Here is a 144,179-nt window from a genome sequence, read left to right as displayed (position 1 = left end):
CCCAGGCAGATAATCCCTTCTTTAAACTTGGCCCGGTTAGCCTGTTGAGGGTGCCATCTTTCCCTGATGGGACTTAGATGGATGTAGATATTCTAACCTGTGACCGAGAAGAAAAATTCTTCAAGAAAAAATAGGCACAGAGCAAAAAGTGAGGGGAAACACCGGAACCCTTCCAAGCTGGTAATATTATCAGTCACAAGAACAGTAACATCTCTTCACAATGTAATTTTACACATATTTGATTTTCATGAGCAGTCCTGTAAAGTAGACATTATATCCTCATTCACGCATGAGGCAACAAATTTTTAAAAAGATGAGTGATTTTCACAAGGTCACCCAGCTAGAAAGGAGCAACAAAATTAAACCTAACCCTTCCGATTTTGAACTTGAAGCTCTTTCTGCTTTAGCAGGATCAGAAGAGATCAGGGTTGGAAAAATCATATAGGAAGGGTCCCTTGCTGTTTCAGGGGGTGTTCATCAGGATGGCTACATCTTTAGGGGCACCCTAGTCCAGTTTCCAAAACTTTCTTGGTTTGTGAAAACTTTAGTGTCTTAGTAACTTTTTCACAGCATCTCTTGGCTAAAAGAAATACCTAAAAGTTTCATTTATTGTTAGGTACAAAAACCTTAACAAATACCTAAGTCTTAATATTTTAGTAGTCTGGGAAAATAATACACACACGGAAAGAAAAAATAATATATTTGTTTTATTCTTAAATAACCCCGCAAGCTTATCACTGGATATGTATGCCTATTGGACACTGCACAACTTCTGAAATCTTGGAATCAGGGCAGAGACCACAACTGTCATTCCCTGTTTCACACTAGTTTTCACACAAGACTTGCCTTGCAAAAATTTGCTGTCTTCAATAGAAATAAAGCATAATCTAACGCTGAACGTGTGAACCTCATTGACCTAGTCATCCTCTCGGTGTCTGACAGATATCACTGGTTTCCTGCAAAATTTTAAAACACCTTGTGGTGCCCTGAGTTTTGAGGCACTCCTGGGTGTTTCGGTCACAGTTTAGGAAACGCAGCCCTATATCTAAATTTTGCACTTTTGGAAACAGGATTCCATGTACTCTAACAGCTAAGGCTTTAATATTATTAAAATGTCCATACTAACCAAAATGATCTAAAGATTCAATACATACCTTTCAAAATCCCAGTGGCATTTTCCACAAAATAGAAAAAAATAACCCTGAAATTCATAAGGAACCTCAAAAGACTCCAAATAGTCAAGGCAATTGAAAAAGAAGAACAGAGCAGGAGGCATCAAACTTCCTGATTTCAAACTATAGTACAAAGCTATAGTAATTAAAACAAGTGTGGCATTGGCATAAAAACAAACACAAAAATCAATGCAACAGAGTCCAGAAAGAAACCCATGCGTACACGGTCAATTAATTTTTAACAAAGGAACCAAGAATAAATAGTAGGGAAAAGATAGTCTCCTCAATAAATAGTGTTGCGAAAACTAGATATCCACATGCAAAAGAATGAAAATGGACTCACACCATATAAAGAGTCCACTCAAAGTGGACTAAACGTTGAATTTAAAGTTTGAAACAATAAAATTACTAGAAGAAAACTAGAACAAAACGAGGGGTAAGCTAGCTGACATTGGTCTTGGCAATGGTTTCTTGAATCTGACACCAAAAACAAAGACCAAAAAAAAAGCAAAAATAAGCAAGTGGGACTCTATCAAATTAAAAAGCCTGCACAGCAATGAAAACCATCAACAAAATTAAATGTCAATCTATGAAATGAGAAAAAATATTTGCAAACCACATATCTGATAAGGGGTTAATATCCAAAACATACAACAAACTCATACAACTTAATAGCAAAAAACCAAATAGCCCAATTGGAAAATTGGCAAAGGATCTTAACAGACATTTTTCCAAGGAATATAAACAAAAGGCCAACAGGCACATGAAAAGATGCACAAAAATCACTAGCCATCGAGGAAATGCAAATCAAAAATCACAATCAGATATCACCTTATACCTGTTAGCGTGTTTATTGTCAAAAGATAAGTAACAAATGGTGGGGATGTGGAGAAAAGGGGATGCTTTTATACTATCGGTGGGAACGCAAACTGGTACAGCCACTGCAAGAAACAGTATGGAAGTCCCTCAAGAAATTAAAAATAGATCTACCATATGATTGAGCAATCCCACTTTGGGGTAAATATCCGAAGGAAATGAAATCATTGTCTCAAAGAGGTATCGGTATCACCGTGTGCATCACAGGGTTTTTCCCAAGCCAAGGTATCAAAATAATTTAATTGACAGATGAGTGGATAAAGAAAATGTGATCTATATATATCTATACACACACACACACACACACACACACACGCAATGTGATGTTATTCAGTCTTTAAAAAGAAGGAAATCCTGCAAGTTGCTACAACACGAATCAACCTAGAACACATTATGCTAAGTAAAATTAGCCAAAGACAAATACTGCACGGCATCGCTTACATGTGGACTCAGGTTTTAAAAAAAGATGAAAAAAGTGGAACTCCTAGAAAAGTGGTTGCAAGGGACCAGAGGATGGGGGAAGTAAGGAAAACTTGGTAAAAGGTACAAACTTGCGTTAATAAGATGAGTAAAATCGGAAGGTCAAAGGTTTAACATGGTGACTATAATTAATCATGCTGCATTGTATAATTGAAGTCTCCTAAGAAAGTAGAACGTAAGCGTTCTTATCAAAAAAATTAAATTAAAAAAAAAACAGGTAAATGAATATGTCGGGTGATGGATGTGTTCATGAATTCAATGGGGGGGATCGTTTCACAACGCAGACATGTATCAAATCATCATGTTATACGCTTTAAATACAGTCCAATTTTATTTGTCAATTATTCTTTGGTAAACCTGGAAAAAATAAAATACATTACAGGAATAATAATATTATGGTTTTAGTCTTTATTTGAGATTCAGCCGTCTTCCCAGAGTCTCACCTCTAAATGGGTATCGTCTCACTTCCCTGCTTGATCGTGCACCTGCTACCCCCCCGACACATTTAGAAATGATATGACCATTCTCATAGTTGATTACGAGAACGAAACAGTGGCCTTCCTCATAGTTACTTTCTTTTTCTCTGGGAAAGCACCAGAATGTTCTGTGGTAATTTTAAAGGATCAATTTTTAGTTTTTTTATAAAGAGATGAGTTAATTCTTTGTAAGCTTTAGCTTTCATAAATTTAGACTTGGTGCTGTCAGTCTTTTGGAGAAAATACCAGAGAAGTGCGCTTTACATAAGTCACCGTTACATAAGTCTTCTCATAGCTCAAGACATAGAATGACCAGAAAAAAATCTTAGAAAAGCCATTTCCAAACATGCAAAATTTGACAACCACCACCACCATCTTAAAAGAAAAACAGGAACACCACCAAACCAGAGAAATCCTCTGTTCTCATCAGAATGATAAAAGATGCAGATCTGGCTCAACTGGCCCCGGGCTAACCTCTGACCAGGCCTGGGCATGCTGGCATGTGTGGGTCCTAGAATGAGTCTGGTCCACTCTGAACGGAGGTAAATGGCATCTTTGCTTCTACTCTAGGCTCATTTAGGGCAGACCTCATAAGACTCAGAAACCAGAGGTACAGGTAGAGGATAAATGGTTGGGACCTCGCGAGAGAAAAAAATTATAATTTACAACAAGAAAAAAAGAGACATTTTTAAAAGTTGCTGGGTCACACTACTGGGAATACAAACTAGAAGGCTGAATGCAAATGCCTCCCACCAACGGTGTAGGGTTTCTCCCATCCAAGCCTACGGACTTGCTCACTCAGTTCCAAGGCAGATGCTTCCTCCAGGTCCTCCTGCCCTTTATTGGCTTCCATCTAGGCTGCAAATGCCCAGCAGTCAACAGCATTGCTTCTCCCCCAGGAAAGTTCTGCCGTTCTCCCCAGTCCCAAATATGAAAGCTTCAAGGAAATGAAGAACACCTCTTCCCCACAAAATAATCTTAGGAAAGCACAATGAACTCTCTTTTCCATAACCCTTGAGGCAACTGGGGGCATTGGATCTCATTTGACCCTTCAGTGGTCCAGTATTCCACCTGGTAGGAATGGGTGCATAGAATGGGTGAGTGCATACCCAGACCCCTTGATCTACACAAATGCACATGCTGTGGTCTCAACTCTTCCATCTCATGGAAATCGTTGTATAACGTAATCCAAATAATATATCCCAAGCCAATTATTATATTCCAAAGCTTTCTTCTGAGGGGTCAACCTTGCCTTTAGTATCCCAGCAAATTGGCACTGTATAATTGGAAAGGCAGATACCAAGCAGTGCTACAGAAATATAGGTGCTTCTTTTTTTTAGTTTTAATTTTATTTTATTTTAGAGACAGAGTATGTGAGCACAAGTAGGAGAGAAGGCAGAGAGAGAAGGTACAGAGAGACAGAGAGAGAGAGAGAATCTCAAGCAGTGCCCATGTTCAGTTGGGAGCCCAGTGTAGGGCTGGAGCCCAATGCAGGGCCCGATCCCATGACCCTGGGATCATGACCTGAGCTGAAATCAAGAGTCGGATGCTCACCCAACTGAGCCACCCAGGTGCTCCTATAAGTTCTTTTTTTCTACTCAACAAAATGGATATCTTTTGAGGACCTAATATGTGAAAAATAATGTGGGTGCCTATAAAGGTAGAGATCTTTTTTTAGGTGATAGTCTGGTCCTCAAGAGCTTCTTTTTTTTTAAACGTTTATTTATTTCTCTTGAGAGAGACACACACAGAGAGAAAAGGAGAGAGAGAATCCCAAGCAGGCTCCGTGTTATCAGTCCAGAGTCCAACTCAGGGCTGGATCTCACAGTTTGGGAGCCCGGAGCCAAAGTCAGGAGTTGGACACTTAACTGACTGAGCCACCCAGATGCCCCTTCAAGAGCTTTTCTAACACAGTGAATTTTCTTTCACTCTTGCACCAAATCTCAAAACAGCAGCACACCAGGGGCAGGTGGGAATTCACCTCCTCTAGAGGATGAGAGTACAAGTATACAGGGGCAAAGTGACTGTGAATAGTCAGGGGTGAAATCTAGGACTGGATGCCAATGCCTGATTCTCTAAAACATCAGGATGGCCTGCGTTCAGTAAGAATAATCATATAAATTAGTAGATCAATTATCTGCTGTTTCTCCAGGCTTTCAGGACCATGCTACCTCCCTTCTCCTATCTGTGAGCTTTTGTCATCACATTTTGCCCACGGTAGGAATTGGCAAACCTGTAAGTGTAACTGAAAGCTTCAGTGACGTGTGATTTAGCTCCTCAGGGCTCAGTTACCCCATGAGGAATGATCCCACCAGCATTCCTATGAAGTCTCAAACAAATCACACTGGATTCCCAACAATTTCTGATGAAATCAGATGAAATAAAGTGAACAATGAAAGTCCAGGGAAGAAAGAAAAAAAGGAGACATCTTATCATGCTCTCGACAGGGGTGACTGGAAAGACAAGAAGACTCTGCTGTTGCCAGGCAACCCCCTCCCTCTCTGAGCTTCGGGTTGGGGCCCTGACTGTGGGAATAACTTCCTTTGTCCTCATGTGTGCCTCCCTGGCTCTCAAAATGTCCTCTGGCAGCTGAGATCACTCCATGTGTGAGACCAGAATCTCTATCCTTATTTGTGCTACCCTAGAAATGTCTATTTCTGAGCTTCTTTCTTTCCCAGGAACTCAAAGCCATTCTCTGCATGTCATGGATATTATACGATCTATATGCAGACAGCATATATGAACACATTACACATGCAAATTGAGCCAATTCCTTGGAAGTTCTCTGTTCCTTCCTCGCCAGCTGCCAGATTTGGCAGGCCAGCTGACACCCAGCCAGGCCATTTTATTCATCACTGCACAAAACCAGGGTTTGGCCCCTCTCTTCCTAAGAGTCACAGAATACAAAAGCTGGGGAAAGCTGGAGGTAGGGAGGTCCCTCAGTTCTCCCTTGACAACTCTAGCCCTTTCCTGGGGGTTAAATTAAGCATTTGGCCCCAGCTATTGTAAACCTGTCTTCCCTGTGATGGAGTACTTGTGGCTTTATTCTTTGGGGAGCCCTGAAACAGTGTCTAAAGAACAGCTGGATATATATGAGATGGGGGGCAGCCTCAGACTCCGGGAGGAATGTCCATCAGGCCCAAGGTTTCTATATGGCAGGAATATGTGTGGTGGGATATAAACTCTTGCATTTGATAGAAAACTTATGATGCAATCTAAGTGTCTGCTTGAGCTATCAGTTCCCAAGTCTTCTGTGTGCAAGGGTCACCCTTTCCTTTAACATCCAAGAAAAATAGCTCAAGCCCATCCTACAATCATTATGAATCCCAGTGCTCCATGTCTCCTGGTAGTCTCAGAGGGGTTGCATTCCTCTTGGTGTTCTCTCTCTCTCTCTCTCTCTCTCTCTCTTTCTTCTCTACTTTTTCCACTGAATCCCTCATCTTCAGGCAACATCACTTCACCCTATGCTCTCCTTCTTCATTCCCCAAAGCACCATCAACATAAGACTAGTATGTGTACAACAAAATTTAGTGAAGTTTGGGACAATGGAGGGAGAACTAGAGCACACTTCACATGACATAAAATTGGGCATTAGACACTACAGTCCTGGATTTCCCGAACCACCTCTGCCAGAGAGAGTTTCTCATGGGTATTCCTTCCATTTAGGGCTCCTCCTTGCTGACATTCACAGGGATCCTGTGGACTTCTCCTTTAAGTTCCTACCAATTACTTCCTCTCTCTCAGGCTTTAAGAGCCAGAAATCTTGCTACTTGTAATGCAGAAAAAGTTTGTGTTTTTTCCTAAGCCTCTTACACACAGTCACGTATCATATTGCCTTCTGGATTAAAAATATTCTAACCTATTTTTTACCCAATCTAAAAATTAAGTATGTTCATTCCTACTTATATTCGTCACTAGAAAAGCCTCCTCAAGAAAACCATCATGGAATCACTTGCAAGATGAGAAGCCTTCAGACAGCTTTGCTGTCCAAAAGATAAATGGCACCCCTCCCCCAGAAAGGAGATACGTAACAATCTGTGTTGCTGTATTTATTTTTACTAACTTTTAAAATTCCAACTGTGTTGTCTTAATACTAATAGAATCGCTAAAACTCCCAAGAAAGCAAATCACTGCATTTCTCGCACGGAGTACAGGCCTGAGGAAAATGAGGAAATCGGCAAAATGGGAGAGTGTGGGCCAGATGATCTCCAAGATTTCTTCTAGCAAATACTCTTCTGCACCTTCTCTTGCCTACCGATTTGGATGCTGAAGTAGAAGACGGAGGTGCATGGGCAGGAAGTGAATCCAGCGGGTTTGAATGTACTGTATGTTGGAATTAATCTCAAAGAATCAACCGGAGAGTTTGCTAACTGAAAAAAATAAGTTGCCACGTCTCACTTGTGGAGATCCCAATTTAGGAAATCAGGCATGAGGTCCAGTGTATTTAAAAAAAACCATTTTTTTTTGTATTTTAAAATAAACTCCACAGGTAATTCTGATGAGCAACAAAGTTTAGGAACTTCTGGATTTGTATGATAATTGACAGTAATAATGTAGGTGAAAACCAAAATGCAGGTTAAAACAATCAATTTAAATACCAAAGAGGAAAATAATATTAGTCTGTTTCAATGGATTTAGTAAATGTATAGAATACAAGACAGCACAAGCTGGCTTTTTCCAAAGGCTGTATCCAAAAACAAGAGTCTTTCAAAGGGTGTATTCCTTAAATATTCATCAAAATGCAAGTTTCAGCAAACCCAAAGGCAGAGCTACAGTATACCCAAATACATAACTTTGACTAGCAACCAGGGGTTAGCAAGTTCTCTTTAAGACTTTTGAATAACATATCGCTTCTCAGCTTTTTGGCTAGGATCAAGTGTAATACTTTTGAATAACCTAACATAGCTCTTTATCTGATGTCCCTAAATTAAGACATTTTAGAATAAAGGACATCTTTTCAAGCAATGTATTACTTCTGGATTAAAAATAATTCAACCAATTCTTTCCCCATTCAAAAAAAAAAGGAATACGTATTTTATTACTATTTATATCATTAGTAGAAAAACCTCTCAATAAAACTATAGAATTTGAAGCATGCATAAAGTATGATGTCACTTGTCTTTGGCTTTACATTAGACATAGCAATATTCATAATTTCTTTACATCTCAATTTTCCTGAAATTAATAGAAATTTCTTAATTAACGCAGACAGGGATCATTAGAAAACAAGAACTAAAAACTGCTTTTGAAAAAACAAGTAAAACTTTTTGTTTCAACATATATTTTTCTAGGGGTGCCTGGGTGGCTCAGTCGGTTGAGCGTCCGATTTTGGCTCAGGTCATGATCTCACAGTTCGTGAGTTTGAGCCCGGCATTGGCCTCTGTGCTGATGGCTCAGAGCCTGGAGCCTGCTTCAGATTCTGTGTCTCCCTCTCTCTCTGCTCCTCCCCCACTTGCACTCTGTCTTTCTCTGTCTCAAAAATAAAATAAACATTAAAAAAATTTTTTTTAACATATTTTTCTAGCTTTTGTATTAGTGGTCATTGCTATATAGTAAATCACACCAAAATGCGGTGACTTAAAACAATACGCATTTACAATCTCACAGTTTCTGTGAATCACAATTCTGGAAGTGACTTGACTGGGTGGCTCTGACTCAGGGTCTCACACAAGGTTGCAGCCAGGGCTGCATGATGGCGGCCAGGGCTGCAGTCATCTGAAGGCTTGACTGGGGCTGGAGGATCCACTTTCAAGTTTGTCACTCATATGCCTGGTTGTTAGTCCTGGTTGTTGGCAGAAGGTCCTAACTTCTTGCATTGATCTCTCCATGGGGCTGCCTGTCCTCACAACAAGGCAGCTGGCTTCTTCCAAAATGGGTGATCCAAAAGAAAACAAGACAGAAGCAGCAAGGGCTTTTGTGACCCAACATTGGAAGTCACACTATGTGATTTCCATAGTGTCCTATTGGTGGCACAGGCCAGCCTTCTTCAATGTGGAAGGGGACTTACAAGGGTGTGAATATCAGGAGGCAAGAATCACAGGGGACAGGGAGGGGCATCATGAAGACTGGTTACCACACTGCTTGAAACTAACATCAGACCTCAATAAAAAACTGTATTTTATTGGGTCTAAAATAGCATTGACTATGGAATGCCTGGGTGACTCAGTCAGTTGAGCGTCTGACTCTTGATTTCGGCTCAGGTCATGATACCAGGGTCATGGGACTGAGCCCCATGTCAGGCTCCACAGTAAGCATGGAGTCTGCTTAAGATTCTCTCTCTCTCTCTCTCTCTCTCTCTCTCTCTCTCTCTGCTCCTCTCTCCCACTCCATGCTATCTCTAAAAATAAATAAAATAAAATAAAATAAAATAAAATACCATTGACTGTATAAGACACATTTTTGTTTTATGTAACAATAAGAAAGAAAAAATTGGCCAGTATTGGGATACTCTCCAAATAAAGCTGGTCTACCAAAGGCTATGCCTTCAGTGTAGGGGGAAATGAAAATAAATCTACAATACAAAAAGGAACAGCAGAAGACTCACAAGTCTCAACTTGCACTGGGTGAAGGTGGGGATAAAATAGTCCCTCGAGAATTTGAACCCAAGCAGGTAGGACCTCCCCCAACTGAGACAATTGTAAATAGAACTATCTGCACATCCACTCTTAAGGAACTTGATTTCAATCCAGGATGAATGCAACTGGCAGAGGCTTTCTAATTTTAAAGGATGTTAAAATGTAGGAAAATGTGCATATTAAAATTAAGAAAGCACAGTAAGTCCTATCAGTAAAGACTCAGGTAAAATGTACAGAAATAGTTTAGAGTCAGCATTCTTTAGCGCCAGCTGACAAAAATGGAGACTTATTTTTGAAAACAGAACAGAACCTTGGTCCATCTGCTGTGTTCTGTTGGCCAATACTGTGTCCTTTCTCACATCAGTTTCTTAGACTCAGCTAATTACAGAAGCAGAAAATGAAGCAAAAAGTGAAGATGGGAATCCGTGGAAATTGGATGAACTTTGAATTAGACCCACTGAGGTCCAGGCTTTCAGAGCTTTGTGACCTCGAGCGAGTGGCTTTACCTCTCTGGGTCTCTAGTCTTACGACCTTTGGGTAAGGTCCAGGCAATGATCTACCTTGCAGAATTGTAAGAATTAAATAGAAGTATGAAGCATCTAGCATGGTGCCTATCATATTTGCTCAACAATGATAGCGAGTTTTATGATTATGACTTACCAGTTCCTACGACTACACTCCTTTTTTGAGACTTCTTTTCTTTTTTTTTTTTTTAATTTTTTTTTTCAACGTTTATTTATTTTTGGGACAGAGAGAGACAGAGCATGAACGGGGGAGGGGCAGAGAGAGAGGGAGACACAGACTCGGAAACAGGCTCCAGGCTCTGAGCCATCAGCCCAGAGCCCGACGCGGGGCTCGAACTCACGGACCGCGATCGTGACCTGGCTGCAGTCGGACGCTTAACCGACTGTGCCACCCAGGCGCCCCGAGACTTCTTTTCAAAGGCTGAACAAATAGGAGCCCTAGTGGCCAGGGAGGACTACCTTCCTCCTGCTGCTCATTCAGTAACAGCTGTAAATATTGATGGGGTTCTCAGTCTTAATTGCACATGGGTCCTGGACTTAAGTATTATTTCAGCCACACCACCTACGCAGCCCTGCCTCCTTCCCACAGAACTGTAAAGAGAATGGAGCTGGTCATCAGGGCTGCTTTACTCCAGCCAAAAGGAGTCCCACTGGGTCTCCATCCTGGAGAAGTCACCTTCATTGATTTGGAGTGAATGGTTCTTCATTCTGCAAACATTTACTAAGTATCTTCTACATTCCAGACTCTAAATCAGGTTGCAAGGACATAGAGATTAATACACGTGGCCAGTGACCTTGAGAGGCTAATAATCCTGTGGAGGAAAGAGGAGGGAGAATGAATCATGACAAGTGAGAAGTCCCATGAGAGATGTAGGTGGAGGTCGTGGGAACAACTAGGACACGTTGACTCCACCTGGCGAGATCAGGGAAGGCTTCGAAGAGGAGGTGATGCCTGGTAAACCTTAAAAGATGAACAGTATTTTGCCACATCGATGCTATTGAGGTCTTAGGGATTTAACACTTGACACTCATTTATTTTTTTCCCTTCTCGGGTATGGAATCAATCGAGAAATAACACATAACAGATAGATCAGTGGAGGTCAAAATCTCAGCTTTATTGCTGAGAAAGCCTACTGGAGAACACGGCTCTAGACCTATGGTCAAAAAAGGCCCCAAATGAGTAGCATTTACAGTGGAGAAACCTGAAACACACACCACAGCCAGGTGATCAAGGTCAACATCAGCATAAATCATGTGATAGCAACTACCCGTGATATGATGGGATGAGAATCACACGTCACCTTGGGGGTCTTCCTCCCCCAAACCCATAACCCCGGTCTAACTGTGAGAAAAACCTCAGACAAATTCCAGTTGAGGGACTTTCTACAAAATACTTAACCCGTCCTCCTCAAAACTGTCAAGGTCATCAAAACAAGGGAAATCTGAGAAACCACCACAACCAAGAGGAGCCTGAGAAGACATGATGAGAAACTTCAGCGTGGTATCCTGGGTGGGCCTGGGGAACAGAAAAGGGACATGAGGTAAAAGCTAAGGAAATCTAAGGGGACTTTTGTTAAGAAAAACGTATCGATTTTCGTTGGTTATTTGTAAAAATTTACCAAGCTAACGTAAGATGTTAATAATAGGGGAAAGGATATAGACTATAGGCGCATTTCCGTACTGTGTTCTCAAATTTTCTAAAATTTAATACTGTTCTAAAAAATAAAGTAATCGGAAAATCGAGGCGGGTGGGTTTCCAGTACCCCCCAGCCCTCCATCCAAGTGTGGACAGCGGGTGTATATTTGGGAACTGCCGAGCAGACCCCCTGACCCAGCACGGCTGCCCAGGACAACCAGGAGCAGAAACTGAATCCCAGAGACCTGAAGGCATTTCATTGGTTGGCCCCACCCAACTGTGGCCCACTGTCTGTGACCCCCCCATTCGGGTCATGAAGGTGGCCTCCATGCAGGACCCAGGCATGTTTCCGAAGAGGCCCTGTGGCAAAGCAGTCAGCGCATGGGTGTGGAACGAAGCCATCTGAGCTCAAAGCCCGGGTTTGCCACTTTCTACCTGTGCAACCTTGACAGGTTGCTTACCTTCTCTGAACCTCGGTTTTGTGACCCGTAAGAGGGAATTCCTCTATAGCTTATAGATGCTATAAGCAAGGTAGCTGGAACAGTCCCTGGTATACAGTAAGTGCTCAATAGGTATAAGCTGCTATTGTTACTCTCATGGAAACATAAAGCCAGATGACTGCAAGGTCAGGGTCAGGTGCCCTCCCTGACATTACAGTCATCTTGGTTGAGGACACCGGGCACCCAAGAAGCAGCCCCTACAATGGCAGGAAGTGAAAGGGGAGGGGGTCAGCATGCAGTGGCTGCAGACTCGGGTGCACATGGGAAATCGGGTAAGATCAGACTGGAGCACAGCTGGGCTTAGCCACACGCCGGTGAATGCTAGGACTCTGGACTTTTCTAGGGATCAACAGGAACTTTTTTTTTTTTTTTAATTTTTTTTTCAACATTTATTTATTTTGGGGACAGAGAGAGACAGAGCATGAACGGGGGAGGGGCAGAGAGAGAGGGAAACACAGAATCGGAAACAGGCTCCAGGCTCTGAGCCATCAGCCCAGAGCCCGACGCGGGGCTCGAACTCACGGACCGCGAGATCGTGACCTGGCTGAAGTCGGACGCTTAACCGACTGCGCCACCCAGGCGCCCCAACAGGAACTTTTAAAGCTATGGGAGGCAGATTTTTTCTGTAAAGGGCCAAGGAGTATATACTTCAGGCTTTGTGGGCAAGGGGCAAAATCAAGGATATTATGTATCCTTGTTATATAACTACAAATAAAAAATATATGTACATACATATATATAAAGTTATGCATATTATATAGACATATAGTAAGTTGCATAACAAGAGATAGCATTTTCCATTAACAAAAATGGATTCCAAGAAAAATCGCTGGAACAGCTCTTTTTGAACACGAAATAGGTATTTGAAAACAACCATTAGGTGAGTCTAGTGCAGTTAAATAGCCAAATTCCACCCCATCTCAATCTCCAACCCCCTGTAAGCATGAATTTAAAAATGAAAACAAGCAAGGTAAATTGTGGAGTTCTTTGGTCTACAAGGTCAGCGAAATCACCCACATCCCCTAATGAGTTGGAACCCATTGCCTCAGATTCACTCTCCTACTCTCCCGCGCCCTGTAATTTGAAGCCTTTGGAATAGCCGGTAATAAAAAATAAAATGAAAGGTCCTCGTATGGCAGCAGGGGAGGAACCCCAAATGCTGCTGAGTTACAACTGCATCACTACAATTTATAACGCACCAAACGGTGGGCATTTATTTTTGAGAGAGAGAGAGAGAGAGAGAGAGAGAGGAACTGCTGGGCTGTTACAGCAGAAAGCAGCCGTAGACCATACGTGGGCAAATGGGCATGGCCGTGTTCCAATAAAACTTTATTTGTGGATACTGAAATTTGAATTTCATATACTTTTCACATGTTGTGAAATGTCATTCTTCTCTTCATCCCCGCCACCCCCCACCCCCCACCAGCCCCCCGCCAGTCATTTGAAAATGGAAACACTATGCTTAGCTTCAGGACCTAGGAAAACAGACATCAGGCTAGATTCTGCTCACGGACCAGCTTACGCTCTTCTGGGCTGTTTTTTTTTAATTATTTTTATTTATCTTATTTTATTGAAATATAGTTGACACGCAATGCCTTTTATCCCCGTGAGGCCCACGCCTGTTTTAAAGGATGGTCCTAAATAAATGCTGAATCTTATCAACTCATCAGCAAGCGAACACATCTAAAACCTCTTCCCTCCATGTTCTAGGGCTGATGGGCTCTCTGTCTCCAGAGCTCGGGAAACCCCTGCAGGCTTTCCTCTGACTCACCCTCTTTCTGGTGACATTTGCGGCATTTTACCCTTCCTTTCATAGCAGGTGCTGTCTCAGATGGCAGCAGAATGAAACTCAGAAAAATTCTCATCACTCTAAACTGAGGGCATCCCCGGCTCCTAGTACCATTAAGAAAGAACTACTTTTAGCCTCATGACTATTGCCGGAACTTAATGAGCTCAATTCAGTTGCTAGAACTCACTTCTACAGCATCCCCCAGCTATGCAAGGTGTTAACACTAGACGGACGCTCTGGGCTCCCAGCCTCCAGGAAAGGGACGTACAATGTGCTTGAAAGTGACATGAAGACACAAGGGTAGGAAACACTAAAGAAACAGTATGTCCACAGTTAAATAGTCTTTGATTTGTTATCGAGTTTGTTTGTACATTGAAAGGAGTTTTGAGGGGTGCTTGGGTGGCTCAGTCGGTTAAGCACCCAACTTCAGCTCCGGTCATGATCTCACGGGTCATGAGTTCAAGCCCCGCATTGGGCTTTCTGCTAACAGTGCAAAGCCTGCTTGGGATCCTCTGTCTCCCTCTCTCTCTGCCCCTGCCCCACTGGCACATGCTCATGCATGCGCTCTCTCTCTCTCTCTCTCTCTCAAAAATAAATAAACATTAAAAAGAAAGGAGTTTTAAAATGAGTAACAATAATCATAGGTGCCACCATTCACAAGTTGGTGTAGAAGGAGGCATGGGGGAGAGAACAGAAAACAAGAAGAGAGACTAGAGCACGGTCTCTTAGTGTCTCCTTAGTCAGTGCTGAGCCTCAGAACCGTCCTGGGGTGAGGACTCAGCTCCTTTGACGGAAAAGAAGACAAGTCCGCAAAGGCCAGTGGGTCTGCCAAGTTTCTATAGCTGGCAGGTGGACCTCATTGTCGCAGGCTGGCAAGGACAGATCAGACAGACTTCTGTGAATGAACTGGCTGAAATCACAGGGTTTACCTCGGTTTGCACTGACAGTCTCGAGTTCCTCCTCGAAGTGGGCATTCGGTCGGGTGCCCCATATAGTCTCGTGTACATTTGTGTCCAGTGTAACCGACAGCATCCTCCATGCTCTCAACGGCGTCCGGCTGAACATAGATTAAATGGTCACCCTACTATTTGGCTTGTTAATGGAAGTAAAGAACTTAAGGTTCTGGGCATGCCTGAGAGTATCTGCCAGGCGTCGGGGACAAAGAAGAGGGAAGGTGTCCCCAGGCCCACTGGGATGGCCCGAAGCATGTGTTCCTCACGCATTTGTTTACTTCATCCAGCTCTCGCCCAAAGTCTTGGTCAAGTTCAAAGAGTCTTGTTTTACACTCTGCAGCCATTTTCTTCATGCAGGCAAAGCTCATAGCTTGTGTCCAGACAAACCAGTTCCAGAGCAAAAGCAGACCAAGTGCAGACAACACCTTTCAGCACACCGGAACCTGCCCCTTGGAACAGCCCAGACCCTTCAAGCAGTCCTGGAGAGCAGTGACACCAAAGCCTGAAAACCCTTCCGCCCTTGAAGTTCTGGCTTGACGTTGGGTGCTCTTGGGGAAACAAAGATTAGAAATGTTTGGTGTTGAACATACTTGGTGTTGAACAAGTACCTAAGTCCGGAAAGGAGAGAGTTAAAGGTAAATATTAAATAGTCCCCAGAAATACTCAGGTGATTACAAAGCATCCTGACATTCAGTCAATAAAGAGAGGAGAGATGGTGGACGACGCTGTTTTGAGCAGGTTTCCCGAAGTGTGAACCCAGGACTTCCTAGGGTGAGTGGAAAGACAGATTCCCCGTCTCCATCCTGGAATCCGCAAGCGAGGTCAGAGGCTACACCCATAAAGACCTCAGGCTATTCCAATACGCAACACATGCTTGAAAGAAACTGACTTAGAAACATATTTCAGTACATATACTCTGACCATTCTCTTTGTACAGTTCACACTACCTTGTGCTTGCTTAATGGGCCTTTTTCCTGAGATTCCCTAAAGTCAGATTTCAATTAATGATGGAAAGAATCAATCGATCAATCAAAAAGGGGCAAAGGGGAGGAAGGGAGGAAGGACTCAATCATGTGGACATCAGTCTCTTGAAGAACTTAAAGCTGCTCTATAATGAACAGCCCCTGCCCCTCAGATAACACAGCTGACTGGGCTCACGGGATTCAGAAGGTGCCCGTTGTAGGGTCCTGGTGGGTTACAGGCCTGATCTCTCAGGGGCCTGGCCTTCTGCGTGTCCTGTTTGCTACAATATGCCGTCGGACATCTTTTTCTACTCATGCCATGATACAGAAAAGATTGGGAAGCACGGAAGTTATTTCGCCACAGACGTGTATGTTAGCCTTCATGATTTTGCGCCAATTCTAATGTGTGGGGGGTGGGCACAGGGACTCCCCACTGACAAGCAACTCTCCCACAACAGCTGTGTGTTACAGAATTCAAGTCAGTTCTGATGCTATCTACCCAGAGATAGCATCAGATCCCACAGGTTAAGGACTCAGTCCACAACACTGCCCCCCGTACCCCACCCCCCCACACACACACACATGCACTTCAAATGCCAATTGCAAGCCCAGGTGGCCACCTGTGCTTCTAAGTGACTGGCCATGGATTGGAACTTCCAACGACGCCCTCCTTAGATCCTACTCATTCGCTAGAGGGGCTCACAAAACTCAGAGAAACGTTTCACTTGGTAGATTAACAGTGTACCATAAAAGGATGTGACTTAGGAACGGCCAGATGGAAGAGGGGCATAGGGCAAGGGAAGGGAAAAAGGGCACAGCTTTCAGGCCCTCTCTGGGCACCATGCTCCCTGCATCCTCCTGTGCCCACCAATCCAGAAGATTTCCAAACCCTGACCTTCAGGTTTGTAGAGAGGCTTCATTTCACAGATGCAACTGATTAAATCCTTGGCCATTAATGATCGACTCAACCGTGAGCCCCTCTCCCGTCCCTGAGGTTAGGGGGCGGGACTGAAAAGGGTTGGCCAATTCCAGGGTTGGCCTCTCTGGCCAGCAGCCCCCATCCTTCTGGTTCTCTGGTGGGGGAGGGGAGTGCTTTCCAAAGCCACCTCATCAGTAGAACAAGAGATGCCTGTATTGCCCTCATCACTTAGGAAATTGCAAGGGTTTTAGGAGCTCTGTGCCCCAAACAGGGATGAAAACCAAATGTGTAATTTTTATTATAAAGCACAATATCACACCTCCTTCACCGGTCGCTTTTGGGTGGAAAGTGCCCTCAGCGTGCTTGCCACCGAGCGGGGCAGGGAAACGTCGTCCTGGCCGCACGTGTTTTTTGTCAAAGTCCAGCCATCAACACAAGCCTGGTTTGTCACCAGAACAGATGGAAGGCTGCGCGCCTGCTCTGCACGCGCACTTCAGAAAAGGCTGAAGCCCACAGCGCTAATCTGACCTGAATACCTCGGCTCTCTCGGGCCTCTCTCCTCTCCCCCTGCTTTCCTGCCGAGTTAACTTCTCCGGGGCCATGTTTCCTGGAGGCTTCCGCCGGGTCAGCAATAAAAAGGAAAGGGCGGGGGCGGAATCCCAGTGGAGAGAAGGAGAAGAATGGACAGTGCCAGGGCCGAGTGGCTGGTTTTGCCCCCGGCCCGTGCTTTTCTGCAGGTGCGTCTCCTCGGAAGATCCGAGAAGCCAGTTCACGGCAAAACCTTTTATGTCTCTGCAAACCGTGCAGCCCTGGGAGAGAAAATGGATGGGCTTGTTTGTTTGCCCCCTCAAGAGAATCACTTTGAGACCAATTTGCCCTTTTGAGACACCGAAGGGTGACTCTAGAAGAAGTGCGAGGCTATATTTCACCTCAAACCCAAGGCCAAACCCTAGCTGCCGCCGGGGTTGGCTGTTCAGCCTAGGAATCAGCTGGGATTGGCCTTCCCGCTCACCCGCCACGGGGTCAAGCTAGGCCAGGCCTGGTGGGAGCCCGCTGAAGGATCTTTATTGATAGCGATGCCACAGACGCTCCTTTTTCCAGAGCGAGGGCCACGGCAGGCTAGCACACAGGCCCCGGCCTGTTGTGTTTCCCCTGGGGACTGAGAAAGAAAGCCATATGCTAACTTTCTGTGGGCTTACATCGCAGAGGCAGAACATATGTCAGGGGAGTTGTGGAGATGCTTCCCGTTAGCACAGCCTTTGTCCACACACTTTTTGGAGCACAAAAGCCCTCATTAATTCAGCACACCTCCTCACACCCGCCAGACACCAGCCAGCCCCTTGGTGATTCTAGCAGTTTCTTTGTTGACTGGAGAAGACTGTGGGCCTTTCTTCATACCTTCCAGACAGCGAGCGCCAAATGTTACCTATCACCATGGGCAACAGCCTAAAAATATGGGCTATACCTATACCAGTATATATATATATGTTATTTGTAAAAAAAAAAAAAAAAAAAGAATTTTCTCCGAGTGATGAAAGTTGCCAACGGTCAAGCGGTGATGTCTGCCTGCTAACGTCTGTACAAGAGGAGGCATCCACATCCACATGATAAAACCCTCGCTCAGATAAATGCCGATCTGTATTGTTGGATTGGTTTAAGAATGCCATGACTGTGAGAAAAAAAGACGAGAAGGAGAAGTGCCCAAAATGTTACTGTGTGGTACAGCGGTAAGTTGTTTTTCTCCCTCTTCCTCTTGGGCATATTTTCCAATATTCTAAGAAAAAGCATTTGGTACCTTTATCATCAGAAAAAGGGAGCTGTGTTGTCCCGGCCCTGGGATAGCTGCAGAGTACAATGCGAATCCGTTAACTGAGTGGTAGGTTCCTTTTTAGGGGTGGGGGAGGGCGGGCACGGAGGCGTCGCTTCACGGATCCTGCGGCTGGAGTCCAACATCAAGAAGTCTCCCACCACGTGGGTGGAGCTGCCCTCCCTCGGGAACCCTAACCCTACCTGGCCCCGGAGCCAGTATGGACGCAGAGGCTGGCAAGGTGTCCCCCAGCCCCGCTTCTAAATCCTGTTAAAGGCAGGCTTCCGGAAACCTTCTGCAAAGTTTGAGAACCTCAACTTTAACGAGAGCTACCATCAACCATCCCGTCTTGGCGAAGCAGTCTCCGAACAAGATTTGAAGAGAAAGAAAGGGAGACGGATGGGCTGCCTTTGGCCCATCTGACTCTGTGTCTCCGGCCCACAAACGTGGCCATCGTCAGAAATTATCGTGGGGCTTACCCCAGACCGGTTTAGCAAGTCATTTCTCCCAACCGTGGTTGCCTTGAGCACACACACTGGAGACAGCGGGCAGAGTGAGTGTTTGGACCTTCCTGGGTCGATGTGTTAAACCACGTATGTTTCAAATAGGAAGCTAATGAGAATTTGCCCTCTTGCCAACTCCCGGCATTGGGCTTTAACAGCACAGACTGGACGGAGGAATATTCTAGATACTTGGTGCAGCAGAAATGGTCACTCGCTCTTTATTCCAACATTTTGCTAAGGACTTTCATATATTACAGTCATCCTGAACAGATTATAAGCAGATTTTCCCAGACCCCCTGCAACTAGTGTTTCCTAAGGGATTGGGATTTGCCATTCAAATGCACTCATGCAGCCTTGAATAAGGGACTGAGTTAAGTGGGGAGGGAAGCAGGGCTCACAGGCACGGTTTAGTTTTGCAGCCGACAGGCTTGATGGTAGGTTTTGATCCCAGGACCAAGGCTGAGGCAGTGTGTCCCTGGAACCAGCATTTGCAATGGCTACTTCCTGATCCTTGGAGTATGACTAAGAGATAGGCCCTGGAGCCTTGCATTTGTTACGGTGGTTTACCAATTGCCCGGATTCCTGAAGTTCACTTAGTGTCGCTGTCCTGTGCACACATTCTCCTGTGACCCATTCCTGGGGGCCCAGCCTAGAATCCCACTCCTTTAGCTCCAACAATTCTGGAAGCAGCTAATGCCCTGCATTAAATCCCTTTCTACATAAAATAACTATAGTGGACTCTGAGGGCGACTGAACCCCAACTTTCAGTAGAGATATGCTGAAGGCCCGCAATATGCCAGGCTCTGTGCTACCCGTGAGAGTATAGACATGAATTCATCTGTATTGAGCACCTCCTATGTGCCACAGATCACTCTGAGAGCCCTTTCCTTTAAGACCTTATTGGTGATAATTACATTTGGACACCCGTGAAAATAATGACAGATGGTACATTATGATGCAGCCAGTTAGGGCTATAACAGGAGATCTAAATAAAGTTATGGAGGAGCAGAAAAGACAGAGCAAGAGTTGGATAAGCCTTCAGAAGTGGGGTTCTACACCCCCTCAAGGGAACACTTCTATCAACTGCTCCTAGGCCTGCTTCGTTCTCTGCTTGTCCACCTGCTGGGGCTTACCACCCTTCACTCCAGCCCGGTTGGTCTTCTCCTGATTTCTCACCTCTCTGTCTTTGCTCATGTGACTCCCCAACACTGTGAGGGTTCCTCTTTGCCCACCAGAATTTCATTCCTCGTTCTCTGAATTCCTACAGCTCTTGGGGGCCACACTCAGAGTTTTGCGCTCGGTCCCTGCCATGCAGGGCCTAGGTAGTTAGTAACTGTCACCAATCTGTTTATTCAGCCTCACCGGCCCTTGGAAACAAGGGACAATTCACTAAGTGTGTGACAGTCGCTGGAGAGGCAGCTAGATGAAATTCATTTGTGAGTGGCCTCCACTGAGTGAGTCACCTGCTCGTTCTCAGGGCCCTCAACCTTGCTGTCCTGAAATGACACCCACAGAAATAGGAGTTCAGGAAAGATGCAGGGACCAGTTTAAGGGTGCAGAGAGGACAAGAGAGGCAGGGAAAGGGGAGGGTCATACACAAGAAGTCAAATGCAAAAGCGAAAGGAAAAAAATACTTTGCGACTGGCTGGCTCTAATCGGAAGAGCATGCGACTCTTGATCTCAGGGTGGTGAGCTTGAGTCCCACGTTGCGTGTAGAGCTTACTCTAAAAAATAAATAAATAAACTAAAAAAGAAACCCTGCCTTAGGCTAGACAATACTTTTCTGTCTTCATTTGGCAGTATTTCCATTCTAGATGGTACCAGTTTGACTTTCTAAGTACCCATTCTATGAGTCACGTTCGATTCTTTTGATGCTCACATAAGGGTAACAACAGAGTCCAAGTTCCCAAGAATGCTCCCACATGAAAAACCCCAGCCTGTCATTTGCAACCCCCATCGGCTACGGCTGCACAAGCCACTGGAAGTTTCCAGGCATTTGCTAGAGTTCTATCATCCCGGTACCAAAAACAAAACACTGTCCATGCTTTTCTGTCCGCCATAATGCAGGAAAACCAACGTGCCTCTCTTCTTCTTGTGAGCTCAGAAAAATACAATGTTTCTCCTGAGGACAAACTGGGATTTGGAAGGCTCTGCATTTTTTTTTTTAATTTACACACCTTCACATATCCCCGTACAGAGCAGTACACTTGAACAATGAAAAGGTCTCGTGGGCAGCAGACCCACATAGAGTATGAGCATGGGTAAATACCAACCAGCACATGGAGATACCTGGGTCTTAAATGGGTCCAAGATTTTTGAACTTGGGACTCAGAGGCCCTTGCTTTCAACACGCAGACTCTTGCTCATGCTGTTGTGATTCTTCCCCGGGGAATCTTCCTAGACATCATTTATTCTAGACGCTCCCAAGACAGAAATAACTCCCTCGATGTTGGGTACGCCAAGAAGGCATCCCCTAACTCTTTGAAGCCACTGGAGACTTATTTATCACATGTTGCCGACGATTGCTCCTGACAGTTGTATTCACGCACCAAAGGTGAGGTGGGACCCGTCCCCGCACGCACACTGGGCCCTGCCCACCAGCCCCCTTCAGATCACCAGCATGCCTCCCCTGACCCAGCACACCTCCCCTGACCCAGCACTGGGGGTTCTCAGAGTCGGTCCAGGCAGTTATTTCCCTCATCTGTCAAATGACAAAAAGAAACAAAACAAACCAACCACCACCACCAAAACCTAGGCCCAGATGGCGTTAATACCCCAGCCAAGGCCACACTGCTGGATAAATTCCAGACCCTCAAGATCGTCAGGGGTTCCCCATTTGGATAAAGTCCAAACAGCTTAACAGTGCACAGGAAGCTCGTTGTGACCTGACTATCCAGCTCCAGACCTTCTGACTCTTGCTGACTCCTCCAACCCTGCTGAAGTCGCTGATGTCTGAGACTCACGGTGCCCGTTCTCAGTCAGGCGTTCGCTAGAACATCCTTCTCCATCGTCCAGCCCTACCGCCTCCTACGCCTTCTCCTGGCTCATTCCCACTCATCTTTTGAGTCTCAGCACCTCATTCACTCCATCAGTTAATCCACAGGCGTTCTGCTAGTTCTTACCCCACACACACCACGGCAGGTGCCGAGGATACGGCAGTGAACAAGCGAACCTGGTCCCCACCCACCCGGAGTTTGTGGCCCAGTGAAGAGACACAAACAGGCAGTAATAAGATTCTGAGATGCGGTGTGACAGGCTGTGTATTCAGGATTCTCCAGAGAAACAGAACCAATAGGCAATAGGAGATGTGTGTGTGTGTGTGTGTGTGTGTATGTGTAAAGAGATCTATTATAAGTAATCGGCTCCTGGAGCCAATTGATTACGCAAGTGGGCAAGTCTGAAAATCTGCAGGGTGTGTTATCAAGCTAGAGACCCATGAGAGCCAATAGCGTTGTTGTTGTCCAAGTCTGAAAGCCGGAGAACAGGAGAGTCAATGGTATGGTTGCAGGCCAACGGCCAGCAGGCTAGAGATCCACAAAGAACCAGAATTTCAGTTCGCATCCAAAGGCAGAAAAAAACCCAAGTCCCAGTCCCAAGGCAGTCAGGCAGAAGGAATTTTCCTTTACCTGGGGGAGGATCGGCCTTTTTTTTTTTTTTTTTTTTCTGTTCGGGCCTTCAATTGATTGGGTGGGGCCCACCCACACAAGGGAGGGCAATCTGCTTTACTTAATCTACCAATTTAAATGCTAACCCCGTCTAAAAACACCTTTGCAGAAACACCCAGAGTGATGCTTGACCTAATATCCGAGCACCCCTTGGTCCAGTTGTGTTGATACAAAAAAGTAACCATCACGGTCTTTATCATATCATAATGCCTGTTGGCTTCCCTGCCTCTCCCGCTAGCCCGTAAACCGCTCAATGTTCCTACAGTGCTGTTAAGACCTTGCTCTGAAGTCACACCAACTAGGTTAATGTCCCAGCTTTCCTACTCTTAGCTGGATTCCTAGTCAAGTTCTCTAACAACCCTGAGGCTCAGTTTTATTTGTGAAAAGGGATAGCGATAGTTCCTACCAGTCTCACAAGAAAGTCATAAGGATTAAACGAAGTGATACATGGGAGGGGCACCTGGGGGGCTCAGTCGGCTGGGCGTCCAACTCGGTTTTGGCTCAGGTCATGATCTCATGGTTTGTGGATTCGAGCCCCACGTCAGGCTCTGGGCTGGCAGCACGGAGCCTGCGTAAGATTCTCTCTCTCTCTCTCTCTCTGCCCCTTTCCTGTTTGTGCTCTCTCTTTCAAAATAAATAGACAAACATTTAAAAAAGTAATACATGGGAAGTGCTTAGTGCTGTGCTGGCCCATAGTAGGTCCTCAGAAAATAGGGGCCATTTCTATCATTTCGTGGCTGAACTCCAGCAGCCAGCAGAACTTCCTGCATGTGACAGGCTCTCGACTGGACTTGCTCGGCAACCCCGTGCTTCCCGTTTCTTGACTGGCCAGCAAGTCTGTCTGTGCCCAAGAGCATCTAAGGCCCTAACGTTGCATAGTTCCCTCCAGACAGGTGCAGCAAGAGGGGAAAATGTCTGATCTCGTCTGAAGGAAGATGATGACAAGATAGACAGACACTTGTGTGAGACTGTGGAGTGCCTGGAGCAGCTAGACCAGGAACTATTCCCACCAGGTGACGAACGTGTTGTCTGGAGTGATTGGCCCCGTCCAGCTAAGATCTTCAGTTAACAGCAAGACTGACTTCAATCAGGCAGTTGGTGTTCAGCCAATCACTTTTTTTTTTTTTTTCTTAAGACAGAGAGAGACAGAGCATGAGTGGGGATGGGGCAGAAAGAGAGGGAGACACAGAATCCGAAGCGGGCTCCAGGCTCCGAGCCGTCAGCCCAGAGCCCGACGCGCGGCTCGAACCCACGGACTGTGAGATCGTGACCGGAGCTGAAGTCGGACGCTCAACCGACTGAGCCACCCAGGCGCCCCTGGCCAATCACTTTTGAAAGGAGGAGACCTCAGGATGGTCCACCAGTCAAACATTTGATTTCCACTTCAAGGAGAAATAGTAGGCAGCGGAATGACTCAACACTGGGCAATTTCATCTTTTTCCATCAGTAAGAATGTTTCCGTCTTCCTCAAGGGCTTTAGAACCGGTTCCTTGTTAGGGTTAGGGTTAGGGTGAGGGTGAGGGTGAGGGTTAGGGTTAGGGTTAGGGTTAGGGTGAGGGTGAGGGTGAGGGTTAGGGTGAGGGTGAGGGTGAGGGTTAGGGTGAGGGTTAGGGTTAGGGAACTCAGTGGTGTGATAATGTCTCCTACCATGATCTTCCATCTGTGGCCACGGAATGAGTCCAGGATGGGATCGCCAGGCTCTGCCTCCCATTACTCTGTATCACAGTCACTGCACCTGTAAAAAAAAATGGGGACAATCACCTTCCCTATACTTCAGGGTGAGATCTTGTGATATGACATCTGTACCAATTAGGCGCTACTCGTGGAAAGGGTAGGAAGAGTACACGGTGTTACACATATACATGGCGGTATCATTCCCTGGGAGGAATTAAGCCCGAAGGCCTTGAACAACCAAAACTAATTCTTACATGGGAATAAATGTAAAGTGGGAGATATAACTTGTCACAGCATGTAAACCAACAACCATGTAGTAAGGCTTTAAGAAATTATCTGGCATTATCTCTAATATTTCAGCGAGCTCTCTTCCTTCCGAAGCAAATAGCATCGTGCATCCTGTGTGCTTGCCCCTCGTCATAGCTTTTTGTTCCTATTTTTCATTCCAACCCATCCTTTAGCACGAACACCACCAACTACATGAGCTAAAGATAAACAGATAAGCTATAAAAAAGATGCTGAATTTAAAAAAAAAGATGCTAAATGATAACCAAAGTAAATGTTAAAATAACTGTACTGTGGCCCCCAACATCAGTCTGGCTGGGGGCCGTGGGCATATACCACAGTGAAGTTTGGAACTGGCAATTTGTTTTTAATCTACAGGGCACTGCCTCAGGAGCAGAGCATAAACACAGCTTACAGTTCGACAAGCCCAGTATGAAAGATGGGTGCTGTGGGTTGAACTGTGTCTCCCTTAAAAGTTTTTGAAATCCTAGCCCCGACCCCATACCTGTGTATATGACCGTATTTGGAAATAGCATATTTGCAGATGATCAACGCATGGTAAAGTCATTAGGGTGGGCCCTAATCCAGTATGACTGGTATTCTTATAAGAAGGGGAAATTTGGACACAGAGACAGACAGACATAGAAAGAAGACAATGACAATGTAGACACACGGGGAGAAGACGGCCATCTACAAGCTACGGGACACCTTGGGCTCCCAGAAGCTAGGAAATCTTCTCCTTCACACACCTCAGGAGAAACCAACATTGCCAACACCTTGATCTTGGCCTTCTGGCCTAATGAACTAAGTAAGAGAGAATACGTTTCTGTTTAAGGCATCCAGTTTGCAGCAGCCCTAGCGAACTAATGTATTAAACTTACTTTTGATTCTTTTGGGGGGATTCTCCTCCATAAGGTAGTATTTCATCAATTATTTAAATGTCATACTGGAGCCCCCGGGGTGGCTCAGTCGGTTAAGCGTCCGACTTCGGCTCAGGTCATAATCTCACCGCTTGTGGGTTCGAGTCCCGCGTTGGGCTCTGTGCTGGCAGCTCAGAGCCTGGAGCCCGCTTCAGAGTCTGTGTTTCCCTCTCCCTCTGCCCTTCCCCTGCTCACGCTCTGTCTCCCTCCCTCTCTCAAAAATAAATAAACATTAAAAAAAAGGTTTTCAACAAAACAAAAAATGCTGAAGTTTCCCAGAGAAGAGAGGTTCTGCCTCAAAGCTACAGCATTAACTCTTGCTTGGGTTCCCAGCCTGGCATTCTGTCCTAGAGGTTTTGAACTTTCCAGCCTCTACAACACATAAATAAATTCCTTAAAATGATAAATTATACACACACACACACACATACACGTCGAAATACACATACACATAGACATACACATAGACACCTATCCATATACAGATACACGCACACGTGTATTTATGTGTCCTTGGTTCTGTTTCTCCAAAGGGCCCTGACTGAAACGTTATTTGAAAATCACAGGATTAAGCGTTGAAGATCTGGATCTGAGCCCCAGATCCATCCTGTACCGGCTCTGGGAAGTTCAGAAATTTCTGGGAAGGCCTAACACCTCTTCAGAAATTCTCCTCGAGCTTCAAATCCCTCATCTACAAAGCAACAATACAAAAAAAATTTTTTCCGAATAATCCTGCTCGCCTCACCTACTCGATAGAGTTGATGCGGATACCAAATGAAAACACGTTTTATTTTTATTTTTTATTTTTTATTTTTTTTTCCAACGTTTATTTATTTTTGGGACAGAGAGAGACAGAGCTTGAACGGGGGAGGGCCAGAGAGAGAGGGAGACACAGAATCGGAAACAGGCTCCAGGCTCCGAGCCATCAGCCCAGAGCCCGACGCGGGGCTCGAACTCCCAGACCGCGAGATCGTGACCTGGCTGAAGTCGGACGCTTAACCGACTGCGCCACCCAGGCGCCCCTGAAAACACGTTTTAAACACTAGAATGCCACGCTGGTACCCGTTATTAAATTCCAAGGGCATATTTCTTACCGATGTCAGGCATCTATTTCTTTTCTTTCAGACCTTGCAACATCGGCCTCAAATGGGACACTAAAGGAAGGCGCTCAGCTTCAGCTGGAAAGAATAAAGACAGGGTGGCCTGAGGTCACTGAGAGTCAGTTCGAGGGGGTAATCAATACGCCGCCACCGGGGCTGTCCTGGCAGGTGGCTTGGGGAGGACAGAGGAAGACAGACAGCACCTGTACGCCCGCTGTTGGCATGGAGACAGAGGAAGAAGCTCTTTCCCATCAGTCGGCCCATCTCTTCGGAGACACACGAGCAGGAAACCGAACAGGCGTTGTGGCTGCTGTCGGTCCCCGGTGTCCCAGGCTGCTGTCCCCGGCGACACAGAGCCTGTGTGGGGTGTCCCCAAGCACCGCCGAGCAGGCCACTGTGTGATGTCAGAGGCGGGGAGGGAACCGCCTGACCTACCCCGGAGCAAGACATGGGCCTTTGGACAGGTGTGTGGCATCTTCACAGGAGGACTGGTGTCACCTCGGAGGAGCACCGCCGAGCTGGTGCCTCCCTGGGGGTTAGCGGACTGAGAAGTGGCCAGAGAGGGGAGGGGAGTGCGGGATGCGGGCCCAGCTACGCACAGTGTGTGCTCGTGAGCCAGCGTCCGGGGCGGTCATGCGGGATGGGAGTGTGGACACGCCAGCTGGGAAACTGGCAAACAGCGCCTCTCCTGGCCGTGCCTGGGACTCGCTCCAGCGTCCTCCCTGTCCACGCAGACGGCAAACTGCTGGTTTCGTGGGGCTCCTCCGGTTGCCCCCGGTGACTTTCCCTTTGCTCCCACACCCCCCGGGGGGGGGGGGGGAGTTGCAGAGAGCTCGGCCGCCACCGTCTCCGCCTTCCCAAACCCTCCACGCCTACCACTTCTCTTCCCGTGTCCTTCCCAAAGGCAGATGACGCCGCACCTGTAGGGCCACAGGGCCATTTAGAATTTCCCTGGTCTCCCGGGATGCCAGGTTTTATCCGGGCCAACAGACTTTGTGAGAACAAAATCGTTTCTTCGCAGATTCAGCAGAGCCAACCCATTCCTCTAACATTGTAACTCTAACTTTAAAACGTGTCCAGGGTGACTGCTGTGAGCTTGTTCGAAGCCCCACTGCCTACGGCCAGGGATTCCCTTGTTTTCTCGGAGCTCCTTACCAGACATTGTCATCATAAAGATGGACCTTGTACTCAGCCCCTCGAGACCTGTCACACTTCTATATTTTCAAGACTGTTGTGTGTTAATATTTTCTTTGTCTTCCAGGATTACCTCCATTCCCCATAGGTTCTCCACCCCCCAGAGTGTCATAAAAATCAAAGGCCTTAATCAGCTTGCACCATTACTATGCCAAGTAGTTCGCGCGCGTTTATGGCTCCGTTTCCAAGGAGCACCGCCTCTCCCATTTGTCCCCATAACAGCATCTGCGCTGGAGCTCCGCCCCCTAGAGGCACGAGACAGTTCCCAGGCTGCCCCCCTGCCCAGGCCACACTCGGGTTTCTGGAAGTGGGGTAAGCCTCACTCTATTAGAACTCTATAGAATTCTTCAGATATACGCGATACACATCTGAGCGCAGGCAAGAAGTTCCGTATGGAAAGAAACGATAAAGGTTTGTGCAAGCAACATGTCAAAAGGAAGCAAGGAAAGAAGGGAGGGAGGGAGGAAATCAGTCATCCTGGACTGTCGGGCAGAAAGGGGAGGTGACAGCTCTTGTGCTTCTCCAGAAGCACATTTGATGATATCTAGTAAGCGTAGAGGCACGGAGAGCCTTCTTCCCAGCAGTCCTCAGGCCAGGGCCGGGCACGATGCCGACAAGATGGCCAAATCCAGCGGGCACAGCTCTCGAGTTAGAAATGGTTTTTACGTTTTTACAAGGTTGGAAAGAAGGTGGCGGGAGGGAGAGATGAAGGGCAGAGCCTGTCAAAAGCTCTGTGGCCCGCAGGGGTGCCTGGCCGGCTCAGTCGGTTAAGCGTCTGACTCTTGGTTTCGGCTCAGGTCATGATCTCACGGTTTGTGAGTCTGAGCCCCATGTCGGGCTCTGTGCTGATAGCACGGAGCCTGCTGGAGAGTCTCTCCCTCTGCCCCTCCCCTGCTCTCTCTCTCTCTGTCTCAAAATAAATAAGTAAACTTAAAGAAAAAAAAAAAAAACCTCTGTGGCCCACAGAGCTTAAAATTTGTATGGTCTGGCCCTTTCCAGAAAACGTTTGAAAAGTTTGCCCTGGAGTTTTCCAAACTTGTCTGATCCTCTCACCTGTGGACATTATCACACATACAGATCCGCGCTTTCGACCAGCCCATTGGCCATCATCGCATTGTTCGTAATCACTAGAAGTCAGAGCTGACCTAAATCCGCGAGCAAACGGACGCCTCCCTTAGAATAAATGTGGTGGCCACGAGCATTAAGACAGGAAATTCTCACGTGTGAAAAGCACGTTGCAGATAGAGAAATGGAGTGTGATCCTATTGACGTGAAGTTCTTCACGTAGACGCATTGGTGGAACTTCCATAGGTAGTGGAATTATGAAGAACCCCATGGGAAGGACAAATATCAAATTCACGTTAAAAGCTGTCTATACAGATGGAGAGGCAGGGGTCAGCCAGGGCTTCGATATAATCTGGAATGACAAGTAGATACATAGATAGATGACAGAGTGCGATAGAGCAATCAGTATTTTGATATCACTCCCTAGATTTTTCTGTACACCAGAAATAATTTATTTTAACGGTTTTTAAAAAAAATTACTGTTGACCTTCCTAATAGATATTCCAGGAAGCCAAAGCCTTTTAGGGTTAATATGTGGGTCACGTGAAAGAAAACTCCCTATTTTCTGGCTCCTTTTCCAATGATTCATCGAGCGACGAAGATTTTAAAAATCAACTGGATTTTTCTGGTTTTAGCAGGAAAAGTCAGCAGGGTCCATGTTTGATTAAGGAGGCTCTTCTTCTCCTAAAAATGCTTTTCCCCCTGAGACTTTCTGGCTAAAAAAGGGAACGTTGCTTCCTTCTGGAAATGCTGGGCAACATCTTCATTAAAATACTGTGGACAGGTGGAGACCAGTTCAGGGAAGAGCCAGGAGAGATAGCCAGCAGAGGGGGAGGGGGGCAGGTGGAGGGGGTCACGAGAGAGCAGCCTCTGCCCTTAGCTGGCTCACAGCCACAGGTCGCTGGGAGAAGGAAGAATGCAAGCTGAGGCAGCAGGAAAGAAATCCTACAGATGACGCTTCCAGAAACTGGAGCTGCCAGAGACAGGAGAGACCTACAAATGAAACCTCGAGGCCAGAGGGAGGTCTCTGCTAATTGGAGTATATAATTCAAGAAGTGAACACGGCACAGAGCCCTAGAGGGGCTGACTGCAGGTGTAATTAAAGATGCTATTCCATAACCTTGTCCTTGATTTAAGAACACTGGCCCCGAGAAATGCTGGGGGAACACAGGTGTGCCTCGTTAGATGAATCGCTCCTTCTTTGAACTTGGGTATACGGAGGGCCATTTCCCACCTGTAATTTGGCCCACCGGGATAGCTTTTGGATTGAGGATTCTTGCTCAGCTTGCCGCCTTCATACACTGGCCAAATGTGACCCCAAGAGGGAGAAATAATACAAATTACATTTGAATAATAAAAGTAGAAAGTCTGGGGGCGTCCGGGTGGCTCAGCTAGTTTAAGCGTCCAACTTCGACTCAAGTCATGATGTCATGGATCGTGGGTTTGAGCCCTGTGTCAAGCTCTGTGCTGACAGCTCAGAGCCTGGAGCCTGCTTTGGATTCTGTGTCTCCATCTCTCTCTGCACCTCCCCTGCTCTCTCTCTCTCTCTCAAAAGTAGATAATAAACATTAAAAACATTTTTCAAGAAGTAGAAAGTCTAATATGCAGACAACAAGGATCAAAACTCTAGTATCTTCCACTCCTCTGAGCATCTAACTACAGAATTCGAGAGCCTGAGATTTCTGGGGTACAGATGCTTGTCCCTCATGGGCAGGTGCTCCAGGGTTACTCCTAGAGATGGCCTTGAAGACTTACTACGCACTTTCAAATCCATTGAGCTCCCCCTGGCTTCACCCGACTGTGGTTTGGCAGAATCAGACAGACCACGGGAACCGACCAAGAAGCAAAAGGGAAGAGAAAACACAAAGGTCTTAAGGGTAGTGATCATTATTTTTTTTAAATCAGAAATGAGCAAGAAAAGTATTCTAAGCAGCTACGTGCAGTATCTTCCTAATCACAGAATAGTAACAAGGCACTTTGTGTCTATACACAGAGCTTAATACACATGCAAAATTTAATGCTGTAATTTCCCCACTTTATAAAGGAAGCAAGGGACGGGCCTTAAGGCAGTGCTGAAAATCACAGAGAGTGAGCAGCGTTCAGGCCTGATTCCCAGCCCAGTGCTGTTGGGGGAGGGGGTGAGAGGCACCGCATCTGCGCAGCGTCTCGAGCTTCCAATCTGATGAACATACTATGTTGCTGCTGCAGGTGTTTCTCCGGGGCTCGACTTTTTGGCATCAATTGCTCGTTTGCTCCTTTCTATGCCTGGGCAGAATCACTTGCCCAGGGACACCGGCCTGGGTTGTGACAGATCCGAACGTTCTTCTCACTCTGTCGACCTCCCAGAGCCCACCTGATGCCCACAGGAGAATCACAATAAAGACCAGACCCTTCCGCACCCGCTCCCTTGCAGCTTTCTGTCTCAGAGCCACTAGGGTGTTTTTCTGAGCCAGGCCCTTCCCTGCCGTATTTGCCTCGTGTGAAGTATCTCGTGAAGGAAATGTTCAGATGAACAAACGAGAATCACAGACTGCTTAATCTAGCGCCCAGGGCCTCCCTCAATATATGCTTCGTTTCGCTAGCTTTTATTGTCAATGCTGAGAGATGCCCATACTTTGGAGAGGCCTGTATCACAAGACAGGAGCCAAAGGACATGACGGCCCCCACTTCCTAGCTCAGAGGACCGTCCAACTTGGAAACTTGGTTCGATTTATGACCACAAACTACACACAGTTGGGCAGAATTGGCTTTGTACTCAGACGGCCAACCTTGAAATGGAATCTTTCCCATCCACTGGCTGTGTGGCCTCAGGCTATTTAACCTCTCCAAGCCTCAGTTTCCTTATCTAGGTAACGGGACCCACGACAGCTTCATGAGGCAAGCACAGCTTGTATCCAAATGCATCCGCGTAGAGGGGACTCAGTGAAAGGTAGCTGATGTCGCCATCACTTGCTCGGGGCGGGGTTGGCAACAATGACCGTGCCCCTGGGTAAAAGCATGTAGCCGTGGGCGCTGGACGGGCAGAACACGCAGACGCCGGAGGCACGCTGCCCGGAGTTATCCGAGATGAACAATGGAAGAGCCATCTTGGGCCCGCTCCAGCCACCACTGCTCTGGGACCATTCTGGGGGGAAAACACAAACCCCTCCCCCTCCCCCCAATTCTTCACCACGTCTTTAGGGATAAGTTTTACCCCCTGCACTCTCGGGGTCTGCCCTAAACTTTCCTGCTGGAGCTGGATGCTATTTTCGTCCTGTTTTGTCACATTCCCCACAGACGCCCTTTGGGGATCAGGAAACTGGGTTCCAACTGACCATCGGCCTCTTCTCTCAGAAGAAAAGTGCCTCTGGCTAAACCTTCTTGGCCAGGGCCTGTTGGAAACTTCCAGACCGTCTGTGCAGTCCCCCGGGCCCAAGCACACGGTCTAGGCAGTGCGGACCATGCTTGGCCAGCCCCGAACATAGGTACGAGGTTCCCAGGGGCACTGGGTGAGGCACCTTGCACAACGATGTTCTACTCAATACTCGAACGCTACAGAAATGTAATCAACCATAACTGGTCTCCCCAACACCTGACCCTATATGCTTACCCCAAGATAACTATTGATGACAAAGTATTCTTCCACTTTTTTAAATGTATATAATCTTATGTATATGGGATTTGCATAAAAAATGGGATTACATTGGGGCGCCTGGGTGGCTCAGTCAGTTGAGCATCCGACTGCAGCTCAGGTCATGATCTCACAGCTCATGAGTTCGAGCCCCGCATGGGGCTCTGTACTGACAGTTCAGAGCCTGGAGCCTGCTTGGGATTCTGTGTCTCCCTCGCTCTCTGCCCCTCCCCTATTCATGCTCTGTCTCTCTCTCTCTCTCTCTCTCTCTCTCTCAAAAATAAATAAGCATTAAAAAATTAATAAAAAATAAGATTATATTAAATCCTTTGCTATAATTTCCTCTGCTCTCTTGGTAACCAACACCCTGTTGGTGTATCATTCTTCTTAAAACAATATGTTTATTGACAGGCATGGGTTGGTTTCCATTTTTCTCTATTACAAAAACACTGTCACAAAGAAACTATGGGTATATTTGTACAAGTATTAGTTACATTTTTAAAAATATAACTATTGAAGCAAAAAATATTAACGTTTTATATTTTAATCAATATTTCTATTCTCTTTTTGAGAGAGAGAGAGAGAAAGCATGAGAGAGGGAGGGGGAGGGGCGGAGGGAGAGGGACAGGGAGAATCCTAAGCAGGCTCCAAGCTCAGCATGGAGTCCAGTTGTAAGGTTCGATCTCACCACCCTGGGATCATGAACGGCACCAAAATCGAGGGTCGGACGCTCAACTGACTGAGCCACCCAGAGGCCCCTTAATAAATATTTCTAAGTTGCCCTCCTAAAGTATGGTTATCAGTTTATATTGCCTATCCTGGTCAGTCTTTTGGCAAAGAGGTTGACGTTCTCTCAGCTTGGCTCCTAATGGCTCCTAATGTCCCTAAATGGGACATCATACTGCTCACATCACAGGGCTGGTGCAGACAACTGACATTCAATGGCCATTGGTGGTCCCCATTCCCCACCTTTTTAAAAAATTTTTTTTTAACGTTTTTATTTATTTTTGGGACAGAGAGAGACAGAGCATGAACGGGGGAGGGGCACAGAGAGAGGGAGACACAGAATCGGAAACAGGCTCCAGGCTCCGAGCCATCAGCCCAGAGCCTGACGCGGGGCTCGAACTCACGGACCGCGAGATCGTGACCTGGCTGAAGTCGGACGCTCAACCGACTGCGCCACCCAGGCGCCCCCCATTCCCCACCTTTAACTAGCCCTCCCAGCCTCATGTACCCAGGCCCTCCCCTTCAATAAGGAACTGGACGAAAGCAAAGATGATTACAGTTTAAGGCTCCTACCAGGGGTATGTGTGGGCAACGTTGAGGGAGAATGGATATCCAATCACGGGGTCCCCAGCACTGATGTGGTGGGGGGACTGCAGTATTCCAGAGGAAGGAGGGCGGGGCACGAGACCTCCCGTGGCAGCTGAATCCTCACTGGCTGGTGCCTGCTAACGCCACGAACTCTACCAACTCTAAGCCTGTTCCTTAGAGGATTCTTTCTTTCGAAACACGGGACCCATAGCTTAGCCTCCGGGCCACCATTCAGGAGGAGGACAGAGGGAGCCGTAGCATCATTTTAAAAGCCTGATATGTGGTATGGTGGGCAAGCTTCGCCCACCTTCTTGAGGAGACGGTTCACTCTGACACCGACAGGTAATTTAAAGGCTTTTATGGAGCCTTGAGTGGAACCCAATGAAACCTGCAATCTCGGCCAACTCAATAGAAGCGTCTGAAAAGTTGGTCACAAAACATCCTTCCCTAATCCACAGCAGACATTAACATAGACTTTCCTGATTGTCAATGAATAACCTCCAAGGACTTTCCCAAAAACTGACAACACAAAAATTATGACTCCCTTGTAATGAAGTTAGTACCTGAGGGAGATATTGGGTTGATTACTGGTTATGATTTGAAAGCCCCTTTATTTCCGCTTGCTTTTCCCTGGACAGTCATCACTGAATGAACATGAAGTTTGATACTTACTGTTTGGTCACAGGGGGAGTTCCAGCTCTTTCAGGGCCTCTGCCTTCAGGCTCTGGGGCTCATTAGAGACACGGGTTTTTCTGGTTCATAATATGGGTGGACGAGGCATTCTGAATCACAGGCCGTAGAAGGGTGAGCAAGCACTTAGAAGGGGCAGTTTCTGCTGCTAACGTTACATATGCAACTGATCTGTGTAGTGGCATTAAGAAGTACCTTGGGGCACCTGGGTGGCTCAGTTAAGTGTCTGACTTCGGCCCAGGTCATGATCGCACAGTTCATGAGTTCGAGCCCCGCATCGGGCCCTGTGCTGACGGCTCAGAGCCTGGACCCTGCTTCGGATTCTGTGTCTCCCTCTCTCTGCGCCTCTCCCCAGCTTGGGCGCTCTCTCTCTTTCTCAATAATAAATAAACTTTAAAAAACAAGTTTAAAAAGAAGTACCTTTAGTATTTCTGCCATATTAAGATCATAAATGATGGAGCAGTGCTTTGGATTAAATGAGACTCATGATAATACATGAGCAAAAGCAGTTAAGAGCTTACTTCCTCTTAGAAGGCATCAAATATTTTATAGAATTTAAATTCCCGGCCCAAATATAACACAAGAGCTTTCTTCCTTTGCACACCTATGAAACAACAAAACAATGCACAGTAGAAGTGGTTTGTCAAGGGGCAAGTCACTGTTCTTACCTTCTTTTCCTCCCCCCTCCCCCCACCCCCGGGACTGTTTACCAGTATTCACAGGCTTGTCTCAATTTGCTTGATCACCTAAACAAGATTGCAGAAGTGAGTGGGAGTAGGGGTTAAGGTGTGGAAAGATTTTCCTGCAGGTGCCCTTTCACAACACAGGGTGTGCTGCTCCGGCAATGGCATCGTCAGTTGAAATAGACTGAACCTGAAAGAGGGGAAAAAAATTCCGACAACGTGGATGAATCTTTTTTTATACGCATGAATTTTTTTTGCTTATTTCTTTATTTTGAGAGAGAGAGAGAAAGAGAGAGCATGCGCGGGGCAGAGGCAGAGAGAGAGGGAGAGAGAATTCCAAGCAGGCTCCATGCTGACATAGCGCAGAGCCCGACGTGGGGCTCGAACTCACAAACCGTGAGATCGTGGCCTGAGCCGAAATCAAGAGCCGGGTGCTTAACCTAGTGAGCCACCCGCGCGCCCCACAGCACGGGTGAATCTTGAAGCTATTATGCCCAGTGAGATAAGCCAGACGGAGAAGGACAAATATGAGATTCCACTTACAGGTTGGACCTGGAGTGGTCAGTCTCAGAGCGACAGAAACTACTTTGGTGGTGACCTTGGGTTGAGGGGAGGGTGAATGGGGAGTTACCATTTAATGGGCAGAGAGTTCCAGTTGGAGAAGTTGAAAAAGTTATGGAGACGGATGGTAACTGATGGTTGCATAATAATGTGAATGTACTTAATGCTACAGAACTGACGCTTGAAAATGGCTAAAATGTTACATTTTGTGTTACGTATATTTTACCATAGAAAATAAAATTGCCAAAAAAAAAAAAAAGAGAGAGAGAAGAGAAGAGAAATAGACTGTGAAGCTGGGCATGTTGGAGGTGAATCTACTCGAAAGCCTTGTGATCAAGGGAACCCATGCACGGAACCAATCCCGGAAAGCAGAGGAGGAAAGACACCTGGAATCTACCTCCTGAACAAGCCGGTGCATGCGCACAAGGGGGTACGGGACCAGCCCCCTTCCAGGCGTCTCTGCCAGGAGGGCTGGGAGATTCTATCATCTCTGGGAGATTCTATCATCCATGAAGGAATTCAGCAAAGTGGAACATCTGAGCATGAAGGGGAGGAAAGGGATTGGGAAATCCAGGCAGGGGAATCCAGGAAGGAGATCGGATTGGATCCCCATCCAGGAGATCAGGAAATGAGGCCAAGGAGGAGAGGCTGGGCTTGCCACTGGCTATTCTGGGACACCGGCTTCCTGCGTGGCTGTGGCCTCCAGACTTCCAGGTTCTTCACCAGTTCTAGGTATGGACATTTTGAGAACCTAGTGATAGCTCAGACCTTCTTGTCTCCAAACTGTTCATGCCTCTCTGCCACTTTCCGTGTCCTTCCAGTTTCTGGCACTCTCTCTGGCACATGATCTCTCTTTGTTGCTCTGTGTGTGGCTCTCTCTCTCCTGCTCTCTCTCTCTCTCTCTCTCTCCTGCAAAGTTTCGGAGGTCTTGAGGACCTCCTAAGCCTACATGAGCTGTAGCAATAGGAACTCTTAGCTTAAAGACATTGGCAGGGAGTTCTCTGCACACGTTTGGAACAGAAAATAAGATTCAAGAGTGAAAAAAAAAACTATGCTTTTTCCCCCCCAAGTTTGGGAGGTTTTATTTAACTTCTCACCCATCACCAATTTCAGAAAGAGGTAATTCTCTAGGGCTTTGGGGTATGCTTTTGAAATGATGCATACCTACACTATAGAGTGTACATTTTGGGTCCCCCTGTTGGGATTACCGCTAAAAAGAGTGAGGTTCCGTGTTAAGTGCCATAAAAATATTTTTTAAAGATTAATGATCTGGGGCACCTGGGTGGCTCAGTCGGTTAAGCGTCCGACTTCGGCTCAGGTCATGATCTCACAGTTCGTGGGTTCGAGCCCCACGTCGGGCTCTGTGCTGACAGCTCGGAGCCTGGAACCTGCTTCGGATTCTGTGTCTCCCTCTCTCTGCCCCTCCCTCACTCGCACTCTGTCTTTCTCTCTCTCAAAAAATAAATAAAACATTAAAAAAAATTTTTTTTTAAAGATGAATGTTCCTATCTCTCTCTGTATCCACAAGCGATCAGAAAGGGGGCTTTGTCAGTAATGTCCCCTTTTATGAATCTAATCGACAGCAAGGGAACATTTTCCTGCTACTAACAATAGAAACACCCAATAGTAAATCACTTCCTCTCAAGCAACTCGTGACCCAGAAGGGTGTGTTGGATCGCACTTTCTATGAACCACCCTGCGAACTGACAAGAGCCAATCTGGTAGCACCAGATACTCCATGAGCTCATTTCCTATTTTTAGTTTCATAGACGACTGGGTGGACTGTGATACGCAAATAAATTATGGTCACAAAACTGCTTTGGGAGTTTAATTTGGGAACTTCAAAACAGCCAGCGATAATGTGCTGCTCAGATTATTTAGGCTCATATTTAAGAGAGAGATGTGAGGCAAGAACTGCCATTTGCTGGCCTTCTCCATTTCACTCCACAGTGCCCTTTTGCGGGGAAGCAGGTGTGCCCCTCTCTTCCATCGGCCCCGTTTTCCCTGCCCTCCACCAGACAGCGTTCCCTTTTTTGTTGCTAACAAGGAGGAAGAGAGAAAGTGGCTCTTGGGAAAGTAAACTCTACCCACAGAACAGCCATTTGCAGGCATGAAATCTCTTTAAAAGAAACTTCTGACCCTACCTAGTTGAAAATGATTCCTCAAACTAGGGTCTAAACCTAGGAAGGTAGCTACTAGTTATAAAAATGATACAAGTCATACTGAAAGAGACCGAGAAGAATGGCCATCGTCTACACTCGCGTAGGGTCTCAGGTTTGACCCTCCTGTGGTAGCTACTAGTTATAAAAATGATACAAGTCATACTGAAAGAGACCGAGAAGAATGGCCATCGTCTACACTCACGTAGGGTCTCAGGTTTGACCCTCCTGTGGCTGGCAGGTTGGCCTGCCACAGTTTCATGAATGCACCAGACATAACACTGTGGGGTCAGAGAGAAGAGATGGTTTGTTACTCACAGCAAGAGCAGTAGCCAGAGGAGCAACACTTTTTGGTGTCAATTTCTCCAGAGCCAATTCCCCCAGGGGTTTGTAAAGAAGACTAGATGACATTGTACATGCAGTGGGTGGCATCGTAGGAGAGAAAACTCTGCACTGAAACGTCCTTTATAACAGGCAGAAGCCTGCCTGCTCTTTGCTCTAGAGGGAGGAACTTTATCTCTATCTTCCAATCCTGACGTTAATTAAGACCTGCAGGAACGTAAGAGACCTGCGTAGAACTGTCTTCCAACACCGATAACACTGAATTAAAAATATGCATATAAATGAGATCAAGTCTATACAGCCGTGGTGTGAAAAGTGCACTTTTCTTTACCCTCGTATCCTTGTTAGGACTACCTACCCCTAGAATCTACCAGAACAAGGTCGGCCCAAAGAAGGCCATCCGGCAGAGTCACTTAACACTCTAATTAAAGAGCCGCAAGCCGAAGGGAAACTGTACCAGAGATAAATCTGGTCGTATTTATCCAATGGAGCCAATGAAAGCACCAAAACACCAGATTTCCAGAACCTACTCTGTGGTTGGTTTGATGCCAATATTCTATTGAAATGCCTGTCCGCCATGTTGTGGGGGAACACCCGCAGAGCCAAGAAAAGGGGTGAGCGACCCAGTCTTATACAAACAATTCATCCCCAGTCAAGAGACACCACGGTGGCGTGAGAACACTGAGGAAGTGAAACATTTCCGGCAGTTGTGTCTGAATAGGGGTAGAAGGAACTTCGTGAAGTCTGGACAGGTCTCACTCAGAACTGTGAGAAGCAACCCATTTTTTCACAGGCAAATTACAAACACACAGTAAGTGATATCCCAACTCCCAAAGGAAATGACACTCGTTCTTGGTAGTAACTCTGCAGGATCCTTGGGGGTAGTAAATTCAAGAAGAGGAAAACAGTGGAGGAAACTACTGGTCTTCCTAGCTGTGTCCGGTTTGAAAATGGCTTTCGCAAAGTTCTAATCGCCAAATACATTGAATTCTTTTTTTAGACCCACCACAGACCAGGGGTTCCCGCCTCCCTGACACCTTGTTCCTGGGGGGGGCGTCTACTTAGTACTATATCTACAGGCCCCCTTAGGCCATTTATGCCATTAGAGGGCCCTGAGTCTAGTGACCAAAGACAGGGGAAATGGAGGAGACAATGAGGGAGGGGGTGGGGAGACAGCACCTTCAAAGCGGCGTCACTCACGGAAATTTCCCTGAGAAGAAGAGGGAATCCCCAGGCCTTTGACTCAGAAGCAAAAACGACGTGAGAATAGAGATGTGTCCCCTCAGCTGTGGGGCCTGCCTTTCCCCAAGCTGTCGGTCGCATTGGAGGCTGGCTCAGGGCCCAGGCGTCTCGCTGAACGACACTGGAGGGACAGCAGGAAGAGTGGCAAACACCATCTCAGCGGGCTGGGTGGGAGCGGAACTAAGCACTGAGCCATGGGGCGAATTTCTGCCCCCCCCCCCCCCGGCAGTCTCGCCTGTGGCATGAAAGGGGAAGGGACCATCTCCGAGGCTCTCCTACCTGCTTCCCCGAGGGGTGGCCCAAGTGCCTGGGCCAGCCTGGCTGCTCTCGGCGGTTGCCCCTTTGGTCAGTGTCCTTGCGGACGTGGTAGTCATGGCTCAAAATCAGCTCATGTTTCCAACCACTGTGCCCGTTCCTAGAAAGAGCCGATGTCATCACGTGCCCGTCGATTGTTGGTAGTGATTCTGCACAGCACATCGTCTTTTGTGGGGACTTTAGATGGAACTCAGGTATCTGTGTGTTACAGGAATGGAAAGGCACTGTCCTCGAACTGTTCTTTCTCCCGATTTGGCCTCCTCTGGGAACTGATGGGAAGTACTCCGTGCTGAGCTGCCAAGGCCAAGTGCAGGAGATTTTTGTCAGGGGAGAAGGCCGGGGAGCCTGGAAATGGAGGCGCAGCACGGAGTCTGGCTGCACTGACCAACCCTCAGGAGCCGGAAGGCCTTGTCCTCAGGAGGGAGGGAGAACCCGAACGTGGCCGAGGACCTGCTCCCACCACAGTTTCCCACTCCCCGCCCCTCAGCTCAGGGGCTCAGCTCGCTTTACATGCAGCTCCTGGCTTTCGCTCCCGCGGGGCACCTGACAGCAACCCCCCACAAGGGGCAGGAAAGCCTAATGGTCGAGGGGCGTAGAGTCAGACAGCAGCCCTCCGGTAAACATGTGACCTCCGGTAAACTGTTCAACGCGCCTTTTATTTTCTCTTCCATAAAATGAGGATAATGCAACCTATCTCATAAGACGAATATCAGGGCCGGGCACCCAGGGGGCTCAGTCAGTTAAGCATATGACTTCGGCTCCGGTCATGATCTCACAGCTCATGGGTTCGAGCCCCGCGCCGGGCTCTGTGCTGACAGCTCGGAACCTGGAGCCTGCTTCCGATTCTGTGTCTCTCTCCCTGCCCCTCCCCTACTTGTGCGCTCTCTCTCTCTCTTTCTCAAAAATAAATAAATATTAAAAGTTTTTTAATAAAAAAAGCTAAATATCAGGACTGAGATAAGGCATGTAAGTGCTTAGCACAGTGATAAATAAACAGATTTCTCAATGCTCGGGTGAGTACTGAACTAAAAGCTGGATACTTTGGAGTCATTCCCCTTAGTGCTGGGCTGTAATTCCTCTCCAGCAGACAGAATGAGAAATAGTTTATGCTGTGACAGCATAAACATGGTTGGCTGAGCTCAGTAAGGTCAAGCTCGTCTACACAAGAATGATCCAATGGGCCAGCTGGTGCTCAAGATAGGAGTTTGGGGGGTAAAAAAAAAAAAAAAAACGCGTAAGGTCTGCTCCTTCAAATTCTGATGAAATTGGTCAGAACTTTTTAAAGCTTCCCAGGTGATCCAAATGCACATTCAGGCCTAAGAACCACTCTCCCAGCCAGGAGAGAAACAGTTGAGTTTTCTTGAAGAATCTTGTATCATATGTATTCAGTGAGCAAACACATATTGATCTCTTTGATGGGCCAAGTTCAGGAGCGGGTGCTTGATTTCTAAGACTCAGTCCCAATCTCAAGGATCCTAGAGTCTAACAGAAGAGACAAAGAGGTGAATAATACCGTGGGTACACTCTGTGATGGGGTAAATACTAGAAGCTCTGGACATACTTAGGAGGAGATCTAAACCAGCCAGCCCATCACTCAGGCTGGCCTAATGGAAACCCTCCAAATTCGGTGTTTTTCCGTTTATAGGGTCCACGGCATTCTAACAATAATTGGAATATCTGATTGATTTCTAATTTTCTTGAGATTTTCTATCAGATGGAGAAAAGGGAATTTTAGTTAAATGCAAAGCACATAGCCTGAGAGAGGGTTGGCATGGAGTCCAGGCAGGACCAAATACACAGAGTTCATCGGTTTCCTTCCCGGCCCAGGAGTGTTTTCCAGCAACTCTGCTTCCATCAGGAGAGAGCCAGGATCAGATGCCCGAAAACACCTCGAAAACGAAAAGCCAGATGGAAGTGCATGGTACCCCTGTCCGCAGAACACCTCACAGAGTCAAGTGATCATTTTAACATGTTTTGCAATGAAATGTGCACACAGAGTTGTAAGCAGCTCCATTTATTTGAGTAAATAGCTTGTAAATAAATCATCGGTAAACATTACAAAATTAAATACATTTTCGAAAGCTTGCCAGTATACATAAAATTCACAAACATAGTTCTTTTAAAAAATAAAATATGTTCAGAGCACCCTTGATAGAAAATGTTTAACCCTTGTCCTCGGACAGGGCCACCTAGAGACATCTTACAGTAAGTGGGGTTTCTGTGGGGAGGCGGTGGAGGCCTCCTGGGGGGGGAAGGAAGAGTTTCTACTCTGACCTTTTACCCAGCCCACATCCATCTGAATGTTGACCCTTCTCCAGGGAGCTGATATATAACAGAGAGGGGCAGGGCTGGTGCCCCACGCCTAGCTCCAAGCAAGGAGCCCGGGGTGCATGATTAGGGCCCAGAGCCGGAATCCTCACCACATGCCAACGAGACAACCAAAAACACAATCTCCACCCCCCTTCCACACAAGCAAATGCCCCTGGATCAACTCTCTTGAGAGAAGGTGAAGCTTTCTCACCTCTACGGTGTTCAACACTCGGTTCGCCTGCTCTGGTCTAATGCTGTCCAGGGACGGAAGGGACCAGATCTACTTCTAGGGAGGACGATACCCAATTTGCTAACTTTCCTTACGACCTGCTTTCGTGGGGAGAGAATAATACACAGTATTTGGTTGAAAGCAGAGAATTAATTGCTACACGGTGCTTCCTTTCCCCACTGCAAAACACCACTCAGCATGGGCATTTCTCTAGACATCTGAATAGTTCTTCAAATTAAGGGTTCATAAAACTTTAAAAGACCACAAACGAGGCAATAAGGACGTGACCTGGCAAAGCATCCCAAATAACGAAATAATATAAAGTCCATGAATTAAGCCCTTGACCAACTCGACTTTTTGTGGCGTAGCTCATGAAAATAACGGATACACTGACTTCGTTCACTTTGGTGCATAAAGTGAATGTTGAAGGTCAGCAGCAGGTCACGCGAAGAGTGTCTCGTGACCTCTTGAACACACAGGTACTGTGACCTCCAGCGAAAGGAAAACCACAAGTTTATTCCATCGGTGTGAAATAAAACTCACATCTACCTTTTAACTTAGTCGTGTGGAGATATATACAAGAAATTCGACATCTGAGACAGTTGTACAACTTAGGAAAAAGTATTACCAAACTAGCTGTAAGAAAACCATCATCCCTGTATAGTTAGGTCCTAAACCTCTGATTTCTCAAAGACAACGGTGCCTGGCCCAGCCCATTCTTCCATGTCTGCCTGGTTTGATATCCCTGGTTGGGCTGAAACCAGAGTCGTGATATCCTTGCTATTAAAATATTACACTAGCAAAACCCTTTAAAACAAAAAAGGAACACGCTTGAATAAATGTCTAATAGACACCCCCTCCCCCCCAAAAAAAGGTTCTCATCAGGGCAACTAGTCTTTAATAAATGTCTTCATGAAGCCCAAATCCCAGGACCCCTTCTTCGTCTCTGGGACGGTCCACCCTGTGCTAGAATTATACAGCCTTCTTCTGCGGAGGACTCAGTTTTCTCATGCCTCTTATCCGACAGAGCAGCTCCTGGATAAATTCCTAAAAGAGAGCAGAAGAAGTTAATCTGGCAGGCTTGCTCTACCAAAATGTGGGGTTCAAATCTGCTTGAAGTCAGTGAGGTCAACTGCAGTTAACTTGTAGGTGGTGAGTCTGGTTGGTTGGGTTAACCCTCGCTGGTTCGCTACAGGACATTTTTTTTTTTTCAACGTTTATTTATTTTGGGGACAGAGAGAGACAGAGCATGAACGGGGGAGGGGCAGAGAGAGAGGGAGACACAGAATCGGAACCAGGCTCCAGGCTCCGAGCCATCAGCCCAGAACCCGACACGGGGCTCGAACTCCCGGACCGCGAGATTGTGACCTGGCTGAAGTCGGACGCTTAACCGACGGCGCCACCCAGGCGCCCCTGCTACAGGACATTTTTAAACCAATGAAGCATAATTAAACCTCACATCGTGATGCCTTCTCGCCGCTGCTCTCTTTGGGGGAGAAAAACATAGGCTGCTCTCAGTCACCGACATTATTGATTTGGCCTCCAAAGGCACATGTGGTTTAGATCAGCTTTCTCAACCTTGAATAAACCTTTACTATGAGCACACGAATCACCCAGAGAGCTTGTGGGTTCTGACTTAGTAGGCCCAGGTTGGGGTCTGAAAGTCGGTATCTCTCACCGGCTGCCAGCTGATGCCAGTGTCCGTCTCTGGACCACCCCCGGAACAGCAAGGCTTGAACAGCGGTTCTCGAATGTAAGTCCTCATCAGAACCACCAGGGGACTTATTAAACCACAGAGCGCTGGGCCCAAGAATTCCTGACTCGGTAGTTCTGGGCCGGGGGAGGTGAGAATGTGCATCTCTGACAGGCTCCCAGGTAACCTGCTGCTGGTTCCACACTGAGAACCACTGATCTACATCTCAGAAAGGAGAGTCTTTTGACTTTTTTGACTACAGATCAGTTTTCTTTGAAAGCCACACACATTTTATATTTACAATCCAGTACATACAGACACATACCTGAAATAAAAATCTAAAGAATACTTAATGTACATAATACATTCTATATTTTCTATTCTTTTTTTTAAACATTTTTTTAAATGTTTACTTGTTATTTTGAGAGAGAGAGAGAGAGAGAGAGAGAGAGAGAGAGAGAAAGTGTGAGCAGGGGAGGGGCAGAGACAGAGGGAGACACAGAACCCCAGGCAGGCCCCAGGCTGCGAACTGTCGGCACAGGGCTTGACACGGGGCTCGAACTCACATACCGTGAGATCACATGGGGCTCGAACTCACATACCGTGAGATCACATGGGGCTCGAACTCACATACCGTGAGATCGTGACCTGAGCCGAAGTCGGACGCTTAACTGACCGAGCCACCCAGGCGCCCCTTTTCTATTCTATTCTAATTTCATTTAAAAGGTAATGCCGAGGGAGACCAACTAAAATGATTTCACATCCTATTCATAGATGGACACCCAAAGATCGAAGAACAATGTAGAACAGTTCCCACTTGAGGCCTTCAGGAATCTTTCATTGTTGACTTAAAATTTTTGGCTACTCCAAAAATCCCATTTATTAGGTAATAAGTACCTTGTCTTTCCATTTTATATTTGTCACAGGAGAAGCGGACAGCCAAACTTTCTGACCAGCCAGTAGCAGTCAGTGAATGACAGAACCGAGGACGTCGGGAATTTACCAAGAGAAAAACCACGGAGAAATCTTCCTCTCCCCTTGGCCTTGTGAGGAACCGCTGTTAAATTCTCCCACCAACCACAACGCTTAGTCACGGCCTCCCAGGCCAAATGATCTCCGCAACCACTCTCCAGCTCTAAAACACAAGAAGCTTAAACATGTAGGATTTTGTTCGCCACCAAATTTCTTTTCTTCTTTTTTTTTTTTTGGTAATGTTTTTGCTATTATAAAGTTACATGATTTTCCTAAACAACTTAGAGAATATAAGCCGGCAACAATTACTCCTCAGAATGAACCGCTAATATATTTTCTCCTATGAAAACTGTGTTTTACCTAATTGAGATCACACCGTATAAATATGTCCTTTTATTCAATTTAGCATTGTGTCATTATGTCAGCTTTCTCCCACAACATTAGTCTTCCTAACAATTAACTTCAGTGGTTATATGATCCTTTATTATATGGATGTTCTACACTCCGCTTAATTTCTCCATCACTGGATGTTTGGTTGGTCCCTGACTTTCCAGAATTATAAACAAAGCCACAACTAACATCTCGGTGCGTGAATCTGCAATTTAGATTATTCTCTTTGGAGAGCTACCCAGAAAGGGGTCAAAGGATAAAAACATTTTCATCCCTGCCACTTCTGACCTTGGGCAGAATGGAACACATAAGACGTGAAATGTGGCCCTATTTTAACTTTGCGAGCACTATTGTATCTAATCTAAAGAGTTTTCTAAAATAATGCCGAGTTTTGGGGGCGCCTGGGTGGCTCAGTCGGTTAAGCGTCCGACTTCAACTCAGGTCATGATCTCACAGCCCATGAGTTCAAGCCCTGCGTCAGGCTCTGTGCTGACAGCTCAGAGCCTGGAGCCTGCTTCGGATTCTGTGTCTCCCTCTCTCTCTGCCCCTCCCCTGCTCATGCTCTGTCTCTCTCTGTCTCAAAAATAAATAAAAACATTTTAAACAATTTAAAAAAATAATGCCAAGTTTTCACACTTATTTTCAATTTTCATTTTGTTAATTAAGTGCACATCTGTTTCGCCCCCTGCTATGTGGTTTAGACAGTGCAATGTGAAACACATAGTTTCAGTTTCATTGTTTTTGGAAAGTGTTACTCAAATGCTGTATGAACTTTAACATTTCAGTGTAGATTTCCTTTTTCTTTTTTTTTTTATTGCCAAGGTCAGAATTACAAATCCTATCATTTATCCTACACTATTTCTATAACATATTTTTCATAAAGTTCATTATAAAAATAAAGATTAAATATCCTAAGGAATAATACACCCTAAGCTACCGACCTTTCTTCTTCAAGACAAAAGCAATTTGGTAATTTAAATCAAATTCAAATTTTCTCAAAAAACCTATCATGATGTGCAGTAATCTTACTGATTAAAAATTTCAACAAATAACTTGTATTTATAATATATTAACATCAACAAATCTCTGAAATTTTATACTAGTGTAATTTACGCCTGTAACTTAATAGACCGTATTATACATATTTTTAAAATGTTCGTTAAATTTGCATAATGAGGTGCTCAGCTAAGTTAAAAAAAACCAGCAAGACCAATATTTATTCTCCATACAGAAACCTGCACTGAAGGATTTTACTGATTACAGATAATTCTCAAAGAAGATTCAAGAATCTGTAATCAAAAATACTTTGATGTCTCTTGTTCATATTACTGGAAAATTCTCTGCGTAAGTAACAATACATCTCATTTACTTCCGAAACAGATCACTCAGACTTGGGTTGGGGACACTAATTTAGTCAGAGAAAGGCTGCCCATTGAGGAAATGATATCTGATGTGAGATCTAAATTAATAGAGAGGCCAGCTCAGGGGAAGTCTGGGGGCCTGGGTCATCACACATGTGCAAAGGCCCTGCAGAGAAACAAGCAAGGGAGTGGGTATTCCCGGTATGGAAAGGCCAAGATGAGTGGGGTGCTAGGGTCAGCTTGCCAGGGCCTTACTGGCCGTGTAAGGTGTTGAGAGAATATTCTTGATGCAATGGAAAGCCACTGGAGACTTTCAAGTCGGGAAGCAACATCATCTGATTTAGGTTTTTAAAAGATCCCTTTGACTGCCACGTGGAGAGTGGATTTTATAAAGATAAGAATGCAAGACGGGGCGCCTGGGTGGCTCAGTCAGTTGGGCATCTGACTGCGGCTCAGGTCATGATCTCATGGTTTGTGAGTTCAAGCCCTGCATCGGGCTCTGTGCTGACAGCTCGGAGCCTGGAGCCTGCTTCAGATTCTGAGTCTCCCTCTCTCTCTGCCCCTCCCCATTCATGCTCTGTCTCTCTCTCCTTCAGATATAAATACACATTTAAAACGTTAAAAAAAAAAAAAAAAAAAGAATGAAAGAGAGGCCAGTTTGGACCTGTTACAGAGATCCAGGCTAGGGATGCCAGGGCCTTAAAGTTTATGGAAATCGAAACGGAAATTAAGTGGATCCATTCCAGAAGCAGAGCCAAAAGACCTTGCTAGACTGAATGTGGGGCCCCAGTAAAACAGGAAGGAGACAGGGAAAAGGGGGATGAAGGTCTCCACCCTCATCAACTGGAAGATAGGTGGTACCATTATGCTGAGATGAGGGCTAACTGGAGGGGGGAAAAAAGCAGGTTTACAGACTTGCGGTGCCCCTTACATACGTGAGGGGGATCTTCGGAAGACAGATAAACATGACTTGGCGTCTCAGCTCCCGGCTGACGACATAAGCAACAAGCATCACTAGCATTTAAATCGGTGGCTTGCAACTAAAAAACAACCCCCCCCCTACAAAACCACATGTGATCCACACACATATTTAGAGGAACCTCGTCCCCAGAGACCCAGGACCAAAATAAAAGTGTCTTGAAAAAAATACAACTCTCACTATATGTGATGCCCCTTGATACTTTATTTTGAAAAAAAAATAAAGGTCAAGACCAGCTCATGGGTTACCTCCCACAGTTTATAAACACAATGATCTAGACTAAAGTTGATTGCTGCAGTAGCCCCCAACCACATATACAAGCGGTATAAATATAAATAATATAAATATAGATATTTATAGTATATTTATATGCAACCTATATTTCTATATTCTATAATAGAAATGATATAGTGTAGCTATTTAAATGTAAATGAATGGGAATAAACACAACTTAAAATTCTGTTCCTTATTCACACTATGGTCCCATTTCAAATAGTCAGTAGCCAGATGTGACCAGCGGCCACCATACTGGTCATTGGGCCTATAGAATATTTGCCATCTCAGAAAATTCTGTTGGACATCACAGGTGACAACACTTTGAATCACAGAGCTTGATGAGATAAACGTAGAGGAAAGCGTAAACAATAAAAGGCGGCTGAAGACCAAGGCCAGAGGCCCCCTAACAAGTGAGTTCTCGGGGAAGTTTTGGGGCCAGCAAAGGAGACTGAAAAGGAGAAACCAATGAGAGGGCGGGAAAACCCAAGAATATGCTGTTCAGCAGTCAAGAAAAGAACACTTTTCTAGAAAGAAGAGACATTCAATCAAGCCAAGTGCCAATGAGAGGTTAAGAAAGTCAAGACAGATTCAAAGCCAGGGTTGGCAAGAAAGGGACCATTGTGTTCTGGCTGGGAGAAGTTTCAGTAGAATGGCTGGGGACGGAAACTCCTGCCACTAAAAGGTTCACAATGACTTTCTTTGGATAAACAGCTTTATTAAGGTATAATTGGCAGGCCATAAACTGCAGACGACCAGCACAAGTCCACCATCTGTGCAGTCAACATAATGGACACATTCAATTCCTCCACGAGTTTCCTTATGCTCCTTTGCAATCCCTCTCTCCTCCCCCTGTTCCTCTCTTTCCCGGGGGAATACGCTGTCACGATTAGATTAATTTGCATTTTCTAGAGTTTTATACAAAAGGAACCATGACACTATGTACTTTTTAGTCTTCTACTTTTTTGGTTTCTTTCATTCAACATAATTATTTTGAGATTCAGCCACACTGTTGGATTTATTAATAACTCATTTCTTTCTTTATTTTTTTAAGCACTGGGTAGCATTTTGTTGTATAGGAATACCACGGTTTATGTATCCATTCAGCGGTTGATGGGAATTTGAGTTGTTTTTAGTATGGGGCTATAATAAACAAAGTTGCTTAAAACATTCATATAAAAGTCTTTGTATGGAATATCCTTCCATTTCTTTTGGGTAAATACCTAAGACTGGAATGGCTGAATTGCTGATCTATTTGTTTGTTTTATTATGTCTCTGTCTGGTTTTAGTAACAGAGTATTGCTTACCTCATAGAATGAGGTGGGGAAGTATTCCTTCCTTTTCAAGTTTCGAAAAGAGTTTGTACAGATTTGGCATAATTTCTTCCATAAATGTCTGATCAAAATTCCCCTGTGAAGTCAGTTGGGAGTTTTTGTTTTGTTTGTTTATGCCAATACCGCACTGTCTTCTAAGGATAGGTTTATAAGTTCTAAAATCAGGTAATGTTAGTCTGCCACCTTTGATGATCTTTTAAAATAAAATTGTTTTGACTATTCTAGGTCTTTTAAATTTTCTTAAGAATTTTAGAATCAACTTGTAAATTTCTACCAAAAAAAAAAACCAAAACCAAAACCAAAACCAAAACCAAAACAAAACTCGTGCTGGGGTTTTGGTTGAGACTGCATTCAATCTATAAATCAATTTGTGAACATCAACAGTGCATGTTCTCAGCAACGTTTTATAGTTCTCTGTGTACAGATTCTGCACATCTTATGTCAGATATATTTCTAAGTGTTTAATATTGTTGGTATTTTTAGAAGGGGTATAGTTTTATTTCAATTTCCAATTGTTACCAGCCATAGATTTTCATATATTTACCTCATATCCCACAAGCTTGTTGAACTCACTTGTTAGTTATAGCAGCTTTTTGTAGACTTTTACCTTTTGCAGATGTTCTTTATAGAGCTTAAGAATTTCCCTTCTATTCCTAGTTTGCTGAGAGGTTTTTTTTGTTTGTTTGTTTTTTTACCAGGAATAGAGATTGGATTTTGCCAAATGCTTTTTCTGCATCAGTTGACATAATTATAGAAAGGGCTTTTTCCTCCTGGTTTCTTAACATGGTGACTTACCCTGATTGATTTTTGATGTGTGTGTGTGTGTGTGTGTGTGTGTGTGTGTGTGTGTGTGTCTAGATATAGATATAGATATAGATATAGATATAGATATAGATATAGACATAAAATGTTGAATTCAATTTGACAAAATTTTCTTTAGAAATTTTGCAGCTATGCTCATGTGGAATACTTGCCTACATTTCTTATTAGGTCTTTGGTTTTAGTAGCAGAGTACTGCTTGCCCTGTATAATGAGTTGAGAAGTATTCTTCCTTTTCAAGTTTTGGAAAGAGTTTTTACAGAGTTGGTACAATTTCTTCCCTAAATGTCTGATGAAAATTCCCCTGTGAAGCCACCTGGGTCTGGAGTTTTTTGTTTTGTTTTGCTTTGCTTTGTATGCATTGGTGGGTTATGTCTTTACAGACATTTGTCTATTTCATGTAAGTTGCTGAATTTATTGGCATGAGGTTCATAACATCTGTAGACTCTAGAGTGATGTCACCTCTCTCATTCTTGATATTGGTAATTTGTCTCCTATCTTTATTTCTACTTAGACTAGAAGATTATCAATTGTATTGCTCTTTTCCGAGAATAAGCTTTTGCTTCACTGATTTTCTTTATTGATTTTCTGGCTTATATTTCACTGATTTCTGCTTTCGTCTTCATTATTTCCTTTCTTCACCTTATTGTGAGTTGAGTTTGCTCTTCGCTTCCTAGTTCCTAAGGTAAATTCTAGAGTCGTTTATTGGAAAGCTTCCCTAATACAGACATTTTGTATCCTATGCTCACCTTTAAGCACTGCTTTGGCTGCATCTCACAGGTTTTTGATATAATTGTTTTTCACTTCCTTCATTTCAAAACAGTTTCTAATTTCATACGTGATTCCTCCTTTGGCCCAGGAGTTATTTAGAAATGTATCATTTAGTTTCCAAATATCTGGGCATTTTTCAGACAACTTTCTGCTACCAATTTCTAATTTCATTATATTATTTAAAGAATGTACTTCGTATCACTTGAATCTCTTAAAATTTGAGACCTGCTTTATGGCCCAGGATGCGTCTGTGGTGGTGAATGTTCTGTGTGCATTTATAAAGAAGGAGGCTAACTTCGAGCAGGCCTCTTATCACACGACTTGTACACATGCAGATAAAAAGGATGAACAAAGTGGTTCCCCAGATGCAACATTTCCACAAGAAAACGATTCTCTAACCACAAAGGGCGTGCTCTTTTGTGACACTCAAAAAAGGGCATTCCTGACTCCTTTTTGACCTTTTTATCCCCCGCTAAAAGGATGGACAGAAAGTCCCTGGTGGGTGTGGGTTCTGCACTAGGTCTGGCACGGGCTGGGCTCAATCTAAAGAAAAGGAAGGGAATGAACAGTTATTGGAGGCCTTCTCTGTGTAGCCTATTGACATTTTACTATGTTGAATCTAACGTAGTAAGTTTTATCATTTCCATTTTATAGACGGGGAAAATGGATGTTCTAGTTCATTCTAAGTACTTGTCCAAGCTCACAAAGAAAATATTTGAACCCAGGTCTCTTGACGCCAACTGAGCGCAATACAGAGGCACCAAGTCCCCACCACGTGCCAGACTCTACCCTCCGTGCTGGGGCGCAGAGAAACGGAGAGGCTCTGCCTGACAGGGGCCCCCAGGCCAGCGAGGCAAGCAGACATGGAAATAGGCTCTGTCAACGTGAGACATCGCTAGGTGTGCACGCAGGGTCTCCTGGAGGGCAGACGGTCAGTGCACGCTGCCCTTGCCCAGTCCAGGCCTGGGACCGCTCTTGCCTCTCCCAGTGGACGACAGGCTGAAAGAAGGTCATAATTCCAAGACACTTTGAAAGATGAGAAGCCCTGGGTCAATACAAGGAATCTAGAATCCAGAATCAGTGCTCTGGAGCCATGGCCCGGCTTCCTCTCCGTCCTCCTCTCTCTCCCCCTCACTCCTTAAAGGAACACCGTTCATTAGCCAAACACCTCTCTACCAGTTTTTAAGACCTGGTCATTCTGGTTTTCTAATGTGGGAAACAGGATTTCAGCTAACCGCCAGAAGTTTTAAAAAGCAAACAGACATTGCCCTGACCCATCATTCGAGACAAGTGGCATCTGTTTTTTAGGCTACCTCAGCAGCTTTGGTCCAAACGCTCTTCAAAATGCTCCCTGACATCCTGAGTCTTCGACCTGAGAGCGTCCCCCAGCGGCAGGGCTCCTGTGGACTGCTGAGGGCCAGGCCCTGAACTGCAGCTGGACGAACTGCGTCACATACTGGCCTTTAACAAGAGGCTGGGGCCCTGTGTCCCCAGGGCCGTGAATGCCGTGGTGACGCAAGGAGCAAGGAAAGAGAAGAGAAACGAAGATCTTGGATTACAGACACAGGAAGGTCCTTTGAAACAAATACTAAAAAGATCTCAGATGGATCCCTTCCTACAGAGAGAGAGTTGCCCTCTGCACACACAGCAGGAAGCAGGGTGGCCACGTGGTTAAGAGGGGGACTATGTAACGGAGCGGGGGAGGGCGGGGGCTGGGTTCAAATCCTTGTGCACCACTGCAGGGCTAGCTCTTTTCTCTGTGGCTCAGTTTTCCTCACGGCAAACTGAGAGCGACGATAATAAAATGCCCCCTCAAGGTTGGTGGAAGTATTTAAGGATTTGATGAATGAACAGAGCTGAGACGGGAAGGCGCTTGGACCACAGGCAGCAAGGCCGCAAGTGCTGTGACAAAATCCACGCTGGCCTCCCTCATCCCGCCTGGTCCGGGGTCTCAGTTCCCACAGCACCTGCCTCGGGGACTCCTGCCCTTGACTGTGCACACGCACACACTCAGGCACACACTCAGAGAGGCACATGAACACTCGGGCACACACACACTCAGAGAGGCACGTACTCGCGCGCGCGCGCGCACACACACACACACACACACACACACACACACAGCAGCAGCAAACACGCCGCCTCCCACCCTCCTTGAGCTCCTCCCTCTCCTAACTCCTCTGGATCTTTGAACAGGGCCTCTGTCCCGCTGCAGGCGAAATCCTTACCCTCCCTCCACCTAACTCTCCTCCCTTAAAACAATGGAAAGTTTTGTCTCTTAATAAACACCTTTCTAAGTGACCCTGGGCCCCTCCCCCCACCTCAGTCCTGGGCACCATTTTTGTATCTGAGAATGCCCTGCGTTCACCTCCTTAGTCACGAACTCACCTGGGGACGACTCTTTCCCACAGTGTGCACCTCTTACTTCGTTTAGCATAGTGCCAGGCTCTCCCGGGCACTGAAGGCCTGGCCGGGGTTCAGACACAACTCATCTTTACTGGGCACCTTTTATGTGACAAGCACTCTGGGCAGTTTCATGTACCATCTCACTTAATCATTACAAGCGTCTGATGACATAGGCTCAGAGAGGTGGAGAGGCTTTCCCCAGGTCACACAGCTACTGAGTGGTCAGACCAGGATTCAAACCCTACATTTAAATAAAGCCATAAGAAACCTGGACTCAGCTCCTGGGAACAGGTCGTACAATTCCCTCACTCTGTACCACGGTGCCCAGGGTGGGGCAGCGGTGGGGGTTGGGGGGGGATCTTTTTTTATTAAGCAGCCAGCATAGGTAATTTTAGTCTAATTCCAAACTAAACTAAAATGACTTGAAGTGTGTGTGTGATAGACACAGCAATCTTTTAATTTTTACATATGGGGGAAGGGCTGACCACGTATGTAAAGGACTGTGTTTCCCAGGTAAGCTCTGGTTCCCCCAGACCATGAACCTTCCCTCCCTTCTGATCATAGCCTCTTCCCAGCACATAAATAGCTCAAAAGCCCTAAATAGCTGCCTTCTCTCATAGCTAACTTATAAATTAGAAAGGAACAAAAAGAGGAGGAGGAGGGAGCTAAAGGGGGAGAAAGAGAGAAGGAGAAAAGGGAGAAGAGAGGGAAGCTAGAGTGTTGACCTTTCTGCCCACTGAAATCCAGACTCTGTCCGGCCAGCGCTCCTCACGGCCATATGCCCTGACCAAGGTCTCTTCGTTTGACAATGCTAAGGACAACTTCTTTCCTTCCTTCCTTCTTTACTCTCTTCCTTCCTTCCTTATTTTCTTTCTTTCTTTTTCTCTTTCTTTCTTTCTCTTTCCTCTCTCACTCTTTCTTTCCTTTTCTTTCTTTTTCTTTCTCTCTCTTTCCTTCCTTCCTTCCTTCCTTCCTTCCTTCCCTTCTGCTTGCTTTTGGTTATCAACTTTATTGAGAAATAACTTATGAACAATAAATGTGAAAGAGTCCTTGGACCCACTTCCAATGTGTGTGTGTGTGTGTGTGTGTGTGTGTGTGTGTGTGCAGATGCATGTGAAGACTTCCCCACATCAACAAGCAATTCTGACACCAGCAGGGTGTCCAAGAACTCAACTCAACTGTGACACTATCTACCTGGTGATAAAAGTTTCAGTCCCACAGATGCCACTTCAGATGCCAATCCCAAGTCCAGGTTGTTACCTGTGCTTCTGACAAACTGGCTATAAATCAGGGGTTCCCATGACCCCTTCCTTGGATTTGATTAATGTGCTAGAACTGTTCACAGAACTCAGGAAAACCCATTTACTCACTAGATTACCAATATATTATAGGATACGCATCAACAGTCAGATAAAGAAACCCATAGGGTAAGGTCATGAGCAATGGCACTTCTGTCCTCGTGGAGCCTGGAGCCCAGCACAGTAGCACAGGGAAGCATCTCCAAACCCTGTCCTTGCAAAGTTTTTAGGCAGGCTTCATCACTAGGCATGAATGATAAATGCACTGGCCATTGGTTCAACCTCCAGACTCTCTTCCATCCCGGAAACCAGGGACTAGAACTGAAAGTTCCAGCCTCACGGGCATGGTTGGTTCCTCCGGCAACCAGCCCCAATCCTTAGGTGCTTTACAAAAATCTCCTCATCCACATAAACCCAGTTATGGTAGAAAGGGGCTTGTTATAAATAACAAGATACCCATTTCACCTTTGTGGCTCTGACGCTTTTCAGGAACTGAGGACAAGAGCCCAACCAAGTATTATAGCAGAAGATGTCCCCATTGCTTTATGGCTCGGGAAATTCTGAGGGTTTGGGGAGCTGAGTCAGGAACTGTAAACAAGCAATATATTTTGGTCATCTGAATGACCAAATATATATCTGTCTTACAAGTCACAATACTATAAAATTATACCTATTTAAAGGTCAGATCAGGGCACGTAGGTGGCTCAGTCGTTTAAGCATCTGACTCTTGACTTGGGCTCAGGTCATGATTTCACAGCTCATGAGTTCGAGCCCTGTGTTAGGCTCTGCACTGACAGCATGGAGCCTGCTTGAGATTCTCTCTCCAACTCTCTTTGCCCCTCCCCCACTCACTCTAGTGCTCTCCCTCTCAAAATAAACAAACATTAAATAAATAAATAGATAGATATAGATAGATAGATAGATAGATAACAGATCACTTCCATTACTCTAAAATTTCTCATCTCCCTCTATAGCTCATCCCCCCTCCGCCCAACCCCAATTTTCTATCTACAGTTTACATTTTATGTAACTGGACTATTAATTATGTACCCTTTTTGCCTGGCTTGTTTCACTCAACATAATGTTTCTGATTCACTCATAGTGTTGTGTGTATCAGTCGTTCAGTCGTTTATATTGTTGACTAGTACTCCATTGTATGGATGTAACACGATGTGTTCGTCCATTCACCTGCTGATGGGTATTTCGGTTTGTTTCAAGTCTTTGACCGTGGTGAGTAAAGCTACTACGAATATACACGTACAAGTATTTGTGGGGTCATATTTTTTTGTTTCCTTTGGGTAACTGTTAGCAGTACCATGGCAGAGGTGTATAATGCACATTTAACTTTTTAGGAACACCCAAACAGTTTTTGAAAGTGGTTGTACCATTTCACACTCCTGCCGGCAGGAGGACGAGAGTTCTATTTGTTTCACAGCCTCGCTAACACCTCGTGTTCTCAGTCTTTTCAGTTTTTAGCCATTCTAGTGAGTGTGGAGTGATAAGATCCTCCCTTTTCTCTTCTTTTCCTTTCCTTTCCTTTGCTCTTTTCTCTTCTTTCCCTTCCTTTTCTTTAGAGTCTTGCCCACTCTCCTCCACATTGTCTTTGCAAGTCTTTGACTTTCTCCCCTGGCTCCCCTTTGCTGGCCACCTATTTCTACCCCCTGACCTGCAGATGGGACGCTGGTATTCTCCAAAGCTTGGTTCCCAGCCTCCTCAAGGCACGATCTCTCGGCCAGCCATTTCCCTCCTATTCTCAGATCTCCTCTCTGCCTTTACCCCTGAGATCCAGGCCTGCATTTCCTGTGGCCCCCAGATGTCACCACAGGGACGTCACATGGGCACATCCATCTCAAAATGACCAAAAGTAAACATACTGTTACCTATCTCTTCCTCAAACCTGTCCCTCACCCTGAGGAATCCACAGTTTCCATTATTGTGTCCTGAACAAACCACCATATAGATCTTACATTTGCCTCCAAATTAATCTATAAGCTTAATGAAATTCTGAGAAAAATATCAATATTCAAGAAGAGTTAAGACAGTTTGAATAAGAAAATTATGGGGTCGCCAGGCCCTTGCTACGAACTGATTGTAACACAAATGTCACAGTGTGCAGTGATAGACAAAGAGCCAGAAGTCAGTCCCACGTATTAGAAAAATTTGGTATACAAGCTGATTACACATCCATCGGGGTAAGGACAGACTGACTGCTCACTAAATGGTACTGGGACAACATGGCAAATGTAAAATTAGATCCCTATTTCACACCGTACACAAAAACAAATTCAAGATGGTTTGAATACCTGGGGGTAAAAAGTAAAAGAGAAGTTTTAGAACAAAATATAGGAAGACTACCTTTCAGACACTAGAGTAGCACAAATCTTTAAAGAGCACAAGCCACGAAGGATGTCATTGATAAATCTGATTTCAACTAAAAGGTAAAGCTTCTGTGCACAAAAGACAACACAAGCAGAATAAGGGGCCACAGTTTGTGAAATATATTTGCAACCTACATAAAGGTCAGAGGATGGCCATCCACAATATATAAATAACTCTTCAAAATCAACAAGAAAAACACAAGTCAAAGGAAGGTGGACAAAGGATTTGAAACAGAAATTCCCACAGATGGAAACACGAGCACATGCAAGAAAAATGTGCTCAACCTCACTAGCTAGCAGTCAGGACAAGGTGTGTTAAAGCAACGAGATATCATCAGATTGGCAAAAATTGTACAGTTTGGCAACGCCGGGCGTGGGGGTGATGAGGTTAAAAGAGAATTCTCAAATCCTGCTGGTGGGCATGCAAGCTGGCGCACATATTTCCACGCAATTCCATTTCTTGGCATATTCTTTGGACACACTGTGTACATGAGTCAACAGATCCAGAGTTATTTTATGCGTCATTATTCATAACAATAAAACACTGGACACAGCCTACATGAGTATCACCAGAAGAATGGATACGTTACAGTAATACACAGGGATGCTCCACAGCAGCAAAAATGAATGAACCAGAGCCTTCTGCGTCAACACGGGCAAATCTCAGAAATCTACCGTTGGGCAAATAAGCAAGCTGCAGAAAATCTGCAAAACGTGACTTACGCAGTTACAAAGCATGCAAGACCATCTACGTGCAGATTTGTGACTCCTACTTAGTCGCAGGAGCCCTCTCCCTCTGTTTTCCTGGCACGGTGTTCAATACACGGGAGGTGTCTGGCAAAGGTTTACAAAGTAAAGGAATACATGCACGAAATAACTTAATCACACAACCGTGGCCGTCAAGTGAAGGAGCAGAGAGAGGAGACACTAGAATCTTTGTGCACTAATTACGTGTGTGTGTACGTGTGTGTGTGTGTGTGTGTGTGTGTGTGTGTGTATGAGGCGGGGATTGTAGAAAGTATCGACTGGCCCCAGCTGCTATGGAGGAAGATTCTAAAGGTTCTCCTTTAGGCGCTGGAAATCTACACAACCTGGGGGAGCTGGGGAAGGTGAGAAGCATTTGGAGAAGGGTGGAGCCTAGCATGCTTGTGTGCACACACGAAAGATCAAAGAAGCAATAGAAAGAAAAGCAACATATCCAGTGCCCCGGTAAACCCGACTTTATATAACACGCAGCCACCTGATTCATGAGAGACTTGGAAGAAAGCAAACAGCCAAAGCATGTTTCTGTGAGGCTGGCCTGGCAGCAGCCGTGAAAGCAGAAGGTCCCTCCTCCCCCTGGAGTGTCTGCCGTGCGGCGCTGTCATGGGGCACGGCATCCCAGTGCCACGCTCTGCTCGGAGCTCTCGCGTCCCCCCGTCCCTCCTGGGCCCTGTGGCTTTTAGCTTCCACCCCCTCCTGCCAGCTCCGGTCTGTGCCAGAGGCGGCAGGTGGACACCCATTCTGTAATTATCACCATGGCCAGGCGTCTGGGACCTTTCCCTCGTCACCCAGTGATTCATCTGTGACGCTCATTGATGATCCTGCGCCGCTCGGTCCAAGACGGGCCCATCAGAAAGTCGGAAAAGGAGAAACCACAGCATCGCTGCAAATCACCGCTTCGTGCATAATTGAACTACACTTCGGTCATTCTTTCAAGCGCTTCGAGTCATTTCGAAAGACAAATGAATACCATGCGGTAGCCCTCTAATTAGAAGGGCTTCCCCACAAAAGGATTTTTGGAAGATACGCCTAACACTGCTGCTCAGTGAGTGCTGTCACCAATCCCCATAATTGTGTGGATCATTCAAGCTCCCAGAGAGGACGCCCAGCCGAACTCTGGGTGCTCAACCTGCTTTCCCAAAAAACATCACCCGCCCCCGACACGAGTCCAGGGCGGAGTGAAGAGAGAAAACAGCAGGTGAAGATCCTGAAAGTTGGGATCTGCGTGGGTCAGTGACTCCCCCGGGTACCGCCCCCTCTCTGTCACCCCAGTCGATGCACCGGTCCCTCCCTTGAACACGCACATTCACGGGGGTGGGGGGTGGGCATCCACTCCAGATCCTGCGTCTCACTGCCCAGTGACGGCAGAGCCCAGTCAACCTACACAAGTTTTACGGAGCTACCTGACACTCCTTCCCAAAAGTCCGACATCCAGCAGAGGACATGGGGATCAGGCAAAGTGTGATCAGGGAGAGGGAAGGAAGAATTTCCAAATCCACCGAGCTTGCCATAGGTGAGGGCAACGGAAGGGTAGTACTTGCCTCTTTTAAAAGCGACGGCAACACCTGAGAATCGTCCCAAATGGCAAAATGTCCTCACCCAGACAACAAACTAAGCATTTAAAAATCACCCTGTGAGGGGCGCCTAGGTGGCGCAGTCGGTTAAGCGTCCGACTTCAGCCAGGTCATGATCTCGCAGTCCGTGAGTTCGAGCCCTGAGTCAGGCTCTGGGCTGATGGCTCAGAGCCTGGAGCCTGTTTCCGATTCTGTGTCTCCCTCTCTCTCTGCCCCTCCCCTTTCATGCTCTGTCTCTCTCTGTCCCAAAAATAAATAAAAAACGTTGAAAAAAAAAATCACCCTGTGAATCTTTATCGGCTTGCATATCTAAGTCCCACAGGAGGCCAGACAGGCAGGCAGTGAGTCAGCACTGACAAACAGCTTTGGGTGGGGAGAACGTTGCTTACCTTTTAAAAAAATTTTTTTTAATGTTTACTTATTTTGGAGAAAGAGACAGAATGCGAGTGGGTTAGGGGCAGAGAGGGAGGGAGACGCAGAATCGGAAGCAGCTCCAGCCCCTGAGATGTCAGCACAGAGCGCGACGCGGGGCTCGAACTCCCAAGCCGCGAGATCATGACCTGAGCGGAAGTCGGACGCTCAACCGACTGAGCCCCCCAGGCGCCCCGAGAACGTTGCTTATCTTTAGAGAGGTTCATTTGCTCACAGTGCACACCAGAACTGATCCTGTTTTTCGTGATGTGTAAAGAGGTTTGTGAATCTGTTACGGGTAAGGGTTAGGGCCTGCTGTTGTTATAATCACTCCTGCCAACATAAATTCCTGAAGGTCTTAACTGCATCCTGGTTGTTTGTCTTTTTTTCCCTTCCTTTAACTTAAAACCACCTGACACTATCTTGTCCACGTATTTTCTTGACTATCTGCCTTTAGAGATTAATTTGTTGTGCTGGTGAAAGCAGCCCCGTTAATCTATTTTAGAGACTCGGACCACTGCTCTTGGACTAATTATTTTGTACCCAAATCCTCACCTTTATTTGTACACGGCACAACAGTTCGTTGGCCCTCACCGTATTCAACCGTACTGGCCTTTAATTCTTCCTTCATTTACTAACAGGCCTCTTAGAACCTGTACACTTGCTACTCAGAAATGTCAACTAAAGTCCACATAAATAATCCCACCACAGTAAATAATCAGTGGAGGAAATCCAGCACAATTATAATCTCTTACTTTATAATCACTAGGAAAGCTAACTTGATCGAGGGTCCCATTAGCAATGAGGGAGAATATTATTTGCTACAAACACCTGAATCTTGTTAAGATGAAATCTTACTGAATTTACAAACTGTGAGGTTTGGTTTTTAATTGTGACTCCCTTTGCTAAAGATACAGAAGTCCAAAAGCCAAGTGTCAAATTGCCTTTAATTCGTGTTCTTTCTTCCGTCCAGATAAGTCTAAACACAGGAAGAGAATGTGGCACTATTTATAACTGGGGTTGATCAGCTTTTAAAACATGATCATTCATTCTGAATGTAATGAAAAAAGAAAAGGTCATAAAATCACAATCAGACATTCGAAAATGCCAACCGTTTAATTTTTTTAACATTTATTCATTTTTGAGAGAGAGAGAGAGAGAGAGAGAGAGAGAGCGTGAGTGGGGGAGGGGCAGAGAGAGAGGGAGACACAGAATCTGAAGCAGGCTCCAGGCTCTGAGCTCTCGGCACAGAGCCTGGCGCAGGGCTCGAACCCACGAACTGCGAGACCGTGACCTGAGCCGAAGTCGGACACCCAACCGATTGAACCACCCAGGCGCCCTGAGAATGCCAACCACTTAAAGGTCCACTGTCCTTTAAAGCCTGTATGTCCTCCATCATGTGTTTTTAAAAAACAACAACCATTAATTACTGGGGGAAAAGCATCCAAAGCAAGACCCATGGGGCTCTTCCTATAATAGCAGCTCCTTCTTTCCTTGGGTCACAATTATTGCTGTCATCATCATTTTCACTATTTTCACGGTTATTCTGCTTCTAAGAGTGTGCAGTAAAGAATTTCACTTGCCCAGAAAGAGGGCTAGTCTCTGCCCTCAGCTCCTGGAGGGTTCTAAGTTCTTAAAATGTCCCTTGATAAAAGTGTCTTTGTTTACCTGGGGGCCTTGGGCCATGCTGGAGAGTCTAACAAGGTGACTTAGGGTGGGGGCTTTGGGTCATCTGATGTCAGCTCATTATACCAAGGGACTGGAGACTGAAGTCGGCCACGTGGGCAGTCTACTGTGTCTCTGTGACCAAGTCCCAATAAAACCTCTGGGCGTCAAGGCTCAGGTGAGTTTCCCTGGTTGCCAATACTCTGAACACATTGTCACACATCAGAGCTGAGAGAATCAATACTCTCCAGGACTCCGCCAAAAAAGGACAGCCGGAGACTCTGTGTTTGGAACTTTGCTGGACTGTGCCCCACATACCCTTCCCTTGGCTGATTTTCATCTGTAACCACTGACTGTACAAAAATGAAATTATGGGTATAGAAACTCTCAGTGAGTGCCATGGGTCCTTCCGGAAAATTATCAAACATTAGTATGGTCTTAGTGACCCCTAAACTTACCATTGGTGTCAGAAGTGAGGATGGGCTTACAGACTGCTCCCTAACTTTGCAGAGTGCTGAATAAAGACCAAAAAAGAAATGCAGAGGTTTGCTCTATGACTGCATGCCTTTGGAAAGTTTACCTAACCCTTCTGGGTTGATTTTCCTCCATCAAGACAATCTCTTTTTTTTTTTTTAATGTTTATTTTTGAGTTGGGGGGAGGGTTCAAGAGAGAGGGAGACACAGAATCTGAAGCAGGCTCCAGGCTCTGAGCTGTCAGCACAGAACCCAATGTGGGGCTCGAACTCACAAACCATGAGATCATGACCTGAGTTGAAGTCGGACGCTTAACTGGCTGGGCCACCCAGGTGGCCCTCCATGAAGACCATCTTAATCAGATTTAAAAATATTCCAGAGAGGAGCTTGTGCTGACCTAGCGAGAATTCACAAAAAGGCAGTGAGAAATAGAGCACAAATATGGGTCCAAATGCTAGGTCCAGCAACACCTGGCTTCTTGTCCCTGGGCAGAGGGGTCCTGGTGCATAAAAAGCCCTCGTGAAAGTGTGCGATCAACTGGCATACTGGGATCAAAATCCTTTTGGCTACTTGGAAAAGTTACTCTTCTTTCTGATTAGTAAACCCCAATCCTTTATTACTCACCTGCCTAATTACGCTCAAACATAGTAAGGCTCTCCTAGCCAACGGCTACAACCACTAGAATGTCATTTGCATTGATTTCAGGCTTACTTTGAAAGCTCCCAGTTCTCTCACTGTTCAGAAACATTGTTCTCAGGGTGACAGCTTCCAAAGGGCCTATTTCAACTCATTCATCCAGCATTCAAGCTCTCTTCCTCATCCCAGCTCCAAATTGCAGTCTTTTTGGAGGAAACCCCGTGAGAGCCCGGAAGAAAAGGTTCCTCTGCAGGTGGGCACTATGACCCATTTAAACAGAGTGAAATGGCCACTTCCTTGGAGTTATCACGTATGGATCCCCTGAAGTCACATTCCATTTGGCAATTTGGTAACTCACTTAGAAAACCATGGGATAAGCAGACACCCTGGCAATTCTGTCCTTTTATTCTGATTTTAATACCCTTTAAGCACTTAATTCTCACCATAGTTAACTGTGAACTTAAGAGAGGCTGGTCTTTTTTTTTTAATTTTTTAAATGTTGGTTTATTTATTTTGAGAGAGAGAGAGAGAGCATGAGTGAGGGAGGGGCAGAGAGACAGAGAGGGAGAAAAAGAATCCCAAGCAGGCTCCGTGATATCAGCACAGAGCCCAACACGGGGCTCCATCTCATGACCTTGAGATCATGACCTGAGCTGAAATCAAGAGTCAGACGCTTCACCGACTGAGCCACTCAGCTGCCCCGAGAGACTGTGTTTTAAATGGGCACACAGGTTCACCGCTTTATTGAAGTCCCTAGATTAGTTACAGGCACATAGATGTTCAACAAACATTTGCTGAGCAAACGAAAATGCCAAGGTGTGTGTCCTCTAGTCACACATAGCCTGTGTTGTAAATACCCAGTTTATATTTTGTCTCCACTGCAATCAGCTCAGAACAGGAGCTCCGAGGGCTTCCATGCACCTCCATGTGCATGTAACTGAACCATGTTTTGCAGGACAGGTTGAAATGCTAAATGGAGACAGAGCTGATGTGAGCAGGATAAGTTAACAATGGCGCCCACAGAAGTTGGTCAGAAAAGCAAGATGGAGTCACCATGATACCACAGAGAAAGGAGATCCCGCCTTCTTCCCATTGACACGGGGAGAACAACCAAGCAGGCCTGACTTTTGAGAAACGCCGGTCAATTTCCATTTGCGAACCATGATTACACATCCATTTCCTGCGCTATTCTGGTTCCATGACATTTCCATGACCCAGACGATTACTGGAACCCAATGAGATGCCTCTCACCACCTACTCACAGACTTAGTCATCCTGCATGAAACCCTGACGCATATCGACCTACGGACTCTGATTGCCGAAATCATATGCAACATCGTAACCTCTCTTTCAAATAATGAAATAAATGCACAGGAAAAAAATATGATGTTCATCAGAGAGCAATGGCACAGCCACTGTCAACTATAAAAAGAGATGTTTAGAAGTACACTGACTGGACTGACAAGTCCCCTAACAGATGGTAAGACAGAGCCCTCGAGCCCGTATTAAATACATTTTCTGTCCACCATATCAGTACAAGGGAAGTGCTCCTATGTGACCCTAAGATTTGAAAACCATGCAGTGTAAGAGTGAGAAATAAGAAAAGAAGCTCTTTTCTAGCCCGGCTAACTGGCCCCAACACCTTACCTCAGAGTTCTATGATGCCCACCCGGCTGTCACTACCGATCACTCAAACCCATGTAAGAACCAAAATTAAATTACTCCTTCTCTTCTTGCATTCTATAGAAGCCTTATTTTTCTACATTTGAATCGGCTCTATTTTAATGGCAGCCACATCAGAAATGGCACTTACTCAAGGGGAAAAAATTAAAACACCATTCTTCCCAATCAATCACAAACACCACAAACAGTGTGGTGACGACAATTACGTTGCTATGTTTTGAAGGGTCCGAGTCAGAAAAGACGTGCGCGTCAAGGGTCCACAGCTGGGAATGTGAACCGAAATTGGGAAAATACAAGTTCTTTTCTGATTGGCCAGGCTCCCACATAAAATGAAACCGTGGGCCCAAAGCATGTGACATGAAATTAGCACATTCTGTAAGGTGTACTCTTCAAATTGAATAATTCAAGAATATCATCCTTGATGAACTGGGGCATTTTGCATGTTTAATATGTAATGGAGAAGTATTACCTTATAAAGAACCAGACTCACCTAGCATGCTTACCCTGACTTCTCCAATTATTAACTATATTACCTCGGGCAAGTGACAAAGCCCTTCTATGTCTCAAATTCCTTACTCGATAACAATTCCTCAACCTCACAGCTTTGCTGGGAAGAAGAAATAAGTTCATACATGTAATCTATTTAGATCAGTCCCTCGCATATGCTTAATTATTCAGCTATTATTATTGTTACTGCTAAAAATATTATCAGTGCAAAACCATCAGAGAGGAGGAAAGGGAGGCTCAGACAAGTTGAGAGAATTGCTTAAAGTCACACACACGTAGTGCTGGTGTTGACATAACACTCTGGTCTTGAAGTCCAGTCTTCTCGCCACCCACCCCACCTCTGCAAAGAGGCTATAAATAAATATCCCCGAATCAGCAACGACGTCTTCCTTACATTGCTAACTTCAAAGTGACACGGAATTGTATGCAAAATCCTTTGATCAAAAAATAGCACCTCCAGAGAGGACTATTTTAAAAAGAACATCATGAATCGGTAGGCACTTAGTTGAGATAGGACAAAGTCCTTTAATGTCCTAAATGTGTTGTCACGTAGTTTAGGAAGCCAGACAGGGGGGGAAGAAAGAGCACAAGATCGGGTGTCAGAAACTCGGGGTTGAATCCTCCCTTTACTCACTGCCATGAACTCACAGACAAGATAACCCAACTTCCTTCTTCAAGTGCTTGCGAGGGTTAGATAAGATAACGCTTGTTACTGCAATGCGAACTCCAGCGCTTTGGAAAAATAATAAGCTGTGGTTTTTGTCATCACAAGGCAGGTGCCAACCTTTTCTGAAACGACCCTTTAACGGATGAGTGAACTTATCTGCAGTTCCTTAGCATTTCACACCATTTCCATCTCCAGAAACCATGAGCCAGAGAACACAGATGTTCGCTTGTCAACTCCACTGCCTGCCCTACTTTCCTCCTCTAGAACTCCAAAGAACATCCAAATATTACCTGCTTTCATCTCTTAAACCTCCTTATAAAAACCAGATGAGGAGTACTTTTGTTCTGGGGGAAGCAAGACTCCCCGTCTTCACTTAACTGCCGGGCTGTTCACAAGTGTGAATATTTTGCTTCCCAGATATTCCCAACAACTGGAGGCGAATAGGGCCCATGAAAAGTGCAACCTTTCTTACCTAACTACCAGACCCTGAACTGTCCCCCTGGGACAAGAAGTAAAGAAGGTTAATGATTCAGTGAGTAACTGACATGTCTACACCTACTAGTCTAGATCCACTCTTGGCAGCTACCCTACCCCTCCCAAATAACACGTTAATTCAGTGACACAATCCGTCACCTTTCTGATGACTAAATCCTAATGACCTAATGACTAAATCCTACTATTCTTGTCTAACCTTTCACAACAATTTAATGTAGTGTCCAAATAGCTTCTTATTTTAACCCTTATGTTAATTCCCAAAGTAATTATAAATCAAGAAGCTCTTTTCCCAAGAGTTCGTGGTGAGGTTGCTTGCCTCCATCCTGTCCTTGCTTCCAGAAGGCATCTAATCAAAGTATCAACTCTTCAAGGAATTTAGAAAGTCAAACTCTTAAAAAAAAAAAAATCTCTCCAGTAGAAAGCTGTCCAAATAGTGACATTTTGAGTAGCCCCCTTGTTCCGTACACACACATATCGCCGAAAAAAAAATCTGGTTTGCAACCTGGTCACTCCACAGTGAGACCCGCCAATGGACAAGCTGTGCTCACACTACAACAGATTCAATCAGCTTGTTGGCTCCTAACACTCAAACGTGGACACACTGCCAAAAGTCAGCAAAGACAAATAAAAACAGAAAGAAAAAAGGTGAGATTCAGAGAAGACAGAGACAATGCAGAGAACCGAAAAATCTTAAAAGCAAAAACAAAGAAATCAAACATTTGATTAATATTCCCAAAGAGAAAAGAAATGCATCCACAAAACAAGAAATATGCAAACAGAAAATGCACCCCCAAAACAAGAAATACGGAAACAAAATAGTGAACAGAGATCAAGAACGTGCTCTTGAATATTAAAAATAACACAGCTGAAATTTTAAAATATCACTAAAAAGACTGGAAGATAAAGTCAGAGATATCTTCCAGAAAGTAGAACAAAAAATCAAAGAGATGGGACAACAAAAGGAAAAAGATAAGAAATTAGAGGCTCCATCCAGGAGATGTAATATCTATATAACAGGAGAGACAGTATTATAGGATACTAAGGAAGAAATTCATAAAAATCATAATAAATAAATAATAAATAATAATTTTTTAAGAGCTGAAAGACATAGGTCTTCAGACTAAAAGAGATTGCAAAGTACCCAGCCATGAATTAAAAATGGACCCACACTGGGGCACCTGGGTGGCTCAGTCAGTTAAGTACCCAACTTGGGCTCAGGTCACGATCTCACAGTTTCTGAGCTCAAGCCCCACGTTGGGCTCTGTGCTGATGGCTCAGAGCCTAGAGCCTGCTTAGGATTCTGTGTTTCACTCTTTCTCTGCCCCTTCCCCTCTCGTGTTCTATCTCTCTTTCTCTCTCAAAAATAAATAAGCATTAAAAAAAAAAAAGAGGACCCACACTAAAGCATATCACTGTAAAATTTCAAGCTAAGGAGATAATCCTAAAAGTTAATTGAGGGGGGAAATACAGGTCACATACAAAGGTCTGAGAATGGAAGTGACATCAGACTTTTTAATACTGGAAATGACAAAATTTCTAGTATTAAGGTGATGCCTTAAATTTGAGGGTTTTTTTGTTTGTTTTCTTAAGTTTATTTATTTTGAGAGAGAGAGAGAGAGAGAGAGAGAGAGAGAGACAGAGAGCGAGTAGGGGAGGGGCAGACAGAGAAGGAAAGAAAGAATCCCTAGCAGGTTCTATACTGTCAGCACAGAGCCCTACATGGGACTCAATCCCATGAATCATGCAATCATGACCTGAGCCAAGATCAGGAGTTAGGACACTTAACCGACTAAGCCACCCAGGTGCCCCTTAAAATTGAGTTTTAATAATGACTTTTATCCCAGAATTCTATGCCATGCAAACTATTCATCAAGATGCATTTTCATACATGTAAAGATTCAAAAAATTTACCTTCTATTCATCCTTTCCCAAAAAGCTACTAGATGATGTACTCCCACAAAAATGAGTAACACTGAGATTTAAGAAACAAAGCATCTAACAAACAGAACAGCAGTGAACAGAAATCTCAGTACAGTTAGCTACTCAGTAGATCCAGAGAATAACTCCTCTAGATTGTTTCATAGGAGTGTCAAGAGGAAAGTCTGGGGTGGGGGCATAGTAATGATGGGTTTGAGCATACAGAAAATATACTATATGTTTGACAAAGATCTTGGAGAGTTCAACAAAAAATAGCAATAGGTACTAGACAAGATAAAAGACAAGATAGTTACCAATTCCAGGAAAAACAAAGGGTTATACCACAAAGGAGCCATGGTCATATCTCACTGTTTGGCTTAGCCCTGAAAAATATTTCTTTAAATCATAATAGTATAAACCTTGACCACTGATTCAACAAAATACTGGTCAATAACTTTATTAAGGGGATGGGAGAAAATAAATTTTGCAGATAGTGAAAGAACTACCATATTTCCCCTTAAGCCACTAAATGAAAAAAAAATAGTAAATGAATATTTGGGGATATAAGAATAAATAATAGGAAAACAGCCTATACAAATATATATATATTTGTATATACATACATATATGTATATACATATACATCGTGTAATATATATATATACAAATATATAAATCCTGTAATACATATATATACGAATATATAAATATAAAATATATACCTTTAGGAAGAGGAACTCAGGGATGGGAAAGGCAATGTTATTTTTTCTTTATAAGCCTAATTGTATCTTTGGCTTTCAAAACTATGAATATATATTACATTAATTAAAAAATATATTTAATAACTTTAATTTTTAAAATTAAAATTAAAAATCTCTGAGTGTGAGATGCAATCAACGTAAAGGAAACAGAAATTGTAAGATTGAAGCTCAAATAAGCACTTGGCCTCAAGCCAAATGATCACAAAACACCCTAGTCATTTAAATCTTACACACTTTTGTGAAAAAAACATCTAATGCATCTCCTAATTTTTCTGATTGATCACAGGAACAAATGAAAAGGACTTCAATTACCAATCTTTTTCATAACTGATCAAATCCTCAATTTCTATACTGTTTGTACCTTCGCTCTTTAGAGTATATATGAAACGCTCTGGTCTAATCAAACTAATATCCATTGTTCTTTCCACTAATATTTATACACTTGGTGATAAATATACAAACAAGGCATAAAATTTCTTCTTCCAATAAAAGTAATTCTTTTGAACGACAGAATTTGCTTTTAGCGTCTCGAAACTGCGTATCTATACACTAAAAGAATGTATTCTCCAGTTATAAATCTGAGGCTTTTGCTAAAATGATTCCAAACCCTCTCACGAGTACCTTTGAATTTGGTTTCTATCTAAAAACAAGCAACACACCCAATTCCATTTGTTTTGAGCCTTCCTGAACCAGACATGCTTCGGCACACACTTAAGGAAGTTTAATACTGCACTTCACTTGCGGATAGGAACTTCTGCTTAGTGTACACATAACCTAACCCATGAAGTGCTGTTTAGCTTTAAAAATACACAGACTGATTTCATAACAACGATTTCAAACACGGCATTTAGGAAAAGTGATTCGTTTACCTCTGTTGGTTTGTAGCAGTCTACAAGAGCTTCCTAGAAGAAAACACACAGAAGGTAAGTTTGATTATCTTAAAATTCAGTATCATTTAAAAAGTGAAGTGAGAGGAGCCTGGGTGGCTCAGTCGGTGAAGCGGCCGACTTCAGCTCAGGTCATGATCTCACAGTCCGTGAGTTCGAGCCCCGCGTCGGGCTCTGTGCGGACAGCTCAGAGCCCGGAGCCTGCTTCGGATTCTGTGTCTCCCTCTCTCTCTGACCCTCCCCTGTTCATGCTCTGTCTCTCTCTGTCTCAAAACAAATAAATAAATAAAAACATTTTTAAAAAAGTGAAATTAAAAGTCCTTTTATCTGTACGGTATTCTTCTAAACATGGGCAACCCAGATTTCATAGCGACAATCTAGAATCACACTTCATTTCAGCAGCTGTTGCTCATCTTGAAGATATCAAAAGTTGTACCTTCCTGCGCAGGACTGCCTGGCACCCGTCAGAACACAAACGCACACCTCTCCTCTGGGCTACCAACTTGGTTAATAATAAACTGTGTGTACTGAAGTTGAGACAGCCTATGGGAAATGGTAAGAATCACCCTGGACGTGGAAAGCCGGGCACCCGGCTGTGATTCAACCACAACCCACCTTGTCACACCTCTGCAGGTCTCAGTGTCCTTGCCTGGAAACCAAAGCGGGTGGCCTGACGGTAGCTAAAGCCCCTTTCAAGTCCTCTATTTTATTGTTTTTTAGTTTATTTATTTTGAGACAGAGAGAGAATGAGCTTGAGTGGGGGAGCAGAGGGGGAAGAGAATCCCAGGCAGGCTCCGTGCAGTTAGAGCAAAGCCCGATCAATGTAGGTCTCAAACTCACGCACCATAAGATCATGCCCTGAGCTGAAATCAAGAGTTGGATACTCACCCGACTGAGCCACCCAGGCACCCCAAGTTCTCAATTTTAAAAAAAAAACCTTTTTTATGTCACTATATTTTCTATAGAACTGGTGCCTGTTCTGTATTCTTTTAATTTTCATAACTAGATGCTATCATTTCCCAACTAAATTTACCAAAAACAAATAATCATTAAACTGAGACTTTTCACCACTCAAGGGACTGGTAATTATTGACACATTGAACACATTAATACATTAAAATATGCCCTTTAATTGCCTTTAGAGATCATCTGCCATTGGTGATAACCAACAGCCATTAACAGTAATTATCAGTGAACATTAAGAGCAATGACAAGCCAAAAGTTAATTGGCTTTAGAAACTCCCAAATGCAGATTTTAAAATGATAGATTTGACCTCCTGGGGAAGGGAAATAATGTTGTATTGCTCTGGACTAAGGAAACATGGGACATCTCAGTATCCATTGTTGTACTAGAATGCTAACAGGTGACTATCCTCTAATAAAAGACCTGTTATTAAAGAGAATTATGTTGTAAACGATCTTTTCTAGAACTCTCATTTCATGGGTGATATAATCCATAACCGTGAGACCAGAGTCCTGGGCTTGGATACTCCAGGTCTGGCTCAGCACCTCCCCCCTTCTCATACAATTGTGGGGCGTCGCCCCCTTCCCCGGCAAATGGGCCTCTGGAGATAGAACCAGCTTTTGTTCCAAGAAGATGTTGGCTACGGAAGCTCACACCCATTAGGTGGTTTGAGAACTGACTGTAGTCAAGAGCTGCTTTACCATCAGAGATGCAGTTCGTGACAGTGAACACCTAGCACTCCATCGCTCTCCTCTCTGCAAACTGTCAGTGCTCAAGTCCTGGTGCCAGCCCTGCCGTAGGGTGGGATCAGCACATGCCCTGGAGATCCGAGTGCATTCAAGCATCCATGACTGGCAAGTTCTAGATTTTGAAAGCTGCTTACCCGTAACTTTAAAGCTCTCTCTTCTTCACTGTCTGCATCAAGAAGGTCATCAATGTCAATTTCTACTTCTGGCATTTCTTCTTCCTGGGGGGAGGGGGGGGGACAAATGGGAAGGCATTCTGTTTAGTGAGAAACTACACTGTACCAAACCAATTCAGTTAAATAAATGAGCAGATCATCAATTAAGGGAGGGGGAATCAACATTTGGGGGGAAAGAGAGACTGGAAGAGGAGGGAAAGGAGAAGAGGTAGAGTAGGAGGAAGAGAAAGAAGGGAGAAACGGGAAACCAGGAGAAAAAGGAAGAAGAAAAGGGAAGAGGTAAGACAAAACAAGGAGGGGGAAAGGAAGGGAGGGGGGAGAGGGAGCAAAGAAGATTTAAGAGTTCCAAAGCAGTCGAATGTAACATTTCAAAGATAACAATTTCCTACTTTCTGGCAGAAGACTGCGATTGTGACAATCATTGGGGCTCAGCAGATGACAGAGCAGTGAGAGCTGCAGTTTCCTATCCAACATCTACTCTTTGCTTGGTGGCTACCGGGTCTTTTTTTTTAATGCTTATTCCTTTTTGAGAGACAGAGACAGAGCACAAGTGGGGGAGGGGCAGAGAGAGAGAGGGAGACACAGAATCCGTAGCAGACTCCAGGCTCCGAGCCGTCAGCATGGAGCCGGATGCAGGGCTCGAACTCATGAGCCGCGAGATCACGACCTGAGCTGAAGTCGGACGCTTAACCGGCTGAGCCACCCAGGTGTCCCTGCCTGATCTTTATTCAGGGTCCACATCTCCCTTCACAGCTCTGGGTCTGGGGAACCTGATTCTGAAGATTTCTGACGCATGGAACTTGGGTCAGGACCACCCCAGCTCCAATTATCGGCTCAGGAGGGGATGGGAGATCCAACTGAGACTGATGGGGACACTGGGAAAAGATCCTCTTTCCACAAGAAGCAACCCTGTTCACTCCTTCTAAACTGCGAGTGGAAACTCAGCCAGAAATTATTGGCAGCCATCACTGAACCAAGAAGGGAGTGAGCCTGACTCACGGTGGGCAGAGTAAGGGGAAATAAGAAAAACCAGGGTTCTGGACAAGTCACTGAGTCACTGAGTCAAACCACCTCTGAAGCCCCCCCCCACCTTTGAGTAAATGCCTATTCCTGTTTCAGCCAATGTGAGTCAAGTTCAATATCCCTGCAACCAAAGACATCCAATCCAGAAGAGAGGGCAGAAAGTCCAGCTGGAATGTGGTGAAAGAGGTCACCAATTTGGATTCCGTACTTCTATAGCAAAGTAGATCTTTGCTACCTCGCCCTTCTGTTATCTCACCTTCCCCATTCTGAGAACATTGACATAAAATTGTATTTAGGAAAGTGCTGCGATTTTGTATTTCACCTTCCCATTATGAGTCACCTCCTCTCCGGTGCCTCTCCGCCATACTGATGGCCAAGGAGGGTCTGCAGAAGCGAGAAGCAGAGCTGTGGGGGGGACACCTGGGCTTAGCCACTCTGTGGGTTGCATCACCTGGTCTTCAGGGGCAAGGCTGACTTCCTATTTCCTCTCTACTAAAACGCATTTACTAATAGTGCTTTCAAAAAGAATCCTTTTTTTTTTTTCTTTCTATTCCAACACAAAAGAGGATCCAAGCTTTTGGAGGAAACTGAAGAATATTATATAGTGCTGTGAAATAATAAGAAATGTATATATTGGTCTCTACCCCTGGCTCCTGGCCCAGAGCTCCTAAAGCACATGTGAATGGGGGTGCCAGGAGAATCTTTTGTTCTAACAGTTAGTCTTTGACCCCCCCCCATTCCTGACACAGAATTTTCTGACTGGTAGGTTCATCTTTAGTTCTAACGAGGTAACTCTTGTGGGCTCTTGGATGGAGGCTGGTCACAAGGAAGACCAAACCATGAGTAGAAGATTGGAACTTTCCACCATTCCCGTTACCCGTCCTTCTGGAAGGGGAGAGGAGCTGGAAATGGATGTGGGTACGGATGTGGCCTCCATCCAGGCTGAGGATGCCGGGAGGATCCCGAAGCTGTACTTGTAGTCAGGACTCTGGGAAAGACCACACGGGATGTGCATGCCGCCTCCCTCCCTCCGCGAGTACCAGCCTCCCTGGCCACCACCACTTCCCCTCCACCATGCTGGCACTCTGTCACTCTATGCTGCCTGTGCCCCACTTCCTATTTTTGCGTATATGTGAAATCCAGGCTGAAAGGAGTCATTTAGGAGGCCACAGATAGATGATGGAACAGATCTCAAGGGTCTACCAGACTTTCCAGTGAAAGGACGGATGGGGACTGAAACGCCAACAACGGAACTCACTATATTATAAAACAGTCAGCAGCCCACAAACACAGACCACAGCTGGGGAGCCACAGTGTGGTCAGAGCCCGTGGGGCTCCTCCCAACCCTGGCCAATGAACACCAAAGTGATGGCCACGGTCCCCTGGAGAAGATCTCAGCACACACTGGGTTGTGTTCCGGAAAATGTGGCTAAAGATTAATTCAATTACATCCTCAGCGCTGGGTGGCTTTCAACACCACCATATAAGGGCAAAGTACCCACAGCCAGCTTCGGCTGACTCCCCTCAAGAAAAGCCAAGCAAAAAAAGATAAACCCATAAGTTTCTATCTAACGATCTACCCAGAATTGCCCTAAGTTTCTCCACTCCTCCCCCAAAACGGTCCTTTGGGTTTGGCATTTATATTTGGTGTGGACACACAGCATGTATCTGGTGTGGACGCAGAGTATGTATTTTAAGTCATGGTTCGATGTAGTCAAGCACAGGAAACAGATATAGAACCTGCTCAAGGAGTCACAGCCAAGGGAAACCCAGCGTCTGCTATGCTATTTTTTGTAAGTTTTTTTTTTAATGTTTATTTATTTTTGAGAGAGAGAGAGACAGAGAGCGAGTGGAGGAGGGCAGAGAGAGAGGGAGACACTGAATTCTAAGCAGGCTCTGAGCTATCAGACGGAGCCTGACGCGGGGCTCGAACTCACGAGCCACGTGATCATGACCTGAGCCAAAGTCAGCCACTTCACCGACTGAGCCGCCAGGGTGCCCTTCAGTGTCTGCTGTTCTTAGTGGAAATGATGCTCTCCTCAGAACAGTACAGCAGTGGGTTTCCCTGCAAACATTATTCAGCTCTGATGCCCTGCCGGGTTTGGTCGAACGGGCTTTTACTTGTGTAGCAACAACAGAGTCCCGCCCCTACGGGACGCATCTGCAATAAGGCATCCTCTCATTAGGATTGCACACCGCTCTCCCCCAGGCACTGCATTTGACCCATTTTCTCCAACCCTGGAGATCTGGCCTGTCCAGTATGGTGGCCGCATGTGGTTATTTTAATTTAAATTCACTAAAATGAAATGCAGTTAAAACTCCAGTTCCTCGGTCGCATTAGCCACAACCCAGTGCCCGACGGCCGCATGTGGCAAGCGGTGAGTGGCTCCCGAGATGCAGAACTTTGCGGTCCATCGGACAGGACTGTCCTAGAACTTACCCACCAACCCCCCCCCCCCCCCCGGCCCAGACATCCGGAAGCAAATCCTCCTTCCCTCTCAAAGGAACTTGACAGGAGTAAAGAAAACCTCCTCAAGGATAGAAATATGCGGTATTTCAAATTTTCAATGAGGAGTACAGGAATATTCTTGAATACTGATTGAAGTTCTCTTTAGCTCTACTTGATGTATTGAGCAGCATCACGGAATAGATAACTTTAGGGACAGATTACCTCATTCGCAAGGAAGTAACCACAGCCTCAGCTGACTCTCCTACCAGAGTTTAGTTGTGTTTGCAGATCTCCCCGCATTAAAAATCAGTCCCCAAACAGTGGTTATGGTGACAAAGAGTGAACCAATCTCTTCAAGGTCCCTGGGCTGAGTCATCAGCTAACATATCCCTCATTTAGTCAGAGGCCTTCCTGTTACCCACAGACCACGCCCCTGGATCACTTCTGTGCATCTTTCTGGTCTGAGAATCCACGACATGCGAGGCATCGCGCCTCGGGCGCTGTCACACGCACCCAGGAGGGACTGTCAGCCTAAGCTCAAAGCAAAACAACAGGCAATGGCACGAAAAGAGAAAGGCAACCCCCGTGTGCTTTAGTAATTAAGGGGAGGGAACACTCCCAGCCTGGGCTGCCTGGGAGGGTTTCGCCAAATAGCAGGATTTGGACAGGTTTGGAGGGGGACGAACAACAGCCACAACTGGAGAAAACATGCAAAGAACATTCCATTCCCGCCTAGCGTGACCTGCCTTTTAGGAACACGTGCCTAGTGCTGCCACATTTTCTAACTTTTCAGGAAAAGCTGAAAATCCAGATTTTAATATAAAGATGTCACGGCATTTTCAAGGTTGGTTAACAATTCCTTAAAACACTGAAACGGACAAACAAAATTCCTCACCCTGGAGGCTGCAGTTTTTCCTCGGCCTGCAGAGACGAGTCCCGGAGGGCTCCCGGGCAAGGGTGGGAAATGCCAGAAGGGGAGCCAGCCCGGCTGTAGGGCCCTGGGGAGGGTGGAAGGGAGGAGACGAGGAGGCCGGTGAGAAGCACGAGCTCATCCCAGTGTGAGTAACAGGGCTTGAGTGCCAGTGTGGCGAGAATGGAAAGATCCTAAACCGTGACTAACAGGGAGGGAAAACAGATGGAATCTGGAAACGAACTGGGTGGATGAGGGAGAAGGAAAAGGTAAGAGACCATCCAGGTTTTGAGCCAGCCGGGTTCTGGAGAAAGATGCAATCGGAAGGAGCACATCCGGGGCCTCGAACGCATTGCGCCAACAAGCAGCTCGGAGGTAAGCCGTCCCCGGGACCCTGTCCCCCGCCAGCTTGTGAGCAGACAAGAGCTTGTGAGCAGACAAGACCCTGTCCCCCGCCAGCTTGTGAGCACGCCGCCACCACAAAGGGACGCACTGCTGTGCTGAGCGGAGGAGGCACAGCCCGGTGCGGGCAGAATCTGCAGCGGGTGGCAGCAGCAGTGGCCGCGCGCTCCCGACGGGCCCCGGCACGAGGACGCACTCATGCAACCCACGCAGGTTCCCGACGCGCCGCCGGCCTGAGGTGAACACACACGCTCTCCTGCATACACGCACACACTCCTACATGTGCGCACCCTCTCACGCACACACCTCTCATGTGCGCACACACTCAGGTATGCTCACTCCTTCACACGTGCACACATTCTCGTGCACACACACATGCTCACAGGCTCTCTCACACACACCCCCACACACACACTCATGCGCTCACTCTTACACATGCATACACTGTCATATGCACACATGCACACACTTGCACACGCTCTCACATGTGCATTCTCACCTGCATACATTCCCACACATATACACTCACACACACTTATGCACAACTCTCACCTGCACACATTCCCACATGCATACACACACATGCACACACTTTCATGTGCACACCCACGTGCACACTCACACACACACCCATATATGCACTCATGTGCACGTGCACACTCACGCATACACTCATGCACACACACACTCACATATGCACACACTCACATGCTCACATGCTCTCATACGCACCCATATGCACACACGCACACCCACGCAATACACTAATGCACTCACTCTTACATATGCATATGCACACACTTACATAGGCACTGTCAAATGCACACTTGCACACACTCTCACATGTGCATACGTTGTCACATGCATACAGTCACACATATACGCTCACACATTTATGCACAACTGTCACATTCCCACATGTATACACACGCATGCACATACACTTCCACGTGCACACACTAGCACACACTCTCACATGTGCGTGTACACACCCATACATGCATACACACTCTCACATGTGCACAGTCACAGGTGCATACACACTGACAAGCACACACTGTCACAGGCACTCACACACTCACATGCATACACTGTCACAGGCACACACTCTCGCGTGCACACACACTCACGCACACTCTCTCCCACGTGCACACACATACTCTGGTATGCACACACACACTCACACACTCTCGCATGTGTGCACACACACACTCACATACCACACGCACACACTTCTAACGGGCCAGGAAATTGACACCCCGAACCCTGTCAAGAGCCGTGTCACGAACATTTGTATTCTTAAAAAAATACAAATGCTCACTTCCCTCCACAGCAGTGAAGGGGGCAGGGAAGCTCAGGCTAAAACAGCTTGAACATGGATTCTGGTTGTCAAGCTCTGTGACACACGGCCAGACGGCTCCCTGAGAGTGCCAGAGGCTCACGGTCCTCAGCGGTCTCCACCTCCAGTAGGGATGTGCCGTCCCATGGGATTAGAGCCTGGGACACGCGGGGCGGCAGGGGTGAGGCTGGGAATGGCCGGCACTTCTGAGCGCACACCCCTGCTGCAAGCGCACAGGGAAACTGGCTTAGGAAAAAGCTGAAAAGAACAGAGGCCCGCTGAATCTGAGGGATTCTGTGAGTTCCCCATGAAGATAGTTACATTTCATGCTGTCATTTTAACGACAGTCCCCAAAACTTCTGTAAAAGCAAGCGTATTTCTTCTAAGAATTGTCCGGATGACCATGCTTTAACCAACCCCACTCTGTGTTTACACACTGGCATCGAGCAGAATTACGTTCATTGTCGTGGGCTAGTGAGAAAAAGGCCAAAGATTTAATAACTGTTCGATTTATACCTCAGTGACTTATGAACGCCAGGTGAAGCCAGAAGGCATCTGCCACAGGACGCTGAGGGGCAGGGCTGTGCCTCCTTCCCAACAGCAAAAGGAATGACATTAGCTTTCACGCTAAATTCACGTTCTATGCCTTATGGATGATTTGCAATTTTGATTTGATATTATAATTGGAAGAACCATAAGTATAAAGAGTTATACTTGGTTTTAAGTCGTACATTTTTAAATATTATAATATTAAAATGTTTGAATTGGCCCTGGAAAATGCAAGAAGTTTTTTTCTACCTAAAAAGAAGCCTAGCCTACCCTACAGCGCATCGTTGTGGAATTTCAAGACATCGGGGATGGAGAGGAGATCCTGGAAGCTTTCAGAAGGAGACACAGGTCACACACAGGCAGACAGAGAGTCAGCAGCATCAGGCAAGGGGGCAGTAACTTTAAAATCCTCAGGGGAAACAATTTCCAAACTGGATGCCAGCTAAGGGGGCGCCTGGGTGGCTCAGTCCGTTAAGCGTCTGACTCTTGATCTCAGCTCAGGTGTTGCTCTCAGGGTCGTGAGTTCAAGCCCCACGTTGGGCTCTGTACTGGGCTCAGAGCCTTCTTTAAAAAAACGGGGGAAAAAAAACAACCTGCCAACTAAGAGTCAGAGAAACACCACGGACATTTCAAGACTCGTCAGGTCTTATGTCTAAACGATCTGCCTCCCATTTGGGGAAGCAGTGCTCCAGCAAAACAAAGAAACTAGGAAAGTCATCTGCAGTTGTCGATTGTGCAGACCAGAGGGCACACACGAGAATCAAGACCGAGGAGGGTACCCGGGAGGCCAAGAGGTGAAGAACAAAGCAAATGGAGACTCAAAGGCTGGGAAGCTGAGCAGAAGGAATGGAGAAGAGCCTAATGTTTAAAACAGGCATGGGGTCCGGCATACCCCTGCCTGGGCGGCTGGACATCCAGAGGGGCTGGAATAGTATGGAGCCAAAATGGCGGAAGTAAGTGTAGGTCAACCCGGCTCCAACACCCTTGGTGAAGGGTATGATCCCATATCACTAGTATTTCCCTAATACCCACTTATTTTGAAATTTAAATAAGCTTCCACGGTGGAAGCTTGCTCAGAGCCAAATGGCACTATCTCCCCAAAATCTTCCTTAAAAAAAAAAATGCAATAGCCTAAACCAAACTTTGTCCTGTAGCTAAGGGAAGGGATATTTTAGATAATACCCACAGAGGATGCTATTTTTGGCCACCCAGAAGAGCAAGTCCGTACCTCCCTTTATCCCACACATCTCACAGCTAAAGTTCATTTCTGAAGCGCTCAGAGCGCAGACGCCAGCTGCGGGAGAGAAGGGGGAAAACCACAGGCCATCCACTGTTACCACCCACATCCACCTAGCACCCCACCCAGAGCGCCACCCCTTTCCTCTGGGTCAAGAAAACACGATGTAATATGAGTGAGCAGTAAGGACATGATTTAACACACACCACGAATTATGTTTCGGGTTTTTGATAGTTCCCTTGCTTTCTTTGGTACTTTTGACTATCGTCATTGAGCAAATTTCTTGTGACACAGCCTCATGTCACAGCAGCCCAGGGGAGAGCTACTGCCCTAACAATAAACGATGTACTGCATTGAATAGCAAGGCATAGAGAGAAAGAGTCACGTTACTGGTCTCGTGAGATTATTCTAGAACTCCGTGCCGCATCTATTCGCCGAATACCTGCTACCTGCCAAGCACTTTCTGGATGTCAGAGAGAAAGAACTGACAAAAATACCTGTTCTTGTGGACATCAAACCCTGGTTTTGGAAGACAGACCATAAACACAGATGTACAATATACAGCATAGCAAACGGTGATAAATACTTAGGAGGCAAAAAGAAAATGAGCAGAGGGGAGGGACAGGGAATAGGAAGGCTAGCGTGTTATATGGGGTGAGAGAAAAACCCGAATGAAGACTTGAAGAAAGTGAGGACAGCCATGTCGATGTCCGGAGGAAGTCATCAGGGGAAGAAGCAAGGGCCCAGGCGCATCTGAGAACCTGCTAGGAGCCTGGACTCCTGTAAGGGGCCCCTGTCAAGACTCCGGCTCGTCCCCTGAGCGAGAGAAGAGCCACAGAGAGTTTGAGCCGAGTGATGGCGTGATCTGATCTACCTTTTAAAAAGGATCAGGGGCGCCTGGGTGGCTCGGTCGGTTGAGCGTCCGACTTCGGCTCGGGTCAGGATCTTGTGGTCAGCGGGTTCGAGCCCTGCATCGGGCTCTGTGCTGAAGGCTCGGAGCCTGGAGCCTGCTTCGGATTCTGCGTCTCCCTCTCTCTCTGCCCCTCCCCTACTCATGCTCTCTTTCTCTCTCTCTCTCTCTTTCAAAAATAAACATTAAAAAAAATTAGAAACAAACAAACAACAAAAAAAAAAGGATCACCCTGGGCTGTGGGAGGTGCGGGCGTGAAGAGTCCACGTAGGCGGCGACAGAGATCACCTGGTCCGAGACAACGCTGCCTTAGACCAGGCAGCCGTAGCACCATAGACATTCTCTTCTTATTTGGGTCACCGCGAACCTAGATCTCAAAGAGCAAACGGACACGTTCATGCAGCTACGGCGGCTGCTGAGGCTGGCTGAGCTGGGGCCTCCTGCAACGTGCAGGCATCCAGTGCGACACCTATTATACAGGAACAGCAGGTGGGTAGGGTGGTGGGCGGGGGCCACTGGGGCGCAGACTCGGCTGCTGAAGCCACGTCTTTCTGTGATGAAAGGACCCTGGGGAGTTTAGGTGAACAGAGCAGAGAATGGGAATCCAGTGATGCAAATCTCCATCTTCCCTGCTTCTCAGCCCAAATGAGCCCCTTTGGTGCATGGAGGTTGGCAAGAGACAGACTCCGGTTCGGTAGAATTCCTTCCACTTAAAACCTCTGTGAGCTGTCACCCTCCGAACCCTTACTTCCTATGCCTGTAAAATGGGTCCAAATAGAAAAAAGCCAGCACGCTGGTGCCTGGGCTGGGCATGTCACACAAAACTCAGGGATCAGTAACATGACCTCAGACATGGCTAAGGTTTTTGAGCATGGTTGATCAGGTGATCCCTCTTTTTTTTTTTTTTTTTTAATTTTTTCAATGTTTATTTATTTTTGGGACAGAGAGAGACAGAGCATGAATGGGGGAGGGGCAGAGAGAGAGGGAGACACAGCATCGGAAACAGGCTCCAGGCTCCGAGCCATCAGCCCAGAGCCCGACGCGGGGCTCGAACTCACGGACCGCAAGATCGTGACCTGGCTGAAGTCGGACGCTTAACCGACTGCGCCACCCAGACGCCCCAGGTGATCCCTCTTTTAAAAAACTGAATGTAAATGTCTCTTCCAGGGAATCGTTCACTCCTTATGCCTAAAAATCGCATGCGAAGACCTAACGCACCACCAGCTTGTTCAAAACCACAAGGATTAAAGGGGGAGAGAGAAAAAAAAAATAAAAGAAACGTAAGCAAAAATCTCCAGAGGCAGAGCTTTCTGGAAACAATAACACTTTGCTCTGCATTTCTGCGTACGAACACTAAATGTGCACAGCTGGTCATGAACAATGCCAAAGTGACAAGAAAATCAGAAGCTGTTATCCTAACAAGGTATTTGAAAATAAGTGAGAGCTGGGGCAGATCGTAAGATGGCAAGCAGCTTCTCGGCTTCGTCATAACTGACGCCTTAAAGGTTCTGGATTCAGTGGACAGACGGCCGCCGTCCTCCCGCTCCCTGTGCTGACTCACAGCAGTGTGATCCCTCTAGACCTCCAGCTCCCCCACAGCAGCACCCACAGCACAGGGAACACCACTTGTAAGCTCCCCAGGCAGTACTGGGGGAGCTGGTGGACACACACGTTCAGAGGTACATTAAAACAAAAGGTAGGAGGGAAGGAGGGATCAGGCAGGTCAAGGACGTGCACGAGGCGGCCCAGCAATGAGCTCAAATTGCTACTGGGCTGCAGGCAGCCAATGAGGACACTGAGAGAGACTAAAAGGGTGTTCCAAGAGAGGGCTGGTGTCCCCCAAAGAGAGCAAGAGGCAATGGCCGTGCAGCCTCTCTCTAAGAGGTCACCCTCGGCTATCTCCCGCTTCCCATCTATTTAGTAATATGGCGTAGACTGTCTTTGATGGAAGATGATCCCCAGCTACCTTTTTAGGAAAACTGCTCAGGGGCCGAGCAGAACTCTTTCGGCTGGAAACACTCGGACCCGGGGTGCCACAAAGGGCAAGTGCCCGTGACAGCTCAGCTCTCACAAGGCAGCTCTCTCATACCACACGACTCACGACCGAATCGTGCCAATGGGAATCTGGGTGACCATGGTGTAGGGTTTCCAGAGCGCGGAATACCGCATCTGGACGTGTTCCCATCGCCTATCTTGGGCAGGCTCCTAAATCTGCTATGGCCACACGTGGTCAGGGCCGACAGGTGCACCGAAGAGTAAGACTGAGAAGACGAGGAGCGGGCCGTTTGGAAGAGATGCCAGGCACCGAAAAGACGTTGGAATTGCCATCCGGAGGCCTCCGGGTGCAGACAGACCGAGACTGTTGTTGCAACGAGCTCTCAAGACTCAAAACGCCATGGGGGAACCTTGTACACATTTTGCTAAGTGAAAGAATCCCAATCTGAAGAGGCCTATATACGGCATGGTTCCAACCACAGGACATCTTGGAAAAGGCAAAACCATGGAGTCAGTGGAAAGATCAGTGGTTTCCAGGGGCGGGGGGAGGGGAGGGATGAAAAGGCGGAGCTCAGGGCATTTATGGGCCGTGAAACCGTATGACATTGTAATGGCAGACACGTGCCCCGGAACGTACAACACGAAGAGTGAACCCTAATGGAAACTATGGAGCTCACCTATCAAAAACGTGTCAGTGCCGGCTCATCAGTCATAATAAACACACCGGACTAATACTAGATTTAACAACAGGGGAGGCAGCGGGGGGGGGGGGGGGGGGGAGGGGAAGCCGAGGGGGTGTATGGGGGTACTTGCCATTCAGGTACCTTCTGGGGAACAGGTGAGAGCTCAGGGCCACCCACCGAGACATTCTGCCTGAGGAGGAGAAGGTGCCAGAAGTTCCTTTCATTACTCCCCTCACACAGTAGGGAGGGGATGGGAGAGGGGAACTCTTGGTCCAAGGGCCACGCTGGGGTCAGAGGGCAGGGCCCAGGGCACATGGGCCCGAGTGACTTGGGTCAGATTCCAGTCTTAGTTAACAACAGTTGCCACAAGCATTTACGTGTAAGGGGTGCTGCTCTGCATAGGTGGTGTGACCATTCTAGAACGCCTGGCCCCGGACCCTTCTTCTCCCTCTGCTCCCCTCATCCAATCCATCACCAAGTCTATCAGTTCTCTGGCTTAAATGCCTCCTGAATCTGCACTTTTACGTCCTCCACCACCCTCCAGTCTGCACTAGGTCACCTTTTGCCTCAATTATTACAGGTTTCTTCCAAGCATTGCCACACGCTCATTCTTATCCCTCAGTCCCGTCTCTACTCTGTAGCAGCTTTAAGAACACAAAGGTGTCACTGCCCTGCTGAGGACCTTTCCGTGGCTTCGCATCCCTCTTAAAACCAACGTTCCCTGACCACCCCCAGCCCCGATCCATCAACCTGCTCCCCACGTAGGCCTCCACGGGGCCTTTGCACGTGCACGTACGCAGGGTGGTCTTCCCATGATCTGAAGTCAGCAATCACTTCCTGAGGGAAAACTTCGTGCCCCCACCCGTGCCAAGGTCAACCTCCCAACCCCTGAAACTGCACTCCTAATACCATGCACTTCTTGGGTGCGTGTACCACACGGGCACCGTCTTACACTTGTCGGTCTCCCTCCCTAAACCGGAAGTCCATTGCGTCATGCCTTTCACAGTGCCCAGCACACAGTAAACCCTTAATCATCGTTTTTTTGGAATTCCAAAAGGAGCAATTCACAGAGGTAGGTATTATCATCACCGCCACTTCACAGAAGTGTTTGATTGAGCACCCGGACTGGGGGCTGAGGGCTTAGTTTCGAACTCAGACCACCTGACCCCAATACCTACGGCTTGATGCCAACGTGTGTTCCATGCCTTCCTTCCAGGAGGCAGCGGTGCTGAGCGAGACGTCTGTCCCTGCTGATTGCAGTGACTTTGGGAGCAGCCAGAGGACTCGGACCCTTTGAGTAGTGCTGGACCTCAGCCAGAGAGCCTTCCGCCACAGCTCCACGGCCGTGGTTCAGGCACCACAACATATCAGAAGTGGCCAAGGGGCGCCCGGGTGGCTCAGTCGGTGGAGCGTCGGCCTCTTGGTTTCGGCGCACGTCATGATTTAAGATCCTCTCTCACTTACCCTCAGCCCCCCTCCCCACTTGCATGCGCTTGCTCGCTCGCTCTCTCTCTCAAATAAGAAATGAAAAATCAAAGAGTAGCCAAGGCACCCACCAATCTCGAAGCCAGGAAGTGAGTCCAACTTTCCATCGAACACACCCTCTGTGGAATACCCATGAATGGACTCAGGGTTTTAGGGCAAGTTTGGGAAATGACTAACCATTTCCAGAGAACATGCTAAACCCCTAGCTGGAGGCCTGAGCTGCAGAGATGGTTGGTTCAGATACCGCGAGTCTCTGGGCGTCTCACAGATGAGCCCATGGCCACACCTGAGGGTGTGATTCAAAGGGACAGGCAGCCAGGGTCTGGGCAGGAGACCACTGTCTGTACTCGTCTACACACTACCTGCCAGTCGGCAGGGGAAAGGGAGCGCTCCTCGGACCGGGAACAGGAATGGGGCAGATCTACCCTCGGGTGCCAAGGATAAACCTGGGTCTTGGATAGGGAAGGATTCAAAATTACAGGGGAGGGAAAAAAGGCCAATTGTTCCGCAGAAGCCAGTAATCAGGAGCCTGACGCCTTGAGAAGCGGGTGTGATACAGCGCCAGCCTCCTGGGGCTCAAGCAGGGTTTACTTAAGAGCCGATACCTTGGAGACTTAACTGATCTTTAAATGTATGTCTAGTAATTTTTTGGTTGCTGTTCTCCTATGGAAGTGCTCCGTTTTTCAAATGTCAAACGGTTTCAACCATGCCACTGAATATTTAGAGTGTACTCAAGGAGAATGGTAAGTGTACCCACGGGACTCGACGGGGAGGTACAAAAGAAGTCAAAGATGTGGAAAATTCCGGGTGTGTGATCAAAGCAGCAGGAATGAGCCAGAGTTCCTTCTTTGACTGTTGACTCCCCACTTGGAGGGCCTGTTTCCAGAGCTCTCCGCAGCAGGCAGCACGAAGTGCTGTTTCTCAAGTCGTGACTCACAGAATGCCTGCCCAGCGGCCCCCTGTGAAAGTGCAGATCCCTGGGCACTGCCCCCCCCCCCCAACCATTGGACCCCGACACGTGAGGAGGGGCTCAGAGTCTCCATAGGTAACAGGCACCACAGAGGATTCACAAACCAATTAGAGTTTGCAAACCACGGCTCCCGTTTCGAATGTCTTTGCAGAAAGGGGAGACCTGCCATGACAGACGGTGACAACAAAAAGGAAGAACCACTCGTTACGCCTGGTCACCGATTCCCACACCCCTCGTAGAACCTTCATTCTACGGTCACGGGCTAGGTGCTGAGGACTCCACCGTCAACCAGACCCGAGACCCCCACCCGCAGTGGGGGAACATGACAAAGGTAAATGGTGGCCACCCAAAGGAACACTGTGGGACACGGCTCGCCGTGGAAGCAGAGCTCAGCCACACGAGCGAGAGCTGGCTGCTCCATCCTGACTCAATCGAGGGCCACGCGAGGACCAGTCCCGGTCAAGGCCATCGTCGCTGGGCCCCTGCTCATCTCTGCTCCTCCTGGACCCTCTGTGAACAGACAGCACTGCTGGGCTCACCTGAGGGCTCCTCAGCTCCTGCTGGGGCCTCCATTTTCAAGACGAATGGAAAAAAAAAATGTCCACAGCGTTTGTAATTGTACAGGTCTTAAAACCCAGGATGAGGCAAGACCAGCGGGAATGCCAAGGAAATACAAAGTTCTGGCAGGGGAACTGAGCCGTTCACCGCCTCTCACCAAGGAGCAGCCCTTCTCTCCCTGCGGAGGGAGGTTTTCTGCCACAGTGTCACCAGAGCAGGGCACACAGAACCCTAAAGCCAGTCCTCCTCCTCACAGACAGCAGCACAGGGGACGGTTGTCATAACCAGATTGTCTCCACGATGGAGAGCTGTGCTTTGGCTGCTTGGGTACCCACGGCCACACATCCCTGAACAGTCTGGTAGCAGTGGGCAGCCTGCCAACCAAGAAAACAACCCTTGAACTTTGGGGCTGCCCGCAACCATCTCCCCAGTCTCACAGATCCCAGGCAAGCAGTAAACATTCAATGCAACTCAAACACGCAGTGCCTTCCACACGCAAGCCAAAGGCCCTCTGGAGCCACCGATCCGCGGGCACGTCTTCTGGGAGTGAGGCCCACGGCATCACTTCCTAGACAAACACCAGGAACCGGAAGGTCAGTCTTCACTGGAACTGGATCCGAGGCAGGTCCCGCTTGAACTCAACAGGGCACATCCGAGCCTCTTACACTGGGCTCTTCTGACCTCTTCCTCCCCAAGAACATGCTCCCCCGTCCCCCACCTCTCTGAGGCCCGGGGAAAGCAAGTGCAGGAGGTAATCCTTGCCAACGTGGCCACGGTCCTTCCTGGACTGAGATTTGAGCCCCCGCCCCTACCACTAAGTTTATGTGTCTGGGAAGTAAAAGGGTAAAGCGAGTCACAGAAGCTCAGGCCTCCATCCGTGGTGGGTGGGCAGTTCTGTTTACGGGGAGGGGGTGGGGAGGGAAAGAGACGGCAACCAGACCTTCCTCAAACCGAGAAAACTCTCACCTTCCAGAAGGCTGTGGACCCTCATCATGAAGAGTTTCACCTCCGACTCCAGGCGAGTAGCCCACAGTCCGATTCCAGGCATTCTGAAAACCCCAGTTCTGTTATTCTGACTCCGTCACAAAATCGCTTCAACTAGGAAGACAGCAAGGACCCACCTACATCTGTCCCTTTTGCTGCTGGAATCGACACCCGTCTTAGATCACGAGTCACGGCAGAGGCACAGAAAGAAAGGGATGCCAGGCCCCATCTGTAATTTCCACAAACGAATGGATGGAACTACGGGTACATTTTTCGAAGGAAAAAAAAAAAATGGTCGCAAATAACAAGGGTGCAAATCCCTGATGTCTTTTTAGTCCCGGAAAGAGGTGTTGCACGGTCAAATCTTTCCCAAAATCTTTATTTAGTTTCTTCTGGGCAGGGAATAATCTGGATCCAGGATGACTTACTCAAAACAGCCTTGCAAGTTAAAAAAACAAAAACCAAAATAAGTCCTTGGAACAGAAATTAGATTCAAGAATCTGATGCCCCGCTACTCTGTTAACCACGGACACAAATGAGAGAGGACGCAGAATGCCTCACACCTAGTGGGCACTCCATAATTGTCTGCTGAGTGACCGACTAAATGATTTATTTTGAGTCCCCACGGCTCTTTGCGCTAGCTAGAGCTAATTCAGTTGTTATAAAGGCAAGCAGGGTTGAAGATTTATGATTGCCCAATTACCCCGATTCACCATAAATCCTTACCAGCCTCTAGGCTGTTCCAAGCTGCTCAGCACGCGTAATGACAGCATATTGCGACGATTCCCTCTTGAAGGCCTTGGCGGTACTCTTATTTAGAAAGCGGAGGTCTACCAGAACTATAGTTCTCGGTCTCTATAGCCCAGAATAGGAGGATCCCATTTCTCCACTCACGGAGCCAGGTTCTGCAGCCCAGACAGGGACCAAGCTGAAGCACCTCACGTCTCCTGTACTCCGTAATCAGCGCGTGTCAGGAGATGAGGAGATGAGGTGAAGGTCATTCGGGCTGACCACTGCCCGTGACCAGATGCTGCATTAGTACCTGGATGTCCTGTCCTCTGGCCTCGCACAACCCTGCAGTCACTGGCACATTAAGTGTCATCATGATCGCTAGCACATTAAAGCCCATCAAGATGTGTATCGGTTGGCCTTGGCTAGCGCACAAAGAGCTCCTTGAGGGCGGGGACGGTGTTTTGTTTATTTTTGTAACCTCCATACACAGCAGGCTATCCAGACCACAGACATGCACAGTGAATTTTTATTAAGTGAATAAACCGAAGCTCTCACCAAAACAAAATGCGTAGGCCTGCCGCCACCATTAGGCACCTTTTTCTAGAATACTGAGGTTAAGAACAAGAGGGACTCCTACAATTGCATGAATCCTTAATTTCCTCTTGAAATTGACCCAGAATTGGAGACAAGATGGTTGTGCAGGGCTATCTGTAAGAAGGGCTATAAACAGCAACTGTCCGAGGTGTGGAAGGAAAGAAAACGCACACGGAAAGCAGACGTAAATTCCTCTTATAACTCTTGCCGTCATCGATCAAGAGACAGTGAGACAGAATCTCTTGGATCAATTATTATATTTATGAACTGGCTCGATCTCACCTTTAAATTGCTTGTCAATAATCGTATTCAACGTGCGTGATTACTTAAACAAGCACACTTGCCCCTTTATGCAGTGAGATGCCGGGGAACAGCAAATTTCTACCACCGAGCAATTTGTTTATTTTTTTTTACTACAGTGTGGTCGACATACAATATTATATTGTTTCTGGTGTACAACACAGTGACTCCACATTTATATACGTTACAAAGTGATCACCATGGTAAGTGCAGCTATCATTTGGCACCAAAGTTGTTACTTATGACTAACTATATTCCTATACATTGTATCCCTACACCTCATGTATTTATTTTATAACGGGAAGTCTGCACCTTCTATTCCCCTTCTTTTTGCCCATCTCCCCCTCACCTCACCCTCCACCGAGCTCTGGCAACCACTGGATTGTTCTCTGTATCTATGAGTCCGTTTTGTTTTTCATTATTGTTCATTTGTTTTGTTTTTGGTATCGGTCTTTCTCTGGCTTAATTCACTTAGCACGATACCCTCTGGGTCGATGGCAAATGGCAAGATTTCATTCTGGTTCGTGGCTGGGTAATATTCCGTTATAGATATAGATACAGGTATTGATATAGATATATAGATACAGATTTATAAATACATACACACACATACATACATACCACATCGTCTTTATCCATTGATCTGTCAATGGGCACTTAGGTTGCTTCCATATATTGGCTACTGTAAATAATGCTACAATAAACACAGCAGTCTGAGGGCTAATCCCTGAGCCCTCCAATGGGTAGAAATAAGATGTGGGAGAGCCAGCAAAGGGAATGGGAAGAGTTTGGTGGCTGGGAAGCCAGGAGAACATGACTTAAGGAGGAGGGAACGATCAACTGCGTTGAACCCTAGAAGTGGGACAACAACTGAGACTGGGCCACTGGATTGAGCAACACGGGAGTCACGGTTACCTAACAAAGCATCTTTGGAGCAGTGCCGGGGCGGAAACCCAGAGTCCGTTCAAGACACAAAGGGAGACTGGGGCTGGATTTGGTGTTCAGGAATGCGGCCGTCCCACCCACCACCTGCAGTTTCAAATACCTGGGTTCCACCGCAGTCTGGAAGCAGATGAGCCTCTGAGCCAGCAGCAGCAGGTCAACAGCAACCTAACACCATTTCGCAACGCTTACGTCGTTCCCTTTGTTTCATCTCGTCACACGGGCGTGTTATCATCTCACCCCGTCGCCAGAAGAAGGGAGAGCGCAGTACAGTAAGATACCGTGAGAGAAAGCGACCACCTTCACAGACTTTTTATTCCAGCGTGTTGTTACAATTGTCCCATTTCATCGTGAGTTGTTGTGGTTGACCCGTTACTATGGCTAATTTGTAAATTAAACTGTATCACAGGCACGTGTGTATAGGAAAAAAGTAGTACCTACAGGGTTTGGAAGGACACACAACTCCAGGCATCCACTAGACGTGTCGGGATGTATCCCCTGCAGAAGGGGGGTAGGCACCGTGGAGGAAATGTTTTCAAGGAGTTTTGAAGAAAGGGAAAGGGCTGTAACTAGAGGGGGAAGAGGGGTCAAGAAAGGATTTCAGATTGTTTTTAAGGATGAAGAAATAATAGCACATTTATACTCTGATGGGGATGTATAATGCAGGAAAGTGAGGAGGAATCACCAGAATGATATCCCTGAGTAGGCAAGAGGGTAGAGTCCACTGCATCAGGGACGGTCCCTTTCTTGGGCCGCAGCCAGCTTGTCTGTCGCACTAGATGAGCGATGTGTGTGGGCACAGGTGCTGCTGGGGCAGGGGGGTGGGGGTGCGGGGCACTGGGAGCCCATGGAAGTTCCCTCCAATTGTCTCCATTTTCTCGGTGGGAAACCAGAAAGCAAGGTCATCAGCTGAGGTGAGGCCAGCGGAGAAGGTGTGGAGGAATGTATTTGCCATCTAGGAGAATGGCAGAGCGGACAGACGGGACAATCGTCGTGCACGTGCTGGGCCTGCCTGTCGTTGGTCGTCGTGAGTTTACAGCGCGTCCAGGCAGAGTGGTAAGAACGGACGAGCGAATGAATAAATCTCTCAGAAGAGATCAACAGACCAGAAGCCACACAAAAGAAAGTTCGGCTAGCCCTCTCTTTTCCTCCACAACAAACGACAGCAATGCTGGAGACGTGTAGCTGGACACTGAAAGCAGGCTCCTTTCCGCTGGGCCCCAGGTACCACCTTGCCCGTGGTTATCGCCCCACTAAATAGTTGCTCTCAAGGGAATATTCAAATCCAACATCGTTCTTGCCTTTGAGCAGTAAGAGTATGTCAAGAACACAGACATTAAGCCAAGCAGCCCAGAGTTTTGGCCCCAGCTCTGCCAATCACTAGCTGTGTGAGCTCAACCTCCCTGTACCTCGATTTCCTCATCCGTAAAATGGGAATAAATAATAATAGGACTTTCCTCACTGGGCTGTCCTAGGGATTCAATAGCATGTCCTTTGCCTAACACAGTATCTGCCTTATGGTCAGCGCTTCACCAACAAGAGCTACTGTAAGTTTGAGGAAGTCAACAACAGACCCAGGCCAGCAAAAAGATTAGTCATGATCCAAATTCCTTATCATACCTGAGTGATGCCTTTGTTTTCAGAGCTTAAAATGTAAGTGTTATTGTGCAGTTGTTAACGGTTACTGGCCTCTGTCCAGAAGATTGCTTCTGTAACCACCTGATCTACACCCTCTAAGAATCAGTAAATCAGTTCCAGAGCAGGGACTATTATGTCCATTGATTAATAATAAAAAGACGAAGTCTTGAACCATGGATCTCCTATGAAAGAGTGACTTCGAGCCAATGTGTTTATTTTCTTTAAGACACCTGTCTAAAACACAAATTATCACAAAGTACAGTCCTAGGTCTGGGCAAGAAGTACAAATTCGAGTAAGACATTCCTCTTTTCTTCAAGATAATAGTAGTTAATATTTATTAGTACCACGGTACCAGGCACGATGCCAATAACTTTTATAACCAAGAATTTAATAGGGACGCCTGGGTGGTTCAGTTGATTAACCAACTCTTGACTTCAGCTCAGGTCATGACCTAACAGTTTGTGAGATCAGGCCCTGCATCGGGTGCAAAGCCTGCTTGGGATTCTCTCTCTCTCTCTCTCTCTCTCTCTCTCTCTCTGCCCCTCCCCTGCTTGTGCACTCTTTCTCTCTCTCAAAAATAAATAAATAAACTTAAAAAGAGTTTCATTACTTCTCATCTCAACCCTTGTAGCAGGTGCCATTATTACAACTGAGGAAATGAAGACTTCAAGAGGTCATAGGCCTTGTCCTGGGTCAGGCAGCTTGACCTGACAGTGGTTTGAACCAAAACCGTCTTTCGTCCCTCTTGAACCCGCAAGTGAAATGGGCAACCAAGGTCTGGCTAAGAGCCTGGAAGGCCTTGCTGAACAGTGACCCTCTTGGCCTTCTGCTTCCTGCAGCTTTTTCCTGCAGGCGCTCCGTGTGGAGGAGAGTCAGGGATTACAACGCAGAACAGATCTATCTGTGTGATTCAATTCAGTGAACTGGGATGAGGTGAGGTGGCAGCCGTTAGATTCAGTATAGCACCGGCCCCAATTAAGATTTCAAGCTGTGGCTGTTGATGGTAAGGTGTCCGTGGCTTTCAAACTCTATCCGGAGGCGTGCTGGAAAATAAAACCTTCCATATTGGTCTGAAGGAAGGTTTTATAGGTTCCAAATGAGAGCGGCCTAGAATGTGGAGTCAGAAAACGTCCCCACGGAAAGGGAAGCTAAAACAATCAGTATCGACACGATGAGCTCAGCCATCGCCAGAAATCCCTCCAACATAAAAGATGTTTTGATAATACGTTGCAGATGAGACTTGGGCAAGGATCCTCCACAAGGAGACTAGAACTGTTGCCAAATTCAATCAGGGACACCCAGGTGTCTTCCTTATCCAATCAAGAGACCAGGGTCCTCCTCAAATTCAATAACAGTGACCGTGAAAAATGGCATGAGGATGTCAATTAAGTCATCAAAGAACACTGCAAATCTTCTCTATTGCATTAGGACCACTATCTGAGTGGGCACTGTGTCAACGGAAAGAAATCCAGGGGGGTGGGGGGTGAACACAGAACACTTTAAATGCGCCACTCTTCACCAGGCCCTTTTGAGGAGAAGGGACTGCACGGACCCTCGAGGACTGATTTCGGTTACATCCAGAAAAACTAACTCCAAGGAATAGGGATTTAGCAAGGAAATAAAGGGTAACCGAAACGTCGCGGAAGAAGGTAGCTCCTTTTGTTCTGTTCACCGCCCATCAGGCTTCTGATCTCCGTTCTTGGTTCCCAGGTGCACCGCCTACCAGGACAGCAGGCCCTGAGCAAGTGTGCCTTCCTGTGAGACGTCGCACCCATCCACGGGCAATCCCGTCAATCCTACCTCCAAAGGGCGCTATATCTGCCCACCCCACCCCCATCCCCACCCCCACCACCTTGGCCCAGGCCATGTGGCTCCCTCCCGCCATGTCACTCTCTCTTGACCTTTAACACTGCCGGCGTGGCCCACACAGCAGCCACATGGGTCTTCTCAAAATCCCAATCTGCCTTGAATCGTTTAGGAACAAAACTCATAGTTTCAGAAATGGTACAAACATTTGTCTGACCATCTGATTAAGCTCTCACCGAAAGAAGAAAGATTCAAAAAAAACCAGATCATCTCACCATAAAACCGACAAAACCAGAAGTAGATTCATCTGTTCGAAATCAGAAACCCTTAGCGCTTTAAATCCACACACACAAAGTTAAATGTTGACCGGACAACAAATTGTAGCAATCACCTCAGGAAATAAATAAATCCTGACAATAAATAGATCTCTCTCTCCGCTGTGACTGGATCTACGATAGAGTATAATATTCTACTTCAGGTTTTCCACATTGCTGAATTTTCTGTGTAGGTAAAAAAAAAATACTGGAAATGATCAGATTTAAACGTGGTTATTCAGTATGAAATAGGACTTGCGGTTTAAAACAGAAACACTACAGAGAGTAATTAGTTGTGGCAATGTAAATCATACCAAAAAGTAAGGCATGTAGAAAAGAACGAACAAATTGAGCATAAGTTAAATTTAAAAATCCAAGGCATTTTGTTCTGAGGCATCTTTGAGCTCGCCGAGCAGACCCTAGAAGCAAAACTCCCCTCCTGGGATGGAAAAATTTATGGGCAAGAAGTTACGGTCACAATTAAATGGTGGCGGACAAGGCCAAGGGGGATTTGGTCCCTTTATGAGTCTTTTGATGGATGAACGCGTGGGGACGGCAACCAGTAGGCAACAGAACAATGTGGGAAGGGTGATAAAGAGAGGAAAGAGCACCGCCATGACAGAAGCGTTGGCTAGAGCAGAGACAATGGCTGCGTTCACCAGAGAGAGTGCTCCCTTCCACAGCACCTGTTTATTATCCTATAAAAATCAGGTTGTGCGCATTTTCCTATTGAACTTCTTTGTGAAATAAACTTTTATAACAGTAAAAAAAAGTAAAATAAAATTCAAACCTGACCACCGCAATCCCTCTGCTTCAATGGCTTCCAACTAATCTCAAAATTCTGACTCCCCGACTTGGCCCACTAAGTGCTCACCGTAGGACCCCTCCGTGGCTCCAGCCCCTGCGGCCATAGGGCCTGTAACCATCTCCTGGACCACATCCTCCTCTTTACCTCAGGCTAGCTGATTTCTCAGCCTTCCAGAATCTTCTGGGGGAGCCCCCCACCCAAACCTGCTATCTCCTCCCCTCATTCTCAGGCACAACACTCCCCTTTACTTCTCCTCTCAAGCTGCCATCCTTTTGTTTATGAGTGACTCTGCCATATAACCAGGGAACCCCAGCTCCTAGCTCAGTGCTGAGCCCAGAGGGGCTAGTCCCCAGAGGCTTATTTAGGCTTCCCACAAAGATTATCAAAACAGGAGCTTATCCGCACAATGACAGTCCACATATGAGCCAAGATTAAAGGCCCCATAAACCCTGAACACATGAAGGGTCTCAATAGAACAACTGATTAACTGAGGGGCTTTTCGTGTAAATCACTCCCCCTTGGAAACCCAGCTCTAGATTATCTGGGACATTTTCTCTTCAGACAGATGGTTATTTCCTTCAAAGTGGATGAGGAAATTGTTCCTGAGAGCTTTGGAAGACCGTCATGAAGGAAAACTCCAGTTGTTAAGCTCCCTGGGATTAATGCCTTTTGTCCCTAACTAAATAAAATAATTATATTAACCGAGGATGGAGGGCGGCATGGAACAACCCTTTCAGAGAGTGACAGTAACAATCAGGCAGCACTCCCTTTATCTGCAAAATCTCACAAGTGTTCTCGTGGTTCCTTCCAGGTCCCAGGTAGGTCTGTGCTGTGCTGCTCCCTCAAAAGCAAGACGTGGAGTGAGGCTTGCTGCGGCAGTGGGCTAGGAGGCGGATGTGAGGTGTGCCCTTTCCGGTGGAAGCTTTAGGAGCCCACGGGTGCCTCCCAGGGCCCTCGCCCTGCCCTGTTGGTTATAGAAGCATGTTTCTAGGCAGAGCCTCATGGGTCTGGGTCCCTGAGTGACAGTAAAGAGCAGAACCCCCCATCAGTCAACACTGGATACAGAGCATTAGTGGGAAATAAGACATTATTTTTAGCCACTGAAATTTTTGATCGCTCCTGACCGCGACGTAATCCAGCCATTCTGGACTGACACCGTGAGCTGACCTGTCACTGGCAGCTGGAATTGTAAATGGTCGTTAGGCTCCTATCACAGACAGGAGGCTACAGGCCCTCAGACGGTGGAGGCTGGAGCCCCACACCCATGAGGAGGTGAGGCCAGACTCTCAGCATCTTCCAACCAACAGTTACTCATGGATATGCATTATTTGTCAGACACTGAGCTAAGTGCTAGGGATACGGCGGACTGTTGCTAGAAAATTCCTATGGACGCCGTGAGGAGGGGCCCCCTGGCAAGCTGAACAAAGTCAGGAAAGCAGCGAGGTAGCCGGCAAGGAGGAGAGTAAAGGAGAGATGGCCTGGGCCTCAGGAGGAGCAGCTCTGCATGTGGACAGGACAGTACGGGTGACTCAGCGATCAGACCGACTCCTACAGGCACTCTCCCAAGTGCTTCCCGTGCGATCACACCCTGTGTCCTCACAGCGCCCTAAAAGACAGGCCACACCATTGCTGTCATTTCATAAGCAAGGAAAGTGGCAGGAAATAGGAAGGAAGGAAGGAAGGAAGGAAGGAAGGAAGGAAGGAAGGAAGGAAGGAAAAGAAAGAAAGAAAGAAAGAAAGAAAGAAAGAAAGAAAGAAAGAAAGAAAGAAAGAAAGAAAGAAAGAAAGAAAAGGAAAGAAAAGAAGGAAGGAAGGAAGGAAAAAAAGAGAGAGAGAGAGAGAAAGGGGAAAGAAGTTAACTAGCACCCCAGCTAAACTGAGAGGCAGGAAAGTTAAGAACACATACATTAGAGGGGTGCCTGGGTGTCTCAGTCGGTTAAGCATCCGACTTTGGCTCAGGTCATGATTTCATGGTTCCTGAAACCATGGTTCGAGCCCTTCGTCGGGCTCTGTGCTGACAGCTCAGAACCTAGAGTCTGCTTCGGATTCTGTGTCTCCCTCTCTCTCTGCCCCTCCCCACTCATGCTCTTTCTTTCTCTCTCTCTCTCTCCAAAATAAATAAACATGAAAACAACTTTTTAAAAAAAGAACACATACGTTAGAAATTAGCAATGGTAGAGTGTTGCCTTGGCGGAGTGGAGACCAGCCCTCTGGTTGGAGGTATATGTAACACACTGACTTACTGTGACCTAGGGAAGGCTGCCAAAGATGACTTCAACAAAGGCTATGGATTTGGCTCGGTCAAAGTACGTCTGAGAACTAAGTCTTGTAGGGGGGTGGAATTTTCTACTTCTGGTCATGCTTACACTGACACAGAGCAAACGTCAGGCAACCTAGAGACCACGTATAAGGTCTGTAGCTACGGACTTGCCTTCACCCAGAAATGGAACATAGACGATACTCTTGGAACAGAAATTGCTTCACAGAATAAGTTGGCTGAAGGGTCGAAACGTACTCTCGATACCGTATTTGCACCGAACCCAGGAAAGAAGAGTGGGAAATGGAAGGCCTCCTACAAATGGGATTGTTTCAGTCTCGGCAGTAATGTTGATGCAGATTTTTCCGGACCGACCATCTTTGGCTTTGGAGGTTGGCTTGCTGGCTCTCAGACGAGTTTTGACACAGCCAGATCCAAACTGCCACAGAATGGTGTCGCCCTGGGTTACACAGCTGCCGACTTCCAGCTGCACATGCATGTGAGTGATGGCCCTGAATTTGGAGGGTCTGTCTACCAGGAGGTTAATGGGAAGATTGGAACATCAATCAACATTGCTTGGATGGCTGGCAGTAACAATACCCGGACTGTAGAACTTTTCTATCTGCTATAGGAAATAAGACGAGCCCGACCGGACTGGGTTATACTCAGACCCTTGGACCAGGAGTCAAACTGACCCTACCAGCTTTCACGGACAGAAAGAACGTCAATGCAGGAGGCCACGAGGTTGGGCTGGGATTTGAACGAGAAGCCTATTGTGGTTTTGAGGAAAGCATCTGATTTGTCCTTGGAGGTGAAGAGAGCCCACTATGTTTTGGCCTTAAAATTCTTCCGTGAAATTTCAAAAGTGCGAACTTCTCATTCTTCCAAAGAATTGCAATCCTCCCCACACTGAAGTGTAAAGATCGCAAGTGCGTTGTAAGGAAGGAACTTGAAGGCGTGCCCGAAGGTTGTCACACTTGCGCCGCGTTGCAGGTGATTTCCACTGTGTTATTTTATTTTACTTATTTTATTTTATTTCTATTTGAATTTTTTTTTAATGTTTATTTATTTTTGAGAGACAGGGAGAGACAGAGCACGAGCTGGGGAGGGGCAGAGAGCGAGGGAGACACAGAATCCGAAGCAGGCTCCGGGCTCCGAGCTGTCAGCCCAGAGCGTGACCTGGGGCTCGAACTCAACGAACCGCGAGATCATGACCTGAGCCAAAGCCGGACGTTTAATGAACTGAGCCACCCAGGTGCCTCTCCTCAGTGTTATTTTAAATGTGCTCATCAGGGAAACTGTGGTGACTGTTACAAAGGAAATGACCTGAGCCTCCAGCTTGTACATCACAGCCTACCTGCCCCACACCACTCTTTCATGACCTTTGGATATACTGGTCTCTGTGCTGTGGGAGAATCTTTGGTTTTCCGTCAGAGCAAAATAAAATAAACCCATCGTATTTGGAACATAATCCATCATCTGACTTCCTAGGGATGGTTTTCTTTCTTTTTTTTAGCATTTTTTTGTATTTTAGAAAGAGAGAGTGCAAGAAGGGGAGAGGGGCAGAAGGAGAAAGAGAGAGAGGGAGAAAGAGAAGAGAATCTTAAGCAGGCTCCATGCACAACATGAAGCCCGACACGGGGCTCGATCCCACGACCCTAGGATCATGACCTGAGCTGAAATCAAGAGTCGGACACTCAACTGACTGAGCCACCCAGGTGTCCCTGGGAATCTGGAATTAAAAAGGGGGAAGGAAGGCCTGCAGCAAAATGTGACGGCCGACACCCAGCCACGGGCGGTACCATCAGCTAACGGAAGTTGCCGGGTGCCCAGCCAAGGGATCAAAGGTATGAAAGGGGAATCAGCCGTTCCCACCTCTGGTAGATGAGTCAAGACCGTCACTCCTTGACCACGGGTCTCTCTGCTGGCCCATGTGTGCCCAGCTTTGGTTTGCTCAAAGACATAAATTCATTCCTCCGTTAACTCCTTCACAAATCCTCTGGGGCACCTGCCATGTGCACCTGTGTGCTCTGAGATACAATAATGAATAAACTGGTGTCGTGACTGCCCCAAAGGAGCCTTTCTTTCCAGTGGAGAAAAGAGACCCAACCTGGGGGTGAGAGCCCCCGGGCAAAACAGGGGTCCCTCATACACATCTTTGGCAGAAAGAAGCCCGACGCTTGTCCCCAAAACGCAAGCGATGGCGAATCACACCCTGTGGTCATAAAGGGAATGAGGTGGGGGAGGAGTCAAAGGGGCAGGCATCCATGTTCACCAGAGGGTGACCGGACCTGCCTGTGACCCAGAGAAGGAGCCAGAGAGTGAGTCGGCTCCTCCCTACTCCACAGAAGAGCCACCTCAACCCAAGATCGTAACAGGCCAAATGCTGGGCATCCCGTGCTGTCTGGGACACCTGTTTCCCAAGTTCGGCATATACAGCTGCACCACTGCACCTGCACGTTAGTTACTGAGAGCCCAGCCGTGAACTTCTGAGTCCATCTATATCAAAGAAGAAAATTATATTTAACCTGCCCGAGTTAGCTCATCAAATTTCGACAACCAGTCTTCCTCAAAAGCCTGAAGAATCTCTTTGACCTGATCGGAAGGGACCACTTAAAGTTGGCAAGCAAAACCACCCAAAACTTGAGAAATCGGTGAAGAGTCAAAAAGTGAGTATTACACCATAGCACATCTCTTTAGCTTTTTGAGATGCTTAAAGTCAATAGGCTTATAAATGTTCGCGTCAACATGAGATTTTACATAAATCACTGAAACTTTTCTGCTTTACTTACTCATCTAAAGAAATTCCCCAGGTTGATGACTCCAGTAGAAACAAACACAGAGGTTTGTAATGACTCTACCGTGACATTTGGAAGCACTTTTCTGAACATTGAACTTGCCTGAAGTCCTGAGACAAAATACAAAATTTTATTTTCCATTCTATTTCTTTTCTGCCAAGGTAGAGCGATAAAGTTGAATTTATATACCCATTTTCACCAACTCATTTTCCTTCTCATAATTTTAGGGCTAACTGTACTACAGAAAATCCAACCGAAATTTATAACTAACATCAGCCACGGTTGCTTGCTAAGAGTCCAAGAAAACTCATTACAAAAAAAAAAAAAAAAAAAAAAAAATCACTCCCTTTCAAATGCGAAATGTCTAAGTTACCACAGCAATCATGAAAGCTATAATCCACAAACCAGCAGAATATTTATGCTTTAAGTGGGTATTTATAGATTTCTATAATATCGTGCTTACTTGGTGACAGGTTCCACACTGTACAGTTGAAGGTATATGTATAATCGTCTCATTTGCTCATCGCAAGGACCCTGTAACATAGGTACACAGCTGCATTATTCCCATTTCCCAGTTGGGCAAATAGAGAGGTTGAATAGCTTGTTCCAAGGTACACAGTGTGGAATTAGTAGAGGCAGATTCAAACCCAGCAGGTCTGGACAGAGAGTATGCACCCTTGACTACCAAACTAAGATTGTCCCCTTGCTGACCACAACCTAAAGATCTATACACAGAAACCAATTTGGTGAAAGTGGCTGGATTCAGTCAAATAACAAAGTTAGGTTTTCTTTTTCTTTTCTTTTTTTTTTTAATGTATATTTATTTTTGAGAGAGAGGGTGTGAGTCAGAGAGGGGCACAGAGAGAGAGAGGAGGACCAGGGCTCCAAAGAAGGTTCTGGACTGACAGCACTGAGCTCGATGCAGGGCTCGAACTCACAAACCATGAGATCATGACCTGAGCCAAAGTCTGATACTTAACTGACTGAGCCACCCAGGTGCCCCTTCTTTTCTTTAATATCACTTATTCCCAGGCTATTTGGCTATAAAACCCATTTCAGACTTAGCATTTCCAAAAAACTAATTCACATTCTACCCCCACGTCCTATTTCCCACTTTATCTAGTAACTGCTATGGAAGAAGAAGGAAGAGGAGGAGGGGGGGAGGAGGAGGAGGGGGAGGACGGAGAGGAGAAGAAAGGGTAAACATATTGCAAACCATTTACTGCACAAAGTAATTTTACTTCAAGTCTCAAATTAGAGAAGCAATGAAAAAGAAAACCTGTCATAGCTCCAAATCAAAAATAAATCAAGTCACATTAATGAAAGACGGTAACAAAAATACACTCAAAGCATGTTCTGTTTGTCGGGAAGATGGTTCACACACACAGACTCCAAGCAGCCCCCAGTGGCTCAGCACTCCAGCGTGCTACAATTAAGGCGGAGGACAAAGCATCTTATTATATCTAGAAACCAGCCAGCTAGGCTCATATGTGACATTTTTCCTAATTAAGGTATAGGCAAGAAAACCATTATGTGCAAGAAACCACTTTGATACTTGGGAAGGGGGCTACCTGGGAAAACAGGAAGTGGAGAAAAAGGAAAGAGCAAAGGTGACAGAAAAGAACAATGCTAATTCACAGCTAAATATTCAAGATTCTTTTTTTTAATTTTTAAAAATGTTTATCCACTTTTGACGGAGAGAGAGAGAAAGAGTGCAAGTGGGGGAGGGGCAGAGCGAGAGAGGGAGACACAGAATCCCAAGCAGGCTCCAGGCTCCAGGCTCTGAGCTGTCAGCACAGAGCCCGACACGGGGCTCGAACTCACAAACCGTGAGATCATGACCCGAGCCGAAGTCAGAAGCTTAAGTGACTGAGCCACCCAGGTGCCCCTAAATATTCAAGATTTTTTTTCAAGTTCTGCCATACTATTAAAATGTGTCCTCTCAGGACAACCTGAATCCTGAAGCAGAAAGGAAGAAAAAGGTCCACCTGTGCCCCCCCCCCCGGAAAAAGCACCCAACAACCATTGCCAAGGTAGAGATGGGTTCCATGGCAGGCTAGGCAGCACTCGTGAAGAAGCTTTCCTAAAATGCCAGCCTCGCCGGAAGCAGCCAGCCACTTCCTGGCAAACAGATGAAAATAGAGGGAGTAAAAATTGCAATTCTGAAGACAGAGCTACTTGAGTTCCCTTAAAAAACTAGACAAATAGATACAGAGAGAGAACATAGATCACCTCGGTTAATTCTCACAACATCTCATTATCACCAGTTCTACAGATGAAGAAGCCAAAGAACAGAGAGGCTTAGTAACTTCCCCAGGATCACACAGTCAGTAGGTGACTCCAACCCTCGTCTTCCTGACACACTATGCGTGGTGTTATTCTTGGGTTTCATCCCACCCACTAAAAAATAACAATAAGGTTGCTTCATTTCACAAATGTAAGAGTCATCATGAATATTTGTATCAGTCTGAAAAGCCGCAAGATTTAACAGGAGACAAATACTTGAGGACTCAGACTCTAACAAAGGGTAAATCTGCAGTTAGTTTCCACTTAAAAAGATAGGTCCCAGGGGCGCCTGGGTGGCTCAGTCGGGGTTGACCGTCAGACTTCGGCTCAGGTCATGATCTCACGATCTGTGAGTTCGAGCCCCGCGTCGGGCTCTGTGCTGACAGCTCAGAGCCTGGAGCCTGCTTCGGATTCTGTGTCTCCCTCTCTCTCTGCCCCTCCCCTGCTCACACTCTGTCTGTCTCTCTCAAAATTAAATAAACATTAAAAAATTAAAAAAAAAAAAATAGGTCCCTGTGGCCACGCCCCCAAGTCTGGGGGACTCTCTGCCGCTGGGCAGCCCATGCCCCTCACAGTGGGGATGAAGGCCTGTGTGCGGGCCGTCCCTCCTCCCTGGGTCTCTCTCCAGGCCTCCCCACACTGGCCCTACTCTCGGGACAGGCAGACACCACAGGAGGAAGTGAATTGGGAGGGTATTTTAGGAAGTAGAACAGAGCTTTCGAAAGGACTACACTCATAATAACAGACAGGCTCTAGAAAGCTAACAAGCACAGCTGGCTGACTTTCCCCAGAGAACTTCCTCTGCCTGCAGCACACACGTCTGGAGCCAGTCATCCAAAAAGCACACGCATCTCATTTTTTCTCCTTCTCTGTGAATGAAGAAATTAGTCACCTGTGAGATTTGAAAATCCACATATCAGAGTGTACCTAGATGCCTCCCTATCTCCTCTGGCTGGGTCAAGGGCATTGAGACAAACAAACGGCGGCTAGCGATGTCTTCCTCTCGGGCGATCGCTTCCAGTCACTGACACGACCACCGACAGCACGAAGATCCCCTTTAGAATTTCTGACACGGCATTTTGTACCACCACGATAATTTTGAAAGCCAGGTATCATTTTCTCTCTAGTGATCCCGCAAGTCAGAAGAGGAAACAAAGCGATCAAGGTGATGCGTCCATTTCTGTGCTTAGGTTAGACATATCTCTTTGGTTGAGCTATCTCCGGTAGGTCTATAAATCAATCGTACTGACTTTACTTAAACTGAAGAAGTGAACTAAAAGGGCTGGTCATGCATATGAGCAGAGTCACAAATCTCTGCCGGCTGTAACTCCCCTTCCTTCCAGGTGTAGCCCAGAGTCTCCAGAGATTCCTGAGCGGGTCCCCCACCCTCTCTGTCATCCCACATAGGGCTTCCATTGGCCCTGTGGCCCCAACACACTCCCCTGCCCACACTTGGCGTTTCCTCCAGCCTCCTACATGAGCTGACTTACCAGGCAGACCATCTGGACCCTTCATCCAGGCCCCCCAACGTGGCTTCCGGGTGGGCCCAAGACAGGTCACTATAAGCCTTTCCAGTGAGAGGCCAGCCCCCGATCACAGGCTGCAGACAGACAAGGAGGGCACAAAGCCTGTGCCCAAAGGCCGCATAGTACCTGCTGGTGTGGTGAGGGGCCATCTTGGGTGCCAGGAGACACACACACAAAGCCCTCTAGGAGATTATGGTCACAGTGCTCAGCCATGGGGGAGAGCATGTTTCCAAGCGAGGTAAAACTTGACTGTACAGAAAACAGGGAAAACACAGACAGCAAAGAGAAGCCCATCTTCCTGGCTGGAGATGCAGCCTCCGTGGTAACGTCTGTCCCCATCTATTCACTGGGAGAGTCACTGGACAGGCGGGCCGCTGGGGTTCTGAAGCAGGTCCCAGTGGCCCAATAAAGTAGCTCTCCCCACCCACTCTCTACCCCCCTCTCCCAGGAAGAGAGGGACAGGAGCACACAGAAAGGAGAAGAGAAGGCATGGTTAGGCATGAAATCGCTACATCTCCAGAAACGTTCCATTGGCCCCTGGGACGCTCCACATATGACCCAGTGTTTACACTCCTTGCTGTCAGTAGACAGAGTCCAGTTCTCAGTCACACTGGCAGGAATTCGCACTCCTTATCTACCAAGATAGTTCCCTTCCCAATATAAAACTGGCCTCAAGGCGCCATTAAGCGAGACCCATATATAGGCCCAAACAACCATTTCGATTCCCATCTCTTCTCCCCAGATCGCGTCACAGAAACAACAAAAGCGAGTACATCTTAGTTCTTCTGGAACTTGCCGGATGCATCTCTTGAAGCAGAAGCTCATTCCCCTTCTGACTGACACACAGTGTGTGTGTGTGTAGCGGGGGGGGGGGGGGGGGGGGGGGGGGGGGGGGGGGGGGGGGGGGAAGGCCTGCATCCTTTCTGCTGAGGGTTAAGACTGGCTTATCGGTGTCCGGAGGGCAAAGTGATGTCAGCAACTTCTACAGCAAAACCACCCAGCAAACAATGTGTCGGGAGCTAGGCCCGACTTTGCAGACTGGGAGGCCCTTCTATGAAACGAAAGGGTGTGTGTGTGCATGTGAACTAGTTGAAGATGATAAAAAAAAACTCTACTGGCTCCGAGAGGCCAATCCACGAATCCACCAAAACACCACAAAAAAAGAAACAGCTTGCGAGTGAGACCAAGAACTCGTCCTTCGAACAAACTAAGAAAGTTGTTACAATTACTGAGCCCAATGACTTTTTTCGGTATTTCCAATAAGGCTGCGTAGAAAGAAACAGGATGCTGTTCTCCCGTCATCCCTTTGGACAATCAAGGGGAAAGGTCAGTTTAAACTGAGTGATAAGCCTTGACGCAGGAAACAAGACTTGAGGTAGTTGCAAGTGAACCAGACACAAAGTGTGCCAAGGGTACCCTGCCTCGAGCTTAGTTTTTAGGAGCAATTCCTGGCTTGGTAACGCACGGAGGCCAGGGGCACCCCCGTACAGATGACAATTGATCCAGGCTGTCCCGTCCAGCCTGGCCAACAGGACTGGCTGCAAGCATTCATTGCATGGGCTCCACCCCCAACCCCCACAGCCCCTCACCTAGTGGAGCCCGACAGGGTCCCTCCCGTTTACTGCTATCACGAGAACCCCTTCTCCAGAAAACTAGGTAATCAATCAAAGGATACACCTACAAGAAAAGGAAAAATAAATAAATAAAAGAAAGCACAGGCCATGTCGGGCCAGCGTTCTAAATACCCACAGCAGGGTTTTTAATTCTTCTTCAGTAGAATAACTTATGACTTAGGTGTGACAGGTCTGAGGATCCTGTTATCAGGGAATCTTGGCATGTTCAGGACCCAACGTGGCCATCAAGGCCAGCAAACCCAAACATCAGTGAAAAATACCACAGGTATGCTTGCGGTTGAACTGCATTTCCCAAAACAGGCCAGGGGTATGATGTCCAGGTTTTATTTTAACCGATTCTGAGAAAAACAGCAGCCTCAAACCTAGCAGAGGGAAAAAAGCCATGTGCTATGGTTACTCAATAACACACGGTTAGATGCTATAAAATGATTAAGCACTAGAACAGGGAAAGCACACAAGGTAAGAGTTCTGGGAATTACCTACCCCCTGTCCTGGGGGGAGCAAATCACCACCCAGAAAATGTCGGAGCGACTTTCTTGCACTTAGAAATGCTCTACACTTGGAAGCTTGCCTTCCTTTGTGCTTTTAATGGGTAAAGTAATATTTTACAAAGGAAATTAGCGAGCAGTCATAAAGAGCAAGGAGTGAAAGATATATAAAGGTTCACAATGGTAATGAACTCACGGTTTCAAAAAATACACTCAGCGTATCAAAGTTCTATAGCCTTAAGTAAATGACCACTCTGACTTCACGAAAAGAGGAAGGGACTCCCCTGAAGCAGATGCCCGATACCCAGCCTACAGGGGACAAACCTACCCGCTCCACCAGCTCGTCTGTGTCGCTCAGTGAGGTATTGGATCTTTCTAAAGACATTTTTAATGTTTATTTATTTTTGAGAGGGAGACGAAGTATGAGCCGAGAGGGGCAGAGAGAGACACACACACACACACACAGAGAATCTTAAGCAGACTCCAGGCTCTGAGTTGTCAGCACAGAGCCTGACACGGGGCTCGAACTCATAAACCGTGAGCCGAAGTCAGACACTTAGTCAACTGAACCACCCAGGCGTCCCTAATGGATCTTTCTATGCCTGGTTTCCACCCTTTTGAAACAACACTGGTGAAAATACCCAGCTCAGAGATTTGTTAAGGGGATGAAGAGTTCATGTGGGAAAGGACGTTGAATAAAGCCCAGAACCTAGTAACCGCTATGTGAGTTACCATTATCATTACTGATTTGGACTGTATCACTTGGTCAAGAGTAATCAAGTTCCATAGCAGCTCCAGAGGCAAAGTTTAAGCCATGAATAATATGTTTCAAATAAAATGAGACTCTCTTCACTATTAAATATCAAACGATGTTCCAGGAAATCACACTTATTTAAAACACATTTATTCAACAAAGACTATCTGCTGGACTTGGAAAGTCCATATCCTCTAGGCGCTTACAGTCAAATTGGGAAGATTAGATGCACGCCCATAAGAAAGCACATCGCAGGCAGCATATGGTAAGTGCCAGCTGAGAGATACTGAATTTATTCTAATTGATTTATAAATACTAAGAAGCACTGGGTAAGCAGATTGGTTACAGCTTAAAATGAAAAAAAAAAATCATGGAAATGAGGTTTCAGTTGGGCTTTGGAGGATGAGTAGGCTCCTCACCAAGAAAAAGGAAGGGTTTGGGGAAGGAATATTGGGAATGGCATGAGCAAAACTCATAGGGCCATCTTGAATTTGAGATAAGAGACTAGAGTGCTTAAAAACCTAAGGTCTACAGACTGTCTCAGTCCAAATCCTTATTCACCAAGATACTGGCTGTGTGACCATGGCCAGTTACTTACCCTTTTTGTGCCTCAGTTTCCTAAGCGGCCAGCCTCATAGGTACTGTCCAAAAGACTGAATAAGATAAAGCATTATAGGAAGACACAGATTCTACACATGGAAGGACTCAAGACTGGCCATTGTGTGGTAGGAGGCAGTGTTAAGGACGCTACCAAGAGACCCGCCTGTCCGAAGGACTCTAGAAGGCTGGAGCTGAACCTGGAAAGTGGTGCAAAGTCATGTTGGAAGGCTAGAAAAGAAGGCGTGGAGAGTGCAGCTGTCATTCAGTGAGAGTTTTGAGCCACCTGATAAGAGTCAGTCTTCTGATGGCTCACCTGGCAGTTCTGGGCAGCTTACAAGGTCAGAGAATCTGGGGACAGGAATCCAATAATATGACAGGGTCCACATGTGGGTAGTAAGGAGCTGGGGCTAAGTTCACGCACTTTCACAAGAATGGAGAAGGGCAGGTATAAGGGACTGGATTAGATGGCTCAGCATCGGTGGGACACGAGAGAAGTCAAAGACAAACTCCACTAGATGAGATGTGATGTCCTGGATTAGGTCCCGCCAGAGAAAAAAGACATTAGTGGGAAAAGACAAAACAAAAAAAAAAAGGGGGGGGAATCCGAATAAAGACTGTAGTTTAGCTAATTGTAGTGTACCAACGTTGATGTCTGGGTTTTGATAAATGTACATCATAAGACATTAACATTAGAGGTAGACAGGTGACGGGGAAATGGGAAAACCCATCAGTACTATCTTTGCAACCCTTCTGTAAATCTAAAATTATTTCCAAAACGAAATAAAATTATTTCACTCTTTTGGAGCGATTCATCACACCATCAATAAAAAGAGGAAAGCCACAGCAAGTGCCACATTGGCCTTGAGAGGATTTGACTGCATGATGTAGACAACAATATGGCTGCCGTGAGACCAAGGGGACACCCAAGCATGGGATGTGATAACATGGCCTTGTGCCCACATCCAGCCATGTGAGGAATCTAGACGAATCTGGACCCTTAGGGATGTGGAATGGCCCGACTGTCCTCTCAGCTTCCCAAGCTCACATTCCTTGCCAGGAGCCCATCCCCCCACCCATTATACACAGCACCCACACAGCCACTGCTTCCTGTTACGCAACCGTGCCCACCAGGAAAGGTGTCAGCATTTCCAAAGACCTTTACCCTCAGAACTCAGGAGTTTCTATTTTGAGGCCCATGACACACCAAGTCTTCTTAAGGAAAGACGAAATATCCATAACACCAACTTCCAATAGTGTAAGGGAAGAATGATCACCAGCTGGTGAGCAGCAGAGCCGGGTTTGAGGTTCAGGCCTGCCTCGCTCTGTCCTTCCCACCACACCACAGGGCCTCCTACGGGAGCCCTGATACGGTCTGCCGCATTAACACACACACACCAAGATACAGCTTTACAAAAGAGCTCAAAAACCATGTCATACAGGCACCGATGCCCCAGGGTTAGAAAGATCTTCTAAAAACCTGTCTCATCTCCCTGGCCCAACAGAATCGCATATTTCCGATCTATCATAACTTAAACTATTAGTTCTGAATGTCAGAGATACCATATAATGAATATATAGGTGTATGTACATACATCCATATAGGCTTTGCATATACACATACCTATGAGTAAATATACAATAAGCACATATAGGTTAAATAAAACCTGTACGATAAATATCCTTTATAGATGGGTGATGAATTGGTAAAATAAATTCTTCATCAAAAAATAGGAGATACTGGGATGCCTGGGTGGCTCGGTCGGTTGAGCGTCCGACTTCGGCTCAGGTCACGATCTCACAGTTCGTGAGTTCGAGCCCTGCGTCGGGCTCTGTGCTGACAGCTCAGAGCCTAGAGCCTGCTTCCGATTCTGTGTCTCCCTCTCTCTCTGCCCCTTCCCCACTCATGCTCTGTCTCTCTCTGTCTCTCAAAAATGAATAAACGTTAAAAAAAAATTTTTTTTTAAATAGGAGATACTGAACACCTACCACATAATAAGGGCTAAAAACCATTTGCTGATTTTACTTAACGACGTGGCATTCTTTAAATTAATCCCTACAAACACAGCATGTCTGCGCCACATTATGAAATCAGGAATCAGGTTATTTTCATGAGAACGAAGTTGGAGAAGCAGCAGGAGAAAGAGATTAAATTCCAGTCCTGGCTTGGAGCCTGACCAGCCCGTGTCCCTTCACTTTCAAACGTGTCCGTCAGTCGTGGGTTCTGCACCCACGAGACAATCCGAGCAGCGAAAGCCTGGGACTATCCTTTTACTGGGCTATAGACGGAATGAAAATGGCAGGGAGAGAGGTCAGAATGGATGATCGCTGAGCTCTCTTTGAACTGTGAGCGTCTGGGGTTGTCTTCGAGAGTTATTCGGATTGCAGTTATGCTCAGATACGGTGGCACAGTATCCCCCGCCCGTGAGGGGCTGGGTATGTGCTGGAAAGGGCTCACAGCTCATGAGAGGCAGCTGTTAAATATCCAGGAATTTCATGACCCAGCTAGTAAGTGGGGGTCATTAAAAATTTAATTGTATAAGCATACAAGTAGCGTTTCAAGTAAAACGACGTTAATAAATACTGCAAACTTACTACTTTTTAATGACTTTATCACATTTCACTCTTATCCACCCTCTTGAGGGTCCTTGCATCTATTGTCTCTGGATGGAAGAAACCCTCGTCCCTGCTCCACACTCAGTGACTTCCCCATGGTAGCCTGAAATCAACCATGGACGGAGATTCCACAGCAAGGAAAACTTCAAATGCTATCAATCAGGGTTTGTTTGTTGGTTTGTTTGTTTTCCTGAGAACCAGTTGTTGAACATTTACCAGCAACCCACCAGATACCTGTGCCCTTCAAAGACAAAGATAAGCGGGAAACTGCACTGTGTGGGGGGTGGGGAGGGGAAGCAGTTAGGGGAGACAGGGAGGTGGGGGAGAAAGGGATAAAGAAGGGTAGGGAGAGGAAGGGGAGAGAGAGGAAGAGAGAAGGAAGACAGGGAGGGAAAGAGAAAAATATTTACTACCCCGGGGGGAACAATGGTTCTACGTAAGCAAATTATTTCAGATAACCAACATCTGGACTCTTTTTCTGAAAATCTCTCTAAATGTATTACTCATGTGCCTGCCTTCTGAAGCAGAGGCTACCAACAGAATTAATATTTTCTTAATGACTCAGGTCAGTCCTGTGAGCAGACGTTCTATTGTGCTACATGACCTTCCAGGCCACTGACACGCATAGAGCTCTTTTTGTCTTCCATGAGTTGGCTCCAATCTTCTGAGCTTTTTATAGATTCTCTGTCAACCCCCTTACTGTCAGGCTGTCAGCTGTCACTTGTAGACTTTCTCCCAGTACTTCTATCGAGCAGCCTCGTTAGTATGTTGCTTCTAAATCGCAGTGAACTGAGAAGTCAGGAGACCAGGCTTTTTAGAATTGTGGCAAAAGTTAACAGGAAATGTACTCTCGCAAGCCCAAGGCTCTCTCCGGTAAATAAAAAACATCAGCCCTAGGGTGGCTCCTCTGGTTCTCGAAGTTACCCATCTGCTCACAGGCTCGTCACTATGTTCCAAATGGTTACGGTTGCAGAATTAGCGACCTCTGGATAGCTGAGATTTCCACTAAGTATATAAAACATTGAGTGAGACAAACTAAAAGCTAAACAGAGACAACATTAACGAATATGAAGGCGAGTAAAAGTTCTGTCATGTAAGTGATACTCTACAGCACAGACACCCTGTTCTGTGGCCAGTCTGTTTCCTTTGTCTGAGGCGGAGGGCAGAGCCGGCCATGGCCCAGCTCCATGGCTGCCTCTTCCAGTGTCCCATCTTCCAGCTAATGCCCAGGGCTGGCCCCACCTTAGACCATCTGCCCACCCCACCGTTCCTCATTCACATCCCTGGAGGGAGGCAAGGAGCAGAGAGATCCAGTGCCATGAGCCAGGACACGACGATAACTGAGCAAGATGGTGGCTGGGGAGAAGCCATCGATAGACAGGCCCCCCAAAGGACAGGTACCAAGGCAACAGCAGCCTCCTGCACACCACCCACTTGTAGTACGACCTGATTGAAGGACACTGACTGGCCCCTTCTGGGCACAGTGCCAACCTCTTGAAAATGCATGTCTCTATTTCCCTGAATGTGGTCTTTGGGCTGCCACTAAATTCTGAAACTAAGAAAAGTATTTAACTGCTCATTGAATTCACTAGATGAAACAGCGTGCTTAAAAAAAATCAACCTCTTTCCTTTTGTAGGGTTTTATTTGTTTTTAAAATATTCTGATAGCAACATAAAAGTTCTAATCCTTAGGCCTATTGTCTGTTTACCCATACTGACACACACACACACACAAATTTTAAATAACTATAATAGAACAGCAAAGCCATCCCCAAAATAGAAGAAAATTCCAAAAACTTCCCTTCTTGTACAGAGTATTTCACTTGTAAAGAAAGAAGCATTTGGGGCGCCTGGGTGGCGCAGTCGGTTAAGCGTCCGACTTCAGCCAGGTCACGATCTCGCGGTCTGTGAGTTCGAGCCCCGCGTCAGGCTCTGGGCTGATGGCTCAGAGCCTGGAGCCTGTTTCCGATTCTGAGTCTCCCTCTCTCTCTGCCCCTCCCCCGTTCATGCTCTGTCTCTCTCTGTCCCAAAAGTAAAAAATAAAACGTTGAAAAAAAAAAAATTAAAAAAAAAAAAAAAGAAAGAAAGAAAGAAGCATTTAACTTGTATAGAAAGAAACAACAAACATTCTAAAATTAAAAATAGAAACTCCGAAAAGAAACCCATTATTGAACAGTCCTACTTTATACCTGGCACATAGTAGGCCCATAACAAAGTGGGTATCCTCTTTGTGAAGTGGATGGATGGTTGAATAGATACAGCACTACTGACCAGATAGTCTGAGGTCAGGACTTTGAAGTTCAGGACTTTGATCAGCAGGATGGGTCCAAAACCATATTTGGGCATGGTGAAGAAATAGAATTAACTAGTCAAGTAAAGTCTTTTCTAAAATGAAATCTGAGGGGCGCCTGGGTGGCGCAGTCGGTTAAGCGTCCGACTTCAGCCAGGTCACGATCTCGCGGTCCATGAGTTCGAGCCCCGCGTCAGGCTCTGGGCTGATGGCTCGGAGCCTGGAGCCTGTTTCCGATGCTGTGTCTCCCTCTCTCTCTGTCCCTCCCCCGTTCATGCTCTGTTTCTCTCTGTCCCAAAAATAAAAATAAAAAACGTTGAAAAAAAAAATTAAAAAAAAATAAAATAAAATGAAATCTGAGTATCTTTTCTTTGAGCCTGAGCCCAGGGATTTTGAATACTCCTGCCTTAAGGCAAGTTGAGACCTTCTCCTTCAATAGCTGATATTTACTAACCATTTACCATTTTAGCACATGCGCCATTGTGCCAGGTAATGGAAATGGAGTATCGTGAGCAAGAAGGGAAGGCCCAACCCAACATTAAAACACACTCACCAGAATCTATAGTAGAGCCACACAGAGGAGGTCCCCTGATTTGTGACTACAGTGCACTGGGGAGAAGATCATCTCCAATGAATGGTACAGGGTCAACTGGAGGGAAAGAAATGAACCCGATCCCTACCTTATACCATACACAAAAATCAATTTCAGCTAGATTACCAATCTAAATATAAAAGGTAAAACAATGAAGCCTCCAAAAGATAACAGAGGAGAACATCTTCATGACCTTGAAGCAAACAAAGATTTCTTAAACAGGATGTGAAATGCCCTAACCATGGAGCAAAAAACTGGTCAATTGACAATATTAAGAACTTCTCATCAAAAGACACTTAACATTAAAAGGGTAAAAAAGGCAACTCACAAAATAGGAGGAAATACTCAACACATATTTCTGACAAAAGACTGATAGCTAGGGTGTATAAAGATTGGTAGTCAGGATACATAAAAATCAGTACGTCAGACAACCCAACTCAAAAGATTTGAACAGGCACTTCACAAAGAGGATACCCAAAGTATCAAGAGGCATATAAAAGGGGCTGAACTTTCGAAGTCTTCAGGTAAACGTAAATGAAAACCACAATGTGGTAGTGTACCACACAGTTAAAATGAAAAAGGGAAAATACTAAGTGTTGGCAAGGATGGGACTTTCATATACTGCAGTGGGAATGTGAGTCCATATAACTGCTTTCAGCTGCCACGTAAAATCTTCTGGAATTACCCAGGAAAGCTGAACATACACACATCCCATAAGCCAGCAGTTTCACCACTACGTACATAACCGAGCAGAAACGCAAACATATGTTCACCAAAAGACATGTGCAGTAATGTTCCCAGCAGTTCAATTCAGCACAGTCCCAAACTGGAAACCTTTCAGATGCCCATCAAAAGCAGAACAGATTAAAAAGAAGTGTGATAGATTCACACATGGAATATTCCATGGCAACCAAAATGAGTAAGCCTCAATGGCATGCAACAACCTGGGTGTATCTCACGTCCTTAATGCTGAACAAGAGAAGTTCTTTAAAAAGGCAAATGAACCAGATTACCTTGGAGTGGGGTAGGGGGCTAATGATGGAGAGGGGGCACAATAGGTAGTCCTGTGGTGTTAGCAATGTTCCTCCACTTCTTGATCTGGATAGTGGTTACATGGTGGGTTCAACGTGAGAATATTCATCAGCCTATCCACTCCGGATTTGTGTGCCTTGTGTGTCACGCTAAAAGAGAGGTTCTTCAAAAAATACTTCCATGCAGGGGCGCCTGGGTGGCTTAGTCAGTTAAGCATCTGACTTTGACTCAGGTCATGATCTCACGGTTCTTGAGATCAAGCCCCGGGCTCTGTGCTGAGAGCACAGAGCCTGCTTGGATCCTCTGTCTCCCCCTCCCCCACTCGTGTGTGCTCACTCTCTCTCTCTCTCTCTCTCTCTCTCTCTATTTTTTTTTTTTTTAAATACTTTCATTCAGGTGGCACAGTCGGTTAAGTGTCCGACTCTTGGTTTTGGCTCAGGTCATGACCTCCTGGTTCATGCGATCAAATTCCACGTAGGGCTCTACATTGACAGCATGGAGCCTGCTTGGGATTCTCTCTCTCTCTCTCTCTCTCTCTCTCTCTATCTCTCTCTCTCTCTCTGCCCCTCCCCCCACTCACACACACACACCTGTACTCTCTCTAAAGAAAAAAAAAAAAAAACAACTTTCATTCCTGACGTCATCTCTCATTTCTTTCTGTCCCTAGTCCCTCAACCACGTCCAGGTCCATCCTGCCTCAGGGTCTTAGCAGTAACTGAGCCCCCCAGGGAGAAAGCTCATGCTCCCTGATCTCTGCACAGCTGGTGTCATCTCTCATCACGTAGGTCCAGGTTCACATGTGACAAACTTCCCCAGAGATGCCCTTCTCATGACCTGAACCCACTTTGGTTTACCTACTGTGTTTATTTATAGAACACAGGGACTTTGCTTCTTGGGTTCACCGCAGTATCCCTAGCACCCATACCCTTAGCATCTCAAAATTCATCTGGCACGTTTACCCAACTGATTTGAAACGTATAGCCACATAAGAGCCTGCCTGTCGATGTTTACATCAGGTTTATTTATAACTGCCAAAAACCTGAAGCGACCAAGATGTCTCCAGTAACAGGATGGACAAATAAACTGTGGTACGTTTATACAGTGGAACATTACTCAGTTATAAAAACAGATGAGCTGTCAGGCCACAAAAAGACACACATGAATACTAAATGCACATTGCTAAGTGAAAGAAGCCAGTCTGAAAAAGCTATGTACTATATGGCCCCAATTAGATAACATTCCAGAAAAGGCAAAATGTTGGCAATGCTGAAAAGATCAGTGGTTGTAACGGGCCTGGGGAGAAGTGGAAATAGATGAATGGAGGGAGCACAGGAGATTTTTTAGAGCGATGAAACTATTTGATGTGACATTGGAAGACAGTCTACATGACACTCGGCATTTGTCAAAGCCCACAGAACTTTATGGCACAAAGAATAAGTCTTATGGGTGGTTCAGTTGGTTAAGGGTCCAACTTCAGCTCAGGTCATGATCTCACGGTCCATGAGTTTGAGCCCCGTGTTGGGCTCTGTGCTGAGAGCTCAGAGCCTGGAGTCTGCTTCAGATTCTGTGTGTGTGTGTGTGTGTGTGTGTGTGTGTGTGTGTGTGTCCCTCACCCACCCACGCCCTGTCTCTCTCTGTCTCTCAAAAATGAATGTTAAAAAAATAATAAATCTTATGATGTACAGTTAAAAAAAATCACTTAGGAGCCCGGGGGATGCTAGGCGGGAATGCAGAAATTGACAAGGCAGTCTAACTGTAGTACAAATGCATGAAACAACCTCACTGAAGGAAGGAGGTGCGGACCTGAGCAACTGGAAACGAGCACAGTCTGTACGAGTGAATGCAAAAGAAACCACACACAGGCGCCACGTTCTAGTTCATAATGTTGTTTCCCATGGCAGTCTAGCCATCCAAAAAGATAAGGACACTCTGATTTCCAAAAGCATTCTGTATGTTTATCCTGCAATGTAAAGAATGGAGTAGGACAAAAATTGTTAGCTTACTTTCTCCTTAATTAATTGCAATTAAAAATAAAAAACCGGGGGCGCCTGGGTGGCTCAGTCGGTTAAGCGTCCGACTTCAGCCCGGGTCACGATCTCGCGGTCCGTGAGTTCGAGCCCCGTGTCGGGCTCTGGGCTGATGGCTCAGAGCCTGGAGCCTGTTTCCGATTCTGTGTCTCCCTCTCTCTCTGCCCCTCCCCCGTTCATGCTCTGTCTCTCTCTGTCCCAAAAATAAATAAATGTTAAAAAAAATTTTTTTAATAAATAAATAAAAATAAATAAAAATAAAAACCGCCTGGCGGCCTCAAAAAGTGAAGGCTGCTCTTAATATTGTAAAGCCCTGTGACGGAAGAGTGCACGTCACTGAGGAGCGGGGAGCCCTTGTCTTTCCGGTGACAACGGTCGGGGTATCCACACCCACGTTTTTTTTTTCAAAATAACTTTCGATTTCTCATATAAAAGGCATACGTGTTCACTGTACAAAACATAAATGAATAAAAATTACCCATAATGACACAAAAACAGCACTATTAGCATTTATCGCAGATTTTTGAAGCCCTTTTTCTAGGCACAGATGAAAGAAACCTATGACACGATTTTTATCCAGAGTGAATGTTATATGATGACAGATATATTATTACTTAACTCCAATGTGATAATTCTCTTGAACTAAAAAGGTAATTCTCTTAAAGCAGCCCTACAAGATTTTTCTTTCTAAGACATTGGACTGGGTTATTCCATATTCATAAAACCTGGTGTGTGACCAAATTTTGCAACAAAGGCCTAAACCCCATCAAAAAAAAAAAAGAATCGGGGCGCCTGGGTGGCGCAGTCGGTTAAGCGTCAGACTTCAGCCAGGTCACGATCTCACGGTCCGTGAGTTCGAGCCCCGCGTCAGGCTCTGGGCTGATGGCTCAGAGCCTGGAGCCTGTTTCCGATTCTGTGTCTCCCTCTCTCTCTGCCCCTCCCCCGTTCATGCTCTGTCTCTCTCTGTCCCAAAAATAAATAAACGTTGAAAAAAAAAAATTAAAAAAAAAAAAATCAAAACAAAAAATTCCAAAAGCCTCTGTTCTCTTTTTGGCCAAAGAGCGTAGCTTTAATTTGTTTTTGTTTTCTGTTTTTGTTTTTTTAATGTTTATTTACCTTTGAGAGAGCGTGTGTGAGCAGATGAGAGGCAGAGAGAGGGAGACACAGAATCCGAAGCAGGCTCCAGGCCCTGCGCTGTCAGCACAGAGCCCCGCGTGGGGCTTGAACCAACGAACCGCGAGATCGTGACCTGAGCCGAAGTCGGATGCTTTACTGACTGCGCCGCCAGGTGCCCCAATTTGAATATTTTTATTAAGAAGGCAGAATCGATCATGGCAAAAAGAGCATAAATGTTGCTAATGGCGCTTTCATAAATATCCTAGGCTTTTCTTGGGATGATTTTTTTTACATTAACAATCCTCAAAACGCCCCTGGAAGGGCTGTTATCATTTAAAAGGGGAAATTAAAGGAAGCCGGAGGATGACAACTCACAACCACATTGTGAGCAAAGGGCCCTGCGGGGAGCCCGCCTCGTCCTTCTGAGCAGACCAAGCCCATTCCTGCCCCAGGGAGACGGGAGCATCTATCCTATAAGGCAGCGCCCTGCACTCGGGCATTAAGCGTGTAAAAAGAACCCCATGAGTGCAACCAGTAGGGATCTCTTAAATGAGACCACCTATTTTCCACCACCAGCAAGAAGCCATATGTAGGAACTTCTCCTCTTGTTTTGATTTTGTACAGTGGGGCCAGAGGGGAGAAGATGGTCTGAATTCCTTGAGAAGAAGGGCTAGGTCCACGCCACGCCCACCAGGCCCGCTTAGCGCTCACAGCCTTGCCCCCCTGGAGGCGGAGTGGGCCAGTGTCTTCGTCATGATGGCTGCGTGGAGAATTTGCACCTCACTAAGTGTTTTGTATGTTCTCTGCATCTCATTCTCTGCCCTCCTTCACTGTCTTAAGTGGCTTCGTGCAGGGCAATTTACAGTAAGGTGTCAATTGATAAATACAGCAGTTTCTCATCTTCTTTAGAGTAATGAGCTAACTCGAACTTGGAATATTTCACTTATAAAATACAGCCCACTATCCCTCCCTGAAGTTTAACATGAGAATATCCCAGAGGTTTGAGACATGACTGGCAGCCAAATGCTTTTAAAGTCTCAGGCTAGTTTAGATGATGGTCTGTTTACCAAAATACACACGTTTTTATTTAAACATCCATCCATAGAAACTGCTTCTGGCATAAGAGTACTGAATGCTGAACCATCTGGGGTTTGATGAAGAAATGGAATATTCTAGCTTAACAAAAGGCACTTGTCTACCAGAGATAGTACGTGTTATTTTTTTTTTAGTTGTAATATTTGTAGGCCATTTTCATGATAGCAAGCATAATCATGTTTCAGCACCAAATCAATGACTCATTTTCTCTTGACTTGTTAGAGCGCCACACCCCATCACAAACACAAGAAAAACCAGTTGACTAATTAGAATTGTTACGTGGCTTATTAGCTCATAAAAACTGAGCAGAAAAGTCATCTTTTCACCAATCTGAAATCTCGACACCTTACCTGTTTGGCCTGAAACAGATCTGAATCTATTAACATTTGCAGAAATGAACGAACAATCTGTGTCAGTTGTACTTGTGACATACAAAATATAAAAGTTGTTAACAGATGATTGACCAAGCAGCTCAGGAAAAAATATATATATCCTTTATCAGAAGCGAAAGAAGTTGTTAAGGGCTTTGCACATTTTATTTAAAAAAATTTTTTTTAACATTTATTCATTTTTGAGAGGGAGGGAGGGAGAGAGAGAGAGAGAGAGAGAGCGCACATTAGAGGGGGAGGGGCAGAGACAGAGGGAGACACAGAATTCGAAGCAGGCTCCAGGCTCTGAGCTGTCAGCACAGAGCCCCACCCGGGGCTCAAACCCATGAACCATGAGATCGTGACCTGAGCCGAAGTCAGATGCCCAACCGACTGAGCCACCCAGACACCCCTGCACATTTTATTTAGAAGCATTATTTCTTTACTTCCATCATGGGAAGGGTAATATCTGATGCTTTCAAACACGTAGGATAAAATATCCACTCTGTAACCAATGTTTTATTTAAAGTGTGTTTCTAATTTTTAGCCTCAAAATTCCATCTACGTGGACAGCTGGAGAGCGTGAGGGCTCCAATACTAACCATTCATGCAGAGCTGACAATCCAAGAAATAAATAGCACACTTCCCACAATATACACTCGGGAACTGATGGATGAAGAAACTAAACTATTATCTAAAGAAATAGCTGAATCCCACTAATGGTTCATGTAATAAATTATAAACAAACACAAGAGTGGAATCCTATAAACTGTTCAACTAAAATGAAGCCTACTTGAAAATGTATCAAATAAATTAAGCAGAAGAGCCTTGCCCAGCGTGTGGGGCAAACATACAAGGATAGATGCAGATGACCGGGGTGGGGAGGGTGACATTGATGGTCACTGTTTCCGGGTCCAAGTCCTGCTGGTAATTTAAACTCAGGCCTGGAACTAAGTCCTTCTGAGCCTCGGTTCTGTTGTTTTAAAAATGAGGTAGCTCCTGACATCACAGCGCCTTTGTGTGGATTGAATGGGATTACTGATGATTCTTTATGGATTCCACCATCATACAAACTAAACAAATATTAAGAGCAATAAATTCTGAACTGAAGATACAAAACAGATGAACATAAGGGAAGCAAAAGTAATATAAAAAACAGGGAAGGGGACAAAATATAAGAGACTCTTAAATACAGAGAACAAACTGAAGGTTGCTGGAGGGGTTGTGGTGGGGGGGATGGGCTAAATGGGCAAGGGGCATTAAGGAAGACACTTTTTGGGATGAACACTGGGTGTTATATGTAGGGGATGAATCACTGGATTCTGCTCCTGAAATCATTATTGCACTATATGCTAACTAGCTTGGACATAAATTGAAATAAATAAATAAATAAATAAATAAATAAATAAATAGCAATAAATTCTGCTTTCCACTTCCCACCAGGACTGTCCATGAAAAATATTAATTTCTTTTCTTCTCTTCTGTCCTGCTCATTCTGACACTAACTATAAAGCGACATCCCAGGAATAATTCCCCAGTGAAAATTAATTTGTTTATACGGATTTATTCAGCCTTTTATTTAGGCTACTTTGTATCCTTCACTTTTTAAAAATTTTATTTCCTGGGGCGCCTGGGTGGCTCAGGCAGTTAAGCATCTCACTCCTGGTTTCGGCTCAGGTCACGATCCCAGGGTCATGGGTTCGAGCCCTGCGTCAGGAGCCTGCTTGAGGCTCTTTCCCTCTGACCTTCTCCCTGGTTCATGCGCTCTCTCGCTCGCTCGCTCTCTCTCAAACAAAAAAATAAATAAAACAAAAATTTTATTTCCTAAGGCTACTACTATTTTCCCTCTCAGGTGCTCGCTTTATATCTCAACACAAGTTAAGATAAATACCACTATCAGTTAATTATGAGCTGCCAAGATAAAGGACAAATAATAAGAACAGGAAAGCACTACCCTCCCCCCAACAGTCATTATTATAAGTTATACACCGAAAATTTTTAAGCCAAATATTCCAGTTTTTCTTAAAGGTTAACCCAATTAAATTAAAAAAAAAAAAAAAAAAAAAAAAAAAAAGACCAAACAGGGGCGCCTGGGTGGCTCAGTCGGCTGAGCGTCCGACTTCGGTTCAGGTCATGATCTCACGGTCTGTGAGTTCGAGACCCGCATCGGGCTCTGTGCTGACAGCTCAGAGCCTGGAGCCTGCTTCGGATTCTGTGTCTCCCTCTCTCTCTGCTCCTCCCCGCTCATGCTCTGTCTCTCTCTCTCCTTCAAAAATAAATAAAAACATTTAAAAAAATTTTTTTAATACATAAATAAAAACAAACAGGGTACCTAGGAGATCTGCACTGTCCGATTTCAAATTTCACAGAAATCAGTAGTAATTAGGAAGTGCTGGAGGGGAGGAGGGTGTTCTAAAAACACCTTCTCAATCCGATTCTTCCTATCCGAGCCACATCACACGAGAGATTATACCAAGAGAAGCATGGACACACTCTCACTTTAGCTACTAGAATTAGCTATGCAACTAAATGATCCTTTGGTGAACCATCCTGATGCCTGTGTCACGTTTGCTTTGAGGAAGACTCTTCCATTACTGCTTTAAATATCACCCTCTCTTGAATAAATCTCATTTTCTGCAGTGTAGGGCCACCTTTCGTATAGAAGCTCCAAAGGGCAGAGCGTAAAAACCTAGACCGCCCTCATCTTGTTCAGGTAAGGACAGAAAACCCGAAAACAGAAGTCTATCATGAGTAGGACTTGCCAAGGTCATCGAGCTAATTAAGCAGCAGTTCAAAGTAGATCAAGTTCCACAGGCCGGGGTCCTTCCCGGGACATCCCAGAAACCAGCGACCTGTTTTGATTTTATCCATTTCATAGATGCCAACAAGGTCCCACAGCCCACAAATAATAGATCCTGCCCTGGTTGATCAATTCCTGAAGTTCAGCTGATAAGAGGTTACTTTCTCTTACTTAAGACCTTACTTCCTATTAAAATGAAAATTAAAGTGGTTCTCGTCATTTACGGTATAATGTGAATGACTTTATTGCACCCTTTCCTGAAAACAGACTCTGAGTAAAGGAAGACGCACGGAGCCAGGATGCGGTAAATAAATGTACTGAACACCTAACATAGCTGTGAACAGGACATAGTCTGTGCCCTCAAGGGGCTTTCAATCATACAGATGCCTCCCTCCTTCTCTTGTTACAGAAAGCGTTTCTTTCTTTTTCTTTCTCTTATATAATTTAAAAGGATGAAGGCTTCTTATTCCTCTTTCCTCCTCTTTGCAAATATCTGTTGGAACGAATGAATGAATACTCCTGCCCTCTAAGATTCCTTCCACGCTTTGCCCTGAGGATTCTTTAAGAAAAGCAAAAGCCCTCCTTTGATCATTTCTTCCTCAACCGTAAAGTAACGTTGTGGAGACTAATCCACAACTCTGGTTTCTTCTTCTTCTTTTTTTTTTTTTTTTTTTTTTCTCTCAGCTTTTACACAGTGGAGCAGATTTCCAAAGTGCCAGTGCTGACTAAGAAAAACCTGGTGAGAGTTTATTGGCCAGAACCTTGAAGCAGAGGCAGGAATCCTGGCTCTCGTGCCTTGTTCTATTAAAACCTGTGTGAGCCTGTCGCTCTGAATCTTATCTGCTGGTGGAAAAGCACTCACCCCTTCCTCGCCCAGCAAGCATTTCCACTCTCAGAGAAATGAGCAACTATGGTGCAAATAAACTAGGATTCTTGTACATACCGAAAAATTAAAATTACAGACAGAAGTGGCAGCAACCTGTGATTACTCCCTTTGAAGGCTTTCATCGCCCTGTACCTGTGCTTTACGCCATCACAACTTCCGTTCAGTCCACAGGTTCAAAGGACAGCACGGATGTAATTCACAACCAAGGGAAAGAAACAAAACTTTGAGTCAACAATGAAAAGAGGAGACTTCGAACACAGGCAGAGCCAAATGGCATTAGTGCAGTTAAGTGGGGGCGTGTATTTCTGAAATGCACAGTTCCGGAACATGGTCTCGAGGGCCGGTTTCTATCACACTCACCTGCCAGCCAGGTACTGGACACCTCAGTGCAGCCAGGGGCCTGAGAGACACTGGGGCTGCAGGGACCACGAGATCCTGCCCTCGCGAAGCTGTGCGACTGGATGACAGACGGTAGGCCAAGAGCGGGGCAAGCCTGCAGCCAGCCTGCCGGTGAGGGGATGTACCAGAGATGCTCCGTAGAGGAAATGCCACAAGGGCAAGCCCCGGAGCCCCTGCTGCAGCCTATGGGCTCTTGCTTTGTCATGAGGGCCCTGGAATAATAGGATCCAGTCTGCATTTCAGAAGACACTTTGAGTCACCGCAGCGAGGGGTGGATGGAGGGGAGGCTCGCAGGGGGGAGGCCCCAGCCCCGGAACCAGAGACAGGTGTCCGTTCCGGACTCCGCCCCTTGCGAGTGACGTGGCCTCTAACCAGGGGTTGCTCAAGCTCTCGGTGCCTCAGTTTCTTTACCTACCTTGCAGAGTCTCGGCGAGCATGGGCCTATGCAGTAAGAACTGAATAAACGGAGCTGCTGGGCGCAATGGCTGCATCGTGGCGAAGGGACTCTGCAGTCAGGACGAGCTGAGACAGGGACAAGTAACAAGTCGTCTGGTCTCAGTCTCCTCCGCCACAAAATGAAGAAATGCAGATGATACCACAAACCCCCCCCGCAAAGTTATTGTGAGGTTTGACCGTGGGAGACAAAATGTACAGATCACCTGGCCCTCCGCCAGGAGCTCCATCAGTGGCCGAAGCAAGTGGTTGTAACAGCAGCAGCAAAGCAGGGGGCTGCTGGTGGTGGCAGTAATTTGAGAGACCTGAGACGGAAGTGTCAATTGGTGAGAAATTTTAAGGAAATTTCTCTGCTGCAGGGGGGGCAGCGACCAAATGTCCATCAACTGACGAATGGATACAGAAGATGTGGTGTATACATATGATGGAATACTACGTGGCAATGAGAAAGAATGAAATCTGGCCATTTGTAACAACGTGGATGGAACTGGAGGGTATTATGCTAAGTGAAATAAGTCAGAGAAAGACAGATACCATGTTTTCACTCATAGGTGGATCTTGAGAAACTTAACAGAAGACCACGGCCGGGGGGGGGGGGTGGGGAGTTACAGAGAGGGAGGGAACCAAACCATAAGAGACTCTTAAATACTGAGAACAAACTGAGGGTTGATGAGGGGGGTGGAGGGGAGGGGAAAGTGGGTGGGGGGCATTGAGGAGGGCACCTGTTGGGATGAGCACTGGGTGTCGGATGGGAACCAATTTGACAATAAATTATATTTAATATATATAAAAAAAAAAAGACTTTGTGACTTCGGGGTGTGACCTGCAGGGCAGAGGCAACAGAGAGGATGCCTGCAGAACCTCTGGCCGGGACATGTGTGGACAGCGGCTCCTGCCATTCCCTGAGGGAACAGGGGAAGAGGAGCAGGTTTGCAGAGGAAGGTAAACTCGGTTGCAAACCGGTTCACCCTGAGGCTCCCGTGGAGCCTCTAAGTGGCGTTGTCCATTTCAAAACTCTCCGAATATATCTGGTCCTCGGAAAACAACTCTGGGCTAAAAATACAGATTGAAGAGTTGTCAGCATATGGACAGCAACTTGAAGCCACCAGGAATATTCGTATCATGCAGAAAGAGCATGCGGCGGGGAGGGGACACAGAAGGCAGAGCAGGAGCCCAAAGACAAATCCTGAGCAACACCAGACTTCAGAGAGATGGGCAGAGAAAGCAAGCCCGGAAGGGGAGTGGAAGAGTAGCTAGGGAACAGCGTGAGGTCCTGGAGAGGCTGTCTCAGAAGCCCAAGGCTTCCACGGGGAAGGCCAAGTCAGTAAAGACCCACACGACACCCCAACCCCACCCCGGAATGAGAAACAGCAAGGTCCTCAGGGCAGCGGTGGTGGATAAACAGCGTCTGTCATGGGTAAAGAAAGATCCAGAAAAATGGATGGTAAGAGAAGAACAAGCAGCAACCAGAGGGGATACAGGACTGAGGAAGGGAAGCGTTACTCATGGCAGGCGATTGCTGTTGCTGTTTCTAGCAGGGGAGAAAGACTTGGGCTCATGCACCTGCTGGGGTCCAGGGGCCCGCAGGGAGCAAGGGAGGGTAGAAGCCCCACAGCAGAGCGGCTGCACTGGCTGGCCTAGGAGGAGGCTGCAGGCCGGGCTGAAGGGGAGGGAAGAGAGCAGAAATGGTGCCATGAAAACACCGGTGACGGTTTGAAATAGCCAAGTCCTGCATGAGGAGACAAGGGACTAAACTACAAAATGCGATCGTGCACACAGCGCACGCACCGCGTGGGAAAAAAACAAAAACAATGCAGGCTTTGCTCTTCCGTCATCTAGAAAGAGAGACTCCTTTGAGGAGAGCCGTCAATTAGGCCAGGTTTGCCGTGTGCAGCCAGGTAGTTCCAGAGCTGGGAGAAAAGCAGAAGACCCTAGAAGCGAAGGCGAGTCAGAGGCGAGAAGCAGAGGCAGAGCTAGCGTGTCAGGGGGCGCAGCAGAAGCAGAGGAAAAGAGGGTGGGCGGGAGATGCAAGGAAGAGCGGGTTCACAAAAGAATTCTCACAATCGAAGCTGAAAAATCAATTCGCTGTCACCACGATCTGTAAATTTCTATTTGGAGCAAGTAAGTCAATGAAGGGGGGGGGGGGGCGGGGTGTGCTTTTCAACAATGCTGAAATAAAACAGTAATAATGCAAGAGTAGGATATAGATTATTGCTGAAAACCATAAATCTATTTTTTTCTAGCTGTGATTCTAATAAAGAAATGCCACCAACGAATTCAACTGCAACGCCAATGACTTGTAAAAGGTTGTCTGAAGATTGACTCTTTTCATTCAATCAAACAAACGCTTCACGGTTGAAGAACTGTCCTCTACCATATTAGGACGTCTACAAAGAAAATGAAGACAGAGCCTGCCTTTCAACTGACGTCTAATTTCTCCATACACATGAAAACCCACAGGAACTTCCGGAGTAAGGAAGATACTAGAAGAAAGGGGAATGATACAGAGAGTATTTGCCCACGTTCAAGTTCCAACACATGCCAACATCCCGACCCCAAGTACCTACGCATCCTTCTCCAAATTCTACTGCTAGACAGATGTGAATGCCTCGTTTTCTCTTCTTTCCTGTCCTCCGCCCACATCGTAGAGAATAAGCAATAGACAGTGGCTACGGTTCAAAGTACACGAGTGACTGAACAGCGACAGCATCCCAGCCCCTACGTTCCAGGTCTTTCCCATCCAGTCCTCCTAACGACCCTGCAAAGAGGGCCGGTGACTCCCTTAAACATGAGGGGAAGGTGAGGCTCCGAGATGTCAAGGAAATTGCCTACTCACTACTACTCCTGAAAGCTGGGGCTGGGGCCACAATGTGACTTCAGCTCTTCTAGTGTCAGAGCATTTACTCTCTTAACCGCTGCCTCCACACCGAATTTCCCCAGCCACTGTTCCGAAGGGAACCGGTTGAAGTACTTTCTTCCAGAAGGTGCCTGGCCCCGTCCCGCCTTGAGAAGCAGTGCGGCACCGTGGTGACATTGCACTGATTTCCTGGACATAGCCCTGCCCCACCACGTTATAGCTATGGGCTCTGGGGCGACTTTTTGACATCTCCATGGCTCAGTTTCTATACCCATAAAGTGAGAATATCAGAAATTGTTACTCGGATTACACGAATCATCCCTGATGCATAAAGAGCACTCAATAAACGCCAGCTAATTCTGGCTTTTCAAACTGCATGCCACTGTCCCGAAATGTGTTATGAAATCAATTGGGAGGGTCACAAACCAGCAATTCTGGAAAACGAAATAGAATGGAATATGGTATTTAAACATGAATAGTCATATTTTACATTACCTTTGTAATTTTTTTCTTTAGCACACGCAGTAATGTTAAACGATGTTTTGTAAGTCCATGTGTCTTTCACACATCCATGTGTCCGTGTGACGGGCAGCAATCTAAAGGGTATTTCTTTCCAGGGTTGCCATCAAAAAATTTGGAAAAACACTTGATTTGCAGAATGAGCATGACAGGGAGTCAGGGAAGATGAGAAGGTATAATATGCCAGAAAACACTTTCTAAAATGCAGCTAAGGGAAAGCCCTCCTGGATGGACATTCAGGATAACCCAGGAAAATGCCCTCAGCGCACAAGTCTGTTTATGGCTAGGCTGCTACAGGCATTTCAGTAATCTGAGGTTAACAACAGGCTTTTATTTCCAGAGCAAATCAAATTGCAAACCTGGAAGTACAGATGTTATCTTGATGCTGGGCAAGATGAGAAAAATTGATATGTCAGTAAGCCATCTTGCAATACTTGTCAAAGTAGACGCTATGCCAGATTTCAAACGCTCTTAAAAACTGTCTGGGTTTGGAAGAGATAGGAAAATCTCTCAAAACAGAAATTCTTTTTTTTTTTTAATTTTTTTTTTTTTAACGCTTATTCATTTTTGAGAGACAGAGAGAGACACAGCATGAGCGGGGAAGGGGCCAAGAGAGAGGGAGACACAGAATCTGAAGCAGGCTCCAGGCTCTGAGCTGTCAGCACAGAGCCCGACGTGGGGCTCGAACTCACGAACTGTGAGATCATGACCTGAGCCGAAGTCGGACGCTCAACCGACTGAGCCACCCAGGTGCCCCGAAACAGAAATTCTTAAATGTGGATGTAGATTCATCCTAACAGGTCCATTATGACCAAATCCCTAGCTGAGATTTAACTATCCATACGAGGTGATGAAATGGGAGATAACTATCGACATAACTAAGCTTAGAATTTATAAACCCATGTATCTTTATATCCAAAAGGCTGTGTGATACGGTGTTTGCTGACACTGCCCATAGCCTGGATAAGAAGGGCCACAGCCCTGGGCCCTAGTCCTTCTGCACCCAACTTCCTGTGGCGTCCCTGGGACCAACTGGACCCACACACCCATGCGGTGACCTCCGTCTCTTTTTAGGCTCCGCTGCAGCCCCGCACAATCTCATGATCAAATACGAAGCCGCTTTCAGGGCGCAAACAGGCTCCTCCCAGATCTGTCCTCCCAAGGGGGTCTCCGCCACTGGTCTGAGCTAAAGGTATGATTAAGGGGTGGCAGAGGGTGTAGACCGAGATGGGGTGTGCAAGTGGACACAATGCTCTTCACCAGGTGGGACCATACCACGGGTGGGTAGAAAAAGGAAGGAGGCCCTGGGCGGGTGGATTCTCCAACTACATTCCAGCTTGGAGTCTTGGGAAGTCTGAGAATTCAAAATTCAAACCTAGCCTTCCAAGCCACCGTGGAGATATCAAGGTAGGTGGATAGAACACATTTTACAAGATGCTTATTACGAATCCATTATTTTTATTTATTTTTTAATTTTTTTAACGTTTATTTATTTTTGAGACAGAGAGAGACAGAGCATGAACGGGGGGAGGGGCAGAGAGAGAGGGAGACACAGAATCGGAAGCAGGCTCCAGGCTCTGAGCCATCAGCCCAGAGCCCGACGCGGGGCTCGAACTCACGGACCGCGAGATCGTGACCTGAGCTGAAGTCGGACGCTTAACCGACTGAGCCACCCAGGCGCCCCTCATTATTTTTAAATATCTACACATACACTACGAGGGCCTCTATCGGTTCTCTTACACCGGACCCTGCAGAGTTACCGGCACACCGCAGGAGCCACACCGCCGTGGTTCGTGTTCCCACCCCCACCCCCTGCCATTCACCAGTTCTGTGAGCTGTGAAGCCTCTTCCTCTGTGTCTCAGTTTCCTTACCTGTAAAACAGGGACAAGAGCACCCTCTTCATAGGGTTGTTGTAAAGACTAAATGAATCAGTCCATACAAAGTGCAGAGAACAGCACCTAGCACGTAGTAAGGACTCCAGAGAGGCTGCCCTTATATTATTCTCCATACAAAATTGATTGGCCACTGCAAACTTCTAGAGAAGGCCACGGCCAGGAAGTTATTCGGTGTCTTCCTTCTCTCCCACTCCTAATTTAGAAAGCGCACGTTATCTCCAAAAGATCACTATTTTCTACTCCGCAAGGGACGAGTCACCTCGCTGCCCACCTGCCTGATAGAAGTTCTTCTGAAATTAAATATACGCTCATCCTGTCCCCCAACCTGGCAGAAAGCTCAGGCCTCTGGCCAGTTTGAAGCCTGGCAAATTTGCTTCCTGTGTCAATTGCATGCAATCCAAATTTAAAACCTTACCAATTTTAAGTGTAAAAGGGACATTCCCGTCCCTTTATGTTCATGAGATTCAGAGCTATTGGCCAGGGTAAGGTCCTCCTAGATTAAAAAGCCAGAGGCTGAAATACCTGAGGCTATCAGCGAGGAAAGGCTACCAGACTAGAGAACCTTAGCTAAAAATAGAGTCCTACCAGTGGAGAAATAGATGGGAGAAAACAATTCGTTATATGGCTACTGATTAGTCCACACACTTTTTATTATTATATAAAAGGTGTATCATTGGCTTAGTAATTACAAACTGCCAACAACCTCTCAATGACCAATATTCCTTCAACCTAAAATGACAGAGCAAACGACTTGAAGAGAAATACTTGTCACATTATGACACACAGGCAGCAAATAGCGCTCCCTCTCTCTCTCTCTCTCTCTCAAAACTCCAGTTGTTTGCTGCACATCAGAAGGTCTAAAACAGGAGAAGAGATGTACAAGGGAAAGAGTCAAGGTCGTGTTTACCCTTTAAAATACGTACCTAACTTACATGTTCAATACAGTGAAAATTCGATCCACCATCTTCCCCCATTTATTCTGAAGAATTTTCAAAATATTTGATTCGCCAACCTGCCCAAGGGGCTGGAACTCTCTGGTTTCTCCAACTGCACCTAATTAGTCTTCCATAAAAGCAGCACTGCTAAAGCACTGTTAATTTCAACAGTAGTTTCGCTATTAACTCAACTCTTCTCCAAATCCAAAATGGAGTATAAAGATGAGTGTGAAATAAATGAAAATTAATTGGATTCTACAGAGGCAAGACTGAGCACATCCATCCACCCAACAGTAATCCCATCGAAATCAAACATAGTGTTTCTTGGAAGAGTTTTGCCAACTTCCTATTAAAAAAAAAAAAAAATCCCAGGAACACTTCCTATTTTGGCCAGTTCTTATTTACGCAATTAGCATGGCTTTTCATAAGAGCCAGGCTGGAAACAATATATTTTTACGAGCCCATTAGTCATATAGTCGAGCTTCATTATATCACAATCCTTCATCAGTAGTCCGCAATAAGAATGCTGTTGCCTTGTGCAATGACAACGTTTAAGGAAAGGATGCGTTCACAATAGGCCATGAAATGTGTGAAAAACAGAATACCCCAAACCAGTAGACAAGCCAATGAGTTCATCTGGCTTTCATTTTTGCTGAACAGGGGTAAGCGCAGTATGGACACAAACCTAGTTTTGACTTAGAAGCCATATCCTTAATTACTAACCCCCCTTCATTCTCCCACCCTTCCCAAACTCCACGCCCTTAAGAGAAGTACAACACTTCGACCACAATTGCTGTTATTAAAGAATCTCCCCGGGAATCATTTTGGCTTCAGTCGTTTTTCTAGCAGACGTTTGTTACAGCTTATTCTCACCGTTTCTCCTAACGTCAAGCATATACACGTCCGGCAGACTTGTGTGTAAGCCTTAGCCCCTGAACTGTGGGAAGTCCCAGCGTCGTGGCGGAGGGGAACCCAGTGGGTTCCGGCCATCTCGCACACCGCCCGCAAAGCTGCCTGCCTTTCACCCAGGCACCCTTCCAGGTTGCCAAAGGCTCTCCGTTCTGCGCCCACCAACGGGAGTAACCGAGCTTGGCCAGGAAGGAAGCAAGCTGCTTCAACAAAGCCCAGCGTGTGCAGCTTCGGTAAATGCAAGGATGAATTATGGGGACACGCGTCGGGGCTGGCTGCAAAAGAGAAAGCGTTCACCTCATGATTTTGATGTGGAATTTCAGGAACCGAGGGGGTCTCTGAGATCCCCAGAACCTCTCCTGTCCGTTAAGCAGCTTTCAGGTCCCTTCCCTGCTCCCTCTCCGCAAAAAAAAAATGCGGGATTGCCAGGATCTCAGCAGTGAGTACTGTTCTTGTTGGGTTAGGCGCATCTGGGGTGAGCCCTTCTGAGCCCCGCTTCGTGTGGCTGCAGCTAGAGCCTGGAAAGGCTCTGAGAAAAGCAATGCGCTTAGCCAGACCTAACCCTCCCCACTGCCGTGAAGAGGGCCCGCAGCTCTCCCGGCACCCGGCACCCGACAGGGGCTCCCAACCGTCGCGCCCCGGCGCCAGAGGGCACCCTGGAGAGAGAACGCCCTGCGCCTCGCTCCCAGCGTCGGGTCCCCAGGAGTCGGGGCGGTGCGCAACCGAGAGCCGGAGCTGGAGAATCCCCGTGTGGGCACAGTGGGGCGAGCGAGGCCCCCAACCCTCCCGGCCCCGCGCCCAAGTACCTCGCAGCCGTACAGCTGACCCAGCTGCTCCACGATCCACTCCTCCAACACCAGCCGCTTCCGAAGCTCCTTGCGATCGTATTTCACTGTCACTTTTCCCTGCTGGTGGCGACGTTGCTGCTGCTGCTGCTGCTGCTGCTGCTGCTGAACCTGCCCCGCAGCGGCCGCCGTGGCCACGGGCGCGGAGTCCTCCCGGGAGGAGCCCGAGCCACCGCTCGAGCCGGGGCTGCCGCCGGCGCCGCCCCGGGGACTCTGGAAGAAAACCCGCGCGCCGCCGCCGCCGCCGGCCCCACCGGCCGCCTCGCTGCTGCCCGTCGCCACCGACATTTCCCCGCGCGCGCCGGAGCCCGAGTACGGCCCGCAGGAGGGGCGGGCGGAGCGCGCCCGGCGCCGCTACCACCTCCGGCCGGGCAGCGGCATGCGAGGCGCTCGCCGGCACCTGCTCCGCGCGCCGCGCACGCCCGGCAGCCCGGCTCGCGGGGAGGTCGGGAGGAGCCGCGGCCTCCGGGAGGAGGACGAGCGGGGGAGGGCGGGGAAGAGGGAGGGGCGGGGACCGCAGCCTTAAAGACGCCGCGGAGGACCCTCTCGCTCCAACCCCGGGAGGCGGATCTGGCGCCCGGCGGGCCGAGGGGCTGGGGCGTGGGAGTTGCGCGCGGAGGCGGGAATGTGTGCGCGGCGGCACGCGCGGGCGCCCGTGTGCAGACGCCCGAAGGACCGGCTGGGGGTCGGTGCCAGAGACGGTCCTGCTGCGCGGGTGCCGTGTTCTCTCCTCCGGGGGACGGGGAATTGCTCTTTCCGCCTCCAGCAGTCTCAGGGCGCAGGAACCCCGCCGTCTCCAGCGGCCTCGGCCGGCCGGGCGCTGCCGGGGGCAAGGGACCGCCGGGAGAGGGACGCGGGGAGGGACCGCGCCGCAGGTTCCTGGTGAAGGGCTTCTTGGCCCTCCCGCCTCTTCGGATGGCGGGGAAGCGTCTCTCTCCCTGCTGTCCCCACCCTCCAGCTCCAAACACATTCCTATTCATGCCACTTCCTCTCTGGGATTGTGAGAAAAATTGACGAGGCGATGTTTGTGCAATCAGACAATCAGAGCGCCTGAGAGATTCTCTTCAGACCAGTTTTTCTCTCCTTACAAAGCGTCTGTTCGTTCATAGGCAGAGCATTGCGATGTCTTTATATCTAAAGGGCAGAAGGCTTGATCATCGCTTAGCTCTGGGCTGGGGACATACAGCAAACATTTCTCTAAAGGACTCGGTGCTGTTTACTGGTCTTACATTTCTAGTGTTGCATTCCCTGACTAGCCAGCTTTCCTCTCTCTCAATACCATTTCCAAGCTACCTCTTTTTACCGGGGAAAGCAACTGAACTAATTTTACTACTCTAAAAACATCATGCAGCCAAGTAGAGTTACAAATGAATGAGCTTATTATAAGTTTTCGGGCAAAGAGATGGGGAGGGAAGTTATAAACAGAAAGCTGCGTGTGTATGTGTGTAAAATTATAGGGAGACACTAATATATGTCTGTTGTACACAACATTCCATTTCTGTTGAGGCGACTGAAAGAAATCACAAAGATGCTCAAACACAGTAAAGGAGCCTTTATGAACTTTTTAAAAAAGCTGGTGAAGTTTACCCGTAGCTATTATAAAAAAAAAGAAAAAGTTTCTCAGAAGTGAAATAGGTCATCAGGTTAATTTCTTCTGAATATTTTCTATGATGGAGAGGATTCTGTGTGGGATTCTAGACCCACAGCTATAAAGGCACAGGAAGTAAAAGAAGCAAACAGCAACTTTCTGCTGGACTTCTGGCTCTGCAGTCAACCCACATTCGGGTCTGCTCTACCCAGATTTATCATCTGCTTTGTTCCTTCCGTTTAAGGTTTTCGCCAAGAGCCTGAGGTGGGATTTTCCCAAAGAGTTCCATTCCTGAAACTCATCATCAGGAGAGGGCAGGCCCTGAGGAGTGAAAGGAAAGTATCTAGTGGGAGATTATGTGAAATGGGATGGGGCTGGAGTCCTTTCAACGCTAGAGGTGGCAAGGCTGAAACACGTCTGCCCCATGGAAGACGCCAGCTGTCCTCAAGGTGAGTTCCCCACCCAACTTTTCACAGACAGAGGAGCTAGAACTACTATGATTGGCTCCTAGAGATTGATGACTACTCTCCATGTCACCCCCACCCCCGCTTGCTTGGGGCGTGGAGGTTGTTCTAAACCCTGAACACGTAGCCAAGAGGGTGGGCACCTAGTTGGCCAAAAGGTAGATGATGGAAGGCAGTGGCGAGGTGGTTAAGGACAGTCTCCCCGCACAGAGTAAGCTTGTCTTGTTCCAGACATCTGGCGCTTGTCCAGGTTAGCTAGCACCGGCTTTAACCGACCGAACCAACCAGGAAAATTTCAATCAAAACAAAAACAGCTAAAATTATAGTAATCATAGAAGGAGAAACTATACAAAATCTCTCCCTCGCTCTGGCACTAGGACCTGGCTCTACCAGTATTTTGAAAATTGTGCCTGTGATCCAGAAGTATGGCGAAGACTGGGAAATTCCAAGTAATTCCAACTCCTTTGAGTCTTTGGACAATGAATTCAGTCATTCAAGAGCAACTTCAAAGAAGTTATTAAAATGCGCTAAGTTCTTTCTGAGAAGTTCTTGTGCCATTTTTTTTCACTGTGTAAGATACTTTTTCCTTTGTGCTTAAAACTCAGTATTCACTTACAACTTCAAAAATGACAGGTACTAAGAGACATTTAAGAAGAAAGTCAGGGTTTTAGGCATCTTAACTTAGAGAAAAATAGCCACGGAGGAGTCAGTCTTTTTCCATGCATACGTTGACCTTCGGATGCCCAGATGAGTCACCTTGACTTGCAATTAGGAGTTGAACTAACACGACAGTTCCTCTTCCTATAAATCCACTTGCTCCACCCAGGACATGATTTACACTTGAAGTGAGCTCACCACCACCGCGCACACGCGTGCGCACGCACACACCCACCCACACACACACACACACACACACACACACACACTTAATTCCATGTTTCAAAATATTTGGGAATAAGGGGATTATTCTCAGTCCTGAGACCCTTCACATAGATGACTGTTTAAACTCAGCAAAACTAACAATACTTCTCATCCTCAACACTATACATTTTTGTTCGGGGCAAACACTTTCACTTCTAACCCATTTAGACAAGTTTTTCCAAATGCTGGTTAATCAAAAACAATGAGTGGTTTTTCGTGAATTGAATGGTCTGAGAATTTTCTAGAACACAAGAGAATTTTCTAGAACACAAGAGAATTTTCTAGAACACAATTTTCTAGAACACCAGCTTCTACCTTAAGGCAATTACTCGCTGCTATGAAAGCAGCCTAAGGAAGATTCGTCAATATCCTTTCTTCGTGGCTTTGCATTTTCTTAAGTTGGACCTTTTTTACTTGCTTTCTGATTTGGGGAAAGTTTCTTTCAGGAATTATAGATTGTTCCTTCATCTCTGAAAATGATCTTTATGCCCAAATCTGTTAAATAAGGTGACTTAATCAGGGGTCCCAGCTTTCTTCCCTCCCCCAGGGAAACAAGGATCAAATACAAATATTTATACTCAGATGCAAATTTCCTTATTCCTTAAAGACTAGATATCACAATAATTATACAACACCTGGTAATCTACTTTGAGGTTGTGATAATTACAGCCCCAAGGCCCACAAATCTGAGCATAGAATTCTTATCTTGACTGAGAAATGTCAGCGATAAGGTGCCTACATCCTAATTCTCTCAAACATTTGGTAAAGCAAAATGACAAGTCAAAAGTAATTTCAAGTCTGGTTTTCATCATAAAAGTAGAGGAAATTTAATCTGTCCTTTTGGATTCTATCAGTTACCCACGGTATCTTCTGTTTTCCAAATACAGTCCATTATTTCATTATTCTTTGTGCAGCGACAGCAGTAATGTTGTTAATGGTCTATCAATGTAATTTTTCTTTTGGCTACTGTTTCATACTTTTTTTTCCCCCTCCTCCTAACTAGGGGTTTTTAATTGTATCGTGCACATACAATTATTTTGGAATCACAATTCCAAAATAACCTTAACCATTACTTGTATAAATAACCAGAGCAACAATAGATTTCATCATAATTCTAAAATTTGGTCTCAGCAATTACCAGAAATTCTTACCCGAGTGTTCAGAGGATGAAAACTGTTGAGAGTAGGGGGTGGGAATCCATAGTTTCACCTCATCTCTAACAGAGGTGAAATGTCCCTACACCTTCCCGTAAGCCTAGCTTGTGAATATTTTGTCTTTCTGTAACACTAGGGTCAAATTTGTTTCTGGTGCAAACCCGTTATCCCCTGTCTGGCCAACTCCCCATTTCATTGGCCAAACATTTCAAAAGAGCTGCCCATTCCCCAGTGTGTCTGCCTTCCATGCTCACCATTCAGTCCCCCACAGTCCAACTGCTACCACTGGACTAAAGGCACCAACCAACGTCACCAACGTCACCACATTGCTCAATTCAGTGCGTGCTTTCCAGCTCTTACCTCGCTTGACCTCCTGCCTTGTTGGACAATCTTGAGCCTCTCCTTGCTCTTCAAACTCTCTCCTCTCTTGGCTCCCATGCCAACACACTCCAGGTTTCCCTCCCACCTCTTTGTCCCATTGCAGTGGCTCTTGGGAGCTCCTTTTCCAATATCCCCGCCTTAAAGGTAAACGGCTTCCCAGATTCTACCCTCTTCTCTTTCTTTGCTCATTCACACATCCTTTCCAGGTGATTCTGTCTCCTGCTAATGCTTCCACTTTGACAACCTACTATCTACCTGCCACAACCCCCCAAATCATGAGCTAGAGCAGATTTCTGGTCCAAGCTTCAGATCTACAGGTGTACCGTATTTAGCGCCGATATACTATGCAAATATGTTTAAAGTACACAAATGTACACCTATATCAGTTCATTAGAGAAGAAAATACAATAGCCCCCCCCCTTATCCACAGGGGATATATTCTAAGACCCCCACGGATACCTGAAACTGCATATAGTACCAAACCTTATACGTACTGTGGGGGTTTTGATACGCACATTCTTATGATAAAGTTTAATTTATAAATTTGACATAATAAGAGATTAACAACAATAATGAATAATGAAATAGAACAATTATAACAATATGCTAGAATAAAAGTTATATGAATGTGGCATGTGTGTCTCTCTCTGTCTCTCTCTGTCTCTCTCTCAAAATATCTTATCGTACGGCACTCACCCTCCTTGCGATGATGTGAGATGATAAAATGCCCACGTGATGAGGTGAAGTGAGGGGAGGGACTGAGGCATTGTGACCCAGCGCTAGGCTGCTATTGACCTTCTGACGATGTGTCAGAAAGAGGATCATCCATTTCTGGATGACAGTTGACCGCAGGTAACTGAAACCACAGATAAGGGGGGCTAGAGTAGGACAGCGAATATTTCGGGGGGGGGGGGCAGGGAACCGCACAGTAAAGGGTGCTCGAGCTCAGCATTTTCAAACGTTTTTTTTAAACACGAACCACAATAAGAAATATATTTATGTCATGACCCAAGCATATATCCACACATATAACATACCCATAGTACACATAATATACCCGCTACGCATCCTATTCTATCCTGCTCTGTTTCATTATTTTGAAGGAATGCTGTTTCCAATCTACTCAATTGATTTCCCAACCCACTGAAGGGTTGCAATCCAGAATTTGAAAAGTGCTGCTGTCAGCCAGAGCTGTGCCTGTGAGAAGAAATGCTGGCTCTCTTTAGTCTTAATGGCACACTCCAGGCTGGTTATTTCTTCCTCTGGCCCTCTCTTTCTGTCATTATTAGGTTATCAAGTGTTCTGGTAAACAACTTTGACCCAGAATGGCTGACATAAGGCATGCGGGTGAGCCTTCAGAAAGCGCCACAAAAGAACTAACGAGGAAAAATATTCTGGACATAACGATAGACCTTTTCCTGGACCTCCATGCTCCTCCTCAGGAGACAGTGGAAGGACTAGCAGGTAAAGACCGGCAGGACACCAGACATTGGTAGAGCCTCCAGTTTGAGGGCAACTATGTTGTGGTGATTACCAGCATAAGCCCGGTGTCCCAACTGCCTGGACTGAATCTGGACTCAGCCGCTTAGGCACTGTGTGATCTTGACAAGTCGCTTAACCTCTCTGTGCCATCCTTTCTCCTTCTAGAAAATGATCAGTAGTACTTATCTGACAGGCTGTTCTGAGGGAAAATGGGTTACTGGAAATAAAGCACTTTAAATATTGCCTGCTGTTACGTGTGAATATAACATGCCATAAACAGAGCAGAGAGGACTGACTTACCATTGTTCCAACAATATCCCAAAGAAATTATGGCCACAGGCACATCCTGACTTCAGAGATGTGAAGCCAGCGGTGGGATATCACCTCCATAGGCATCCCGCTGCAACTCACCATATAGCACAATCCAGTGATCGCCCCCATTGGCAAATCCCAATAAATGGAGGTAAACGCACACACCCAACCGCTTACTCAGTTGGAACCTCCACCCGGATGTCTTGCAATCACTCCAAATCCGCAAATTCCACCCAAAGTATCACCTGCCCAAGCCAAACATGCTTCACTTCCAATCTACCTTTTGCTGGGACTGTGGAACACCATTCACGTCCCTGTTAAGCCTAGAAACTCTTTCTTTTATCCACCGTGTCCAGCCAATCCATAAGCAAACCCTAACGATTGCACGCCTGTCTGGGTCTCAGATCTGCTCCCTCTTCTCTACCCGCACACCCTCATCTGGGTTTCTCCTGTGGCCCCCTCACTTGTCTCCACACCCTGCCTTCCTCCCATTCTTTCTATAGCTCCCACAGAGATATTTCTAGAAGCAAATGTGATCATATCACGGGCTTAAAATTCCCTCCATATTCCCCGGGTCAAGGGAAGGGTCGGGCTACTGCCCGAATGACTTCACACTGCACATGGGGCTATTCTTACTTTCTTTTCCGGCGTCTGTGCAAACCCTCCCCACCCCCCTAGACACACACCTCAGTCTTCCCAATACCTTGCAGAGCCTGGGGTCCCCAAATACGGAGCACTCCCTTTCTACTCTTTCCTGTGCCTACAGCCTCGTCTGTTAGCTGCCCATGGAGCCAGCCTAACTCTTCACACCCCATCTGGGGTTGGCCACGTCCCTGACTAAGCTCTTCCCAGTTTCTGGCAAGGTGTCATTCTCCTGTTTACCCCTTGGCCACCGACTATCTCTCCATCACATCGCCCATCAAGCCTTTCTGTGATCAAGTCTTTGCTCAAGTTTCACCTCCTCAGATAGGCTTTCTCTCTGTACCTCTATCCCCTTGCTCTCTTTACTTCTCTCCCTCACTCTTATGACTACTTGGAAACTATAGATAATGGTATATTATATTTTATGTATTACATATACGTTACATATGTATTACATATATATGGCAGAAGGAGTCTGTTGGGTCATCTGCCCACCTCCCCCACTAGATTATAAACCCCTGAACACAAGTATGTGACCAAGTGGAATCTGTATTCTCAGGACCAAGAACAACGCTTACAGCAAGCAGGTGACCCAAGACAGCACATGAGTGAAGCTCTCTCCGCTTCTGGCTCTACACATTTTTTTCTTGATTCTCCAAACGCAGCTCTCTCTCATTGCTCCTCGACAGAGGCTCAATCTGGCGCTGGCTGTTCTTTTAACTCAGAGGAAGTCACACTTCTCCCCTCTACAGAGACACGCCTGGGTTTTTACGGGTTTTCACTACGCTTCCGTAGTAAACAAAGGAAACGGTGCCACTCGGCTCTCCCAAGGTCCTACCTGAGAGCTGGATCTCCGTTCGCCTTTTCCTCCAGCGTTTGGTTTCGGCTTTCAAACGCCTTGCTGGTTTGAGGCTAAAATGAGCCGGTGGCTGAGGAATCAAATGTAAGATCCAATTGTCATTCCGACTGTACTCTTATCAGACTCTGCCATCAGCTGGTCACAATCTCCCCCGGTTGTTTTCGCAGCCGCAAAAGTAGAAATGGGTGTGAAGGCCACCGCCTCAGGCCACCTGTGGGGAAGCACCAATTTTGTTTTCCCCCAGGTCATTGGGGACGGAGGCGAGGTCCTGACCGACACAGCTAATCTGCACCTTGCACCGCCCTCAACACACCACGTGAGTGTGAAAACACAAGGATCGGTCTAAACCCTGCTGACACCAGAGTCTATGCCACTCATTGGCCCTATGACAATGTCAAATGTCTCAAAAACTTTCCAAACACCTATTCCTGAGTTCTGTACTTGCCACAGCGTGGACCAGAAACAAACAATCCACCGGCTGGCACCGGTTCAGGAGCCACACTCTGAAAAGCGCTGTGCCATTTTGTCATTATGAACGGCTTATAACCTTTAATAGCTATAATAATAGCAATCATAATTAGCCATTGTTCTCTAAGCTTGAGAGAATGAGACACTGGTTTTATTTCCTCTTCTGGAAACCTTTTGATAAAAATAGAGCTGAGTCCAAAGCTATAACTAATTAAAACAGTATGGTACCGACATCAAAACAGACACATAGATCAATGGAACAGAATAGAGAGCCCAGAAATAAACCCACATATATATGGCCAATTAATTTATGACAAAATAGCCAAGAATACACGATAAGGAAAGCATACTCTGTTCAATAAATGGTATTGGGAAAACTGGACAGCCACATGCAAAAGAATGAAACTAGACCACTCTCTCACATACATGAAAATTACCTCGAAATGGATTAAAGACTTGAATGTGAGACCTGGCACCATAAAACTCGTAGAAGAAAACATAGGCAGTAAACTTCTTGATATTGGTCTTGGTGATGTTTTTCTTATTTTTTTATCAGACAGCAAAAGCAAAAATAAATAAGTGGGACCACCTCAAACTCAAACTAAAGCACTTCTGCACAGCAAAGGAAATCATCAACAAAATAAAAAGGCAACCTACTGAACAGGAAAAAATATTTGCGACTCATGTGACCGATAAGGGACTAATATCCAAAATGTATAAAGAGCTCATACATCTCAAAAGCAAGTAAACAATCCAATTGTTTTAAATGGGCAGAAGATGTGAAAAGACATTTTTTTCAAAGAAGACGTACAGATAGTCAACAGGTATATAAAAAGATGCTCAGAGGTGCCTGTGGGGGGGCTCAGTCGGTTGAGCATCCGACTTCAGCCCAGGTCATGATCTCACAGTTTGTGAGTTCCAGCCCCACGTCAGGCTCTGTGCTGACAGCTCAGAGCCTGGAGCCTGTTTCGGATTCTGTGTCTCCCTCTCTCTCTGCCCCTCCCCCACTCACACTCTGTCTCTCTGTCTCTTAAAAATAAATAAACATTAAAATTTTTTTTAAAAAGATGCTCAACATCGTTAATCCAGGGAAATATAAACTGCAAGATATCACCTCCCACCTGTCAAAATTAGTGTATCAGAAAGACAAGATAAAAAATAAAAATTAAGAAAAATGAGGGGCGCCTGGGTGGCTTATTCGGTTAAGTGTCCAACGCTCAGTCTTGGCTCAGGCAGGTCTTGGTCTCGAGGTCGTGAGTTCGAGCCCCATGTTGGGCTCTGTGCTGGGTGTGAAGCCCATTTTAAAAAAAAGACAAGATGGGGCGCCTGGGTGGCGCAGTCGGTTAAGCGTCCGACTTCAGCCAGGTCACGATCTCGCGGTCCGTGAGTTCAAGCTCCGCGTCAGGCTCTGGGCTGATGGCTCAGAGCCTGGAGCTTGTTTCGGATTCTGTGTCTCCCTCTCTCTCTGCCCCTCCCCCGTTCATGCTCTGTCTCTCTCGGTCCCAAAAATAAATAAACGTTGAAAAAAAAAATTAAAAAAAAAAAGACAAGAAATAATAAGTGTTATTGGCAAGGATGTGGAGAAAAAGGAACCCTCAAGCACTGTTGATGGGAATGTAAATTGGTGTAACCACTATGGAAAACGGTATGGAGGTTCCTCAAAAAATAAAAATAGAACTACCATATGATCCATAAATTTCACTTCTGAGTATTTAACGAAAACAAAAAAAACTAACTCAAAAATATCTGCACCCTCATGTTACTGCAGCATTATTTACAATAGCCAAGATACCAAAACAACCTAAGTGTCTGATGATGGATAAATGGTAAAGAAAATGCGATGTGAGATAGGTGATAGATAGATAGATAGATAGATAGACTAGAATATTATTCAGCCATAAATAAGAATGAAATCTTGCTGTTTCCAACAACATGGGTGGAACTTCAGGGCATTATGCTAAATAAAGTAAGTCATACAGACAGAAACAAACTGTATATCTCCCTCATATATGGAATCTAAAAAACAAAACAATTTCATAGACACAGAGAACAGATCTGTGATTGCCAGAGAGAGGTAGGCATGGGGTGGGGGTGGGGGTGAAAGAAATGAATGAAAGCGGTCAAAAAGTAAAAAGGATGAATGAATGAATGAATGAAGTGCATTAGTGAGTATTACCAGAAAACAGTTTACTATTGGCCAGTAATCTGTGACCGTGTCCTATGTTGTTAGGGAATTTAGGCAACACTTAACTTCCTTAATGGGCAATGGAACTTTTAGAAGAAATCTGGGAGATAAAAATGCACTGGAAGAATCTGTTTAACAGTTGATTAAAATAGAGCATTAAAATAATAGAGGGATCCCAGTGACTCAAAAGATGTTCATCTCCTGATGAGGCCATGTGGCCTTCACACTGCACATCACTGCTGTAGCGGATGGTGCGGGAGTTCTTGCTTTAGCAATTAACATCCCTGTTCCCGTGTGTGTCTCATGACTGTGGGGGTTGTTGTGTTGTGTTGTATTATGTGTCGCATCAGGCTGCAGTGAGCTCCACCCCAGAGGGCAGGGGGCTGGTCATTTATGAAGGGCTTGACATTCCCAGTGTCAATTGTGTCAAGATCTGGAAGGTCCTTGGGGTGCCTGGGAGGCTCAGTCGTTTGAGCATAAGACTCTTGATTTCAGCTCGGGTCATGATCCCAATGTTGTGGGATCGAGCCCGATGTCAAGCCCCTCATTGAGCCCCGCATAGGGCTTGGCTCTCGGCATGGAGCCTGCTTGAGATTTTCTCTCTCTCTCTCTCTCTCTCTCTCTCTCCTTTCTGCCCATCTGCCTCTCTCCCCAGCTTGCACATGCATGCTCTTTCCCTCTCTTAAAAAAAAAAAAAAAAGGAAAGAAAGAAAGATCTGGAAGGTCTTTCTTCTAGAAACTGAATTCTTTACGTCCTGCAGAGGAAGATGGGAGAAAAGGTTTTTCCTTCACCTTGTGATCACAATGGAGATGTCTAGACCTAATTCTGCTTTTGGGAGCCTCCACAGGGGAAGAATGAACTCACAACACGGTCAGCAGGTCCTGAGCTAGTCTTATCTGGAGTAGATGACCCAGGTTGATAATAGTTTGGATCTAATAATACCAAAAGCTACCCCTCACTAACATCTATTATGCGTCAGGCTTTTTATTATAAAGCCTATCTCATTAAATTTCCCACAACCATGCACGATAATCTACCTGCAAGGTTAATGACTATGCTTATTTGAAAGATAAGGAAACGAAACTACAAGAAGCTAAGTAACCCCTACCTCCAGCCTAAGGCTTTATGGGTAGTGGCGCTGAGATCTTACGTTGTACCTGTTGGCCTGGTTAATAAAATCTGGCTTGAATATTCCAGTCTCCCCTCAGTTCTATGCAGGGGTGTTAGGGCAGGGCTGTGTTTAGGGCAGGGCTTGGTGTAGCCTGGAGGCTCAGAAGAACATGAACCCACCCTTCACAAGATTGCTGGTCTACTTCTAAATCTAGAGCAGCCAAGTTTTGTTTTTATTGATGAAAGCAGCTTTCCTTTTCCCTACTCTGCTCTGAGAACCGATAGCTTCTGAAATAGATCAGCAATTATACATGGCATCTGCTGGATGTTCAGTTTCATGTTCCCTGCCACATGGGAGGCAAATCTGATGCTGGGCCCACTCCACGCCAATTAAGCCAAAGCCTCCAGAGGCCAGGACTGGGTGCTGGTGCTGTTTAACATTCCCAGGGGATTCCTCCGTGCCGCTAGGGTTGAGGACCACCGCCACAGACCATCTGGGGACAATCCTATGTGTGACAACTTTCCCAGCCTTCTTCCATGCCTTCCCGTTCCTAACTACTCTCTCTCTTCTGTAGCTTTCTTCCACAAAAAGCTCCAACTTAATCATCATCAACCCTCCAAAACTGCTTAACTAAATATGTCAATTTGTAAAGCAATGCACTATTCAGGCACAGTGTGAATTTCATTGCACAAGCGGAACTCGTAAAAACAATTTGGCAACTGTTTTGAAATATAAAGAGTGGATATTTATTGATGGACAAAACACCTTGATTACAGAATAAAGGGATCAGATACAGTTATGTCATTATATAAATAAGTAAATCTATCATACCACCAAAAGTGTAATTACCTAACTAGAAAAAAAAAAAAAAAAGACTTACAGAGTATGGTCTGCCAGAACCTTGTGTAGAGAATTATGTTGATCCTAGGAACCAAAATATGTTGAGAAAGTAGAGAATGGCATTTCTTTCTAGCGTTTATATTTAAGATAACAGAGAAATCAATTGCACGGTGTTGCATATATAACATTTGAAAAACAGACCAAATTGTAATGTTAGATGTCATGGTACAACAATAATGCTACAGCCTAGGAAATGAACCGAGCAGTAAGTGTGCATAATGCCCTCAGTGTAGACAGGAAAGCAATACGCTGAAGAATAAGTAATAAATGGCATTAACCTCCTCTGCCCCAACCACCCAACCCACAGAGAGAGAAAATTATTAAAAATTCCACAAATGCCCTTTGGCTGTCTGAACCCTTCTAAAGGTTTTATATAGAAAAGCCCAGAACTCCTGTAGAGCATAATGAATGAAGATCAGCCTTCAGGTACTTCCAAAACTGTCACTGTATGTATCGCAGAACTGCGATTATAATCACAGCCACGGTTTCAGAAAATAAAAATGCTAGTAAATTCGTGATTCTGGTGAACCAAGACATGTGGAGTCTTTCTGGGAAAGAGGGACAGAATCTAATTTACCTGTTGTGCTGTGTCCGTTATTTTGTACTGTATCCCCTATTCCATCCTGTAAAGGCAGTCGGGCTGGGCAAGGAACCGGGCAGACCCCACACATGGGGAGGTCAGCCGGGTCATCAGCAGTTGTGAATCCTGGAATGTAGTCGTGGGTGGGTTCCAGGCTGTGAGCCAAGCTGTGAGTGGGTGATATGCATCCTTCCTCCTGATTTCTGGGTCCCCTACCTCCCCCAGGTACATATTCCCCATGCTCTGCCCCTCGCTCTCAACCCTTCACTGTCAGAGCTACTCACACGGCTTTCCCCCCGCCACATGCCTTCTACTCATCACCTACTCCCCACCCCACACCACTTCCCATCCCCAACCCCCATCCTCACAGCCCCATCCCCGTCCTCCACCAGCCCTGTCTCTCATCCTTCAGCACCCAGGTGGCAACCACAGGCTGGATAAACCAGCTGCGTGATAATGACGCAAGGCAACAAGCCTGTACTCCCCAAAATTCATGTCCTCCCTAGAGCCTCAGAATGTGACTTTGCTGGACATCGGATCATCACAGATGTCATTAGTGAGGATGAGGCCACACTGAAGTAGGGTGGGCCTTTAACCCAACATGCCTGGTGTCCTTACAAGAGGAAAAGAAACACAGGGACACAGACACCCGCAGAGGGAGACTGAAGCGATGCGCAGAACGCCATGGATGATAGAGGCAAAGATTGGACTAACGCTGTCTCCAAGCCAAGGAACACCAAGGATTGCCTGGAACCACTAGGATTGAAGCTAGAAGAGGCAAGGAAGGATCCTTGCCCAGGGCCCTCAGAGAGATCATGGCCCTGCCAATGTCTCCGTTTTTTTATCTTTGAGCCTCCAGAACTGGAAGAGAGTAAATTTCTGTTGTTTTCAGCCACCCAGTCTGCAGTGCTTTGTTAGTCCAGCCCTAGGAACTAACACAGAGCCTTTAAAAGTAAGTGTGGCTAACTATAGCCTCCTGCAGACTTGAGGTGGAAAAC

The 144,179-nt window shown here is 46.3% G+C and overlaps 2 protein-coding genes and 1 pseudogene across 3 annotated transcripts; 2 read left to right on the top strand and 1 right to left on the bottom strand.

The window, feature by feature from the left end:
• The first annotated feature begins 7,850 nt into the window (after positions 1-7,850).
• LOC122490732 lies at positions 7,851-7,999 on the top strand (annotated as a pseudogene).
• A 33,990-nt stretch (positions 8,000-41,989) lies between these two features.
• On the bottom strand, positions 41,990-130,596 carry PPP1R14C (protein phosphatase 1 regulatory inhibitor subunit 14C). Of its 2 annotated transcripts, XM_043592606.1 has the most exons (5): positions 130,095-130,596; positions 71,491-71,574; positions 69,626-69,658; positions 60,293-60,300; positions 47,604-47,935 (listed from the first exon to the last, which is right to left on the bottom strand). In XM_043592606.1, the coding sequence occupies exons 1-5, from the start codon at positions 130,419-130,421 to the stop codon at positions 47,854-47,856; spliced, it is 534 nt and encodes a 177-aa protein (XP_043448541.1). In that variant the 5' UTR covers positions 130,422-130,596; the 3' UTR covers positions 47,604-47,853. The 2 variants fall into 2 exon arrangements, with proteins under 2 accessions (XP_043448542.1, XP_043448541.1); XM_043592607.1 differs by lacking the exons at positions 47,604-47,935; positions 60,293-60,300 and adding an exon at positions 41,990-43,577 and having other exon boundaries at positions 130,095-130,577.
• LOC122490092 (voltage-dependent anion-selective channel protein 3-like) lies at positions 96,328-97,469 on the top strand. The gene is given in 2 exon segments (XM_043592604.1): positions 96,328-97,014; positions 97,017-97,469. Coding segments are annotated over 2 exon segments (882 nt in total). The 5' UTR covers positions 96,328-96,329; the 3' UTR covers positions 97,214-97,469.
• Positions 130,597-144,179: the final 13,583 nt, after the last annotated feature.

This window comes from Prionailurus bengalensis, chromosome B2, assembly GCF_016509475.1.
Source record: "Prionailurus bengalensis isolate Pbe53 chromosome B2, Fcat_Pben_1.1_paternal_pri, whole genome shotgun sequence".
NCBI classification, from domain to species: Eukaryota; Metazoa; Chordata; class Mammalia; order Carnivora; family Felidae; genus Prionailurus; species Prionailurus bengalensis.
Note: the sequence above shows the minus strand (reverse complement) of the source record. Positions and strands in the feature narration are given on the sequence as shown.

Bases quoted from the DNA above. Each gene is read 5' to 3' on its own strand.
- PPP1R14C (XM_043592606.1), bottom strand. From the start codon at position 130,421: ATGTCGGTGGCGACGGGCAGCAGCGAGGCGGCCGGTGGGGCCGGCGGC. The intron at 71,575-130,094 runs GTACTTGGGCGC...CCCTCCCCCCAG, and splicing joins GTCAGCTGTACGGCTGCGAG to GAAGAAGAAATGCCAGAAGT. The intron at 69,659-71,490 runs GTAAGCAGCTTT...GTTTTCTTCTAG, and splicing joins AGAGAGCTTTAAAGTTACGG to GAAGCTCTTGTAGACTGCTA.